This window comes from Schistosoma haematobium, chromosome 4 (genome assembly GCF_000699445.3).
Source record: "Schistosoma haematobium chromosome 4, whole genome shotgun sequence".
Taxonomy (NCBI): domain Eukaryota; kingdom Metazoa; phylum Platyhelminthes; class Trematoda; order Strigeidida; family Schistosomatidae; genus Schistosoma; species Schistosoma haematobium.
In genome coordinates this window covers 25,023,949-25,146,231 of record NC_067199.1, presented here as the reverse complement: position 1 = coordinate 25,146,231, position 122,283 = coordinate 25,023,949, and the positions used below count along the sequence as shown (strand labels likewise).

At 34.6% G+C, this 122,283-nt stretch overlaps 3 protein-coding genes across 7 annotated transcripts; 2 read left to right on the top strand and 1 right to left on the bottom strand.

Moving 5' to 3' along the window:
• The first annotated feature begins 4,156 nt into the window (after positions 1-4,156).
• SYNJ1 (Synaptojanin-1) lies at positions 4,157-68,375 on the top strand. Its single transcript, XM_051219339.1, has 13 exons — positions 4,157-4,591; positions 15,773-16,165; positions 18,565-18,834; positions 19,727-19,885; positions 25,178-25,333; positions 27,620-27,821; positions 29,400-29,974; positions 36,941-37,513; positions 40,972-41,231; positions 43,291-43,652; positions 46,655-47,216; positions 67,053-67,143; positions 68,142-68,375. The coding sequence occupies exons 1-13, from the start codon at positions 4,196-4,198 to the stop codon at positions 68,235-68,237; spliced, it is 4,095 nt and encodes a 1,364-aa protein (XP_051066607.1). The 5' UTR covers positions 4,157-4,195; the 3' UTR covers positions 68,238-68,375.
• An 86-nt stretch (positions 68,376-68,461) lies between these two features.
• MS3_00007726 (uncharacterized protein) lies at positions 68,462-80,511 on the bottom strand. 4 transcript variants are annotated; one of them, XM_051216050.1, is made up of 18 exons: positions 80,380-80,511; positions 80,269-80,343; positions 80,083-80,235; positions 79,960-80,047; positions 79,759-79,925; positions 79,622-79,724; positions 79,454-79,588; positions 79,246-79,313; positions 78,125-78,209; positions 76,791-76,945; positions 76,169-76,402; positions 74,921-75,266; positions 74,186-74,554; positions 73,317-73,651; positions 72,636-73,067; positions 71,339-71,378; positions 70,417-70,803; positions 68,462-69,013 (listed from the first exon to the last, which is right to left on the bottom strand). In XM_051216050.1, the coding sequence occupies exons 11-18, from the start codon at positions 76,225-76,227 to the stop codon at positions 68,531-68,533; spliced, it is 2,451 nt and encodes an 816-aa protein (XP_051066603.1). In that variant the 5' UTR covers positions 76,228-76,402; positions 76,791-76,945; positions 78,125-78,209; positions 79,246-79,313; positions 79,454-79,588; positions 79,622-79,724; positions 79,759-79,925; positions 79,960-80,047; positions 80,083-80,235; positions 80,269-80,343; positions 80,380-80,511; the 3' UTR covers positions 68,462-68,530. The 4 variants fall into 4 exon arrangements, with proteins under 4 accessions (XP_051066603.1, XP_051066606.1, XP_051066605.1 ...); XM_051216049.1 differs by lacking the exon at positions 79,246-79,313 and adding an exon at positions 78,747-78,785 and having other exon boundaries at positions 80,380-80,508; XM_051216048.1 differs by lacking the exon at positions 79,246-79,313 and having other exon boundaries at positions 80,380-80,508.
• Positions 80,512-91,664: 11,153 nt separating this feature from the next.
• ZRC1 (Zinc resistance conferring protein) lies at positions 91,665-112,868 on the top strand (the record flags this gene model as incomplete). Of its 2 annotated transcripts, XM_012939617.3 has the most annotated exons (8): positions 91,665-92,315; positions 93,317-93,557; positions 94,104-94,266; positions 96,434-96,477; positions 104,446-104,525; positions 105,832-105,925; positions 111,615-111,703; positions 112,608-112,868. In XM_012939617.3, exons 1-8 carry the CDS (start codon positions 91,866-91,868, stop codon positions 112,866-112,868), a joined length of 1,422 nt encoding a protein of 473 aa, XP_012795071.1. In that variant the 5' UTR covers positions 91,665-91,865. The 2 variants fall into 2 exon arrangements, with proteins under 2 accessions (XP_012795071.1, XP_051066602.1); XM_051216047.1 differs by lacking the exons at positions 111,615-111,703; positions 112,608-112,868 and having other exon boundaries at positions 94,104-111,476.
• Between the last annotated feature and the right edge of the window lie 9,415 nt (positions 112,869-122,283).

The window sequence follows — 122,283 nt, the reverse complement described above, 5'->3', positions numbered from 1 at the left end:
TGCAAAAACATCCGTCTGAATGAGCGAAAAGCAAGTTGTTTTTTTAGGCTGAACTGAAGTTTTGGAATTAGATGATTTGTACTTTTTTATTCTATCGTCATTATGTTTTTGACTTATAGTCAGCAAATAATCATTGATTCACATCTCGTTCTTTTAGAAGACTCTAAGGGAATTGATGTTCAAAAAATGGCCTGAATCCTATATTCAGTTCTTGTGGCGACGTCAAACAGTTCGCTGAGTTGCTGACTCCAAAAATAAACAAATTCATCCTAAAATAATTTTGCTTTCACTAGTTGGAAGTTGTTTTTCGTCTGCTGACATTTATGGTAGCTATTATTTAAGTCGCTGAACTAAGTTTTTCATAGGATCTCTGGGCAGAGTATGAAACTATCAGCCCTAGTCTGAGTCTCTACTTGAACACCAAAGCTGAAATGAAGGTATGTCTGCCTGAAGGACCCTTGTCAACTCCATTTTCTGACACCAAAACGTACTAAAGACCGTTTTCACTAAAACACATGGTCAAACATTTGAGAAGGATGAAAAACGAAATCAGCAAACTGTTAAGATGTGAGCAACTTACAAAAGAGAATCCAACATTGTGAATTTTGTTTGCAAATGGGTTGTCAGGGTTCATTTCCTTCGACGTCTTCACGTAGCCATGCCGTAATACTGACTGAATGTCTGAACAAACTCTTACCTGTTAGACACTACTAGTCGCTTCTTTACTTATGAAAAGCTTTGTGGCGATTATTTAGATCCTACCGGACTTCTGCTTTTTATCTAAGATAAATTATTGGCTTTTGTAAAATTAAGATATAATCCTTATATAGCCACATTTGCGTCTCAAATATTGGTTTTATACATCTGTAGAATCAGCTGTAATGCTGTTACCGCGGTGAGTGAAATTTCAATATATCTTAGTATGGTGGACTTAGAATAACACTCCAAGATACAAAGCTCCTTCGACACAGTATGAGTGATTATGTTAGTAACTCCGTGAAATTATGGTCTTCTTCGTTATCAGTATTGCTCTAATAATAGACCTAAACCTAAAATTGTAGATTTGTTACGATGTAACTGCCTAATCTATAAGATCTGACGTGGAATTCACATCATTGTCTACCCTGATTCACTGCATTGTAACAATTATCAATATATGATGGAGAACACACCTAGATTAGAGATAAAACAGTTTATTTAATATGGATAAAAATAATGTTACATCAGACCACGCCTGCTAGACCTAGTCATGCCATCCGATCAATTCAAATTGTTTCAATTCCTTCTTCATCGTTGGGACTTTTCGCGTGCTAAATGTTGAATGTCTATTTTCACAGTTGTTACGTGTTCAGCCTCGAGGATTGTGTGGTTAGGGCCCCATGCCACTACACTACTCTCCCACTGGAATCAACATGATGTTGGTCCGATACCAAAGTGAGTGGGATTATCGCGCACCGGAGGTTACCGAGAATAATAAGAATTCTCCGGGTATTGATGAACTGAAAGATAAATCAAAAAGAAGGGCGGCAGCAACTGATCGGGGAATACACGTAATAATTTTAAGATATCTGCCTTCATGCTTAGTACGCTTAAAATGAAATTTAGGTGAAGATTATTTGAGCTAAGCAAAGTAAGATTATTATAATAAAATGATTCCACATAGGGATACTTTAATAAGTCACCGTAAAATGCGTAGTAGTAGCTTTTGGTTAATAACTTAACTTACAGGTAGTAAGTGTTTCGTGTTTTAAAATATTAAAGGCAACCAATATTGTAGAAATGTTAATATTGGTATTAGTTTCGGTTTAAACTATGAAATCAAATAACGATTATGCCGGTAACCTGTCCATATATGTTGATTTCCGATTGCATCCGTTATAGTAGGCTAACTGAAAGAAGAAAAGCATTAACTTGGAGAATAATTCCAACTAGTGTTCTAGTTAGTTTGATACGGTTTATTTAGTTACGGGGAGATCCTCTCGACCTCATTAGTAGTACTACTAATACACATGAGTGGTCATCAAAACAAAATTTAAATACGTGAGTAATAATTATGTGAATTTTGGACAGATAGCTAGGAAAAAATCGTTAAACATGAGTGTATCCGTAAAAGACATGCTCTAGACTCAATGTTCTACGTTGCCACAGACCATTTATTTATATTTATACCTGCCGACTGATGGTGCATACAAGTTAGTTGCAAGTATGCAGTTTACCATAAGGCGGAATACGATTTAATTGAAATATAGTGATTGGAAGATATTGAAGTCAGTTAAGCCTGTGTGCCACATTACTAGGTGATGTAGTGCTGCTATATGTATCCGTGTAAATGAGTTTTTACAAGATAATTAACAGTGAGTGATGCTCATGTGATTGTCAGGGAGAACATAAGTTGTAACCGAGAGGAGTACACTCTCAACTCATGTCTATGATTTGCATGGATGATTGTGTCGCTAAACTCCCAATAAGACTGACAAAGTTTCGAGATATTCGCTGAATGAGCGACCGATAGAGAAACATGCTGTAATCATTTGCAGCGAACGAAGATAACGAGAAAACAACACTTTAGTGATAATTACAAGTCAATTTGTTGGCGGATTTTCTTAATAGTTTTATCGATTTTATTAATCATATTACGTGATCGTCAAGTCATGACAACGCTGTAAGACGATATCCTCAAACAATTATGTTTAAGTGGTTAACGTTTTGGTTGAGAATTAGCCAGTGGAAAACAGGTATTGTTACTTTAGGTGATTTTAAATTATCGAAAATCCCTAGCGTTAGCGAATCCGAGCTGCCTGATTATATTGAAAATTTCAATTTAAAATTATTTGTCTACATAGTGTTAATTTTATTAGTAGGCTCCGGAGTTTAGATTTTTTATGTTTGTTTGGCCAGCAATTGCCTGAGAGTTAATAAACTAGTGCAGTATGATAATACCCCGATTTGGTGATTATATTCGTCTTTTTAGGCAAGTAATGTGAAAGACCAATTTATAAACTCAAACACATTCAGCAATAATGACTATGATGGGTGCATTGAAAAATGTTAAAGGCTATTCAAACGACTTTTAAGTTTAAAAGACATGGAGAAATAATGCAACGCATATACGGGCCAGGTTAACATGAGGGTTGTTGAGGTATATGACAATTTAAAAATAATAAACATAGCCAGAAAAATAATTCTAAAGTTAAGACTGCTTATTGAACTTCAGGAAGGAATATAGCGCGTTATAAACTTTCCATAAAAAGTTCCTGCATTTAGCCTAGTGACATTTACAAATATGTGGCGAAAGCAACTGGAAAAAATATATATGTTAAGTACAAAAAATCATCCAGTAAAGTAGTTAAACTAGCCTGGATTATTTTTGTAAATCAGCTTCAATAGACGACATATATAAGGCCATTAGTGACTAGTAATGGTCCAAAAGCATCGAGGATAAACACGAAGGAAACCGATCCCAGAGTGTTTGGTGCTGTTGACCATTTTGTCACTCGCTCGAGTCAGGACAAACGAATGATTCTAGATAATTGAGTGGCTGTCATTGTATGAACCATCTAAAGTGACCTTATTATTGCAGAAAACTTATAGAATAAAGTCACCGTAATTTCTTGGAGTAGAGACTTAGTGGTTTAGCAATGGAACTCGAAAATTGGAAATTAGGCAGGAAGTGGTCGGAAGAAAAGATATTACAGGATAGTTCATAGTTTAAAACGGGCAAGAACGTAACAAACTAAGAATAACTTGTTATTATTATTCACACTGGACACACTTCTATCTGAGAGAACTCGGTCAAGCGTCCTTAACAGATCACGTTTGGGAAAGTTGTATTGCTCATCGCTTACGATAACTAGTCGGCTTATGTTCCGTAGAATGAGTTTCATGAACTTTTGGCTCAGTTATATGCTTGTGTCGCATGTTTGTTTACTTCTGATTTAGTTGACATTTTCAAATATTGGGTAACAGTGGCATCTTCTAGGAGCTCTAAAGCTCGTCATACTTCATATTCTAATTCAGCGCAAGTAACCCAGTCTCCTTGCTGATGGTGATTGAATACTCATTTTATCAATTTTCGACATTCATTTTTCTCGCCAAAAGTTAGTAGAGTTGATTTGCAGCCTCAAGGTTATCGCCTGACCCTGAACATTTTGTGGCGGGTGTTTTGTCTGTTCCTCAAGGTCATCGGCCCTCAAAAATGTCATTTCTTAAAAACTGTCGTGTTTTACTAAAGAGTGCGAACTCGGATATAGGACAGTCACCTCAACAGTACAATGTTATATTGGAAAATCGATTTGTGAGAGGTGCTTTATTATTTGATTCAGGGGCTATCGCACATATCAGTACTTATGAATTCGACTTTCGAAAGTGCCAGTATACGAAAGCTGTTGACGCGTATGCATGCCTAGGCGTATTAGTTCCTATGATATCACCTACTTCAGACTCGAGCATTATGGCGCCACAGTCTTATATTGTATTGGTTACTGGATGTACTTCTGTGGGCAAGTTGCCGCTCTTTGAGGTTTTTCGCATCACCAACGTGCAATTCATCAATCTGAAGTGTCAAGGAGTTGAAGAAGACATCTACCCTGATGTTAGTTTTAGTATTTTTGGTTGAGACGTTCTTTTGGATTGGCCGCGCTCTATTTAAAAGGACAGTGGTATTCTTTCTCGTTGAGTTAATTAACTGTTTTGATCGTAAATTACTCATCAAAACTACTGTTTACACTTTAATTGTATCTACCCCAGTTAAAGTGATATTTTATTGAGTTTTTCGATTTTGCTTCTGTGTATTTATTGCATCGAAGCATACTTGGTCGACTTTTACTTGGTTTATTTAGTTAAGGTTTGAAAATCCTTCTACATATCCTGTTTTCGTCACCGTTCTAGTTGATTTTCAAGATGGCTAGGTCTACTCATAAATGTGGACAACCATACTGCTTATTTCCCGTGGATGAAGGGATGCAATGTGATGAGTGTAATAAGTGGTTCCATAAGATGTGCACCCGATTAAGCCCCACTGCATATAAAAGGTGTTCAAAGCCCAACTCTCATTGGCTTTGTAGTTTTTGTTGCTCGAGCAAAACATTGCTTATCCAGGAAGCAATTAGTCTCCTGGTGTTGGCTAATAAGAAGGTTGATGAGGGCTGTACTGATAACATTGGTACGGATGGCGAAGATTGCGTTAGTATCGTAAGTGCTATCACGGCGCAAGCCAGACATCTACCTGTGCAACCCGCAGTTAAACTTTCTCTCCCGAAACGATCAGTGAGTGACACGTCATTAGACGTTGGTGGCCATATTGCTACAGCAGCAACCGGTGACCCAGATAAAACAATTACTGTCCCGAGTTGTTCTAATGTAGACGTTTCGACTGATGGAAAATGGATGACGCGAAAACGCAGAAGAGTAGGAAAGACAGCTAAAACTAATGACTGTTTACTTGGTAAGTCCTTGGTGGACTCTCAGACCAATCCGCCAAAGTCTCATAGTAAAGCTTCGTCTGACATTGTTGTGAGTCATTCGCTTGACTCCCAGGACTCTGTTAAAATAAAAACTAGTCGTAAACTACCAGTAGTTAAAATACAGGATCTAACGTCACGGTCGAAAGCTGTGAACACAGTTTCAAAAGAAGCTAAACCCATCCCTAGTTTAATTATTTGGAATCTAGAGGAGTCGAAAGACAACGACCCTGCTAAAAGACACGCACATGACCTACAGTTAGTGGAGTCTGTGGTAAGGAATGTACTACCTGAAGAGGTTTCAGGGGTACATATTACAAAAGTAATACGACTTGGTAAATGGGTTGGAGGCGAGACCCAACCAAGAAGGATCCTGAAGCTGGTTCTCGGGAGTTTCGAAGAAAGAGACATATTATTGAAAAGCGCACTAAAAACTCGTGCCTCAAATATCCGTATTCGACCAGATTGGCCGCTTGAGGATCGAATCAAGTGGAAGAATGCTCTTACGGAGTTGAGGACTCGCAAATTAAATGGCGAAAATAACCTTACCATTAAGGGTTTTCGGGTAGTCAGGTCTTGGAAGCCAATGGTTCCGAGGCCTGTATGGGTAGAACGATTGATTTCCAAAACACCTTAAGTGTGTGCTACACGAACGCTCGTAGTCTTAGAAATAAAACGTCCGAGCTAAGTCTGATGGTGCAAGAATTATGTCCCGATATAATCGTTGTTACAGAAACTTGGTTCACCGTTGATATAGACTGTTCTCCTTTCATTGCTGGTTATATCTGTATCAGAAGTGATAGAGTTTCAAGTCGCAAGGGGGGAGGTATAATATTTTACGTTAGGGATCACTTTCGTATACAATCAACCATATCGGAGGCTCATATCAGTGGCACATGTGAGGTTGCATGTTGTAAGATTAAATCTAGAAATGGGTTAGTGACTATAGGGGGAATATACCGTAGTCCGTCTTGTCTGGCTGACGACTTTATCCTAAGACACATCTGTTCTTGGAGTATGGCAGAATGTTGTCTCATCATTGGGGACTTCAACGCACCGCATATCAACTGGATAGAGCTTACAGCTCCAGGTAGTGGTTTCGATAGCGACCTTTTATCTACCGTTATTCAGTGTGCACTTGTACAATGTATCACAAAACCGACACATATTGATTTGCAACATGTTCCGTCACTGCTGGACCTCGCCCTCACCCACCACTGTGAGGATGTCTTTGATATTCAGCACCTTCCCCCACTGGTGAACAGTGATCACGTCGTAATTCACTTTAAGTTTAGGACACATGGTATACAATTCGTATCTGCTCCACCCCGTCCCAATATCTGGCGAGCTAATATTCCGGAAATCAGAAACCGTGCTATCTCGACCGATTGGTCGGTCGACGCGGATGGATTGACCGAAGATGAATGGAATAAGTTTAAGGCTACATTCGAGTCCGTAACGTCTCCGTTTATCCCATGGTCAGCACGTAAGCTATCACATTGCCCTCCATGGATTAATAAGGAAACCTGGAAGCTGTTAAAGCGTAGGAAACATTTCTGGGACTTATTCTTGTTGACAGGTCATGCACCATTTAAGCGTGAGTATCAAAAATACCGTAATATCTGTAAGAAAACCGTAGCGAAATCCCGTACCACTTACGAACGACAGTTAGTATATGATAGCCGTACTTGTCCGAAACGATTGTTTTCGTATGTTAAACGGCAAATGAAACGTAGTGATGGTATTCCCCCGTTGCTGTTACACGAAAATTCAGAATTACTAGCTGAATCAGATCGAGCAAAAGCTGAGACTTTTTCAGATTATTTTAGCGAAGTCTTCTCTACGTTTATTGTAACAAATACTTGTCCCACTCACACCGAGATACCAACCATTGAATCCGTACAGGTGACTGAGGAAACTGTCCTTCCGTTGATAACTAACCTCAAACCTGGTAAGATACCGGGCCCTGACGGGTTACATCCACGGTTGCTGTCATCTCTTGCGGACATTATTTCAAAACCGCTTGCAACACTCTTCAACATGTCCCTCTCACTCGCCCAACTCCCTAGAGATTGGAAGGACGCTATAGTTAGTCCTATATTTAAGGACGGTCAGCGACAGATAGTATCTAACTACCGGCCTGTCAGTCTAACTAGCATAGTCGTTAAGTTACTCGAAAAGATAATTCGGGTTAGGTTGCTAAGCCACATAGATTTACACTATCTGTTAGCTCCTGAGCAACACGGATTTCGTAACAAGCGTTCATGCTTGACTAACTTGCTTATTGCGAGGGAGGATTGGACAGCAGCCCTAGATCACGGTCTGTCTGTCGACGTGATATTCATAGATTTTAGCAAAGCGTTTGACAAGGTTTCACACGTAGGTCTTATGCAGAAGCTCACGAGCTTCGGAATAATAGGTACTGTACAGGAGTGGATAGGAAATTTCTTATGTGACCGCAGACAGAGAGTTAGGGTCAATGGAACGCTATCCGATTGGAAGCCGGTCAAAAGTGGTGTACCCCAAGGCACCATCTTAGGCCCTCTGCTCTTCCTTCTCTACGTTAATGAGTTACCACTGTTACTTAGGTCGTCGACATTATTGTTTGCAGATGATGTGAAAATCTGGAGAACAATAAAAAGTGCGGCTGATCATGTGGATCTTCAAGCTGATTTAGACGATTTAGTTAGATGGGCTCGAGAGTGGGGCTTAGAAATCAGTGCTAGGAAGAGTGTACTAATGCACGTCGGTCACGGTAATAGTTACCGTTACACTATTGAGGGTAAACCTCTTCCATGCGTTCAAGAGCATAAGGACTTAGGAGTAATATTAAGTCATGACTTAAAAACAACTGCTCATTGCAAAGCAGCCGCTGTCAAACGTTTTCGTGCGTTATGGTCACTTCGCCGAGCGTTCAAATCTTTTGACGAGGAAACGTTTCGAATTTTATATCCCATATATGTTAGACCACATTTAGAGTACTGTATCCAAGCAGCTAGCCCGTGTCTAGTAAAGGATACTAACTCCCTTGAGCGTGTCCAGCGTGTGGGAACGAAATTAGTGAAGGGTCTTTCTAGACTCCCTTACGATGAGCGCTTAAAACGCCTAAATCTTTTCCCCTTGTCGTATCATAGGACACGAGGTGACCTTATACTGGCATTTCGTATCTTTAATTATGATTTGGGTGTTAATATGTCTTATCTTTTTGCTCCCTCCAGCACTAATAATCTCCGAGGTCATAGCAAGAAGGTTCATAAACCACGATCTAATAAACTTAAAGTGGGATCCCGTTTTTCTCATCGAGTAGTCAATGACTGGAACGCCTTACCCGAACAAGTGGTATCAGCCCCATCAGTGAATACTTTCAAGGAAAAGCTGGACCTTCACTGGAAAGTAATGTGTCAGGATTAACACAGGTTCATCAACCTACTATCCTTATTACTGAAGACTGAATCTATCCAACTGGATGCTGTTTTTCTGTTTGTTATAGTAAATATTTTTAGGGATGTATAAGTTCAGTCTCTGAAATGTAACTTGCTGTCTTATCAGCATAAAATCGCTCATCGGATTCGTTCGACTTATTTTTTGAGCATTATGTGTTATCGCTTTTATCATTATCATTCCTTTTAGGTTTGCCTATATCGAATTTCTGGTTTATACCCACAAAATAAATAAGTTGTCGAGCGAGTGGCTAACGCACCTTTCTTTTGGGGCTAAGTTAATTATCTACTGTCGAATTTTAGGTATCCTCCAAGGGGGTCACTTCTAAATGGAATCGATAGACAACAAATAGTAACTTCAAAATTGACGTTCAATACATATACTGATAATTTAAGATCACCTGCCTATTTGCGGCAAAGTAGTCATTAAGATAGAAATCTCTGCTATTATTTATTCTATTCTTGGACTTCGTTCATCGGCTTATGTGGAACACGAGGTTGTAGGATCTCATATTCCAAATTAGATGTGAGACTGAAGAGTTTTAAATAGAAATTATAGGACCGAGGAACCATTGACTTCTGCTACTATATAGGCTGGAGGTTCGCCATTGTTATTGTGGATGGTTCGGCATTGCTTTGGCAAGTTTTGCTGACTGTTCATGGAAAAAATTGGTTTTCTGGTTAACCGATTTCATTCATACTGGTGGTTGCTTTTCAGTGTTCCCGAGGGCCATTGTCATTGGGACATTGTAAGGCATGTCGCCATTGCTAATATTAATCAGTTCGACTGTCATGTGAGCGGAATAGGTCAATTTCGACCTGTTCGTGCTGTGCATAATTGATTCACGCGATCATTGATCGGAATAACTATACGTGTGACGTGAATGTGCATATGAATGATGCGAATGGTCCACCAGGGTGCTTAGTACCTGTGTGGTTGCTCCACATGATTGATTAACCTCTTCCTTTTTTGGCTCGTAGATTTGGTCTATGTCGATGTGTCTTTTGATTTCTCTGACATTCTTGGATTTTCCTCAATCTTAACTTTTTACGCTTCTCCAATCCAATTCGTGTTCATGTTTATCTGGATGCACTGATATCACTGACACCACATCATTTCGTCTCATTGCGTATCTATGTTCATTTATGCACAAGTAAAGATGGGCACCTACATTGTACAATATAATATTTTTTCATAGTTGGTGAAATTTATTTTGTAATTGGCTTTGAATTTGTCTGCCTTTGCTATTGTGTCTTTTGGTGTGCAGAGAATGGAACATGAGAATGGTCTGTCTTCAGCACTGGATAACCAAATGATCGGAGTTTTGATATAACGTTTGAATTTACCTTTTTGTGGTAAAAATGGACAAACCTATAGGAGTATTTTTAACGAGACTATAATTTGTGGACGAAACAATCGGATTTAAGATATCTGGCCTTAGACTTCGGAGCTGGATTACTCATCAACATGGCTAGATAGCGTTTTGCGATTTTATCTAGTGTCAGTTCCTGTTGTAAATCTGGACTCTAATTTTTAACCCTACTGTCCATCTGCAAATCCTAGTCTTAATTCTTCACATTAGTTTATAAACCCCATATAACCCTTGTAAGTAGGTGGACATCCCCAGGGCCACTTAAGCATTGCTCAAACGTCCATGAATTAGTCTCACCGACACTTGAATCATGGTAATATTGTTTGTATAAATCGACGCACGTCTCTACACACAATTTCTTATTTCTAAAACATGTTGTTTGATGTTATTTAATAGTAATCTTTATTCTATTGAGAGTAAGACTGAATTAAAGTTCCAATCCTCTCAACTTTAGATTTTTTGTATTCTCAGACTGTTTGTATTTTGCGCACCAACATTCATACAAGCACTCAATAATCCGTTGTGATCACATGAAGCATTGGAAATATGCATGTATGTAAATCAACACCCCAATTCGTGGTTTATATTCCTAGCTACGTTTATTGCTAATTTTAGTGTGATTTTGGATTTGGTATTTATATTTCTAGGTGACATTATTAAATGAAATCATTTTACTGTTTTCTATGTACAACTAGTTTGCTGTTGATATACTATCAGTTTGTTGATTTTTAATTTGAAGTAAGCTGACTATATACATTAATCTGTGTCTCTATTTCTGCAATCTTTGTTTATCTCCGACCGACCGAAGCTGCTACCTTGACGCGGTGGTCGGGCTTGCCTATCGTGATGACCCAACCGAGCTATATTGGCTGGAACATATGTTCCTGTAGGTTCTACCATGCCAGGCAGGTCGATTGGAGAACGGTAAGACTAAAAGCAGCAACTCAAGGTCTGAGGGCGAAGTCGTACTGCTGACTGTAGAGGGGTGTGACAGCAGTAAGGTGTTTACCTCGGACAACCAGCATCTGTAGCGATGCTGCCTTCCCACAAGGAGGGGTGGGGTTAGAAAAGGTCGACCATAAAAATGTCACACCTCACCTTACCTCACGGATTTCCGTCTCCGGCGGTAAGGCCCTTTGAAGAACGGAGCTAACACATTAAAAACCTTCCACGAAAAGGCCGTGCACGACCGGCCTCAAGCAGTTGTCCCTTGGGCTCTGCGGTCACGCTCCCAGGTCTTTAAGACCAACACTAATCCAATTTCCTTTTCAAGTTCCTCAAGAAATACCCTTCCACGGTGTGGGCAACCGGGAAGTGATATCAGCCCTCATACCTGTAACAGCACACGAGACCAAGGTGGTCACATTCAAATCCTTTCTACACCTCCTAATACCTCTCTTATCTCCATGACTAACCCTTCTCACGTCTCTTTATCATCTCGCACCACTAGGGCAAACGATTCGAGTACGCGGAACGCTATTCCTGGTCTCCTGAAACCACGCTCTAAACTACACGTAGAAGCTTTTAACGTCCGAATAGTGCCAAATAGGACAGCGGGCTTCCCTAGCTAGGACTTTAGAATCCCACGCCATCAATGTGTGCTGTGTCTCCGAAACGCGCATACAGGATCAGAGTAGCGTCATTCACTTGACCTCACCATGCCAAAATAAAGAACCAACTCGATTCACACTTCGTGTATCTGGAATCCCTGATTCTGCTTCCCATGGCCTCGCCGGCGTAGGTATAGCATTGAGTCCTAGGGCAGAACTAGCTCTCTTAGAGTGGATCCCAGTAGACAGTCGTTTGTGCGCTGTCCGACTGAATGGAACAGTAAGAATCCGAAAAGATAGGGACACTCGTCGTTGCCTCTTCGTCGTCTCTGCCTATTCTCCCACTGACTGCAGCGTAGATGATGTAAAAGATGAGTTTTACAGAAAGCTACCCGACCTTCTCCGAAAAGCTAGGCGCTCGGATGTAGTAATAGTGGCCGGTGACTTTAATGCTCAAGTAGGTAAACTAAGCGATAGGGAAAGACACCTGGGTGGATCTTATAGCATCGTGGCTCAAAGAACAGATAATGGCGACCGTCTGTTGCAGCTATGCTCAGATAACCGCCTCTTTCTTGCAAATACTAACTTTAAGCATAAGGAAAAACCAGCCACTGATGGAGGGGTTCGATAAAAGACTGTCGCTCATTCTGGAGCACATGCTTAGATTCAGATCATGCTGTAGTACGACCGCGTATCTGTCTGCGTCTTACTGAACGTAGGAAAGACGCTGCAAGTAAACCTCTTAGGGCCCTACTTAATGATAGTCAAGCTAAGAGTATATTTCAGGAACAACTAGGAAAACAGTTAGGCAGTCATGTATGTGATGCCCACCCCGAGGCAGCATGGAATGATATCCGAAAAGCTGTGGAAACAGCAGTGATATCTGCTAGTACGGTAACCCGTAAGGTTAGGGAGCAACACTGGATCTCAGCAGCATCTATCGCACTGATAGATGCTCGGAAACTCATTCCACCTGGCTCTGAACATAATGAAGAGCGGAGTCAGCTTAAGCGCAAGCTGACAAGAAGTTTACGCAATGATCGTGAACAGTGGTGGGTAGCGAAAGCAAGAGAGATGGAAAAGGCAGCGGCAATAGGTAATAGCAGACAATCATTCAGACTTGTTAAGGAAACCGGTATTAAGAAACCGACTGTTAGCGAAACAATCTCAGAGAAAGATGGACATATTATACATTCTCAATCCAGGAGATTGGATCGATGGGCAGAACACTTTAGGGATCAGTTCAACTGGCCTTCAGCCACACTTTGGTTTCCCACGATCTCCAGTCAACCTGAATGGCAAGTTAATGTAGGTCCTCCGTCTCTTTACGAAGTTGAAAAAGCCATAGGAAATCTGAAACGAGGGAGAGCAGCAGGCCCTGACAGGTTTACTCCTGAGATTTTTAAGGATGGTGGTCCAGTATTAGCAGTGAGATTACCGAGGTCTTAGGTAGAATTTGGGAACTGGACGTAATTCCATCTGACTGGTCTCAATCACTGATTGTGCCGGTCTATAAGAAAGGACAAAAGTCCTCTTGTGACAATCACAGAGGAATCAGTTTGACAAATATAGTGTCTAAAATATTAGCTTCAATAATACTTCGACGCCTAACTAAAGCTCGTGAAGAGCAGACTAGAGAAAATCAGGTTGGTTTTCGACCTGGACGTGGTTGTATAGACCACATATTCCCACTACGTCAGGTTCTAGAACACAGACATACGTTCAGACGCCCCACAATCGTGGTATTTCTCGACCTTAAGGCGGCATTCGACTCTGTTGATCGTAAGGTTCTATGGCAGTGTTTGTCACTGAAAGGAGTACCAAAGAAGTACATTAACCTTGTAAAGGCTCTCTACTCGAACACAACTGGTAGAGTAAGAGCTTATGGCGAACTGTCATCAGAATTGATTACCTCAAGTGGTGTTCGTCAGGGCTGCCCACTCTCTCCACTCTTGTTCAGCTTTGTCATTGACGTACTTTTAGAGATAACACTCTCCTCATCTAAATTTCCAGGGGTTGAACTTCTACCGGGAGGTTCGCTTGTTGACTTAGAATATGCTGATGACATAGTTTTATTTGGTGAAGACGCTGACAAAATGCAGAGTCTTCTGATCACTCTAAGCAACAATGCAAGCATGTTCGGGATGCGATTCTCTCCCTCGAAATGCAAAATGTTGCTTCAGGATTGGGTTGCATTGACACCCGAACTAATGATAGGGAGTGAAGTAATTTAGTGTGTCGACCGCTTCACTTATCTTGGAAGTCTGGTCAGCCCTTGTGGTCTAGTGTGTGACGAAATCTCAGCACGGATACAGAAGGCTCGACTAGGTTTTACCAACTTGCGTCATATATGGCGTAGGCGAGATATCCGTCTATCAACCAAAGGACGGGTTTACTGTGCAGCAGTTCGTTCCGTCCTACTTTATGGCAGTGAAACATGGCCATTAAGAGTAGAGGATATTCGTAGGTTACTAGTATTTGATCATAGGTGTCTTCGAAATATTGCTCGTATATCCTGGGACCATCGAGTAAGTAACACAGTTGTTAGGAAACGGGTACTAGGTAAGGATGGCAAACCAATTGATGACGTAGTGAAACTTCATCAGTTGAGATGGCTTGGACATGTGTTACGTATGCCCAACGACCGACTGCCTCGACGTGCGATGTTCAGTGGTGTATGAGTGGAGTAGGTTGGAAGAAAGCTAGGGGCAGCCAGACCAAATTATGGCACAAGTCCATGAAGTCACTGACAAGTGGTCTGAGTCATGTCGGTAGGTGTAGACTACCTGGTTGGGGACCGCGAGATGATAGCAACTGATGGTTAGAGACCCTGAATGACATGGCTCGAAATCGTTTGCAATGGTGCAGGTGCATCCACTCTTTGTGTTCTCCCAAATTTTGATCTCCTTATTCCTCCTTGTCCCTTTTTTCCTCTTCCCAAATTTATTTCACTGTATTATACTCTTTAAGTAACATCTCCAAACCCTAATTTTCCTGATTACTGCTTATACTCTTATTACCCCTACCACTACGGGATTTTAATCGACCACTGCATCTCTGTGCTAATGTGGTGTGGCAACTCGAACTGATGTACATGCGTACGAAGTTCTACGTTGTTACTGACTGACTGACTATCTCCGTTTCGACGTTCCAATATTTCACGTGGTGGACTTTTTGGCAATGTATAATTACTGTTTAAACGCAATTGATTCTCTAGAATTCATTTCGGATTCTTGTTGGTGTACAACTAGCATAATATCATTCGTAAATATCAATCCTGGTTTATTGAATGTTAGCAACCGTTAAAGTGATCTCGTTTTTCCACATGAAACAACAGGTCCCCTTACTATCCTATAACTTCGGCAGCCCACTTAAATGCAGTTAAAAACATTGATGGTTAAATTTCAGAAAAACCCTTGGATTTAGTGTTCACTTAATTTTTTTTATATTTTGCAACAGTCTTTGATATTTTTCAATGTTCGATACAGCATATTGTAAATTTCAGTACTTATTTGCATATTGTAACGTTGCACTAAACAAATGAGCAGCTGTAGGTGATCAGTTATCAAGTTTGCGTCGTTAAATACTGAACAGCGTTTCATTTTCATATAAAATTTTCTGTAGTTCTTTCATCAGGAATGGATCAACCCACAATTGTTTTACTGTTTATTTTTGGTTAGTTAGCCATTTCTATTCTGTGTTAACTGCTTGAGGTCCTGTTACTAAAAGTTCTTATTGGTATTCATCAGCAAACTACATCAGCGATGTCCATTGTTTTCAACTAATAAGCTGTAGTTTAGTGTTTTATACCACTTGAAGTCACTGTTAGCTACAACATTAATTGTCATCTAATAACTGATTTGCCCACCTTTGATACAATTAATTTTTTCTGAAAGTCCTTATACTTCTTGGTAAAATTCTCAATTGTTAGGTATCATTTTTGTTTACAGCTCCGAAAACTGCTGTCATCGGGAATGTTTTACTTTGCCCGATCCAATATTGATGGGAAACCATTCGATTTAACTGTTAACATTCAAAATCGAAGTCGTTTGGGTGATGAAATGTTGACTTCCAGTGATATATACACTCGGGGTGATACTGGACTAAATTTTCTGTGGAACAAAGGGTTGATGGGACCTTTGATACGAGCTGGAATCAATCCTAGTGATTGGTTGGTATCCATAATATGTGGTGGATTCGAGGTTTGTACAGTCTATTGCAGCGCTGGTCAAGCTCGAGTTGGTGTCGTATCAAGAGTGTCAGCTCAGAGACCTGGTACACGTTTTCATGTACGCGGGATAAATGATTGTGGCGATGTTGCTAACTTTGTTGAAACAGAACAGGTGGGTAATTTTTCAAAGTGTCCATCCAAGATCAATTTTACGTATGATAAGCACTGAAACTCCACACAAATGTTTCATTAACTGTTATAACTCTCTTTCTTACGGTTATGACCCAGCTATTCCTATTGCTTAGTATTCTTGGACACCGATTCACTCGACGAGACTCCAAATCAGAACACGGTTGAACAGGAAAGAGATTATATTTCAAATAACAAGGTTAGATGGAAGCAAGATGCAAGCCAGAAGCACAATAGGAAAAACGTCAGTATATTTATAGTTTTTACATAAGAAGATTCCAGAGTATTCTCCAACTATCGACTAGTGCTGATTGGATAAGAATTAGCCAATCAGCGTGCACCAAAGCAATCATGCATTGAGCATGCTTTAATCTAGTCTATGTCCCGCTAACATTAACCAAGGAGTTGTTCTATTATTTTTACGAATTATGATTTAATAAACGGTTGCAAGACTGTCAAAATAAATTTATAGAATGCTGATTGCGATGACATGGTCGATTGATAACTGTTTACAATACCAGGATAACTCAAACTCTAGAATGAATTGAGATCAAAGATAAGACCGGAATAATGGGTTATTTCTTTATTAAAATCATTTGAAATATAAGCGATCAGGAAATATTGATTTCGTAGGTTACTCAGATTCTAATGAAAGTTAGATATGACATTAGGCCAAATGTCCCCTTAACATATCAGTTATGCTGTTGGTGTTGTTATATAATAATGTACGATAACTTATTGAACATGTGACATGTCCATCTTTCACTAGATCTCTTGTTTATCATCGTTTTTTCTCCTGAAATATTGTGGTAGCTATGCAGAAAGTTTTATGAAGAAATATCAACTATTCCATATTTCCTTCGTACGAATATCGTGCATGTGATCACTAGAGCATAACCAAATAACTGAATAATATTGAAGTTAAGGATAGGGGTATACATAAGGAACGTACGTTTATCACTTTATGGCTAGGATATCATTCGTGTTAGATTACTGTTTTCTTTTGATGTACAATGGTGATGAGAACAAAATTATGTGAAAATGTCATAATGTCCCAGCTCATGAATTTAGTGAATATTAGCTTTGATTCTTGAGCATATCTATGGGCTGTCTAGTTGGTGTCTATACTATGATAATAGTCGATTATCGATGATTTAGATATCATGTGCACAGACTCGTTCTTATATTACATTTGCACCTACATTTTTGGTTTTCTACGAGATAAGCAAAATATTACTTTATGTCACTTGATCCGTCTATTAGCTTCTATTTTTGTTTCGTTGAAAACGGTTGTAACTTACTGTTATCCTGATTATTATTGTTTTACTCTTTTTAAACATTTAAGTAAATTTAGTCAAACAACAATTTATTTCATTCAGCTTGATCTACTGATAAAATTTAAAAGTATGAACAAGATTCGCAGAATAAAATGAATTCGTTATATTTTGAGGCCTCTTATCAACTCTTATAATTGTATACAAAGTTTTGCACATCTTAATCAGCGATGACAAATCTTACGAAATAGCACAGAAATACATATAAAACAGGAAGAAGATACAAATCATTTTACAAACTAGTTAAGATTGATGAATATTTATGTGTTGAAAATGAATTCATACAAAAGAAGGGAATGATATAATAACTATCGATAAAGAGGCAAAATGAAATTTAATTTTTGTTAACAAATGAGTAAGGAATATACAATCAAGCCACCTAGTTCGTATAAAATTCAAATTAACGTCCGTTAGTAAATAAATACCAGAGGACTGTTGTGGTTGTTCGTTTGTCACTAGTTTTCTTATAATGTTCATAATCTATTTTTTTCATGACTTAAAATTAATAATTAGTAAATGGCGAAAGGGATATCGAGTTTTTATCTTTTTAAACAAAATACTGGCTAACGGTATCATTACCAAGGTTTGACTTGATAATTTCAAATAAATTGAGCATTGGGTAGATTGTTATAAGTAAATTAATATATTTGTAAAATCCCAATGAGTAGAAAAATTGAAATTTCTGACGTTTCTTGACTCCGTGTAAGCCACTTCTTCAGAGAATGAGTAAAAATTTTATTATTTCTTCTCTGATGAAGTGGCTTACACTGGGTCATGAAACGTCAGAAAATCTTATTTTTCTACTCATTGGGATTTTACAAAGCTAATAATTTACAACATTAGCTTACTTGTACTTTACATTTGTTACATCGTTTTATTGGTTAAAATATCATTCGTTAATACGAAGAAGTTATCTATTCATTTTTTTCAAATTCCCCTTCCTAGATTGTAAGTTTAAATCAAACTTCATTAGTTTTTCATACATAATTTCATCACCATATCTCTCTTTGTTTTTTTTTCAAATTTCTTTGGAAAAATATTTGGATAGTTTATCTATTTAGGTGACTCAGTCAGTAGTTATATTCAAGTTCGTGGTACAGTTCCATTATTTTGGGAGCAACCAGGTTTACAAGTTGGTTCACATAAAATTTCACTTAGTCGACCGTTAGAAATATCAGTGAGTGCATTCGAACGTCATTTTATGAATTTAATATCACAATATGGATCAGTTGGTGTTGTTAATTTGTTAGGTTGTAAACAAGGCGAAGCAATGCTTAGTAAAGCCTATCAGGAACAACATAGAAAATCGTCTTTTCGAGTAAGTTTTGTTTCATGATAGTTCATACTTTCTTTATAAATATTTTATTTATAATGAATGGATTATTACAGAAATTTCCTGATTACTAGTTTAAATTGAGTTAATAACAGTTTAAAGTAAAAAAAACTAAATAGTTATTGATTGTTATTTGTAAGGGATTGGTAATATTCAAGACTGAGTTTGATCTGTTTTGAAGATTACATTCTGCTGAACAGTTCTAAATATCAGAAAACATGCATTCTGGATTTCATTACTGACCATCATTCAAATATAATCGGATTTAAAGTGGAGCTTGTTTAGAATCTCCTATCCAATAATGTGATATTACCAATCTTTTTTTAGAAGGATCTACACTTTTTGTTTTGACTAACAATTGACAGATATTATAATAATGATAAACAATCATACATGACATATCCAACAATTTTTATCGTCAGAGAATTTATATTTGGGAGTTGTTGACTACAGTTTGTAACAATATCCTTAATCGTATCAGTCACTTTGTTTATCGGTTTATTTTAATATAAACAGAGGGATATAGGGACTAAATTTTTCAAACTACTCTGTGTGGATTGATTCCATCATCAATATCATTTGTTTAGTAATAAATTTAATGCTGTTTTTGCCATAGATTGTCTTGTTTTTATCTACTTTTTTTACTTAATCTAAGTTTTTGTCACGTCATTAATTAATCATAGATATTTCGTTACATCCTAATTGCACCACTGTGGTTAAAAATGAATAAAACGGGGCATTGATTATAATGAGATGAATTTTCATATCATAATGCATATAAATTAATGTAGGTTTATAGAGTTTTTTCCACATTACTTCCTTTCATTTGTTCTTTTTTCAATGTCACTTGTTTGGTGTACTTCATTGTTAAAAAAAGAATACTATCCACCATATTATATTTGATTATCATTCGGAATTACAATCGAAAGGTGCAAAAAGTTTAGAATGGATAAATCAACAGATCAGTCGGTTAATTGATGATTGGGGATATTTCTATGCAAATGGTCAACAGGTAGAATTATGTCAAACTGGAGTGGTAAGTATTCCAGCCTTTTGTATATTAATTATTGACTTCTTTGCATGAACCTTATAAATCATATTTTTGCTTCCTAGATAGTAACGGAATAATAAAAGTTTTGGGCTCGATCTTGTGTGACAACATCCTTAATTAACCATACGATTGACGCAATCGTGGAGTAATGGCTTAACGGTCATAGTGTGGTATGTGTTACTGATATCCACACAAGCGGTGGGACGTGAGGATGTTGAGCGGACATCGAATGTAGATGGCTCAGCAGGCCGCAGGAGCGCAGGCGTCGGATGTTGATGCCCCGGCAGGTCGACGGAGCTATGGAGGTCAGCGCGACACAGACTCGACATTTTGACGGAGAGGAGAAGAAAGTGGCACGACGAGCAGAATCACCGCAAGAAAGGATGCTTTATAGGGGGGACGAGTGTGGTGTGGGTTACTTATATCCACACAAGTAGTATATAACGGTGGTCAGGTATAGAATGTAGTTCAGCAGAAGCTGGATAAGGAAAGAACGGAAACGGTACGCAGGTGGTATGAAAATCCATGTGCAATTAAATCTGAGACAATGGACTGATATTTGCAAAAGGAACAGTGAAGTTTGAGACGATGGATTAATATTTTGCAAACTAACTATTTACTATATGGTTCTCAGATTTTAGTGAGATGCTCTGTATTTAGTGTCAAATACATTCGATTGTCCCCACTCGTGTTCTTGTTCACTACAATAGTACTTTAATTATAATCACTAATGTGCAGATTTAAATTCAGTTCTATTTATTTATATTTAGACAGGAAAGTAGTATCACTGGCTTTGTTACATAAAGTATAACTCATAGCTATGTGTACTGGTGTGAACGTAAATGTAAAATTAATAGCAAATAAATTGTTCGGTTAGCATAATTAAAGTGACACCACATCAATGTATTTTTAATTGTAAAAGACTGAACATGCAGTATACTTATACATGAATTTTTAATATAACTATATAATGTATTACCTATCAAACTAAAGATAATTTTAATTAATATAGTTAAATTTGATTTTACCCTTCATTTCTTCGTATACCATTATCACTCTGCTCTACACTTTGTGTTGCGTAACCTGGTATGTTATATGTACTGAGCTTTCCCACTGAAGTGACGATGAAAACAGAATTATCCTGAGGCTCGTCACCTAGATGTGCTGGGATTCCATAGTTTATATTTACTTAGGAACTTAGGTTCAGTGCCTGTTACCTCAAAAACTAACACTATCTACTAAAGTAGTGAATTCATCTAGACACTAATTTATTCAACGCATATAAAGTTCTTAATAAGGATTTATATTTTTCATACTGTTGATATTCAGAACTGCAATTTATCATCTGACTGAAAAATATGGTCAGTTTCTGTTTGGATATGAACATCTTGGGCGGATCTATCAATATTGTCTGTAATTACAAGCCTTTACTTATAATTTTCTGTTCTTAGATTTCACAGGAATTATCTGACCAACCTTTGTTGATAGATCGACTTCATGTAAGGATTTTTTCACACTATGAGTTACTACGTCTTGATTATATTAATTTTCTATCTCCCTGAATTTGATATGGAGATTAAAAAATAGTGAGCTTGACGCACTATGAATAATTTCATGGGATAATGTGAAATCTGTGGCCGAAAACAACTTTAGGATTAATAACTGATTTTTCCGTTTGAATTTTCAAACATTTTGTGTACTTATAGCTTTCTGGCGTAACTTAAAACATCATTCTGTTTTCGGTCTTGTCTCTGTGTTTTGTTTGGAGAAGTAGCAATTTAAAATCGCTATACTATTGTACCATCTGTATCATTCCAGTTAATAAGTCAAACATCCTTGTCGAAATTATACTTAATTTAGGGTACATTGGAATTTGGTTGTTTTTTTCTCGATTTTTGTATTGAACCACTATAATATAGATTTCAAAACATAACCAACCAATGTCTACGGACCTGTTTTATTTTATACCTGAATTATTGTTTTTCAATGTAAACATAATTTCCGATGAACATTTAACTATTTATCTCTACTGATTGTATGTGTTTCAGTTAACACAGATTGAACTACCTTTCTTAGTGTTATTTGTTTTATATGATGATCTCTACATGGTTCTGTTTTCAATACTGTATATAATATAAATATTTTGGCTGATTGTAATACTTTTAGACCCATTAATTTTATTGTTTTTGGAAAATTTCCCTCTGTTATTTTACATATAAGTGAGTATCGGGGTTGTTACATGAATAGTAATGCATTACATAAAGCACGTAATCAACCATTATAAGTTTGACTCCGGCCCTTCATATTTCGGTCTAAACAGCTGGTTAGTATCACTAGTTTTCACTTAAAAGTGTATTTTCAAGCCGGTTACATAAATTTGAACTTTGTTGATGGATCGTACAAACCATATTGTTCATAGATAACAATTTCTATTAGGTACCTTTCATTATCAAGGGTCTCTGACTTAATTTTATAAGCTGAACCTAATAATAGGGATTAGATGAATTCTTGATTATTTTTTCTATCCGACTGTATCTATTACTATCGATAATATTATATTTATTCATCATTAGTAAATCTGTAACTTGTGGACAAGAATAGTAGCGTTGTATCCTTCTAACGGACACCATCTGCTGGTGTTACCTCAGATAACAACTTCTCATGAGTACTCATAATACTGCATGAATCCAACTATGGAAACTTAAGCAACTTAATCTTGTTCGGGATCCTTTTCATAATCAAACTGTGCACTAGTGTCATGTGTAAGCTGTCATCATATTACGACTCGAATACGTAATTTTTCTGTAATACAACGTTTAAAACAAACTTTTAGCTTTTACAGTTTTCTCATTGTCACAAACATCTCATCCATATTTAGGTTTTGTGGTAATTAGGTGGATTGAATTGTGATCTTGTAAAACTGTTCAGTGTTTCAATCAACGTCCCATCACGTGTTTCGATAAATCTGTATGATAACATTCAGTAGCTGTCAGTTGTTGTGTATTGCGATCATTACTTGTGATCGTCGAATAATATCTTAATCAATTTTTGTTTAGACTTTTTCCACTCTCCATCGTGCTATGAACCTTTTAGAATAAAACTTTGTGCATCACTCAGTTTACATTCGCACATCTAATAGTGATTGTTCAGTGTTGATAACATAAGCTTAAATTACTAACAATACTTCGATTGATAATCAAACTCAGTAACTAAGTTTATTTGTAAGGTATAATATTACGTAATAACCACATATCGGAACTAGTAGATTGACGCCGATTCAATCTCTTACCCAATGATTACAACTCCAGTAAGTCTGTTAGTTCACAATATTTTACTGATGGCTCCGCAGTTCTAATTGTTTTCTTTTTTAACAATGTATTTAAATACAGTTTAGTTAGCTCAGTAAAATGATGATAATCCGGTGACGCAAAAACTTTTTTGAAATTTATGTTTCCTTATTCTTTATCGTATTTGATGTTTAGGAACGATGTGCTACGTGTTAATCATTCCAGACTGACGTAGAAGAAAACAAGTTCGTCTACAGTAAAAGAAAGAGACAACTTATTTAACATAATTGTTATATGCCTACCTTATTCGCATATATGAATTTTTTTATCGTTGGAATAATGGCACTTACAATAACTTGTACTAATGAAAACAGTGTATAAAAAATTGAACATTAGTGTTACATGGTTCCAATAAATTATTTGAATATACTTTCTTATATAATGTTAGCTGAATTATTGATAAATATAAGAATAAGTCTATCAGTTAGTTATTCGACTGATTTAAAAGTCTGAAACGTGTGAGTATTTGTTCTAACTCATTTTTCAAGCATAAGTTTATGTACTAAGCTTTAGGCCATAACTTTTTTCAGGAAAGGCTTTTGATACTTCTCAGTGCAAGCTAAAGTTGAGGAAGCTGGGTTCGAACTTGTAACTCATTAAATGAGAACTGAATGCTTTAATCACTTACTCTACTGGTTTTTTGCGTGAATGAAATTGAGTGGAGTTTTAGCACGATAGTATGCTTCATTTTTAGCAACTTGGTAGTATGGAGTCGCTGTTTAAGTTACTGAATATATAGCGTTGCAAATTTAAAATGCTTATGTAATTGTTCACTAATCATAGTATACGAAATTTTATTTGTACATTTCGTTGTATGGTGTCTTAATGCTACACGTTTCTCATCGTGCAAACGACCAATTTTTGCAGTATTTGCTCGTTTTCTTTATTTAAGGTCACTTAACGGATGTTTCAACTTGCTAGCTAGTCCTGCAACTACACAGGACATATATACTTGCTACATTCGGTGTTCCTAACTTAACACAGTTCAAGTTTGGATAGGATTCCAGATAACTTTACTGTTGTTTTATGCTTGATTTCAGAGACCTCATAATAAGTTATTGCGAATAATAATAATATTATTATCACTTAATAGAGTTCAGTGTTTTTAGTGTTTCACTGTGTACTGAAGCTAAAACTATTATCTACACACATTGTTCAACATGACTATGAGAGCAAACAAGTCATATTATTGTCAGGAATTGTTACTTATGATGAATACAGAAGTGACATGTTTTCCTGGATGCTTGCTTGTATAAAAATTGTAGCATACTATGTGGACTTCTTGTTACATATCTCATTGGTTAACATTATCATTACTCTGTGTTCAAAGTTTTTCTTGAGTACCAGGTAATTGTCATACTGTATTAAAATTGAGATCAACATTCACTTCATAAAAATGTATTGCTAAACATTGATTACATTTACAAGATGTTATAAAAATAACAAGTAACTCTACGTTTTTCTGTAAACAACACTTGTTTTCTATGATCTCTGTACAATTTCATAATATCCATATATTTAATGTAAATAATCTAGAGTGTAAAATTGTCCACAATACTTTAATACTTAAAAATTCATACATAATCACTAGGTAGTTTTTATAGTGGAAGTGCACTACAACTTCATTTGGCTTTGTGGAAGCTTAGTATCAAATATAAATATGAAATCTTTTTTAAACACATAATAGTCTTAACAATATTTTATTTACGGATATTGAGTTGAATTTCTAGGTAGTTTCATTTATTTTTACACTTTACAGTCTTTCATGATGATGAACTTCATTCTGGTACACAATTTTATCGTCTTAATTACTGTTATTTTAATTCCTTCCGTTAATCATTTTTTTATATATACTTATTTAGTATAAATTTTGTTTTTAAATAGAAAACTGAGGTTTCTTTATATTGTTTATTCTGTTTTGTTTTTCTAGCTTAGAATAAATTGTGTAGACTGTTTAGATAGAACAAATGCAATTGAAACACTTGTCGGTGTTCAAATAATTCTTCCTAAAATGTTAATGAGCCTTGGTGTAAATGTTAAAGATCAACACAATGTGATAAATCGTTTTGTTGATGGAATAAAGCAGGTGAATTTATTCGTTGGTGTTGTTTTCATGAATTTTATTGTATCATTGTTTTTACCAGTGTATTCAATAGATCATTGGTGTTTTCAAACCAATAAATTATTCAGTCTTGAGAATAAGTATTTAGTTTTTAATCAAGAAGATATATAATATTTGATTAGTTGGCAAACATGCATTCAGAGGATTGCTTTGTTATATATAGTAAATATAATTCTGTTTCTAATAGTAATGGATGAAGTGTATAGACTCTAATATAGGTAGACCAATTCACAAAACCTAAGTATCAAATAAATCAAATTCATGAACTAATCATTTTCTTTTTGAGATTGATTTTAAATAAGCCTAGTAAAATAGCTAATACTGTTTATTTAGGAGTTGATTATGATCGACTATCATCAGTTAATACTTTTTTCTCCTAAAAAGAAGATGCCTATGCTTATTGATTCAATGAACGATACTCGTTTCGTTGAACCGATAGAGTGCACTCCTAATGAAATTACTCCACTAACTAATAATAATAATCAGAGAAATGTATTAATGTTAGTGTTATACTATTCCGATTTGGTATTTTAATATTTGTTAGGTCTTTAATTATTAGTAGTTCTTTTCTATTTGTTAAGTGAACGTGTATGCATGTAGTATGCACATCAATGAAAATACGTTCAAAGAAAAACAATATAAAATCTATGTTGATATAATTAAAACGTCTTTTTTAATATGTATTCATTAAAAGTTAATTATTATGTTAGAAACACTTTTTAGCTAAATATTTGAATGTCCATTAAGGGTCAAGACTGTAGATGCTAATATAAAATATTCGTTCAAGTTGAACAATTTAAAAATGCTGTACATATTTTATCACTAATAGAATAACGTTGATGTTTGAAGACATCGTTTTACTTGTGCCGAAAAATGTAATACTATGGTGTGTGCTACTTATGCGAACATACATATGTAGTATATAGCAGGAATTGGAAGTAGAATACCTGCCAGCATAAGAGTGAAATAAAATGAAGAGGAAGGAAAACGAACAGCAATCAGAATAACAGCAGGATCGAAAGAATGACGAAGTATGTAAATAACAACTGAAGGAAGATATGCAAATGATATATTTAATGTGTAATTCCCATATTTTACAAAGGTTTTATGTAATTTTGCATAGAACAATAAATTGATTTTCCTCACCAAGTGATCATTCACTACAATACCAGTGTATAGACAATATCTAACTCGTTTTTTGGACTATCTCAGCTAATGTTTTATAAACTTTATAACTATGTGACTAAGTACAAATTCATGTATTCGATTTTCAACTACGCTGGTTTTGTGAATGATAGTTATAATACTCATTTTTTAAAATCAAAGTTGGCGAAATGCAGTTCAAACTTGAGACCAATTTGTTGTACGTCATATGTCTTAACCACTAAGCCATTACCTTATTAAGGGAGTGTAGAATTCTGGATTATTGTGCAACAAATATCACGAATCAGTGGTTATTTAGTTCAAAATTCGTCACGATGGCACATATATATCCACTGTTTATCCTCCTTGTCAAAAACGAATTAAGTGACAACGGTTTAAAAATGAATGTTAACCTTTTAATTTAAGAAACATAACTAACACTCCAGGGTTCTTTTCTCAATGTTATAATTGTATGGATAAATCGTTGAACGCACTTTACTACTGTTGTCATATATTGAATTGTACGTAGGTGTGAGAGTAGTTTACTATGTTTTTGGAGTTATCAGTATAATGAGATCTATTTTATCTTGCTTACTTCAAACACCTCATGGATCTGATGATTTTTTCAAGTAATTTATGAGAATAAACAATCATCAAGTCATGCGTTTCAACTTGATCACGCATCTTTTATCTGAAATTATCGTGTAACGGAGAGACAATTATGCCTCTGTCTACCATATAGTTTCGATTGGCTGGAATTTAGAAGGAGTAATTATATTTAGTAATGTTTTGGTGGGATTTCAGAAAACAAGTGCTGTTGAAACACATGATATTTGTCACTATGCTCGTTGATTAGATTGAAAACAACACTTTAGTAGCAATCAGGTCTCATGTCCTTTCTTAGTAAGCATTAGAAACGTAACTCTCAGGCTTGTAACTGTCTTATTATTGTTCACTCGATCTTCAATGTGAGTTTATTTCGTAAAGGGATTTATCTTCTCAATAAATTCATTGGAATATAGTTAAATTCTGCCACATATTTAGGATATTTTTCTCCCATAAAATTAGTCTTTACTAATCTTTCATATATTTTATATTACGACATAGTTATGGCAACAAAATGGTGATCATGTAAGTCGAATGTACGCTGGAACTGGTGCTTTAGGTAGTGGACGGTCAAAACTACGTGATGCTCAACGTACAGCTGTTCGGACGATTCAGCATAGTTTCTTCGATAGTGCAAAACAAGAAGCTATGCATATGTTGTTGTCCAATTCCAGTTTACAAGGATGGATGAAACTTGTCGGAGGTTTGTTTATTTTATATGATTGCTTGATTCATGTCCCGTTTTTGATGCAATTAAGTTAACAATTAAATAGTGTTTTATGGATTATAAGCTATTCTGTATCGTGGTAGCATTCGATTGCTCAAATCAAAGTAAAACTACTGGTAATTTCTTCGTTTTAATTGATTAAAGCTTTGGAATCATTCATTGTTGAATGGTTAGTATCAATATATTACTGAATAATATTATCAGTAAGCTGACGATTTATTCTAGAGGTATGATATCCGTTGATAAACTTAGGTTTATAGGATATCTACCGGCTTTATCCAATAATTATTCCCATAAGCCAATATTTGTTTGTGTATCATCAGCCATAGGAAATTTTATACAACTTACTTTAGCAGTTAGCTGGTATTTTTAATATTCACTTTTGTTCAGAATTGATATTGACTTATGCTTTATTTATTTATTTAAACATATAAATATTGGTACAAGGAGGCACCAAACAGATATGCGCCACACAAGTCATTCGATTTATGTGAGGACTGAGATACTGCCCGGGTGGCCAAAACAAAGTAGGTGGTTTCCTTAGGGGGCCATGCCCGCAGCCTTCGACCTAAAGGTCTGGTCCACAAGGTAGTGGAGCAACGTCACAAGGTGCAGTCCCATGGTAGCCGGTGGCCAACAATTGGTTCATACGCCATTTGTTCCCTCAGGATCTTGGAGCCCATATACACCATTGATTTGGAATCAGGGTTTTCTAACTCCCGTAGGTGGATTCTCTATATCCACCGACCCGGTTAAAGCTTCGGACATTCGCTTTTGATCCTCTCAATTTCGTAAACAGTGCCTCCGCCACGAGAAGGCAATGAATAGGACTTCCCTGGCAGTGACTGTATGCACGTGGCCATGTGAGAGCATTTCGAGAGGGAGAGCTAACTCTCCCTACCCTTGGCCGTACCAGGGCATTTTGTGGCTTAGAGATTTTATATTGCAATCACTTGTACTTCACTAGAATTAGGAATTTTGCATAAATAACATTTTATATTACTCGACAGTTATTTTTAGTTTCAAAGAACGATGGTTGAAGTCGAAAAGGTATTGACTTAATGGTTGGATTCAAATTCTTCACTTTTATCTAAACTGTAACTTAAGACCAAGCGACTGATTTATAAGATTCACTTTTGAATTAGGTCTAAATCTTACTTTCGTATGTTGGTGTTTATGTTTATCCGTCGTGTGAATGCTTTTTTTCGGAATTCCTCACTTTATACAGTAGAGATTGAACGCTTGTTATTTCTACGATGGATACGAGACTTGCGTGATAGTTACAAGCTGATAGCTAAACCTCAATTCACGTGCAACACTGTGTTTAGTAAAATAAGAGTAGTTTCCTATAGGAAAGCTCTTCCTAAATGAAGAAAATTGAAGGTCATTACGCAATATGTCTATACATATAATTGATAATCGGTTTTGAGCAGGAGAGAACAAGAAAATCATTCTATTATTCATTGTTTACAAATAAAGCGGTATAAGCATTATTATTTTTTAGAAAATAATTTTGTTTTGCTTTTGTTATGTTTTTTATATTTTGTAAAATAGAACAATATCTACCTAGACGATTACTTCATTCAACACCTATACTGTTGACTAATATTTTACATCGATATCCAGAATTTATTCAAATTCACAATCTACGCTTATTTGTTGGTACATGGAATGTAAACGGCGGTAAACATTTTCGTAGTGTTGCTCATAAACATGAATGTGTTACCGATTGGTTGCTTGATTTAGCACAAACTGTTAATCAAAACGTCAACTGGGGTTATAAAAGCCCTGATTTTACTGATTCAGATGAATTAAATAAACCAATGGATGTATTTGCTATTGGTTTTGAAGAAATTGTTGATTTAACTACATCAAATATTGTTGCCGGTTCCAAACCATCAGCTAATCAACGTGATTGGGGTCAGTTCTTACAACGCCATTTAAATCGTGATACTGATGAACAAGATTCCTATCTACTAATTACATCAGTTCAATTAGTAGGTGTATGTTTATTTTTATTTGTTCGTAAACGTCTTGCTGGTTCACTTAGAAATATTGCCACTTCATCAGTTAAAACTGGACTGGGTGGAACTGCAGGAAATAAAGGGGCTGTAGCAATACGATTTCAAGTAAGTGCTGAATTTTGTTCCTCTGTATACTTCTGATCTTGTCCGCTTGCGGTAGTAATTACTACTTATTAAAGAATAACCAAGTAAATATTTCAGTAATTATTTCTTTGTAACAATACTTAGATTGTCAAATGGTTTTCTAACAGGTGTCCAGTTTTTCACTACGCAGCAACAGTTTAATGGTTTTTGATATGTATCAGCTTATTTTAGTAATAAAAGTTCCCCTCATAGTATGCAGATACATCTGCCATCTTTAAATGTATCTGACTTTGTAAAAATAATTCAGATAGACAGCACATTTGTACATAATTAGGGTTTTTTTCACAAACTTGTAGTTTAATGACATTACAACTTACCCGGTCGATAGAATTTGAGTATTGTTAAGGATTGAACAGCATGGAATTAGTTATTGGTAATTTATCGGTCTTACAAAAGGTTAAACACCATCTGAGTAGTTTCGAGGCAACATCCCTGACTGCGTGACACTGGATTATCTGTGGGTTCAAATCCTCTTAATATTATAGACTTGCTTTACTAATGAGTGTCAATCAATCCGTAGCTCAACTCCAATGACTTCTTGCTGATTACCTCCTAACGTCGACCACCGTAAACGACGATACAGAGTCTCTTGCTTTAACTAGTACATTGTAATTTGACCGGTTGGATACAACCAACATCCAAAACTAGAACACAATGTATTGTTCACTAATCAATAACCAACTGTTGTAATTATTTCTCACTTGAATCTAATGTAATAATTATATTATCAACAATCAAGTGAAGCTGTTAATGTAATTAAAACTGAATTACATCAAGTTGTTATGATAGAAAAATTAAAGCATCACAATGCAATCCACTGACCGTTTGGTACTGTTCTCGACTTGATGTTAACTTCACTGTGTTATTATGTAATTCGCCCCTATTAAAGATATATCACTTAGAAATAAAGTCTCTTCGTCATTCAGTAATTTAAACATTGACACTGTTAACTTATTTTTGTGCGCGATGGTAAGTTATTTAACAACAAATAAGAATTCTTTTAGGCAACCACCACTCATATCACGTCTACCTATGTAATCCGAAAATCCTAGAATGCTAAACGAAGGCCTAACATTTTGATCTATTACTGTATTTTCCGTCTTCTTCAAAGAACATTTCTATCCGTTGTAGTCCCGACCTTCTTACTATAATCATTATCCTTTGTCAGTATAAAAAATACAGCCACACAGATCTACGTTGTTTAAATTTCAATTGTTTGATTGATACAGTGCGTAATACTAGGGAAAACATCTTTCTACTAATCTCCAGTTTTTTCTGTGATAAAACTGCTTCATCGAAGTAACTTCAAGGATTTTAGTGGTTCGTAATCTGACTTTATTTGTTATCGTATGAATGATTGTTATGGAAATATACATGTACGCAGTCCTCATATATAATCATCGACTTAAATCGCGCCAGTGAATAACGGAATTAAATAAGTCAAATACATAAATGGGTTTTAGAATGCGTATATTTTGTACAATCGTTGATCGGATAACGAAGCAAAACAAAGTGACGCTCAATGGGAAAGGCTAGTATGTCAACTCGATTCAGCCAAACGTGAATCAATATTTATAGTCAGACAAAAATAAGTTTGACATGTGATAGGTAGGATAAACAATGCACACACATAGCTCATATAAGATCAGCCAAAGTTGATAAGCGAATAAGTGACAAGGTCAAAATATAGCTTGAAACGAATGGATAAATTGGTTTGTCCAGAAGCTATCATAGCCTACGTGGGCTTGACATAGGACCAGCCAAAACAGGGTAACTAAAGTTAATCAGAACTTATCAACTGATCTCAATGCTTTTCTGGTAAACTCAATGTCTCCTCTTTACAGATTAGACATATTAAATCAACAGACGAGTTAAATAAATTTCATCTTCCTTTTCAATACTGCATTTCAATTTCTTGTAAATTTGTTATGAGGCATTTCGACTAACCATCTATCTTCAATTTTGTTTGTAAACGTACTGAAAGATTGTAATGAATACATAAAGTAGAAATTTCGTTTCTATCGATTAATTATTGAGAATCAAAATTTCCCCTTATGTCATGTGAGTTATTCACTTATCATGTGTTCTTGTATCACTATAATAATAGCTATTTCTGTCTGTCCGTCCATCTTTTTACCTGTCTATTAAAATCCGTTCTTTTTGCATTATCCTCTTTTTTGAAAAAAAAAACTACTTTTCAATCATCTTATCGATGTGATGTAGGCGTTGGCTATTTCAGAAGTGTATTGTGTGTTTGTTTCTCGATGATTGATCGGTTTGCCCTTCGTCAACATTCCTATTTTCATTTTTCTCTAGCAGTTGTACCTACTCATGAGTAGTTAGTTCAGAGTATCAAATATATTTTTAATTACCTCATCGAAGTCATCCATACTCTAGTCAATCGGATCGTAATCTTTGTTTTTCCAAAGTAATCGAACCGAGTATCGAACAAAGCCGGATAAACATCTTGACCTATCCTAACCAGATATATTTTATCATAAAATTCTCTGGTTAGTAGTGAGTACCTTGGTTTACAAACGTTTATTTGTCGGTGAAATGAAGAGTAGAATCTGTTATTGACGCATATACAAGAAGGTACTAATCAGCTTAATATTGACTGAATTTGCCAACTGATGTAGGATAATTTCCTGAATAATCAGTAAGGCATGCTCAATAAACGATGTTGCCCATATATGGCCTCAAATGTCTTGGTATGACTGATGATGGGGAGGCGAATCATATATCAGAAGTGCTACTACTTATATTGTATTCTAATAGTTCGAGATAATTAAACTCTATGGATGATAAATGTCTTGTGAATCTCCAACTCAGGTTTCGTAATGTTGGTTGTCACCGCTTCGCTTGTATGCAAATAACTAAGACACTGTAGTACAGTAGTTGGTCAGGTTTCTAGCAGATGATTAAAAACTTTCTTTTACTTATAATACGACTAGCCTCGTTTAGATATACATGTATCAAAGTTGCTGAGAAACAGAGTAGTTAAAAAATGCTAAATTGTGTTCTCGGTAACAATTCACATTTTTACTTAGCGATTCATTTCGTTCAATTCAATAAATCCATGTGTGAGTATCTAAAGAATATTTTTTCTGGATTGTATATAATTGAAAAGTAATATTGCAGGTAAATTTGATTGATCCTTATCACTTCCTGTTACTCTTCACGATAGTTTATGCCATTTTACTGGACAACTTGTGTATGTATTTGTACTTGACTCAGTTTTAATCTGAAGGTCTCAACTTTTAAGCGACTAATTCCATTTATTTTGCTAAATGTAAATACTGTTAACACCTAAGAGAATATTGTAGTTTACATCATAGGTTAATTTAAGTCAAACACCCATTAAAAACTGAGAAGCGATGGGCATCTATTTTATTCTAGTATATGACTCCCCAACTGTGAGAATTATCGCCATCACTGGAGGTCGAACCCTGAACTTTGAATTCTCATGGAGAGTTTTAACTTTTCGATCAATTAGTAGACATCAAATGGTTTACATATCTAATTTTAATCATTTCGCGACATTGAGCAAGCATCTTTCAATGCCATCGTTGGTTATCTGTCTCATATCCGATATGGTTGAACTCTATTCCACTAAAACCTAAAGATTTATAGAGTATTTGAATGGATAAAAGGATTGTATGAACCTACTCGCGAAAATAAATCATTTAAAAAAAGTTTACTGATGCAAATCAACTTGCAGCGTTGTGAGTTGTAAATAGTTCAAACTTAGGTTTTACTCCCAATTCATTCTTTTTTTACTAGTAATAAATACTATTGATAGTGTTTTTTCTAAAAAGAAATTTCGCTTACTTGGTATGTGGAGTATAAATATTTTATTTGAACTGAGATTAAAATGTAATTTACTATAATGTATTTCAGTCAATTTTTAACTGTATGAAATACATTTATTCTAAATGGCAAGTTATTTTGTTCTCGCCCTCTCTAAATAAGTAACGTAACATTAAAAGAGTTCACTCTCTATATTCCACCAAAAGAAAATACATAATGTTTATGCGCTCTGCATGATTCATAGTTTTACAGATTTCACACTATAGTATGAATCATCAATTGATTTATTTATTCGGTACACAATTAATTGCCAACACGTCTTACCGAATGTTAAGTTTGGCTAAACCGTTTATCCACTTTTAATCGCTGTGTTCTGTTGTAATTTATAGTCTTTATTCACTTGATTGTATTATGTATATCACGTTATACTACTTAATAATATTCTGTAAATAACTTCATTTCCGTTAATTTTCGGATATGGTGCTTGACGCCCCCCGTTGTTTTAGGGCTTTGGTAAGTGTTTACTTGAATTTATTCCGTTCCTTTTATTCATTAATGTAGTTGTAAATCTTCAGAAGTTGTAACAGTCGATTTTTATTTTGACGCATTCATTGAACGTTCATTGAATTCTATCCTTTTTTATGTTTTGGGCTTTACTCCTCTGTTCCAATTATTTTCTTCCATTACCTTTTTATACACAGCTGGTTACTTAGTAGCTTATCGTATGTCTTCCCGAATAACTATTTTAGTAGGTGCTTTTTCTGTCATTGTATATTGACATGACAAGTACCCTAGATGCCTCAGAAATCGAGGTTCTTATTGTCTTGCACATATTTTTATAATAATAGTACAGTATTTCAGAAAAGTCCTTTTTAATTTGTAACCTCTTCACGTAGTCAGAAGTTTTTTTTCGAACTAACACTTCATTATGTTTTACGTTACTTTTTTCATGGGTTACATATTTTTCGATATCCAGATCAAATTTATTTCTTAGTTTAAGTTATCGAGCAAGTTTACCTTCTAAGTTACCTTACTAGGTCACTGACAACTATGCAAACTTATTAAGCATATAGTTAGTCATTTAGAAAAGTCAAGTTGTACAATGTTAAATAATCAACGTCATAAGTTTAAGTTTCTACTGTGTTTTTAGCAGCAATCACGATGCTTAAAGATCTCTGGATTCTGCAGCTAACCACGTTAAATCTATTCTATATCACCGTATCAGGACCTGGTGACATATATTTATAATATTAGTCAGTTAGAGATGTATAGCTTAACCATAGTCCGTTATCGCACTTTTCACTGGTTATATTTAAAGTCTACTGGTTATAGTTTTTATGCAGTTAATATTTAGGAATCCATTTGGTAGGCTTATAATTATTATCGAGGTGAAGTTTTGTTGCGATTGGGCTTATTTGAAGTTAGTTAGTTCAAGTCATGATGAAAAGTATTTCTGATTATTTAAACTTGCGACAGTTTTCATCCTACTAAGGATTTAAAAAGTGAAGAACTTTGAAATCTACTTTCAGGATTGTTCATGTTTTCATAATTACGAATATTATACCAGTGTAAATAACCTAAGCTTATTTTACTTGAGCATAATATTTAGTTGTGCTACTACCTTTTAAAATAGTAGTTTGTCTTATTAAGCTAAGGAATAGTACTACTACTTATGAAAACTGCACCTAAATCCAGTATTTGAAAGATAAAGTTTAGTGGTGTTTTGTTTTATCAGTTGAATGATTTGATAACAACAATGCTTTTACAGTCAAACCCTTCAACTCACAAACAAGTAACACTAGAAATCAACCATTTAAGCTACACATTTTCTAAGTTAGTGCATAATATTTTTACAGTCTCATGTTTCTATCAATCATCATTTATGATACATAGTCAGTGTATACCAAAAATAATAAGCATGACAATTTATGCATTGACGTAAATAATGCTTGCTTGTTGCATAAATTTTCAGTTCAGAAAATCTTTCAAATTTACTAGTTGTTAAACATCTATGAACGATATTATTCGTTATTTTTTTAAAAACCTAGATATTGACAGATTTAACGATAGTTTAAAATCTTCCCAAATTTATTTTTGTATTTTGTTGTCAACTTCGTTTTATAATATAATTAATGAATTATTCTACTGAAGGTTCATCAGTAACTCTTAAATTTAGTTACATTAATGAATGAAATACGTCAACCTTACATTGTTTCATTTCTTTATTGTAATTGATATATACTGTAAAGCTTTCATTTAACTCATAAAGAAAGATTACGTGTTTTATTTTGTATAAAAATTGTTTGAATTGATCTAATCAATGTTTTACACGTTGATGAGGTCATGCTTATGTATGTTGATCATTATAAGTTGAGTTAATATCTCCAAGGTATATATGTATATACGTTGATAATAACCATTTTTTTTCATGCACGAGTATTGATTTCTATACATATAGATTACTTTAAAGTGACAGATTAATTAAATTAAAAGTTCTCAATTTTTCAGCTGATCGCTAATGAAAATCTTTGAATCTTTTTTTTGTTTTGAAGAGATACATTAAATGAATATTTTATTAATAATATTAAACATTAGTAATGTAATGTTAAGATAATTGAAACAAATTTCTATTGAATAATTTAACAAAATAATCAACATTCAGTTATGCAATTTTAGGGAACAATGCTGTCATTTGGCTTTGATTTTATATTTTTATACGAATGTGTAAATGTATCTACTGGGCGTTCATTCAGTTGACGACCCACTATAGCAATTGATTAGATAGATATTCTTCCAATATGAAATATTACTCCTTCATTCGAAAAGTTTTACATTTGTGTTTAAAACTTATTAAATAACACTAATGTATTTCATGTTAATCCTGAAAATCACAATTTTAATCTTAGAAGTAATGAAGATAGTACAGTTAAACAAATGTAGTTTGTTTGAACTTTCATCGGCGCACATTTGAATCTTCTTTTTTTATCGAGCGTGAAAATTATTTTTTGACTAAACTTAATGTAAATCAGTGTTACAAACAATGGTGTGTGCAGTTTATAAGACATTAACTGAGATAATGGTTGTTTTTCTAACACCTTTATCTATCTTTTTATCTAGTTGGGTGCCACATCAATATGCCTTGTTTGCAGCCATTTTACAGCTGGTCAATCCGCTGTTCGTGAACGTAATGATGATTTTCAGGAGATTTGTCGTCGTCTTAGTTTACCTAATGGTCGTAACATTCTTAGTCATGATTATGTATTTTGGTGTGGAGACTTCAATTATCGTATTAATTTGTCAGGTAATGAGGTCAAACGGTTAAGTGCACAATCTTCTTGGCTTGATCTCCTACGTTATGATCAGTTGACAATTGAGAAACTAGCTGGTAATGTTTTTCGTGGTTTTGAAGAAGGCCCCGTTCGATTTGCGCCGACATACAAATATGATTTATTTTGTGATGACTATGATACATCTGAGAAAGCACGTTCGCCTGCATGGACTGATCGTATATTATGGCGTCGCGTAAAATTGACATTTCCTAAAACGGACGAAAATGGCATTATTTGTGTGCAGAATAATTCTCCAAGTATAAAATGGAATCCCGGTCGTTTGTTACTGTACAACCGGGCGGAGTTGAAAACAAGTGACCATCGACCCGTAGGAGCGATATTCAATATAGAAGTTCATGTGGTAGGTAAAATATGCAGAAATTACCGGCTGATATATATATATATATATATATATATATATATATATATATATATATATATATATGTTGTTTGTTCATTTGATTTATTTTCATTACACCAGCGCATATCAGGATTCCTGTTTATTCATCAATCAAAAAGTGGAAGGCCAATTAAACTGAACCTGGTTAAAAACTTTTATTAAACGACTTAAAGTCTGTAGGTTTGTGTCATGCTGTGATTTGACGTCGTATAACATAATTGGCACAAACGGTTGATTGGTTAATGAATGCGTCAATGAAAATGGTCTTGGTGTAGTTTGTGCAGGTTGAAATACTACATTTTTCAATTTGTCCGGGCCTCATTTAAAAAGGTCTTAAATAGACCAGATCAAAATATTATATGGTCCTCTTTTCTTATTTACTTAATTACTCATGTTGCCCCTTGTGGAGGAGCATAGACCGTCCACTAGCATTCTTTATCCAACTCTGTCCTAGATGATCCTTTTCAGTTCTTCCCAGTTGTCATTCATTCTTTACATATCTACTCCAAATCCCCAACTCAGTGTGTTCTTTGCTCTTCCACTTTTTCGCTTCCCTTCAGGATTTCAAGTTAGCGCTTGCACTATGAAACAGTTTGATGATTTCCACAATGTATGTCCTACCCACCTCCAACGTCTTTTTCCTAATCCTCTCTTCAGCTATAAGTCAGTTTGTTCGCCTTTACAGTAGGCTGTTGCTGATCGTATTTAGTCAACAAACATTGAGGATCTTTCGTAGACAACTATTTATACATACTTATGCTTTTTTGATTATGGTTGTAGTAGTTCTGTAGGTTTCAGCTCTGTACATTATAATTCGCTGTCTTCACGTTTGTATTGAAGAGTCGCACGTGTTCTTCAATTGCAGAAGTTCTGTACCTGATTTGCCAATCCTCGCCTTTACGTCTGCATCTAATCCTCCTCGTTCATCGATGGTGTTGTCTAATTACATGAAAGTTTCCATCTCTTCCAATGTTTCTTAATCAAGTGTGGTTTTGTTGGTGTTCTTAGTGTTGTATTTGATGATCTAACTCTTTCCGTTGTGTGTGTGTGGGCCTACTGATGCAGAGACTGCTGCTACACTGTCTGTGTTCACCTGAATTTGTTGGTGTGTATTAGATGAAAGAGCTAGGCCATCTGCGAAGTCCAAATGGTCTAGTTGCATCCAACCTGTTAATTTTATTTTGTGCTTCCCCCCATATGTGGAGGTCTTCGTAATCCAGTCAGCCACCAGAAAAAAAGGAAGGGGGGAAGTAATCATCCTTGTTTGACTCTTTTTTCCACTTGGAATGTGTTTCTAGTTGTCCTACTTCCTCGACTTCACAATGTAGTGCGTTGTATTAATTCCGGATGATGTTGACGACTGTCTTAGGTACTTCATAGTATCGAAGAAGATTCCATGTGTCTCTCCAATCCACTCTGTCAAATGCCTTCTCACAGTCAAGGACGTTGCTGCATAGTGACGAATTTCACTCAATTGACTGTTCAACGATGATCCGTAGTATCGCGATTTGGTCTATGGAAGACTGATCATCGAAGTTGGACGTTTACTGAATCTTTCATCCGGTAGAGCAACACTGTTGAAAACTCCTCCCGGTACCGGTAGTAATGTGAAGCCTCTGTAGTTTTCTGATTCAGTGAGATCTTCCTTTAGTATTCTGATGAGGTATCCTTCTTTCCAGTCTGTCGGCACTTGTTCTTCCTCCCAACTCTTTTGTTGCACTTAATTATTATTGTAGTTATTGGGGATTTTGTTACGGAGTTGTGTTTTATTAATTGAGGTCTCTAATTCTACTCTTAACCTTCCTTTTTTATATGAGCTTGAAACTATCAGTAGCTCAAAATAGGCTTCAGGTGGAGCTATTAAGTTTACAAAAGTTATTGTTTTAAGATATTCTTTGATATCTGAGTGACATTACTTATGTCTATGTAAAACCTCATGACATTATTCTAAATATCAAGCTTTTATATAACTTCTTTGCTCATTAACTTACAATAAATATTGGTTTTACACATTTTTCTTACGTTTATCCCTATCAGTTCTACTTTTTTCACATGCCTTTTCTGGTTTCACCTTTAACAATTCATATCTCTTTCCCCTCCGTTGTATATATATGTATATCCAAATGGTTTCAATTTTCAAACAATGAATCCAGTTATTTACATACTTATTTCCATAGAAATTAATAATACAAAACTAATGAATTGATAATTTTAATTATTCTTAATTAATTTACACATTCATAATCATTTTTATTTACCAGTTATCATACAAATTTAAAATATTTTAATATGATCAGGTCATGTATTCATATTTTCTGCATTTTTGACAGTTAAAAAATTATATTCTTTTTGTAATTTGAGTTGAAATTATTTGTTGCCACTTAACTATTAATCCTTATTAGAATATGGATCTTGAAATGAAATTAACATAAATTGTATCATCTTGAGATTTGAGCAATTACAGTGGATATTTTTTCTTACCAACCAATAGTCTAGTGCTATTTTAATATACAATATATACATATCTAATGTGATTGCAAACATCATTGTAACTAGTTGAAAAACATGGACTATGAGCAAAATATCTACAGAAGAGATTAATATTTTAGCAATACTATTTTCACCTATAATTTGTAGAAGTGTCTGTTTAAATCTTAGGATATTTCCAGCATTCTTTTTTTGTGGTTGCAGACAGTCATAGTGACTAGGTCTACAGACATAACTAACAATCTATGTGTAAATCTTTTTGCCTCTGAACATGTAAAACCAGTTACAATTTTGTTTTGTCAACCTTTATTTATACAAACGATCGGTGTTCACGTTTATACCAGTTTTAACATTTTGTTTACTGACGCCTTGTAAGTATTTGTCATTCAGCTATATGACGTACTAAAACATTTTACTATTTATAGTCTAGGAAATTATCTACCTTTTTCTAGTGTACGTTAACGATAATGTTTCTGAGCAGATCTTTTCTATTGTGATAAACAGATAACCTTTAAGATTGTACAAACACCATAAACTTGTAACTGTATACAATATCTAAGGCATCCGTAAAGGTGCTCATAGGTCAACAGAAACGTACTACATTCAGTCCCTGAATATTAATGACTGTAGAATATAAACTTTCATAAGCAATAATTCTTTATCAGCGTTGAAGTTCAGGTTAGATTTCACCGATCATGTTTGGTTCAAGCAATATATTTTGTTTCTATTTTCATACATTGTTATCTGTCGTTTTGAAATTGAATATTTTCTCAAGCGTTCAATTCTTACTGTTCATATAGTTTACATTTCACTAAAGATAAACTGTGATCTTAATACGTAAAATAAGGAAAAATAACATTATATTTCATCATGCTAATTGCCAAATGTAAATTGTGTTCATTTGAATTCATATTTTGCACAATCTTCTACAGATCTCACGACAATCTCGACGTAAAGTTATTTCAGATATTACCGAAGATTATGGTCCAATCAATGCGACTGTTCAAGTTGATTTAAAAATTATAGAAAGTAATTCAAAACAGTTATTATCCGAAGATGTTAAACCATACTTATTAAATGATACAGACTTCTTAGAAAGCCTAAAGTTGATCGGATCTTCAAGGGATGGGACAATTTTACTGTTACATTTCCTAGATCCTCTTACTATACTATTGATTTATTCCAATTCTAAGTAAGTTCATTTTCCAACTTATGATTATTAATTTTTGACAACAGTCAGTCATGCGCAATGTATGATAATACCTGGGTCTCTTCTAATCTAAGTTGTCTCACCATGTCTTTTGTGTTGATACAATGATCTTTCTTTGCTATCGTGATAATTAACAAATCACTTATTTCTTTATGTTCTGAATATTCAGGTGGGTCTGTTGAACAAGGATAAGGCTGAAAACATCAAGTTCAAAGTTTGAGACGAAAGGTGTTTGTAACAGGTAGCATCGTGCCCCCCACAATCACCCAAAATTTCTAACAACCTAGACGTAGACAGTAGTTAGACAACGTCAAGCCTAAAAATAGTACCCACTTCTCTTGCAACATAGGTGCGACAGGGTTTTAAAAGTTACGGAGATAATGTTACAGGAAAAATACCTACGGATTAGTCATGTTTAACTGACTTCAAGCAGTTTCTCGTTTGTTCTTTACAATCCCGCCACCATGTCATGGAGATCAGTAATAATACTAATGCTAATACCACTACTAATTATAATAATGAGTAATAATTCCGTCTCTATTTGACGTCCTTCTTATGATATGGGCAACGGGGAGGTACCGAACACCACCAGACTCCCACCAACGGCTTAGTTTGTCAAAAGTCTTACTATATGAGTTAAATTAATAATAAACTTGACTTTGTATAAACGATCATAATTACAATCTGTCTGTACTTAGTTCCGCGTGATTGAGCTCATTTGAAAATCCTGTAAATCTTAAAATCTTCAGTGAGTTATAGTGCCTTTGATCAGTTTTTTCTTCGTTTTAGGGACTTGTGCTTCTAGTTTCAGATCTTTTAATGCAGGTGGATATGAAAACTAAATATCAAAATTTCCTTTTATTTCACAGTTTTCTCGTCTCTTAAAAATATAAAGTAGGAAGATAATTTTGTCTGCACTTTCGTTATTGAAATAATAATCTTGCAAACTGTTAAACATTCGTATTTCGTAATGATTGACATCACGTATTTGAAGAAACCATTTTAAAAGGATATGCATATTAGAACTGTCATATTGAAACAGTTGTCAATTTTATCATGTATACAAGGTAGTATACTTATCTAATCAAACAACAATTTCATATACTACCATCAGCCAGCTATAAGTTCATGCACTTGCCTTTAAACCACACTTGAAGTGTGAGGGCTGACGATACTACTCAGTTGTTCAAACCGAAGTAGATTGAGCGGATTTTGAGCTTGTGACATAGTGGTTGGTAGTCGAGTGTTTTCACCACTGAGTCAATGCTTCGTAATCACACCACTAAGAGTAAACTATATTATTAATTTAGTTTTTACACTGCATTGTTAAAGATTTCTTTTTAACTCCAGTTCAGTTATTATCAATGCTGGTGGACAGCCTATTCTCCTCCACGGGGGTTAACAGGTGTGAGTCAGTCATTGTCAACACAATGACTAGCGAGGAGTATTTGAAATTTGTAGTCACAGTAGATTTCCTCGGGGTCTTTCCCTACTCTGTACTGAAATACAATTAAAAACACTACTGTCAGATTATTCGAAACGTGACTAAATTAGTCACTGTGAAAAACAACTAGGTATAACACTCATGTTCATCGAATGACTGTCAACTGATATAGATAATGTATGTATTTAGTCCAAAAATAATTCACTGATAATATCTTGAACAGGTATGGAACATATCATATTAGAATCATGAAGCTAACCTGAAGTATGTGCTGATAATGTTGTTCAGAGGAAAAATGCAAGCTCCACAACTAAACCATGTGGCTTAGAGAATGGAACTCCACAAAAAAGAAGCTAACCTTGTATTATAATCGTTAAAACGTTTCTCTATTTTTGTGGATGTTAATTAACAAATAAACTATTTCTGAAAGCTCCAGTTAATTCTCGTCGTCCCATACTCTAAAAATTATCAAGCATAGAACTTGTGAATAATCTAGTTTAGAAATATAAAATATAATTTTCCGTGTAGGACGTGTTTGTTTAACAACATTTACTTTTTTTTAAGGCTATTTAATTAAAGTACCCATTTTTTTCCCAGACAGGCGTCTATCGCTGCGGCATTTTTGGATAATTATATTATACCATGGGATTCTTCATCAAACGGACTACCTAAAATAACTGGTGGTTATGAAATTCATATATCCACTTCATTATACAATTCTACAAATTGGTTAGATCGTATGCAAAGATTGATTGAGATTTCAGAACGTGAAGAATCTAATATAAATGATTGTCGAATACCAGCTGAAATTTTCAACGCATTACCTTCAATAAAGAAATTAGATAAGCAACGACCTTCTAAAGTTGATGACAACAATGGACAAACTTTTAATAATGATAATGATTTCGAAAATGATATTACTAACTTAACTATCAACCGGGCTGTTGAACCATCACAACGTAAGTTTAAAGAATTTAATAAATGTTCTTTGTTTTCAAGAGCTTATTTATTACTTTCATTGACGTAGTTATTTTAAATCCTATCAGCAGCTCATAAAACTACTTTCGTGTTGATAGAATTTTTATTATCAGTTTAAGGTTGTGGAGATTTCTGAAGTTTTAGTAAGATCACGAACCGATCCAAGTTAGAAATCATTGTAAACCTGGAAGTGGTGAACGGCCGTTTCGTCTTAGTGTAGAACTTCTGGGCAATGGACATCCATAATCTTACAACTGAGAATCAAATTCAAGGTCTTCGATCTCGCACGCGAACCACTGAGCCAGGATCCACCTTTTTAATGCCTAACTTCAACCAACAGCCGAGAGTGGGAGGGGTCAACTCTCCCTCTCGAAATGCTCTCAAATGGCCACGTGCATACAACCACTGCTAGCGAAGTCCTACTCATTGCCTTCTCGCGGTGGGGGTGTTGTTTACGAAATTAAGAAGACGAAAGGCGAATGTCTACCGAATATCTCACAGAGGAATAAAGTAAGTATGAAGAGAACTTATAGGTTTATGAAAGGAAATTCCTATAGTTTTGTGAATAAATGAATGATTTGATTAAGGGGTGGATCGGTGAGACATGTTTTTTAAACTTTAGAATTGTGCTACGTGATATCTCCAATTATCAGTTATACTTTTCCGTGACCATTCAAGTAAATCCATCTTTATTATCAGTGGTACAAGAATAATGTGATAGATGGTGTTACATTATATGCCAGAAAAATATTCTGTATTACTACAACTTTAAATGTCAACTTATACTAAAGTTATACAAGCTGTTAAATATTTACAAAACTTGTTATGATAATTTTAGTCTTTGAATATCTATTTCTCAGTTTTATTTAGCTGAAATGATATGCCGTAAATCGATATTTCATCATAAATTAATGATATTCGAAAAGTATCGTCTTTCGAATACATACAGGCTTTTTACTTAGCTTACTTTCCGTATTTACCGCATAAAAATGTGGTAACACAATCAAGTATGGGATAGTGGGTTTTTCGTCGACATTAAACAGATTTCATTACAAGATTTACTAATCTAGGTTATGATAACTTCTTGTAGTCTTCCTTAATTTATTACATACTAAAATTTTGAACTCTGTCGTGGTATGCATTTCATTATGAACCGAAGTTCCTTACGGTCATTTGAATTTAGTTACTGTTAATCGATGTAACTGTTTCAACAATAGTTAATTTCAGTATTAAACACATTAACTACTAATAAGTAATAAGACGTATTTTAAGTGTTACGTAACTTGTCTCATACTGTATACAAACGTCACGTCGTATAAAAAGCTCACTAAAGAAAGACTGACCCTCGAAATCCGAACTGTCATGTATTAATTTTGTGGAGAACAATAAATTTAGTTTCTAATCTAACAACAGATATAAGACGAAAGGTATTTAAAACATTATTATCTTGTTAGATAGTCTTACGATCTCAGTAATTAACAGTATCATATGGTTCATGAGCTCCTGTGTTCTCGTATACATCATTATTAAAGACCTAGTGTAGAATACTTAACAACCTATGTATTATATTCCCCAAAATAGTTATTCACTAGTTCAGCATATTAAATTGGAGTAAATAAAAACAGAGAGACGGTTGCACATGGTCTTCCTCTTCTACTTCTTCTTCACTATTCAGTTTTACAAAGTGATGTACTGTGGTTACACTTTAAGATAGATGTGATAAGTATCAATCCATCTCCCCAATTACTGTGATTCGTTGTGCATACTTCCTTCTCTCCGTATCTCCTATTTAAAAAATTTTGCTTTGATTTTTCTAACTCCGTGTATTTTCTACGTTTGACTCGTTTATCAAGTACAGGGCTTGTGATAATCCTTGATTAACTAGAACCGATTAATTGATGGAAACATGGAACCTGTGATTTAATTGTAAAGTCGAATGCTCTAATTGACAACCCACCTTTCTATAAATATTTTGCGAGTAATTGTGTACTTGTCACTGTTCAAGATCAACTGTTTACCTGTCAAGTTGATTATTTTAAACCATAGTTGTTAACTATTCAGATTTATGTACAAATTCATACTCTCAACTGTCAAACTAATGCCCAATCTTTAAAACGGTACTAACAGACTCATGTCGCCTAACGATGGTTACTAATCGAATAAATACTGATCTAAACAGCGGTAAACTGTCAGCCCTTAGTGTGTCCATGTAGATCGTTACGATAATAATAAACAAAGAGCACTGAGTAACAAATGTATTTATTCCCTTAAAAATTTATATTCCATAGAACAGTAGAAATCTTAGAAGGCAACTCCTGGTTTGATTTTGAGTAATTATGGAAATCTTGTAGCAATATCAATCAAGATTTAGAAGATAGACGCTTCTATCAAAACTACAACCACCTGAAACATTGGTGTGTAGCTAATTCGCTTATTATCAGTATTTTAGTGTTATAATATTCGATCCAACTAGTTTATATATTACGAAATATACCATTATAACCATCACTGGAATATTTAAACATATCTATTCTTATTAACGTGAAACTCAGTTATATTTTAAGACAATGATTAATTGAAGGGTGGTAAAATTTCTTTTTAAAGAACATATTAGTAACTAATTCATTTTATCACATTATAATTCATTTATTTTCAAAATAATTGTAAAAAGAGGCTTTCTTGTCTATAATCAACTTTTCAGAAGTTTAAAAGATCTGATTTTATTCGTGTCTTTAGTTTAATAGTCAAACAATTTAAATCTTCAAAGGTATTAACAGAGCGAATTTCTTCTGTGAAGATTACCAATATGAAGTTCACAGTTAGTCTGTTTAGTTTTATCTATGAAAGAATTCAATTAAATCTTAGTGCTTGACTTATATATAACATATAATGATTCAATACAACTGTGTTTTTTTTTTCTTTTTTTAACAAAAATTGATTGCTCCATTATTATTGTTGTCATTTACGTCTACTTTAATTATAGCTCGTAATCGTCCACCGCCTCCTAGACCAGCTCCACCGTTAATTAAACAATCCGTGAATATTAGTAGCAGTATTAGTCGTAATTATAGTAAAGACGAATTTGATGATTATCCAACTAATAATAATAATAATTCAGTTGATGCAAAGAAAATAAATATCTCTGATCCTTTATCACAAACTGATAATGAAATTGATTCCAAATTTGATAAAATATTTTCTATTTCACATTCTCTAACTACTTCACCTGTTCATGAGTTTTCATCGAAATTAAATACTACAATTTCAAATGATTTATTTACACCTTATAATGATAGTATTCATATGGTTAGCAGTTGTGTAGATCTTAACTTTCAGGATAATTCAATTTTACAACATGATAACAATAATAAAAATCGTATATTATCCACAACTGATCTTATTGGACTTGAATTTGAAAAGACGAATTCCACTATCATTGATGATACAACATTGTCATCTACTCATTTGCTTGATCCAGTTATTGTTCCACCTCCGTTACCTCAAAGACCAGAAAATCTTAAGTCATCACATTTAGAACAATATTTGTAAGTTTTTTTTCTGTGTTCGTTTCCAAATGTTTAATAATTTAAGAAATTCTTAATCAATTTCATCAGCTGTTGTCCTCGTTTGAGTGCTTGTAGTTCTAGTTATTTATTATGGTAAAATTATTGATTTCGATAAAGTAAAAGTTTCTGATAAGATATTTTGAAAAAGACCGCTGAAATAAAAAAACGTTTATTTTTGATTGATAAAACATTATTTCTATGACTTTTTTTAAATGTCTTTTAGGCCTAGATAGTTTATTCAAGAAGGTAGATGATTTATAGAGATGAATATCTCTCCCAATATAATATACGAATCTCTTAAACAGCTTACAACCACATCCTCTTCAGGAATTGCAGGTTTTGCAGGAAAACATGAAGTGTTTAACCTAGTAATTAACGTTTTCAACATCTGACAATTAACGCATGCATTATCAAAGGAGATCCGCTGCATTTTCAAAACAGTTGAATTCTAGCGGTTACTTCATTTCACTAAGATTCCGAGTATTCTTCTGAAAAGATTACTATAATTAACACAAGGAATTCTTCAGGAGGTATGGGGTATCGAACCCTTATTTATGAGTCGTAAATTTGGATGAAACAGTTGTTCAGTACTCTATAATCTTTAGTCATTATATTAGTCTGTAATGTAAACCAACATCCATTACTTTATATGGTATTTGATCAGACAACGTATAGGTAAACTATTTTTCATAAGACGAAAGCATATTATTTGACTGTTAGCTGAATTTTTTCCAGTCAATGAACTAAATTATTGTATATTACATAGTCTAAGATCTGTATAAAAGTATCCGATATCTGTCTAACATGATATTCCTGAACACTGAAAATTAGTGATTAAACTCTGTAATTAGTTATAACTTAAAGATCAGTCATAGTTTTGTAAATGCACATACACATTACGTATATTCCTCTCAATATCTAAGGCAAACCTACTTTTCTTGTTAATTCATGTTTTTATTTTATGTTTGTACATTGTAGTAATTTTTCTCAGATTCTTGTCAATTTTACAGAAAAATAAATATGACATAATAGATTTTGTTTATTCAACTATATCTGCACATATTTAAGCGGTCATAGTACCGGGTTTTTTTTTGTTAGAAAACAAACTAATTTATCAATTAACAGATTTTATAATGAAAACTTATCTAAAGTTGTTACTTTATCCTCGTCATATTCAGCTCCTGATGTGTTTTCTTTAATTCAAATATTAAATTACCGTATCTAATAATGTTCACTGAATATTTTTTAGAGTTTATATTTCGATTTATTGTCTAACGATAATATCTATATGTAAACATAATTTTCAATTAGAAATTGTTTTACAAGAGAAATGGAATTTTTGTGCTGACTGACAATCAAAATAAATATATACACAAAATAACAAAATAAGGGTTTCAATAAATAATCAAGATCAAGGTTGATAGAATGAACTGTTCATCATATATGGCGGGATTCGAGTAACTCGCTTCTATCTAATATTTTTTCTCATAATGTCCAGAAAGACAATGAAATCTGCTCAATTAAGTCGCCCTGCTCACATATTGAAACTTCGGCAAAATCGCTACCCATATCTTTAAACATAACGCCTCCATCTATTATACACAATCATCAAAACTTGTTCAACGCTGAGGCTACGTATGTACTTTTTTATTAATTAGAAAGCTTCATAGTTTCCCATTATTGATATTCAAAAATGAATAATAATGGTTATTATAGCTCTATGAATTTTGGTACAATGAAAAATTCTCAACACCAACTATATAATATTACATTAAATATCTCTGTAACATATACTGAAACTGTCATTATTTATAACATATTTCGAAAATGTTTATAACAGTCAGTATCTTTCACCTGTATCCAGTTATTAAAATTTTCTACCAGTTCATTTGCTACAACTCTTCCACGAAGTTCAATATATTTGTATCTCGTTTTGTTGATAGATAGAAAGTAGTCAAGATCGAGGAGTATAATGTTTGTGTTTGAGTTTTCCAGTGTTTAGTAGCGCGATATTTTCTAACCTTCTTTTATTGGCAGATAAATACATACAGTTAACATTCATATTTACTCAGTTTAAAACAAATCTGCAATTGGTGGGTTGATTTTAATATTTGTACAGTCAAAGAAAGTGATCCAAACTTTCGAATATGCCGCTTGATCAGTTTCGTTTTTGAACGTGTGTCTCAATCCTTTGACAAGTTAATAATATTTGAGATATCAGCAATAAGAAAATATGAATTTTCAGAGTAAAGTAATGCGCATAGGGTTTATAATCACCAATAAAATTAGATTTGTAGACCTTGATTAATAAATTTGATCACCATCTCTGTATCAACATTTGATTTGATTTCAGGTTGCTTATTATATACCAGTGTGAATGTAAAGCAAATACTATAGAGCTTCATATTTAATTTTATTGTGCGGTTGTATAAACAGTGCTAAAAATTATTTCTTTGTATAAAACTACACATAATGAAGACAACAGTTTCTGAATTTTGTCAACATTTATTATTCACAGATTAAGTTACTTCGTTTTTGTCAAAGAATATTTCACAGTCAGTTTTCAAATCATAGATATAACACCCAATAAATTATAGATTTATATATTTCCTTTGACATTAAATGGTTATGATGAATCAAAGTATTCTTTTCGTAATTTGTTTGCCTTCATTTTACCAATTCATGATCAGAAAACTTTTATACTAAATCTAGTTTCTTTTTATATTCAAGAAGACTGATTCATTTGTTTGGGTAGTCAAAATCACGATTGTTTTCGTTTGATACTTTCCTGCTGTTCCTATTTTGGTTGTTATTTTTCTCATCATCTTAGTTATGTTCAGTTTATCAGGTACAGGTAGTACAGTGCTTGTTTGTGAAGTTCCCAGGTAGGTACACTGGGTGTGACGAATAAACCGATGTGTGTGGAGCATGGCAAACTATAGTACCGCTAACTCAATGGTTCGAACCCCCGATCTACTATATGAATACTGAGTGCTTCAACCACTAGGTTGTCAGTGCATATTCTTACCAGATTTTTAAAAGAATAATTATCTAGACTGCATAGGAATTTTCGTTATTTTTAATGATAACAAGGGTTATCATAAGATCAATGAACATTTTCAGTCTTAAGTAATATTGAAACCAACAATTTTACAAGTAACCGCATTTCACTGCTATCACATCAACTGTTGTACTTAATGAAAAAAGTATTAATCTATTTTAAATCGCGTTATTTAATATTTGTTAATTGAATATTTCGTATATCCTTTAATATTTTTCTCAGTCAAAGCAACTGGAATTGTAGGCAGAGATGATAGTGGCTAGCAAAAGAATCCAGGACACGCGTTTCGTTCCGTTTGGGACTCGTCGGCTCGATGTACCTGCATCCCAGAGTTGATGTTTACTGCGGGACTCAAACGCAGTACCAGTGTTGTGAATAGAACATGGGTGGGGATAATCGAATGTACTAAACACAAAGTTACAAGACTTGTTAATAAAATCTAACAATCACAAAGTAAATGCTTAATTTGCAAAATGTCCACCAATTGTCTCGAAATGACTCAGACTTCATTGTTCTTGCATTTTCATACAAATTGCATCCTGTTTGCATTCTTTACTGTTCGATCCTCTTGTCTCTCTGCTGCCAGACCCTCTGTTCACGACTAACACCATATACTACTTATGTCAATATAAGTAGCACACACCACACCAGTACTGGAACAAGACCCGCTTCCTGGATTCCACTGCTAACCACCATCATTTCTGCTTATAATAATGCTTGTGACTTAGCGATAATATCGAGGAAATCTACACATTATGGACAAATGCCAATAGGAGACTGATCAATTAAAGTCCTAAACATCACTAGGAAGATTCAAACAATCAATACAAAAATGAATCAACAGGAATCATCTTTATCAATCTATCTCAGACTTGTTTTCATAGGGGATTTGTAAGCATGTTTCATTTTAAGTTTAAGTTACATTATAAACTACCAGCAACTAGAGGAGAGAGAAGAGGAACGATTAAAGACCATATCGTATTGATCATTTATTTCGTTTTTGGTTTAATACTCCTCAACAATACTCATTCATTACTTTAGATTCGGCACAAAACCTTCAAATCGTGTAGCGACTAGTATTTCGTCTTTTTTTTCTTGATTTCAATCTAGTTGTCTAAGAGTATCATGCTTTATGCAAGACCTGAATATTTTAAGTTCTATCTCATACTAGTTCATGGTGGGAGAGTGATCCTTTCAAATAAGTTCCAAATTATTATAAATTACTCTTCATCATCGATTAGGTTTTTAGAAATTCTTCAACTGATATTACTCTATGTTAAGATTAGCTAACTTTAACATAAAGTATAGTTTATACTCCAAGTCTTTGATAATTTAGGACTAATGCTTAAATTCATTATATAATATTATTTTTATTAATGCCACGTATACATTACTTGTGTATATAAACTTTATTTACAATAAAATCCTAATGGTAAATATTGTTAGATCCTTTTTCTTAACTATTAATATTGTTTTAATTATCATTAATATAAGTTTTCTTTTTATAAAGAAAAATACAATTTTTTAATACTTATCTCATTAAGCACTATATTACAAAATATTATAAGTGTGTATTAACTGATACTTATCTCAACTAATTTCACAATTCAATTGCCACTTAATGATAAACTCTCTTTTCAAAACAAAAAGAAACAAACAAACAAACAAAGAAAACTTCTGTAAAATGTTGTTCATAAAATTGACTTGAAAAAGAGAAATAAGTAAAAGATTCTTTTTCTTTCCTTTTTTTTCTGGTCGAAGAGAAAAAATAACAGATTCTAAATAAAAGATTAAAATATGATTTTAATGAATTTGAAATACTTCATCTTTACTGATCTTTTTTTTATTTATTAAAATTATCACAAATATTAGTTATGTATCTAATGAAATATCAAAAAGAGAGAAAAAAAAACCGAGAATCATAACAAAAATGCGTGTTTGTTATCTTTACAACTAACTCTATCTATGATTAATTAGTTTGCAATATTCTTCTTTGTTCATAGTGTACAATTTACTTATCGTTTTTTTATTATTTGTAACATGATGAAAATATGCGTTTATGGTATGCACATATGTGCATTTTTTTCAAGCCTTTGCATATATATATATATATATATATATATATATATATATATATATATATATATATAATATATCAAAGTTTGTGTAAATGTTTATGTGTTCATTACTTCTATACAACTAAGTCTTTTGTTATTGTTGTACATCCAGTCTTCTAAAAGACTATACGTACATAGATGGAGAAGTTATTAAGTTGATTACATTTGTAATTATTTTTCTTTTTTACGTATGTAGTAATAATCATAATAATGATAATTAAAGTAAACAAGTCAGTGAGGTCATGTTAATGCTTGTTATATATTTAATTAGTAAGAAAGAATTTTCAATTTATTATGAATTATCTATGTATTATATGTATACCATTTTCTTTTCAATATATGTTATCTTGAATTTTTCTATCTATAGCACAATTCTAATCAGATTTTAATTTTATGGTGTTTTTTTTTTATGTACAACATTGGACTTATTTTACCTATTAAATGAATAGAAATTCTGGTACAATTAGTCACTGAAAAGTAAAATGCTCCACATAAAAGTAATTAGGTAACATTTGGAAGAAACAAAAGACAGAAAACGAGTAAATTCAGAGAAATTAATGAGCCGAACAGTAGTAGCAAAAAAATAGTCTACGCTGTTTAATTAAATGAGTTTTTCGCGTTTTCTTTTTGAAGAAAGTAAAGGGTAACTACGACATGATTGTTGTTAGCTCTTGTTCTGAGTCCTGTGTGATAACATCTCAAGCCACTGAGTTGCATGATCTTTAAAAATCCAATTAGCGAGTCGTGGGGTACGAACAGGTACCAGTCTCATACATATTTTTCACAAACTGAGACAACATATCACAGACTGTCCATCTCTTTGCTATCTCCATTCCATCACAGCATCGGGAAAAATTGTGCGATATAGACGACGCTAGATTGACATTCGTAACACATATCCAAGCCACTGAACTTGGTGTTTCGTGAAGTTGGCATCAACCCAGTTATCCTCACTTCATATGGGTTAACCTCGACAGTATCAACGTGGTATTGGTAATGAATTCTAGTAGTCCTTCGGAGGCAACGCAGAGAGTTGCCAAACATCCTCGTCTTAGAGGTGTCAGGTTTCACTAACATAACATCAGAACTGTTCTCATTGAGGTGTTGTGGGTCAAATCTTGCGCAGTCAGGTACCAGCCTGGTCCTTACTAATCAATTTATCACTTGTCTTAGATAGTCTGCCGAATGTAACCGAAGCCGCTTGTTTGAGCCCAACCAGAAGTGGACTCATTTCCATATAGTTATTCCATAGATAACGTAGGTCCTCTTAGAGATGGGGATGATGGTCTCCTCATTTCAAGATCCCGAAATAATATGTTTGCCAAACCTTTCCAAACAATCCAGTCAGTTCCCTAACCTGGATTTTTCACCATTCCTAAGAGGACTCAGTAGTTTACTTGGACTTGATCACTTTTGGCGCTCGAGAATTCGTGATTTCTTACTGACTTCTACTTAACTGTGTACGATATAATTACTAATTATCGAGAGAATGCCATCATTTTTTACTCGGTTTTTCAACAATTCCGGTTTGGTGTGGGTTTTTTTTCATTGACCTGTTCACATTGTTGCAATGGTTGGGTGTGTCATCTATTTCCTCCTTGTCCCTCTTTATTTATAGATATTTCTTTAGCTATATTTTTATTAAATTATACCTGATACTTTATGTAGGTAAGTAAACAATTTTAATGAGTACTTTGTTACTCCTGTAGTAACAATTGTAATGGAAGTAGTAGTAATATTACAATGTGTACATATTGTACTTATTACTCATTACCATACATATACTATTATTGAGTTTCTTCTTCTCTTAACAATAAAATGTTTATCAGCCTACCATCATACATAAATTGAACTAATTAATGATTTGTTGTTGTTGTTTTATTTGTTTCTGTTTAATTCTTCACTCACATCTCTCTTTCTCTCTTGTAATTCATATTGCTAATATATTTCAGTAATCGATATCAAGAAAATTTTATTCTCTTATGTTTATTTAGTCAAAAGGTGGTGCCTTTTTAATTCCTTTTCTTTTTTTCTTTCATCGTAACGATTGTTGATGGCTAATGATTTACTTCATGTACGACTTGTATTATATTGTCGTTAGTTAGTCTTTTGGATTTAATAGTTTTATTAACTCAATTGAACAATCATGTACGAATTCATATATGCTTGTCTTATCTATTAATTTTTATTATTTTAAATCAAATGCATAATTTAGCTTCAATATAAACTGTCATCTGGATGTAATTAACGTGTTGAATTTCTCTTTTTACATAAACTTTATTGTGTCACTGTGATGGTATCATTTTGAAACCTATTTCGTATTTAGTAATAATAAATATATTTTTGTTCAACCTTGGGATTGATTTTTTTCTTTTACTTTCAAAATTAAAATATGATCTCACTTCACTTTGACTTATTCCTTGAGTTCGTCTACTAACGTGATGTGGAATAAAATGATGATATGACTCTTCTAAAGAAAACATCATGTTTATGTTTTACATTTAAATTAATTGGTCATAGTGGTTCATTCTATTCTGTCTTATAATTAAATCAGAAACTAATATAGTATGTGACTGAGATTTTTTGAATTACGCAACGTTCCCTTATATTTTATCGTAAATAAGTAGCTTATTAATCAATCGTCTTTAGTATAGACACGTTTAAAAACTACGTAGTCTTGAGTGCATATAATGATCTGTAACACAAAATTATCATGAAATAGCATAATATACTGACAAACCATTTGATTATTTAAATGCAACTTGGGTTTCTTTAGCCAAACGAGGCCATAGTTTTACTGTCTCCATATTAATCTCATTAAGTAGCTTAAAATAATGCTGTGACGAGTTTTGTCACAGCAAGTAGGTCTCACCATAAAATTCACTTTTTGAATATATATATATATATATATATATATATATATATATATATATATATATCGACCTGGCTCTCCATGTGTGATATGTTGAGACCCATGTAGCTTTGTGATGCGTTTATAGGGTAATATTGTGCCTCCTATAACCATTTTGTTGAATGCACATAGAGTTGCAATTCTGTCACCGTTCTCGTTCATTTCTCCCAGTCCATGTCGTCCCATAATATCTTGATACCTGCTGTTGTCCATTCCGACTTTGGTGTTTAGATCTCTCATCACGATTGTCAGGTCCTTTCCTGCGCACTTCGCTATGATTGATTGCTGCCTCTCGTAAGATTGCTCTTTATTGTCATAGTTTTTTTCATTGGTGGGTGCATAAAATTGCAAAGCATTCATTTTAATTCCCTCCTTCTTTGTTTCGAATGGTGCTTTGATGATTCTGGATCCATGAGATTCCAATCCCATAACTGTTTACGTGCTTTTTGGATAGTATTAGAGCAACTCCCTGGGTCTGGAGCATTTTCTTATTCATGACCAAAATACAGCAGCATCTCTTCCGAACTCAGCTTTTTCTGTCCAGTTTGGGTCTAATGTGTTTCACCTATTTTGGCAACCGTCACGTCGTATCTCTTCATTTTTGTTGTCATTTGATTGGTCCTCCCAGTGTTGTTAGAAGGGGCATCGGCGTTATGATTTTCGAAGAATCTCGGCTTTCACTATGAGGCGTCATAATTATTCTGAATGAAGATCATTCAAGTGTTAGGACAGATTTTAAACGTTTAAAATTATTTATTTCAGTTAGCGTTTTTTAGCAAGGTTGTCTCCCATGGGATGGGTTGGCTGGCCCCACATCCAACCTTCTTCCTTTACCCTGGTTTGGGACCAGTAGTAATCCTAGAAGAGCTACAGGGGAGTTATATATATATATATATATATATATCCTGAGTTGTACTTATATTTTTTTACGTTTCGTGACTTAATGTAAGTCACTTCTTCATAGTAAATTAATAAATAAACTGTCAGAATTACAAATTTCTACTCATTGTGATATCACAAAACATTTTTTATTATTGTTGACTGTTTTTATATAAAATCCATTGGAGATGAACTCTCAGACACGGTATCATTGTAAGACCAGTTCAACTTTTTATTTGCCCTTGAAAAAAAAAGTCTTGTGAAGTATGTTTTAAATTTTAACATTTGGTTATACATATATTTTTTAAAGCTATTTTTCGAGATAATTATCTTTTGAATGTGTTGTGAATAATCATAATAATTCTAAATTTATTCATTTAAATAAAAAAATATTTTCCCACCGATCAAGAGTTTAAACTGTTCGACTTTCAATCACTAAATTACAATTTTGAACTATTTTTCACCTACTTCAGTTTTGGCAATCATATAGTGTCACTAGCCCTCACATTTGGAGTGTAGTGGCTCGATGCCAAGTACAATAGTCTATATTTGAGAAAGGAGTTAATTTTAATCTTAAGATCTATGATCATTTTAATTATGATATTAATATAGCTATAACACTTTTAATTTATTCTACCATAAAATTACCTTTTTAACGGACAAATGTATTGGACATATTGATCATTGTAAATTTATGCCCAACAAGATATCTGTGTTATGGATTATATGGATATATTAAATTGATTTGACAATGTTAGATTTCTTATGTTCCTCTTATTAACAGAAAGACAAAACAAAACAAACAAAATATCAAATCAACTGTTTAAATATTTCTGACCTGTTCAAGCTAATTCTCTTCAAAGTTACAATTTACTAGAAATTGTTATCATGCTATTCTCTGTAGCTTTCAACCACTAAATCACTTGACGTTTCATCAGTTCGAATATTTTAACCTTCAGAATTGATTAGTGATTTAGTACAGTGGTTTATTCATTCATTTTTATTGCTTGATTGATTGAAGCAACATCTTCACAAATGTGTTTTAGAGTGATACTGCTGAGATTTTTTAACGAAAAGAATATGTGTATGATGATCAATAAAGTTTATTTTTACTATGAAAGAGCTCTGATTAAAATCGAGACTTCGATTAATTGTTGATAAATATTTATAGATATGTATGGGTTCCTTTAAATGCTGTTTTCAATGTTTTAGGTACTGAAATTATCAACTAACTACCAAGATTGATAGTAGTGAAACAGTATTTCAAACATTATTGTGATGACAATTCTAACACAGTTTATCATGTTAGGAGGTTGAAGATAGTTGGGAGGAATCGCTGCAACCAGGTTTTGTGCTAGTTGGCACTCGTCACTAAGACCTACCTCTAATCTTGGTGGGACTGTTTTCCCTTGGTGGGTTCAAACCTGTGTCACCCACCTTCGCAGCTCGGGATGTTAATGCTGAGCGAGTAGAGCCTCGACTGACCTGTAAGATAGAGATACTTACAACTAATGGATCTGAAATTTTTCCATTGATCAACTCCAGTTACTTGACTTCTCAAGAAAGTGCACTCAACGTCGAACGTCCATATTTCAATTCGATCGATGAGATGTCTGTTCTATTCTTGATAATCATCGTGAAAAAGAATGTTTCTAGTTTTTTTTCATAAAATACAATGGAATCAACGACTGGTCGGTTAAATTACTCGGATTCAAACCTCACCTAATCGATTTTTAGTTTAAATAGCCTAATGGTTTCATTTGTCCAGTATCTCCTATATAAACGTGAAGTGTGATAAGTTTATAAAATAATTGTTTTCAATTTGTTTATGCACAACTTTTTCTCACTAGCAGTGATCAACAAAAGAAATTAGATTGAAAATTTTCTGTATTGTAGAGCTTTTTCACTCGTTAAAATTATCCTTTAAGGACACCATAAATTATATGTATACATTTCGTGAATCGCGAATCTTTCTAAAGTTTTTTTGAATACATCGTTTTGAAATTTAAACCTGTGATTGCTTATGATGTTTTAATTTTGAAGAACAGTGTCGTTGTTTTTTATTGTATATATTTTGTACGAGTAAACTGACCGTCTAATGATTATGTTCATTGTGGAATTGAATATGTTTTGATTATCGATAACATAAAATTTCATCAACTGAATTACCCAAAATATGTGTTTCTCATGGCATCACCATCTAACTCGACCTTCATTCGTAACTGAGTTTATAATAATAGGTTGAAAAACAACTTTTACTTATTCTATCTTATTATTCATTTTTAAATGTATTTTTCAACTTCAGATTTCTATTGAAGTTAGTATTAATTATTCTCTTATAACATCTAGTTATCATAATTTCCTCTCTTGTTGTACCAATGTGAGGTGTAGCAGGATTAAACAAATTTCCACTATGTTCCATATTGTTAATAACCAACTAATTGTACTCTTTTTATAAATTTAGATATACGAGATCATTTTTATTATGATAGAGGTATCATTGTAAACTTGGGTATTTGTATACGTTTCTATTATATTTTACATAGAGATTAATGAAACTTAAAATGCTGGCTTTATTCTATTTAGGATTTGTCAACTGAATGAACTTGTATTCCACTGTAACCCAAACCCTAGTACGCATCATTTGAAATGTCACCTACTAACACTTTTTATAAATAATTGTGATGTATATATTAAGGTTTATACTTACTAAGTCCCTAATGATGTAATCTGCTGTTAGAAGTTTTTCTTGTCATATTTATGTTAATCAACATTAATATGCTTTTTATCTTGTTTAAAGTTTTTAACACTTTTTAAAATATAGGGTAGTGTTACACTATGCCTCTCGATTAAATATTCAGTGTAAATAGTAAGCCAAATTAGTGGACATCATCGCGTATTATGTTTGTAGATCTGACAAAAATCATAACTCAACTTTTTACATTTTTAAAAATCAATGGTAGTCTGCATGTTTTTATTTTATTTATTTTATTTAAACACATAGATACTGGTACAAAGAGGCACCAAATACATATGCGCCACACAAATCTCATTCGATATGTGTGAGGGCTGTGATACTGCCCGGGTGCCCAAACCGAAGCAGGTGGTTTTCTTAGGGGGCCATTCCCCGAGCCTTCGACCTGAAGGTCTGATCCACAAGGTAGTGGAGCATCGTAAGGAGATGCAGTCCCATGGAAGCTGGTGACCAACAATTGGTTCATACGCCATTTGTTCCTTCAGGATACTGGAGCCCATGTGCACCATTGGTTTGAAATCCGGTTAAAGCGCCGGACATTCGCTTTTCGTCCTCTCATTTTCGTAAACAACACCTCCGCCACGAGAAGGCAGTGAGTAGGACTTCCCTGGCAGAGGCTATATATGCGTGGCCATGTGAGAGCATTTCGAGAGGGAGAGCGGACTTTCTCCACTCTCAGCCGTACCAGGGCATTTGGGGGCAAAATATATGGAACACTTCACGATTTTGCGTGTCATCCTTGCTCAGAGGCCATGCTTATCTTCTCTGTATCGTTCCAATTTTAGTATATGTACCGCCGAAGCGAGCGTATCTGTAGACTAAAACGTTCTGACTGTGATTTCCTCTGACTATCTAGACAAATATCACTGATAAGTGCCAACAATAATAATGGTTTACAGCTTTTCTATTATTCTTGAATACTTCTCATCATTTAAATTCATTTTATACCATCTGATACATATTCCTTAATTTAAATAACTCTATTATATTATCATTTTTGAATAGATATCTTTCCATACATACAACCTCATTATTTTCTATATCTCCTGATACATGCAAAATTCATATATTTAGGCATATTGAATCCTCTTTGGTATATATCATAACTAAACATAATAATAAATAAGTTAATTGGTTGTATTTATTCATATCGTGTTAGTTATTACTATTGTTATTACTCTGTTCTATACAATTAAACTTCCTTCATAAAATTTTGTGTAGAATATGAACAATAACAACAATTAATATTGTTTACTAGTATAGGGGTTGTGGAGATTATTAAGTTTTTGATTGAGATCATGAACCGATTGATGTTAGACCACCTTTTGAAACCTGGAAGCACTGGACGGCCGTTTCGTCCTATTGACTATCGGCTACACTGATGATAACAATAATACAGAGCTAAAATACTAGACATATATGGCATCGGTCACTACTCACTGACCAATCAATCATAAGTGTCCCAGTACTATATGAGGCCATTAGTGAACTGAGTAGCTTTGTGGTAATGTCTCAGACTGTTAACCTAGGTGGCATGTGTTCAAATTCATCAAGAGGCATCATTTCCCCCAAGAATACAGGTACACTTTGCTGACGTGTGCCAGGTAGTACCAAATCTAGGTCTAAGGTTTCCTATCGACTACCTCCAACCACCCAACTTCTCGACATAGTGGACATTGTATTGAATCATTTAAACAGGTGGCCCACATTGTGACTTCATCAATAAAATTCGACCAGCACTACATAAGGACCAGACAAACATGACATTGGTCACTACTAGATGATCAATCAATTGTACTGTCAAGTTATTCAGTTATTTATAGTTCTATTTCATTGTATTTTGAATACTACATTTTGTGAAGATACAAGAGCAATCAAACGATTTCAATCAAAATCACCTGATTTCATCAATCAGATTCAGAACTAGTTTAAAATACTGATTGGTTATTTCGATTGTTCATTAATAAAGTAATCACTTGTGGTCACTTTAGGTAATTTATAACTGATGAGTTGAAATGTTTTGTGTTATATAAGATTCCCGATTAAACTTTTAAAAAGAAATCTCTGTTAATATTGATACTGTAAAGTTTGAAATTATTTACTTATGGAAATTTTTGATATAGGATTTAAAATTAAAGAATAGTCTATAAGTTTTGTTATAATAAATTGCGCCAATCACTACGAAACTTGTGAATAAACATAAAGGAATCATTTGTTCAGTAGTAAATAATTAAGTCTTTAGAAAAAGTCACATTCAATTATTGACAAATGTTACGTAGATATACATAATATAGTGCAATAGATAGATATCTTCAACATGGAGCCTGGCACAGATTTATGTTAGCCTAAATTGCCATACCAGATTGGCACGATGAGATGAAACCAAGAGAAGAGATTAAAATAATATAGTAGAAATGACAAAAAAACCAAACCTTTTGCAGATGGTTTGAAGAGAGGATGGGAAAGTATATATGAAGAAATACCGTAATTTAAGATCGAGAGAAATAAATGCATTTGGCCCATTGTCAACGGTTCTGAGCCACATCACCCAAAGTTTCCAACCACTGATCGAGGTTATAATACGGACTCCAATCAAGTAGAGTCTCGATCTGCCAGCATAGCTCAAACCAACGAATAAATACACTTTCATCGCACATCAAATTCACCAATGAAAATGAAAATGTACATGGTGAGCTAGCATGCTTAGTAAAAAGAAATCCAAATGGAAGTCTAAACCTATCCATTTACCGAAAACCGACGCACTCAAATCGATATATTGACTTCCATTCAGCACATCCTTCCAGTGCTAAGATCTCGCTAGCCTTAAATCTTTTTAGAAGAGCTAACAAGATCATCACATCAGAGGAAGACAAACAAAAAGAACAAATGAATGTAATCAGCATCTTACAATTTAATAATTTTCCTATGAAGATTATTAGGAGCATATTAAAACAAAACAGTCTATTACGTTATAATAATGATTCGAATGAAATGCCATGAATTGGTACTGCAGTTCTACCATACCGTCATGGCACAACAGAAGAAATCCAAAGAATCTTAAAACATCACAGAATTAAAGTATATTACAAAACAACGAACACACTACGTAATACTTTAGTTCGCCTGAAAGAAAAAGTCCCTTTCATGTCCACACAGAACTGCGTCTACAAATTAGGTTGTATCGATTGTGATGCCTATTATATTGGAGAGTCATCCCGCGAAATCTTGACTAGAACCAAAGAACGTATTACGTACACAAAGAAACCTCCTAACAATCCTGTAGAATTGAACCAACTTTAAATGAAATCGGCAATAGCAGTTCATGCCATTTTCAACAACCACCAAATCGATTTTAAAAATATCAAAATATTGCAAAAAGGCTTTTCCAACTACAAAGAAAGGAGGGTAGCTGAGGCGTTCCATATAATGCTTAATCCTACTTCTCTCAATAGAAAAGAAGGCCTTACCATACATCCTACTTGGACCATCTATCCTAACCATTCAGTCTGATCGTATTTACAATTTCACACTATCATATTACAAATTTAAACTCTGTCCTTTCTCACTATAAAGGTCACACAATTTTTCATTCTTAAACAATGCATACACACAAATTTACATACATACCACTTATGAATCACCTTGACAGAAATGACATGACATCAACTTGTTCAGACCTGTTTTTGATTACTTACTTACTTACGCCTGTTACTCCTAATGGAGCATAGGCTGCCGACCAGCATTCTCCAACCCACTCTGTCCTGGGCCTTCTTTTCTAGTTCCATCCAATTCTTGTTCATTTTTCTCATGTCTATTTCCATTTCCCGGCGCAATGTGTTCTTTGGCCTTCAGGATTCCGTGTGAGGGCTTGTCTTGTGATGCAGTTGGGTGCTTTCCTTAATGTGTGTCCTATCCACTTCCAGCGCTTCTTCCTGATTTCTTCCTCCGCTGGGATCTGGTTTGTTCTCTCCCACAGTACGTTGTTGCTAATAGTGTCCAGCCAACGGATCCGAAGTATTTTGCGTAGACAATTGTTAATAAACACCTGTATTTTCTGGATGATGGCTTTCGTAGTTCTCCAGGTTTCTGCCCCATACAGTAGAACTGTCTTGACATTTGTATTGAAAATCCTGACCTTGGTGTTGGTTGACCGTTGCTTTGAGTTCCAGATGTTCCTCAGTTGTAAATATGCTGCTCTTGCTTTGCCGATCCGCGCCTTCACATCTGCATCAGATCCACCCTGTTTATCAATGATGCTGCCCAAATATGTAAAGGTTTTTACATCTTCCAAATCTTCTCCATCAATTGTGATTGGATTGGTGCATGCTGTGTTGTATCGGAGAATCTTGCTTTTCCCTTTGTGTATATTGAGACCTACTGCTGCTGAGGCTGTTGCTACACTGTTCGTCTTCTCCTGCATTTGTTGTTGCGTTTGGGATAGGAGGGCCAGATCATCTGCGAAGTCTAGATCATCCAACTGCATCCTAGATGTCCATTTATCCCGCGCTTCCCTTCAGACGTTGACGTCTTCATGATCCGTTCGATCCAATATTATTCTTGCATTGTTCCGTTGTACTATTTAAACTTGGACTAATTTTAATTTGGTTATTTATTTCCTGAAGAAGTGGCTTACACTAAGTTACGAAACGTCAGAAAATCTAATTTTCTACTCATTGGGATATTACAAATATATTTTTATTTTTATTTACAACAGTTAATGAGTTTGGTGCAATAATAGTTCTTATCAATAATTAGATGGTTGATAGTATACATTGATTTTAGTTGTACGTTTTTACCTTCGATTGTCTGATGTTAACTGAAATATACTTAAAACTAATTGTTCTTAATTAGGAGGAGTACATTAAAGATTTAAGGTTTAAATGTTTTAAAACTTACCTTCTAAGTATTTTGTCACTGGAATTATCTTACTGATTTCTAAAAATTATAATTACACTCAATAAATTAGGAATTCTTAAACAAACATTATACTTTGCATCAATTTCAGACTTGAAATCAGAATATATATTTATATGTAATTGAGTGTAATCTTAGACACACATGTTTACTTTATGTGAGCAATTTGAAAATCATTAAAAATATTTATAGTTCGTCATCAATACTGAATACATATCCAATGATCATTGATTTAAAGCGTTAATTACCATTAATAATGAAGTATTTATTTATTCATTTGATATTTTCCTTTATTATTATCGTTTACAGTGATCTTTCACAGAAAAAAATAACTATACTAGATTATTATCATTGATGATGATGATCCTTTATAGAAATAATTGTACTAGATTATTGGTGAATCCTGTCTATATAGTTATTCATTGGTAACTTTAGCCAATTAACGATTACATAAGGATAAGATATCGTTTATCTTACAATCGAAATAAGGACTAGTTCTGTGAGTATAGAATAGGGGTTCAAGTAGTTGTATTACTCAAATGGATGAATTTAAGGTTTAGTTTCAGCTGATACACATTTCACCATGAGACGAGAAATGTTTTTATTCATAGTCTCGCTAGAAAGTCTAGGATGTTAACTTTCTGTGAGTTCCTGTTTTTTTCTTTAAGAATGGACTTATATTTCTCTGAGACAAGTACTTTGAAGATCACTCGTATGTAACATCATTTACGGCGTTTCTATGCGTTTTTCTTTTCACAGTCCGGAATTTCAGTACAATTTGTGTTTGAAGATAAAATGTTTATGCATATCAAGAGAATATGTTGATTAGTATACACATAGGTTGAATGGAGTCAGTAGTTGTTTTCCTTATTTCCGACTTTGTTACAGTACATTTTTGTAATAATTAAACTAAATTGAACCAGGTACTAAACTTGGTGATTATTACTTAGAGGACGGTGTAAACAAACAAAAACTCACAATTACTGTTCTATGGGATATAGGAAACCGAATCTTATCAATCTTTGCACAGTCTCTTAAATTCTTGATTAACTAAATAGCGGTAACTAATGTTTTTGTGTTCGATTGCCTTTTCGAAAATTAAATTACTTGTTGTTTAGTTTATGCAGTTTCACTTAATTGATGAGTTTCGTCTAAATTTGTTGACAGATTTCTTCATAATTTCAAGTTGACTTATATAAAAGGGGAGACTCCCTTCCATTTTATTCTCATTACAAATTTTTAAGATTTTTAGTCTTGAAAAAAGATTTAATTTATTGGTTAAAATGAAACATTTCCTTTTTGCTCGACTCTCATAAAATACATTATGATTATAATAGTGTCGCTAAATAGACCTATGCAATAGCGCTTGTGCTAGGATAAGACCTCAGGCCTTTTAGTTTTTCTCATTACATGGCGACATTTTTCCAATTCGAATTTCCGCAATGACCCTGACTATCGTCTAATTGGCTTTTACTTTTATGAATATAGGGTTGTGGAGATTGGTGTTTTAATTGAGACCATGAAACGATCAATGTTAGACCACCGTTGGAAACCTGGAAGTACTAGACGACCGTTTCATCCTAGCATGGGACTCCTTAACAGTGTGCATCCGCGATCCCGCTCGCGAGATTCGAACCCAGGTCCTTTGGCCTCGGGTGAGAACGCCTAACATCCGGACCATTGAGCCGGCATCCAACCGTGTTATATCTAACCTCAACCAATCCACGGCATTGCGTGACCATCTTCCATTGTCTTCTGTGGATAACTGCCAACTGTGTGACATGTCCCAAGGTCATTACATATTTCTCTTTAAACATATTTGTCCTATTTCAGTTCCTGACTTCCGTCCGGAATATAAAGCTGTACTGAAAACTCCGTCTTCTTTATGTTAAACTAACGTCAAAGTGTTGTCGTGTGACAGGCATGCAGTCTATTCGAGTTCGCATTCGTTTGCCTTCGTATTAGACGGATCCCAATTGTCCTGTCATTAACAATTACCGTATGCTCGTACCGAACACAATTTCAAGATACAACTTTGTTTTGTTTCTTGAAATACATTACAATACAAAAGGGAAATAAACTTAATTCTGTTTCCTTGACATAGCACTAGTCACAGCCCCGAAAGTTCTTATATTAGATTTAATAAAAAGTGAATAAGTACCCACAGGCTAAGTATTCAACGTGTGTGTGGAGTATCTTGTTTTTAGGAAAATAAACTTTTTCTCATTTCTTTAAAATTTGGTAGATAAACTCTAACTGCTGAAGGACTTGAATCATGTTTATTGCGATTGGACTGACATTTACCCTAGTTTATATTGTCAAACGTCTTAATTTACCTCCACATTTTACCGTTTTTTTTTACTGTGTTGATTTGAATTGCGCATTGACTTGATCTGAAACATATCAAGATCTAGTGTTCACTGCTTTTATAACTGGTATCTTTTTGGTCTGTGATCGTTTATTACACACTACTTGTTTCAAGTGACCACTGTTTCACTATCTAGTTTTAAAGTAATTCAGTAGTTGAACGCTCTTGAATGAATGGCTTACTCCGCATCGTTTGAAAGGAAAAAAAACTTAAACGTAAATATGTACCATAGTATTTAACTGTACAATGTTCACAACGATAATCAAGATTACATTCTTCAAAATAATTTATAACTATTCATTATTGTATTCGTGTTATCGTAACGAGTCCCAAATCACATATTGTTTGCTGATTCTGGGATCGAGTAGCGAAAACATAACGGTAGTCATTTCGTGACATGTGACTTCAAGATTGGAATCTGTCGACCGACTAGGACTTTCCGATTTTGGTTTTAGGTGATGGTGAGACCTACTGGTTAGAGATGTTATCAAATGCGACAGTATAGAATTCAATAAACATCCAGCTATAATTTCCTACTACACTTTGCATAAAGATAAACCCTTCCTGTAAATCTTCCCTCGTTGTATTTCTAACTGAAGTGTGTCACATACTAAGTACCATTTTCGATCATTTGTGCATTGATTCTAGTAGTATTCATTTCTTCATCACTTCACTGAAGTGTCGATTTTTTGGTGCCCGACTGTACTTTAAAATAAAGTGGTCTTCAAATTCAAATCACTGCATGTAAGATTCCTATTTTTACTTTTCACTAATCTTATTCGAATTTCCTGTTCTAAATTTTTCAAACAGATCAATTGATGATCCTTTTACTCTTGTATATTCTTCACAAAGCGGTTCATCTACAACCATGAACCATGACAAGGATGCCGCACTTATAAATGTAAGTGAAATATATTCATAAACTCTGAAACTAGGGTATATGGAAAAAATAAGTGGACATTGTTCTGTCAGGGGCGTGAAGATGATAGGTCTAAATGATTAACCAACGCATTTATCATCTATATAATAGTCGAAAATCCTTTTTTGAAATAAAATAAGCAGAATACTATTTGCTAAGTAGTGGAACCGTGGTAAAGTACTTTTAATTGCTAAGTTCCAGTCAGATCTTAGTCCTCACAGTGAACAAGTGCCTTTCGACCTTACACAGGTCTGATACGCGAACCGATTTGCTACAGCACTGTAAAGAACTATATTTCAATAGCCATACTCATGTTTATGTGATTACTATGTATAAACTTTGACGCATAAACTGAGAATGCAATTGATGTTCCTTAACTTCATACTATCTAATTATCAATGAACGATTTCCTTACATTCCTTGTTTGATATTTTAAATCTAAGGTAAAGCGAAAGACTCAAAATTTTCACTTATACGAAGCTGTTCATACGAACTGTGAGTACACTTCATATATATGCCCTATTTCACCGTAATCTTATAAAACAATACGTGATGAAAGAAAACTATTAACGACTGTGAAATGATCAATGTTTGTTAAAATGCAAATGAGGATGATTTACCTGGAGTTTATAGAAACTCAACAGCACGAAAATAACAGAAAACTAAACACAATGTTGTACCATTTCCTGGAAACTTCTGACCATCGTTAAATCTAACGTCATATCCTTGATGTCCATTTCGGACATCGTGACCCTTTAAGCTAATATGAGGGCTAGTGATAATATTCAGCTCCCCAGATCTATCGAAGTTGAAATCTAGTTGCCGAATTTGAGTACTTAACCATTGTATCTGGACTGTATACTTCGATTCTCAGTGTTGGATTTCACTAAGTTAGGAATATTGTTCTTTTGTCTGTTTAAATTTAATTCTGTTACTCTCTCGCTCAGTTTTTGTTAACGTAAACTGTTTGCACTTTTCAGTTTGAACCCATCTCTCCGACACGTGTCGTCCCACAAACGCCCTCAAGAAAAATACCACCTCCGTTACCACCTCGTCTAAAAACTGAAGCAGAATAATTTCACAATCTAAACGCAGAAATTGTTTAATCTGATGACTAGCTTCTGGCTTACTTATTCAACAGTTAACTTTATGAGTTGTGAACCAACTTATCATTCCAATATTTTATATTTATAATTTAAGCTCATCTGATGATAGAATCGACTTTTTACTTATAATTATTCAACTAAAGTGGTATTTTCTTAATACGAAACGGGTTGTAACAATGAACTAAAAACACATATTTATATCATGAATAAATACATTTAAAACAAAGGACTGAACAAGGCATTTTCATATGAGAATATTACAGTTAGCGCCGTCTTATAGATCTACTAGAACTTCTTGACGATGACCAACTACGACTAGAGTTCCTCCCACGACGTGTTCTCCTGTGACGACGTTTATGACGACGAGCACTCGAGCTATGAGATCGAGAGTCTCTGGAAAACGATCTGGAACGAGACCTAGACCAAGAACGATTACGACTTGGATAGCTGGTACGTGTGCCCCAATTTGTCGAAGCTCTTGTTGAAAATGAACGAGAACGTGATCTTGTATAATATGAACGACTAACTGGAGAGTAGCGTCCACGACTACCCCTACCCCTGCTTCTGGAGTCCGAAAAGTCACTCCTTTGCATTTTGCGTGCTGATGAGCTTATGGACCGACATCTTTTACGAGAACGCTTAGGTCTGCTGGAACTTCTTGAAGAGGATCCAGATGAGGAAGATGAAGAAGCAGAACTAGAACTGGATGAATGAGACCTTCCTCTGATTGCAGCTGGTTTTTTGACCTGAAAATAAGAAAAAACTTGTTTTATGATTCACATTTGGGTTAAAGTTAGGAAATTAATTATCATTTACTAGGCTAATATACAGGAAAGAGTTAATGCAATATGTCGACTGAAATCACAAAAGTAATATGAATCTTATTTATATACAAAAGTTGAACTATTATGTGGCAACATTGTACGAAACTGAACCTCACTATATGACCAACAGTAATTTATTTTCTTAATATAATCGACATTGTATGACACCGAGTCAATCTGAAGTGTGATTCAAGATAAAAATTGCACTGTAGTAATTTTTCGGTTAATAATATTGCGAACCCTTCATCCATTCGCCTGAAAACAATCTACATATGACATTAATAAATAGAAATTATGTTTCATTATCATATCTCACAGAATTCCTTGAAGAACGCAACGCATCCTATAAGACAAGGAAGCGTGTGCTTTACAACAAAGCACGCTTGTCTACACATTTTTATGAAAATTGCCATATTGGGAAGTTTGACAAACTCGGTCGATTTTCAACTTTATTGCCCTAGGAAAAAGTCGTATGGTGCAATTTACTAGAAATCTTTCTATCGATATAAAACTTTGGATCACTTTGAGAATCCCTAAATAAACAATATTGAGTCTTGGATTATTGGAAATTTTAATGAACGATAAATAGTTCTCAGTAAAAGACAGAAAGTTCATACGCACAGTATATTTTTCGGAGAATGAATTAAAGATTTTAGTTACATGAAAAGTATAACTATCCTATCGAAAATAAAGATTATAATTGTTGCCATCAACCATTATTGTGGATCACTATGCAGTCTATCTGTAATGGGTCAAAGTTGATGAGCATTTTGATAACTTACTTATCTGATATCTGTATCAAGTTTCCAAATAAATAAATATCAAAGCTATATTATCTATTTTGAACTATGTGAGACTTCAAACCAAAAATGGATAGTTCTCCCCAATCTTACAAATTAAAACCCAGTAGCTGCAAAAAATATGGCATCTGTTTGTTACAGTGCGGTACTTTAATATGCGAAATACCAGTTTAAACCGTTGATTCCCAGGCTCGAACTCCGTGCCATCTACTTCGGTCTGAGCGGGTGAATAATGCTACAATCTCTTACAAATAAAAATATGGTTCAAAGCCGAACATGAAGTTCTGCTTTTGTATATGGTTTACAATGGATGGAAATTAACGTGCTGCTTTAAGTATATGCAGAATATTACTTATTTCTTTTTAACGTTGCAACACTAATATAATGTCTATCTTTGTACATGCAATTTAGAAAATACGGTTATCTAACAGGAAACTAAGTCAATCATTTCACTTGAACTTTTTATAGGATTTGAACAGCCAATCGATTACTAATACAGAATAAGTGAACGCAACATAAACATACTTGATTTTTAGATATTGGAGGAACTTGGGGTTTGATCATAGCTGGCACGGTTGGGATAGACGTAGTTTCATTAGAAGCAGCAACTGAGTTTTCTAGTTTTTCCTTATTATCAATGACAGCAGCGGGAGAATTTTCATCTTTATTTAAATGTACTTCGTTCTTAGAAGAATCCTCTTGTATTACACGAAGTCTCTGTAGAATTGAAATACTATTTGGACCTTGGGTTTTTGCAGTGACTAATTTTTTCTCTTCTTTGTTTACAGACTCATCAATTTCAACCTTATCGCCTGTTTCCCAATGTTTGTTAGTCCATGGACCTAGATGTTGATTTGTATTTTTCTCTAGGATTTGAGGAGAATTCTCCCACTTACTGGTTGTAACAGCATTCTTAAGAACGAAAATATAAACAAGTAAAACTGTTAACTTGTGCTCAGTTGTTCAATTAAATCCTAAAAAAATGTAAATATTTTGGATGTTTGTTGAGTACCTGAGAAATCTAATACACATGAAGTAACGTAGTTTCACTAGAATCAATATCTGTATAATCAGATGGTATTATAAATTGTGCTGAAACTGACTGTACATGGAATCATATAACACTATTTATAAAAGCACAGATTAATAACGTTCCATTGTGATCCTGAGATAAATTTTTTACATATCTCCATATCCTACTAAGAGATGGATGATCAAAGTGCAGCTTACAAATTCAGAAATTCTGAACCCAAATAAGATTCACAGAAGCATGAGTCCTATGAAAGGAAATATTTTGCAGAGAAAGTCTGGATAGGTTGTCATAATTCAGTGAGACAATTTTCCCTAAAAATGTGTCGATTTAAAATCATTTCCAACGTTTAACAATTACTCTGCAGTAAAAGACAATTACATTTTTTTAAGAGAAATCCCCGGAAATATAGCTTACTTCAGTGGATGGATCTTCTGTAACAATTTTCGTGGGTTTTCTGTGGGAAAAAAACGGAAGAAACGCGCTATCATTTATATATATATATATATATATATATATATAATCTTTTGATATAGTGGCAAACGTTTATTTGAATGCAACTATTTACATCCTTTACCATGAAAACTTTGGTGCTGTAATAGAAACAAGAGTCAGATCGAAAACATGCTAAAAACATAAATGAATAGGAAAAGCGTAATATATTTGTAGCTTTTATCAGTTTATGGTATTACATTTTGCAGTAAAGTGGACTAAAAGTTTTGTTACAACTGTGACGTTTTACGCCTCAAATGAGTGTATGTATGTAACAGACTATCCAATATGAAATAACGCACTGTTTAACTTCACTACTGTTTGAGGCAGCGAGAATTAGTGCTTTTGTATTCTCTTAAAAATTATGATGGCTCGTTTGAGTCCGATAGAAATAGATGGATTCAGTCATCATTTGTAATCCTTGCAGGATATGTAGTTTAGTTTACTGTTCTATTGCACTAATCAATGTGGAATCAGTTTACTGACAAATATACACCTATGAGAGTCTTGACTACTAAGAAATAAAGAGAGTAAGACCAAGAATTAAAGTACTAATAGTTCTGCAAACATTTTTATCCGTGGTACTCGGCTGAGAATTTCGAATTCTTGCTTGAGTGATCTTTTTAAAGTTGCTTTACCCCAAAATAGAATTTACGCATTACAAGGCAATGAAATAAAAGTTTGTCTACTTGAATGATAAACAATTTCCAGGCAGTCAATTAAATAGCTGGTCCGATTTTCAGAAATTCTCGTTAGCGCAATGATCTTTAGAAGAATTACATTGAGAAATATTTAGATGAGAGTATATTGCAATTGGTGAAATTTTAAAGGATAGTTGGGTCTTTATAATGGCAAAACATCCGAACCACTGAAAGTCAATGATTTGAGGTCTTAGAATAAGTATACTTAAGTCACTTGCAAGGTAGAGAGACTGAGACCCTGAGCAAATATGAAATAGCCGACGATGCTAGTACGCTATGAAGAGCTGCACCATCTAAGTTAACATTGAGTTTGTAGTTTCCTAAACTTTTCTAATGCATTTGTCATGATAACTTCATTAAAAGTATAATAACTGAGTTCTGAATCAGCTTGGATTTTACCAATCTGGTAGCACTGGTCGACACAATTTCACATTATTGACGTCGACTTTTCTTAAAATCTTCAAGGTAAAATTACATAATTATGGAACACTCTCGAAACTGATAGGGAAAATAAAACTTACTGTGTAGTCTGACTTTTCTTAGTTATTACTATGATAGGTTTACTTGGTGAAGTACCTCTGTGCTTCAACCCAAAACTTTTTGGAGGCGAGCGGCTATGTGATCTTGAACGCGATGTCTTTCTGTCGCGACTTGGACTTCTTCTTCGACTGCGAAGACTTTCTGCTTCAGGAGAACCACGTCTAACATTTAACTTCGTACGGCTATGTGTGTATGAGCCTGATTTAGAGCGTGAACTTGAGGATCGACTTCGTCGACGGCTTGGGATGGAACGTGATGGTGATCGAGAATGTATGTGGGTACTTCTTCCCGATAAATGACGTCTTTCAATGCCACGAAGACGATCTTCCGATGATCCAGACGGCGCATAAGCTGCTACAGACGGTGGTACAACGCGGCGCTTCTGGTTTAGCATTTCACGACGCATTTTCCACCTAAATAAACATTTATGTAAAATTAACATTAATCACACCAGACAATAAAACAAGGCTTGTTAACTGTTAGCATCAGGACACTAAAGATTGTGAGCCTTTAATGTAGCGTGTTGTCTGGACGATCGCTATATGCTAATAGAACCGCAATTCACCACGCGAATTTATACATCGAGCAAAACAAATTAGAATAGTCTTAAAACTTTGGAATTTACGAGCAATAAACCAATATGAAGCAAAAATAGTACGTACTTCTCAACAAGATGAGGTGGAGGACTACGAGGGGTTCGTCGGCGTCGTTTTTGGGGGCTTGTTTGGGAGTGTGAACGAGAACAAGACCTAGAGCTGTCAGATGCACAACTAGAATTTGATCTAGAACCTAACGTAGAACTTCGGGAAGCCGAACGGGAGCCACGAGTCACTTTTAATTGTCTGTCTGAATGTGAGGGTGAGGGTTGTTTCCTAGGTTTTTCAGGTGACGGAATCTCCTCCAGTTTATGTAGATCTGTTTCTTCTGAAAACACTTTACCCTGTTCTTTGTTATCTGGTTGTGGTGGTGTTGGTATTCTAGAAAGTTCATAAGAAACCTGAAAACAAAAAATGAAGTGGAATGACCATGAACCTGTAACAGAACATTCGAATGAAGTGTCTACATTCAACTTTCTTACATGAAACCTTGTATTGTAAACGTAGGCGATACTATATAATAATAATAATAATAATAATAATAATAATAATAATAATAATATTGTAGTACAAGCATATTGTCATTCAAATAACAACAATTTTTCATGTTTTTTTATTGGTAGGGGTCATGTATTGCAGCCATTATGCAAAACCCATTAGTAGTTTATACTCTTCTCTGAATAGATAGGTAAATAATTTTGGAACCAAATTATGAGTACTGGATGGTATCAGCCAGAAACAAGTGATCATTTAGGTGTGGTAGATGAGTAATCCTATTTAAAATCTTATTTCAAACACAGTGCGACTGCGAAAAAACCGGTTGCAGATACTTGTCATAACTTAATAAAACCTAGAAATTATCAATGACTAACTAAATTAAAATGGATATAAATCGGCGAAAACCGTAATTTATTTATAATCAGTTTACTCCTCACTTGGTTTCGATTTGAGAGATCCGGAGGTGAAGATATGCGGGCATTCTCACAGGGTGGTGATGGCATCCGATTATTGGAACCGGGACCTGACAGGGAGGATGGGTAAGGGATACGAGATGGTGAAATTATAATAGGTTGGTCAATAGGAGCCTGATTTTCAAAAGATGTAGGAAGCTTTGGTGAAAGCATAAGAACAGGGGATTTTGATTGATATTTTTGCTGTTGACCAGAAGCACATGAATTAACTGGGGAGATAAGTATCTGTTGTGGGGATTTTAAATTTGGAGATCCAGAACACTTCCTAGGGGACTGATTGGTATGATACACTTTGGGCGAGTCACCTAAGTCTCTCTTGGATACGTCATTTGACTGATAAAACAGAAAATAATCCAATTAAAACAATTTTCAAAAAAAGATATTACACTGCAAAATAATGAATATATCCAAAAGTTTAATATTAACATTATGACACCATAATTGCTCTTCAGTGTTTATTATTTGCTTACACTGGGATATGATAGTGCTAGATTGACAAGCATAAAAGAGAAAACAATACATATTTTAGGAATAAATCCGATCATAAATAGTAATTAACTAATAGTAAAATCCCTACAGAAAATTAAGCCTTTACATAACTAGCTACGTGCAAAAGGAAATTCACAAATAGCTTGGATAGTTGTAGTTAGGTAAAGGTATAACACTGTGGAAACGTTTAACAATTAAATAAGTGCTTACCTTAATGGTCGAATATTCTGAAAATTTAGAGAGTTTTGGAGACTGTTCATGAGTAGTGGTCGGAAGAGTTTTAAACTTAGCATCTTCATCGATATCTACCATATATTCATCGTCTATTTCTGATAAACGTTGGTTTGCACGCCGGTCTTTACCAAATAAATCCTCAGACACTGACGTCTGACGTATATCTTCGGGAGATCTAACATAACGCCTGTCACTCGGATCATCGGGTTTACCCTCGAACTCGGTATAAAGCTTTTTCGGTCCAATTGAGACCGGTGACAGATTATTCTGTGTTGGTGAGGAACCATTTTCCACTACCTTGGAATCATTTACTAATACTCGACTAAAATATATGCAAAACGAACATTTAAAAAATGATGAAACATTTCTGAAAAGCAATCGTAGTTGTTGACTATCACTAACTTCTAGACAACTTAGGACAGAATTCCCTATAAAACCAAAGAATAATGACCAGGTGGCAAACTATCCTCGCATAAATCGAGTGCATTAACTACTTCATACGTTAACGAATTTCAGTTGAGCAGAAGGGATTGTTCCAAACTGCAACAGAATACATAGTTAGAATGTTAATACGGGATTTCAAACTAATCAAAAAAACGAACACCAATGAAATTTTTATGCTTAAATAACACTGAGTAAAAATCTATACATCATTAAGATACTTGGTAGGTTGATGTGTAGTAATAAAAAGCATCATAAAATATGAAAACATCAGAAAACGGATAATGCTTAGGGAAACCAAACTGCATGAAGATGGATATCTGAAAAAGATACTTTTTACAAGTCTTAACTGTATAGTGTGACTTACTCATACCTGTTAATAAGAACACAACCAAGTATATTGACAAAACTAGTATAAGTGCACTTATTGAAGAATTTCCGTCATAAAATAATGTACATTGCTTTAAAAAAAAGATATCTGCAAGTGCTCAACAGAAATCGCAGGATTTCTCTAACTGGTAAGCAATAAATGTAAGGCAAAAAAATACAGATATTTGATAGTAATAACTGCTAGAATGAAACATCACCATGTTTTCTACAATCTACGGAAGCATGAAGGGTTTTAACACTAAAAAACCGTTATCAGGATCTTAACGAAGTAACCAAACATAGAACTCTATATTTGACAAAGCTGTGTTAAATGTTACTAGCTGAGAAATCGAACTCAAGAATAAAAATAGGCAGTGTACTCAAACCGAAGTCAGGGAATGTCAAAAAACCTACTGATCTAGTGATGGTGAATGACTGGGAGAACGTTGTTTATGACCATCTCGTTGGTCCATTGAAAATCCTTTCTCGGAAGAATCAATATCTCTTAGACTACCAGAAACACCAGTATTGGCTATAACAACAGATGATGGCGAAGCACTTGGGTTTCTATTACGACTAGCAGCTATGGATGGAGACAGCGGATCCTGCCTACTTCCACGTGATGAGCGGGATGACGATACCCTTCTCCTGAAATGAAAATGGGATAAATGAATTTCATACTAAAATGACACATAATCGCGCTACAGAAAATGGGGACAATTTATTGGGAAGCTATGATTTCATTCAGATCAAATATGCATCTGACCTGATTTCGTCTCGAGTTTCCAATAACAGTGACCAAACAACTCAGATTCTAAGTATGGGTTACGGAGATTGTTTGATTTAAATCAGTTCGCGATTTTAACGAAATCCAGATTCTAATGGAAAGTTGAACTTATCTTGAATGGTCGCAGTCTATTAGTTTTGTTTGTCAAAGATTTGAATACACGAGGCTTATTTCTAACACCTGCTGTTATTGAGAGTACATACTAGTAGACCTACTATTTTAAAAAGCATGAAGTACTAATGCACATACTGTAAGTTGTTTATTTGTTCGTGATTTCTTCGTTCATTCCATTGTTTCCATTCATCTTGGTCTAATCTCTGGGTATGAGAACTTGCTTGGCGCCAGTGCGGTGGGGTGGTGCTGCGTCCAGGACTTCCTGAACGAGAATTTGGGCTCTGGTAACACTAAAATAAATGTTATACATATCACAATTAAGGAAAACATATTAAAAACAAAACAACTAATCATTGAGTACTTATCGGAACTAAAAAATACAGTTATATAAACATTACAGCCTGAGTACGTGACCAATAGGTCTCTGCAAAGACACAAGACAAAAGGATAGTGCTGGGATTGTGATGTAATTTAATTAGTGCCTTATAAGGATTAACTTTTAGTAACATTAATTAAGTCAACAGAAACATTGTCATGGCAGTCTGACGAAACAGATATGACTTGATGTAAAAAACTAGCGATAAGTATCTCGATATATTTACTCCTGATTTGGATGAAGTGTTAGCCATCATCTTTTTTAAACCATAACCCGTCTAACGAAGTCTCAGAATATCCTTAGCATTGTCGCTAAATACAAACTCGGTTTAAGAGTATTTCCAAAAAAAAACTAGCATAACGTGGATTGTACAATACGTTAGTCTCATCTATTAATTACGTACAACCTCAGCTAATGTCATGTGACACAGAATTTGGCATAAACGTGCATCTATCCATGTTTCAGTTTTATGAAATAACTGCAAACTCCATTTTATGACCTTATTATGCTGCTTAGTTGCCGAAATCTCGGTACCATAACCTAATATATGTAGTAGGATTTAAAACAGTTCTGCTGAAGGTGGAGTCAACTTTTATTCTGTAGCCCATTGACCTGAAGTAGTATCTAGTTCACTGAGGTAAAGCACTATAAACATTAATAAGTGAAGCGATCCTCCATAGTTCAATGGTTAAAAATTTAGCACTCAGCTACATGATAAAAAATGGATTCGGTACACTGACTGTTCACAGTAGTAACTAATTTCATATTTAGTATTAGCAAAATAACTTCGATTGAGTCGCAATGTAGCCACTAGTCTAAGTGATTCAATATTGCGTGGAATGTTTTGGTGCTAGGTAGATGAATAGAAATTACTACGAAGTCCTAAACCCGAATAGCTTAGTAATAACTCTCCTGATTGTGAAACTATATGACACGTTTCACTCAAGATTGTGGATGCACTATGTTAACGAGTACTAATTAACACGAAACCCAGACCCAAAGGTTCCTGAAGAATACCAACCACTACCTAATATTAGATTTAATTACCCAATGAACATCCAAGTTTAAGGTGCAAACAGCGAGTACAACTTACGATTCGTCCGCGCCCTTTGACTACTCGACCTGAACGATCCTCTTGGTACCGACTACGAGCACTTTCACAGCTGTCTATATCGTGTCTGAAAAATAGAACATTTTTTAGTTATGTGATGTTGGATAGTATCTACATCAAATAACCTTATACACTCTGACCAACAATGTGAAAACATATAGTTTACTTATTTTGGCAAATCAAAATTACTGAAGGAGTATGAAAACCTATTTACTGTGTACAGACTTGTGTACTAGTATTGGAGATGTGATTTGTGTGCGAGCTAAATGGACGAACAAAAAACTAAGGCACCATATGCATCAAAATTCAGTTCATCTTTCAAAACCCCAAAAGCATGTCTAGATGTAAGGTTGTAACCGAAATCAACTGCACAAGCAAAAGTAAAACTTTTGTTTAAACGTGTTTCAATGAGAACATTATGGTACTATCTACAACCATTTAAGCGTACGGAGTGGCTAACAAAATTGCTTCGGTACTCAAGTGGCTCACAAGTTATTATCTATGACTATGAATTGTGAAGGGATGGATAGTGGCCACTTCTACTACTGAGTAAAAACAGTGAAATATAATCAGTATGGAAATACAATAGTAACAGGAGACCCACCTGGATTCAACTGAATAATTACTGATGCGTGCTGAAATACTGTTGATCAAAAGTAATACAAAGCATTAGACTTAAGTCGTAAAACCAATGAATAGGGTTAATACTACAACTATGTTATGTCTAGAGGAAGGTGCGTGTGTGAAATATTAACAAAAACAAAAGCAATATAAACACAGTCCCATGACCTGTCCACTCATGACAGAAATATAAAATACTAGGGATACACAGAATACCCTAAACATTGTCAAATGACGTGAGCACTACATTGCCTGAAACGAAGGTCGTCAAGATCCTAAAACCGTTGCGGCACCTGATTTTTGGGGGCAGTATTACATATCGGTAAGGGGACTTATGGCAAAATTTCGGACAAAAGAAGACTCGTCAGAGATGATAGATATGGAGTAGACTACACATCACAAAAAGTAACGATCAAAAATCAACATGCAAACACACTGTCGTCTTTAAATCTGTTTCTTGATCGATGATTTAGGAAACGTACCTTGACTTCACAGAATAAAGTTGATTTCCACTACATAAATTTTCGATTCAGATCGCTGACTGAATAGCCTAAAAGGCACAAGTGCATAAAACATCTAAGTCAGCTGTAACAATTAGCTAGTCGTAACCCAATATGTTAAGTAATCTACTCTCTATCGTCACACTTAGCACTAACTTTAAAAATAAAAATGAGAATTTATGACCAATACCTTGGACTAAGATTCGCTTTCTTTTGAAGTTCTAGCTGATCCTCTTCGTAGTTCCCACGATACAGAAATTTCGGTGGCGGTACTTCCGGTATTTCTTCTTTGCGGACACTGCATTCATTATCCATGCCACTTTCACTGAAGAATGTTTTTTTACGAAAATCCTTTTACCTATCAGAAAACTCCTCACCTTCACTTAATTTTCGTTTCTTCTTCTTTGCCTTCTTGGCTTTTTTCGACTTCTTTTCCTCGCCTATTACCTTACTTTTCTTAACTACATGTTTTCGTCACAAACTTTGGGGACTTACCAGGAATAAGTTCACCGCAAGACTCAATCACAATCGACTTTACTGGGCGATGGGCTTTAGTGTCAGAGATTGGAACAGCTTCGATCTTCCTGACAACATCCTCTCCTGATATAACGTGTCCGAACACCACATGTTTTCCATTCAGGTGGGGAGCAGGAGCAGTCGTACTAAAACTACTTAGTAGTGATTGTTTAGCCTTACATGAAGAATTGAGAGCCATTAGTGTTAGGCCCTCTGTTTGCCATGGAAAGCAAAAACGGCCGGTCATGTTCGGTTGTAAGGCATTCATCTTAAAAAATCAAAGCTTCCCAAACGTACTCTTACCAGCAAAAGTGCCACCGTATATTGATTCACCCCCAGTTCCATCCTTATTACTGAAATCACCACCTTGTACCATAAAACCCTTTATAACGCGATGGAAGACGCTTCCTTGGTAGGTTAATGGCTTCCCTGTCTTCAGACCTAGGCCACAAACACCTAAACCGATCGGGAAGTGATACTAAAGAGTACCTTGACACAATTTTTTAAAATTCTCAGCAGCTTTTGGGCAGATATCATTGAACAATTCGAAAACTATACGACCAACTGCATAATATTAGTCGATTTCAAAAAAAAAAATACCTGGCTGCGAATCAATCTTTATATCTAAATAACAACGCGTCTTGAACTTATGCTTTCCCATTTTGACAACAACCTCGCCCACCAACAAACGAACAATAATGGCGTACGGCACTAGGTCATAAAAATAAGTGCATTAAAAGTAAGATCAATTCTTTCAAAAGCTGTATTGAAAATAGGTCGTAAAGTTGTCACTAATCGAAACACAAGTGAACAGTTCAGATTATCCGTGGTACAACACTTTTATATTCTCCTACCGAAAAAACTTCAAGGGCTATCTAATATCCCATACCCTTGGGACGAACTCGTATAATATATTGATTTCTTTGTCCTTGCTTCTCGTTATCTCTGTACGGTTCCAGGCATTTGTTCGTGTCAAATTGGTGCCAGGATAGAATGATTGTCTTGAGATATGTATTAGGCACAGCAAGTTCGAGGGAGAGACGGTAATCCATGAATGAGTACGTGTTTGTCAAGTCTACTTAAAATTGTTTTCTGAGGGGCTTGTGGTCACATCGGTCGGTAGAGCGTTCCATACGAGGACAACTATTGGTGGTAAAGAGTGGGGCATACCTGGGTTTTCACTCTTTAATGTGCAACTTCGAGAGTTGAGTCGAGGAATGTGATAGTGATGTCTCGATGAGATGTTTGTGTCGGTGTGACTTGATGTACTCAACATACTGTATGTCATTGACAGATTACGTCCTGTTCTCTCATGGCTCGGCGAGAACAACTTCGGGTATTGGAATATGTCTCCGTCAAATTTACTCGTTATTCCTGTCACTTAGTTGTTCGTCTCTGTACTCGGTCAGAGAGATTCATGTGTCTTTTGAACAGAGGGAGTGCGATGACACTGTGAACATCAAGGTGTGATCCTGCCCATGTCCTTAAAATGGACTGGAAATAGTTCCATGAATTTCATGAATGGTAGTTTTTCTTGCTTCCAATACACTATGTCTTTATAACGATCCAGTGAAAATCAATGTATTTCCCTCAACTTTTTTGTCCTTGTATTACTGGTTTCGATTGAACTAAATAACCAGTGGTTAGTACTAATTACGGATCGAATCAGTAGGTGTTCAAACGTTGTTTATTTCGAATTAATTTTAGTTAATCATTTTGCACGGCACTGAACGGGACTCAAAAGCTCTTCGGTTGACAGGGTTCCGCATTTGAGAATGACAGTTTGGTGTTTCGTCCACAGAGACAAAAATGAACAAATCACATATACAAATTTTGGAAAGTTACTGTCACCAGGTGCATGATGATTTATTTAGCCTCGAAGATAGGCCACGGCTTTACTTATGTTACTTCAGAATTCTTGTCAATCAGTAAGTACCAAATAATAACGATTATTTGACAGTGAAAACTACGTCTTTGACTCCACTGGGTTTATTCACTTTCTGGTTATTGGGTGTCCCTTTTATAGCTTGCGTTAAACTAAACTTATAGCTAGTGATGCTTTCGTATTAGTGCACGCTCTTGAGAACTTTTTAGTCGATTCGTGTACTTTAAGGCATTTTTATTCTTGAAGGACAAGAAGTCACTTCATACCCAAATATATATCTGTTTATATGGGGATTCTCTACTCGTAAAGTTTTAAACTTACTACCTTTCGTTTCTCTCGTCATAACTTCGTAAATTGTCCGTTAAATTGAGTGACTTTGCAAGCACTTGTAGTTGATGCTGGCCTAATTAATTTGAATAGATGCCTACTAACCAAAGTCGTCGGGTCAACATCACCACCAAATCGGACCACGGTCTTATGTGAGACGTCTCTACAGCTCTAGAAGCTAGCTCAGAAACATTATGTTTCGTCACATACTGCTGCGTATGTCTTCCTATCCAACCATCGTCTCCTTCCTTATTCAGCTTTATATCATTTTGTCATACAATAATTGGTGACTGAACTTACTTATTCTACCGAACCCAGTGTATCCTAAAACCATTCCTCATCCTCATCAGTCAAGAATGGAATTACTCACGCTACGTGTGTGTTTCAGCTGTAAGAAGAACCTCCATGAATTTCCACTGAAAACGTGAGGCTGAAAAAATGAAAGACAAAGGGGCAGCAAGGCATTCAGACAGTAAACTGTTAGTAGTGGAACAGATAAAGACATGGTAAATCTGAGGATAAAACTCATGCTAGCCGGTATTATCAGGGTAATATTTAGCTAAATTGTCTTCAGATAAAACAATACAATGACCAAGAACGATGAGTTGTGACGTGCAAAGAAGTACAATGGGTCTGAATAATGGAAGGAAATTTGAGGCTAAAATCGGAGTTGTCCATTAAAGTCGAAAGTATGTCAAAAGACAGTGAAGTGTCTGGAAGTGCTAATAAATTTGTCTCTTACTATCAATCATTTTCTCTTTGCCATTCTTTTTTCATAAAATACCAGCCGATATGACATGACATAAAAGCCTGAGTTAGCGTGTTATAGGTTATCTTGGTAGGATACCAAAGCCATCCTGATGGGAGAACTAAAAGCCAAAGTCGGAATGGACAATAATGGTTTTGAAGATATCATGGGACTGGGAGAAAGGAAGGAAAAAGATGACAGATTTTCAAATCAATATGCATTCAACGAAGTGGTTATATGAGGCACAATATCACCCCACAAACGCATACACAAAGCCACATGGGGCTCGCCGGATTGCACACGGAGAACTAGATCGATCAGATTTGCATCAGTAAAAGGTTCGAAAGGACGATGGAAGACATAAGAACAAGAAGAGGAGCTGACAGATCTTCAGATCACCACTTGGTTGTGGAAAAGTTGAAACTGAAGCTATGAAGACATTGGACAACTAGAAACATATCATTACAAAGGTTCAATACAACCTTCCACATAATGACAAACTCAACCAATTCAACATATCTCTTAACAAGTTCCGAGCCTCACAAGATCTACTCAAAGAGAAAACTAGTATGGAGAACAAGTGAAAATGAATCAAATAAGCACTAACTACAACGTGTCAGGAAGTGCTGGGCATAGAGAAGCATCATAAGGAGTGGATCTCTATAGAAACCCTGGACCGGATCCAAGAAAAGAAAAGCCAGAAGGCAGCAATTAGCAACTGCTGGACATGAACACAGAAAGTGAAGTCACAAGCTGAACACACAGAAGCAAACAATCAAGTGAAGAAAAGCATTGTAACTGACAGGCAGAAATATGTGGAAGACCTCGCGACGACAACAGAGAAAGTTGTAAGAGAAGGAAATATGAAATAGACATATAAAATGACAAAGGAACTTACAGGGAAATGTAGTAAACCAGAGAGACCGTTCAAGAACAAGGATGACAAGTTGATCACTGAGATTCAAAAACGTAGGAACAGGTAGGCGTTACGCCTTGAAGCGGCTGGATGTCACTCCACCAACGACTGAATGAATCAGGATGACCATCAAACAAACCAACTGTGGAAAAGCAGCATGACCTGACAATATATCAGCTGAAACGCTAAAGTCAGATAGAAACAACTGAAAACATGTTCCACGTTCTATTTAGGAAGGTTTCTAAGGATAAACAAGTGGCACTGACTAACTGGAATAAAGGATATCTCATCAAGATAGCGAATAAAGATGTGAGCAAATGTGAGAACTGAGCTACAGATACATTACACTACTATTGGTACCAAGAAATGATTTCAACAGAGTGTCGCTGAACCGGATGGAAGATTCAGTGTACGTTCAACTTCGAGATCAACAGACGGATTCTGTAAGGATTGACCGTCCACAGACCAAGTTGTAACACAACGATCACTGTTGAACAATCGTTTGAATGGAAATCGTCACTATACATCAATGTCCTTGATTATGAGAAAGTACTTGACAGTGTGGATAGAAAAATCTCATGGAATCTTCTTCGACACTATGGTGTACCTGAGAAGATCGTCAACATCATACGGGATTCATACGACGGACTATAATGCAAAGTCGTGCATGGGTAGCAAATGAGATTCATTACAACTGAGGACCAGATTCAGACAAGGCTGCATAATTTCCCCCTTCCTCTTTCTGATGGTCAACATCTGAGGAAAAGCAAAGAATAAAGTGAACAGCTCGGACTTCGTAGATAGCCCAGTCATTTTATCCCATAAATAGCAATAAATTAAAGTGAACATAGCCAGGGTATCGGCAGCCACTGTAGCAGCAAGCCTCAACATACACGAAGGAAAAGTAAGACCCTCAACAACAACATAGAGAATACCAACCCAGTCACACTTGATGGAGAAGTTCTGGGAGACGTGGCGACTTTCATGTACTTGGACGGCATCGGCGACGAACAAGGAGGATCAAATACAGACATACATGTGAGTATTAGCAAACCAAGGACCGCACTCCTACAATTGAAAGACATGAACCGAAATACGTCTGCAAGCCAACACCAAAGTCAGAATCTTCAGTACGAATGCCAAGGCAGTTATTTATACTGTACGGGTCTGAAATTTCGAGAATGGCCAAAACCACCATCAAAAAAGTACAAGTAGTTATAGGCGGTTTTCTACGAAAGGTATTCAATGTCCGTTGACCGGATACCACCAGAAATAGCCTACTGTGACAGAGGACAAACTAGCTTCCATCTGAAGAGAAGAGTGAGAAAAGGTGTTGGTGGTGGATAGCACATACATTGTGTACATCACAAACAACATCACGAGGCAAGCGCCAACTTGCAGTGCCGATTTGAAAAGGAAAAGCGGAAGACTATGGAACACTTTCCGTCGGTAATAAGCAATCAGAAGAATGAATAGGAACTGGGAAGAACTGGAAAGGATTGTCGAGGACAGTTAAATAGAGAATTCTGGTTGGTGGCCCACGAGGGGTAGAAAGGGCATGTAAGTAAGCGAGTACGTGAGTAATGAGATAAAATTAATGGTTAGTCATTAAAATGCTCGTGAAAGGACGAAACTGACAAGAAACAGACAAAGAGGGACTCATATTGAGTTTGTGTTAATGTTTTGTGATATCGCAGTCGAGCGACGGTTTATGAGCTTTGTGGAAACAAGATAATCTCTGATGATGTATGGTCAATTTGGTTTCAATACTTTTAGTATTTCCGTGATCAGGATTTTCTGGGACACTGATTAGGTATTTGTATAGTAATAAATCGTACATCGATTGGATAAGGTTAATTCTATCTGATTTCTGTTAGAATTGTCACTGTTGAAAGTATTGGAGTTTACATCATAATTGTTAAAGCCAACACGGTTGCGTATTAAATTGTTTTCTAAGTAGTCAGCTTGTGAAGAAGGGAATATGTCTTAGGGTGGATAACCATGATCCACATCATTCGATTTCAGATTGCAGCTAGAGTAACAATCTGTGAGCTAATATGCAGTGTATCCGTTGATGGGTCTACTTAATGTTTGGGGTCAGATACTTTCAAAAATGTTCTCTAAGTGAGTGGTGTTTTTTGGTGAGTCGCGATGAGCAAAAAACTATGTCGATTCAAAAGGGTTCATATTCAGCTTTATTTCAATTTATAGACGAAATACAGAATAATGGGAGGTCATGCCCAAGTGCTTAGCACATGTTTAGTGTAGTTGAAGAAAGGTCAGAGTATCATGTGGCTTGATCGAGGTGTCAACATAGCTTCGTTTTATCCCCTTTAGAGATGGATTTTGATGTTTTGCCGGCTCAATGAGCATCAGGGGATATATGTTTATTTAGATGTCCTTGATCATTTGGAAGGGGTAATTATGAATAGGGTTTGTACTGACTGAACAGCAGCCCTTAGAAACTAGCTTGGTCGATGATAATTGTTTGAAGGTAAGAGTGAGTAAATGTTCGTAAGTACTAGGGTTATGAAGCTGAACACCAAGGTTAATTGACAAATAATGGAAATAGTACCTAAATGTGAAGTTCTCGGCTAGCACAAACTATTGACTTCGAGCGATAAAGCTAGAAACCCAAAAGCTCACGTGTAAAGAGTTACAACTTTCGAAGTTTGAGGTCCATATGTTTGGCTGTTCTACATCATTTTTCGCAAGCCAACATTCGCTATGTTGAATTAGTTAGTAGTTAGCTGAAGGGCCCCCTTTCAGTCTGCTTATAGCAATGCTTCCGGTTTGTGGTCATTTCTGGAGTTTAAAGATTTACATAATTTAGTTAATTCTATAATGCACGCATATTAGTCATATTTACCCATCACTTTCAGCAGTTGTTAAGCATATTTTAGAATAATAGGTAAGGTGAAAGAGTGGATGCATGTCATTTAGAAAATAGGTATGTTATTGTTCTGCTATGATTCTTACGAAAGCGCTTCCCGATTCGTTTCGACATACTGTTTGCATAGTCCATATTGACATCGAACTAAGTTACAGAACGCCTCTACTTAAATTAATATGCAGTTATTTGGTCAAAAGAAAGATAATAATGATGAAGTTGGTGATAAAAGCTTGGAGAACGTATTCAGAGTACATATAATAGATCATCAATCTCTTGTCTTAAAGTCCTTGGCACGTTTTATTTATTTCTCAGGTTTTTCAGTATCTCTCACATAAAAGCTGTCACAGAGCACAGGTATATGAGCACATAAACTGAGAACTATCTGGAAATCGTTTGTAAATAACTCCGTTTTAAGCCATCTCACTGAACCTGTTGTTAGTTTGCCTACACAGATAAACAACGTCTTGGATTTGATCATCCTAGTATACGGTATGTTATACGGACCTAATACAAAAGAAATAAAGTGAGTTTTAGCTGGGTCCATTTGCAGAATGTGTTCATTCGTCAGTAGAACGGCTGTTTATACCATAAAGAGCTTGGAAATTATCGAGGAAGGGCCACTATAGGAAGGATAGTAACTCATGAAACAATTTATCACATATAATTAGGAACTGAATTTTATAAGTAGTGAATGAAATTTATCACATGCCTAAATTTTTTGAGCCATAAAATATTTTCCTGGTTTGTACAGTTTTTTCTCAGGTTTTGAGGTTAGTTAAGGAATTATGAAAAAAACCTTTTTTCCTGTAACTAAGAGACATTTACGCCTAATCTGCAGATGTATGGAGGTGAGAATCATGTTTTACCCATCTGATCTTTATGTTATATGTATGTTTTATAACTTATAAACTCGCAATGTAATTTGATTTTGCACATATCATGTAATAATATAATGACTGAGGCTACGAAAAAAATGAATAGTAATTCTCTTAGATTGTGCGTTATGTTCTGCCGGACTATATTCTGTTTGGTTATGAAAATGTGGACGCTTTTTAGCATGGCTTATAATTTTTCTTCAGTGCGTTGGAAAAGACAGAAATCCCCCAAAATCTTGATCTTTAAAAGAGTTTATCACAAATAACAATGGTGGTGAATAGCTAGTATCATTTAGTCGAAGTATATGTAGGGTGATTTATATTTTTTGATAGGAGAGTAGTAGCAACTCGCAGAAACATATATATATATATATATATATATATATAGAACAAAATCATTTTTGTTACTGACTAGTTTTGCATTTTGTTTTCCACTTCTGTAGATAATAGCATTATTGAGGATTGTGCAAGTTCTTGATAATCCAGGGATCAGATACAAATGACTAGCACAATAAAATCGCCTAACAGTCAGGTGTGGAAACAGGAGGACCAGTTTTAAATGATATCTATAGAAACACAGTGTATAGAAGCACAACTATCATGTGACTTGAAAAAAGTCGTTCGCCTTACAGGTGTAGATGATCACTGCTAGCAATCTGTGTCGATGATCGAGGGCCCATCTGATTTGGCCGTCAGTCGCGTGACCTCCCAGTCTACGTCGACGTTACGACCTTTGGTGAATACTCAACGCGGACTTTTTCTTTCGTATTCAGGTACTGTAGTTGCTAAGGTGACCTTATAGCACAAACAACGTTATGATAGAAATGTATTAGTAAAAATAGGTAGCCACATGCACCTGTTCATGGTGTGCAAATGGCTAACGCGTGTTAGTTGTGGCTGATTTTGACGAGCATTGAATTGGTATTTATTGGTCTAATCACTGTACCATTTGGCTAGAAACGTGTAATATTTTTCGACCCTACACACGATTTTGATGAGATATAGTCTATACATATATAGTTGATATTAATAACAAACTAACTTGCCATGATCATAACATATTGGGTGATTTGAAGTTTGAAATAAAGCATCAAATGCAATTTAATACCTGCTGTAAACGTAGTAATATTCCCAAATATATACATGAAAACATTAAACGTTTTGTCACAAATTACAAATCATCCGAACATTTTGCCTGGCTTGAAAGTTTAATCATTGATCAGAGTGTAGTAAGAGATGGTTACTTTTTATTTAAATGCAAGAAAATGATTACTCATGCTATCTGTTGATTGCACTTATAGAAGTCAACTCATCCAAATCATTTAATTTGACTTCTCGATGGAACCGATTGGAATTCACTTTGAATCTGTACATTTTAATCAACCCATGTCTTGTGGAATACATTATTAAAGTATGTAATTTCTGCTTGTATTATCTGCCCGTCTCGATGTTCATCACAACGCTTTCAAACAACAGTACAGACAATAAATGCCCACAGTGCATTACATCATTGGACACGGTATTAAATAAGTGATTTAACGTTATTTACAATTAGTGTTTGCGACACGCAAGCTAGTGAAATGAAAACCAAACGTGTTTCGGTCATCTTACTAGTATATAAACCGAGTTTAAAGCACATACCTCTCCCAAAATACATCAGCCAGGTAGATCAACGTACAGTAGAATAGCCTGAAGATGACACAGGTATTCAGTGTTTGACAACGCTTTTACCAGCAACACTTAATATAATTTGTACCCACCAAGAGAAATCAAAAGACAGAGTCGAGGAGATCGGAAGAGTGTATTTGGCGATAACCAATTTATCGGAATTCTCTGATCTAATCTGGCTAGCGATTGCGGTAGGTGTTGAGCACGGCGTTACCACACGTGATCTGGTGCGGATGAATGACCGAACGCCTTCAACTAGATGAGTCCACTAAAACACATGGTCAGCATCCAATGTCGAAAACTTACAGTGCTATTTATTTTGGGGATTTATTTACCGCTACAAGCCCAAATAACATACCAAAAAATCATGCCCACAAACACTGATCTACATGTAAGTTTGCACAATTATAAACCAGGCCGGTATTAAATGCACTTATCGTTGGGTAGAGTAATTTTAGTGTCACTGAATCCTAACCACACGACCTTTGAAGTTAAGCATATAATTGCTGAAAAGACTTATATTTAAAATTGACACGAAAAGGTGGTTAACTATAAAAAAGCAGGAATATTAATTCAATTCGTCTGATGGCATGGCTCAGCCTTACAGGCGTGGTCGTTCTCGTGTAACTTATATCCATTAATGTTTTGTTCAACAACCTAACTTCGTCATTACTAGCGTTGCTTGTACAAATATGATCAAATCTGTTAAAAAGGCCCGTTATCGGATTTCGTTTGTATTGAACGGAACAATTTTTATTATAACTAATGGCTTGTACACGTTAGTTTTCTAAAGATGGATCGTTAGATTGAACCATCTTCTGTTCTACTTATAGGTATGTTTAAAAAAGAAAGCTGGTCGTCTTCCTCCCCTTTATATGAAAGACTGATGTGGTTCTAAAGTACTAAGTTCGTTTAATTAACAATTAATATCATAATGTTTTTCACAGACAACTGAGATATCATTCACATAACTCTTGAAACGAGATATGTTTTCAGTTAGATTTTCAGCTAGATTTCCGACATGTGCCATGAACACATCTGCAACAGTGGACCTGACTAACTACCGATAGCAACCCCATCGATCTGGCGAAGGTATTCACTTTTAGATGTGAACTGGACTTTGTCAGTACATAGTAGTGCTAAATCCCTAAAACGTTTTTAAAAGAACAGGTAATTTAGGGTTGTTCAAAGATATGTGGTCACATAATATATCAACAGTCGATTTAAAGGTACATTTGCGAACAAGGAATTCACGTCTCATGAACACATTATCTTTCCCTTGATATTAATATCACCTAAATAATCGACCGCTTTTAAAAATAATCTTTTAGAGATTACTTACATAAACGTCTTCGGACGGGATTAAGCAATTTCGGCAGCCATTTAGCCATGTTGTATGTAGGTGATCGACACACTGATAAAATTGGTTGTAAAGGAACGTTTGATTTTATGAGTATTGTTTGTTGAGTCACATTATCCCAAATCAGTTATATAATAATTTACGTTCAAGTAAATTGTAAGCGAGTATTTCGAATCTTATTTGACTGTTGAAATGGTATATAAGTAATAGTTACTAAGATGGATTGATCAAATAAACTGAATTGCACACTCAAGTGTTGCCTATGTTAACAGAAATATATAAAGTCTGACATATTAAACTCGTCACCAATTTATGATGAATGTTTTTTTACAAATATTTGTGATCACATTGTTCGGAATGTACGTCCTAACATACCACATAGTTGTGATAATCTTCGTCTTCTCATTGCACTATCCAAATTTATGAAAGGGGCTAATTGCATTTATCGTCGCTACTAGAATGATAGACCTAGTACCAAAATTGTAGATTTTCCACGATTTGACTGTTCAATCAATGAAATCTTATGTGCATGCCACAGTATTGTATATATCGACTCATTCTATCACGACAGTCAGTAGCATGATGTTTAGCACATCTGAAAAACACACTGAAGTTGAGGTTAGAGTAATATAGTTAATATGAAAAGGAGTAGGTTACATAGAGTGATCTCACCTACATGATCTAGCCCTGCTATACAGGTTAAGTAACCCCCTTCATCATCCTCGACCCTCGCTCTGGAGTTAGGTGTTGAATGTAAACCTCCCCAGTAGCCGTATATTTACCATCAGGTCTCTTGTGATTGAGAACCATACCACTACAGGTTCTACTTATACACAGTCGGATATCGTAATACTGAAGGATGTATATATGGCTAAATTAATAAAAAAACTTATATGCTCTTTCTAAAGCGCTCGTATGAAATGTTACGGAAAAAATTAAAATACACAATTTTCATTCTTCAATGAGCTCAACTTTTGAGGATAGGATTACCATAAACGAGGTTAAAGTCCCTTTCCCTATCCGAACTTGTGGTTTCTGATAAACAGTGACAATTGGGGTTTGTTACTAGCCAACCTATCTACTGATGCGAAACTCTAAAGACAATTACTTTCCGTCTCCTCACCTGAAATTTAAAAATGTTTAAGTCTGGTCACTTCACATGAATATCAATTTTTCGGGTTTTATTTTTTGAAATTAAACTATCACTATTTCGGATATGCTGGTGTATTCTGTAGACTTGTTCACCATAAACGTTTTGTTTTATTTGTTTGATTAAGAGTATCAACTCTGTAAAGGCGCATGCTTTGGTCCGTCCATTAGTTTGTCAAGAACCTGTTTGTTGGATGTGTCCTACCTAGCTTGAGTTTTGTTCGTTATTGTATTTTGATTTTCGAAATTTAACGGCAGAAACGTCATGGGTGTGTCATGTGGAAATACAACTCGGCTAATCTTTATGCTAGTGCTTGTTATAATTTATTTCCTGGTCGAGTTGGTCGTTGGAATTTCTATACATTCTATCTCTCTGGTCGCAGATTCGTTTCACATGTTATCTGATTGTCTTGCTTTGGTAATTGGAATCGTAGCATCTCAGATAGCCAAATGGCCTCGGTCGTCTAGAAATACTTTTGGATGGCAGCGAGCTGAAGTGATGGGCAGTTTGATCAACACGGTCGTTTTAATTACATTATGCATGACTATTCTTTTGAGGGCCATTGAACGATTTATTGAGACTCAGGCAATTGAAAGTCCTCAAATGATGGTATATGTTGGTTGTGGAGGTCTCCTGGTTAACATACTGGGACTTATTGTTCTTGGCGGTCATTCACATGAGGGTTCGCATGGCGGAATCGATTCGACGGTAGACGTAAGTTACATCTGGGTATTTTGTGCATCATATATTTGTCTTATGGGTGGTTAAGTATGTTTAGGTGATGGGTCTGAGTTTATTTTTCAGGCTGGAAGTCAGGAAATTAATGTCTTTCAGTAAAGGTTTCAGAAATTGACTTGTTTATCTATCACAAGTAAATGACAATGTATGTCATTATCATTGTTGTCATATCATGAGATTATATGTTACTTTTAAGATGAATTTATATAGAGGAAGCATTTAGATTATGGGCCAATCAATGAAATCAAATAGTAGATATATAGTACCAATTGCATTTTAAGTGTCGACTCGTAGTTCGGCCCGTAGGTTTTTATGGTCTAATTTTTATGGGGTAGTTATCTTAGGGTCATTGAAATGGTGATCCTAGGTGATTTTTGGTCCACTAACATTTTTAGAAGGATTCACCACTGAATTTGTTCTACGCATTTTCATCTACGGATTTATGTCAGTATTCACGCCTTCGTTGTTACTCCTTGCTATGAAGTACATTTTATTTAAGTTAGTGGTTATTTAAGTAAGCGTGTGACTCGATTTTGTGGCACTAAACATTTTAGCCAGCAGGTCACGATTCTTATATGTTCTCAATCTACATTTGCGTCCTGAATTAACAAGTCAATAGTTGGTTTTTACTTGACAGTCGAGTAACATTTTCATTCCTTATAAAATATAGCTCATCATAGATGATCTGGATTAACAAACATATATATTTCACACGGGTAACATTCGGCGTTTTAAATCACTCTTGATTTACTAAGTGTCCAAAAGCAGGGCTTTAAGTTTCACTGTTTAACAAACATAAAAACCGTTTGGTACTTATGATTTTACGAGAGTCAATTTCATATGCGGGAGATTCTTGTGATAAATATTACCATTATCAAGCGTGGATTAGACCTATAAATTTTGATATATTTCGTTTTTGAGCTATTGCTAAGTATTTAATTTTGAAGTTTTTGTCGTTTATTTCAAATGCTTTTAAGGCATCACTAACACCAACAGCCTTCGGTACTACTTTACCATTAAATAATACTGATGAAGCCTTTTTACAAGTTAATTCGACACAGCCCATTTCAGGAGTGAACAATGTGTATGATATAATGGATGGTAATGCCCTACAACGTTTTACCGATAAGGACCAACAGGATAATTTTGAGGCATCACAACTTGATACCAACCAACAAAAGGTTGCTATTAAAATCAAACATAATCACTCGAAAAAGTGTAAGTTAATCCTTGATTGTGTACACTATGATCATCACATCTTTAAGTCTTTAGATCAACTTTCATTTTCATCTTTTTATTGCAATGTGTAGATCAGACTCTAATACTTCTTGATTAAGTTTGTATTTGAAAGTTTGGAGCGCATTAAATGTACTCTAAATATCTAAATATTTCTTCCAATTGATTTCAATAGAAATAACTTAATGAGTAAAAATGACTAGGTGACCCAGTCCACGTCGGCGACAGAGCTGTCAAATCTCTAGTAGTCCTATAAGCATTCGGTTTTTATTGTCTCGATTAGTGTTGAGTAACTTACACATGCAGTGTTGAAATAAGTCCATATTGATGAAGTAACTCATCCACCTAAGGAACGTATGATACACTCACTGTAACACAACCTTAGTTTATTTGTTTCTAAATGAGAACTTGTCACGGTAGTCAGTTGTTTAGGTGATTTAACTCGGTCTTTTTAAGAATACCTTGTTTTTTAACAAAGCACTCAGTTAAATCCTGGTGTTTTTTCACATTATCTACTCAAAAATTTAGCACATAAAAGCTCGATGAACATGCAAGCCGTATTTCTCCATGTGTTGGCTGATTTCATGGGTTCCGTTATCGTAGTAGTCAGCGCACTTGTATTATTGTTAGTCCCCGGTGAGGTTTCCAAAGGTGAAGCATTATGGAAGTTGTATATTGATCCATCTATGAGGTAAGTTCTATTGCTTTTGAAGAAAAACGTTGAATTTAAGAAATTTGTTTGCGTTATGTCGATACCAAGCTATTTGTATACTGTTACACTTTAGAAATAGGAATATATCAATGAGGGGTTTATTAAGCAGCATAAAGGAAGGTAAGAAGACGAAGGACTAGCGCACACGTGTGTAACTACTGTTTTTTGACCTATAGGTCTCAATGCTCTGTGGCGACTCCATATTAAATTCTACCGAAATGTATTGTTCCATTACGTCAATTGTTTCTGCCACATTTAGTTTCGTGAAGAACGGTAAGACTTTACTCCACAATTTATTCGAAATCACACGAAATTGAAACCACCATCAGTCTAATAAAAAGTATAGTATCAATAACTCACCCACTAGATGTATGTCACATCCCTTTGTATACGAAGTCGTATGTTCTCACTTTTATCGGGAATCTACGTTGTTGCTGACTGACTAACTGACCGGGAATCTCTATCACAACCAAATAAAATGTATGGAGTTTACTATGTATTAAATTACTGTATGCGTACCTGAAGGAATGTTTTAAACACAGTACTTAGTGTTCCCCATCCTTTTAAAACGTTTCTCAGTACAATCTATCGTTGAAATTAACGTAGTCTTATTTTGATTGTCGATGTCTTACCATTTTTGATAAATCTTCTGTCTTGATTCCAGAATATTATTACCAAAATGACAACCTAATTCGTTTAGCACCTTTTACAGTGAGACAAATTTTTCATTTACTTTTTGCTTAAAAATATCAATATACAGTCAACTAATTCCCAGCACCATAGCACATTTAAAGATGTTAGGTTAATTGGTTAGCTTTGAGTACATTAGCACTAGTTTAACATTCTATTTGTTTTGGCTTTGAAAACCAGTTCATCTGTGACCATACTGTACTAGCTCTTACCTTTTTTATTTGTTAGCTCATCAGAATTTGCATTAATTTGTTCCACACTTTTTCATTGTGCCATTACTTTGCCTTCTAAATAATCGAAGAATTCCAGACTTTTCACTTGGCCTATTATCGCATCTGCGTGTCTAGTCCGGAATATCAAACATATCGACTGCAAAATTAATTTTATTGTAACAACCATATTTAAAATCCTATGAATTATTGGATATTCAGCGTGAAAGGATAAAGTTGAGATCGACCGAAAAATAAGGAGTAGTATATGAATAAATAGGATCATAATAATTACCGATTCGACTCCTAGCGGTAGAAAGGGATTGTTATTGCGTTCTCAATATAGTAGTACAGCCTCACTGGTATTAGGGATGTTTTATTGGGTCAATGATGATTAGTACTGTTCGTTACTTTTGAATGGTCCGACAAATTCAAATTATCTGTTAGTTTTTGGTTATTTTACTACCATGTTGTATTCATGGATTTTTCTGACGAAGAGTAAATCTCATGTTTTCGGCGAAAGATGGCTCTTAACAAAATATAACATTAAATACAATCTGTTTGTATGTTTAGATTATAATCGTAAGTTGTGACTTTATAAATCGATTAACTGTATTTTGTTCTACCATTAAGTGAAAGAACGGCTTAATTAGAAATGGTTTTAAGTTTCTTCACAGTAAAAAAGCTGTTTAGTTATCCTGAGACAAATAATTCTCGTTCTAAAACTTGAAAAATATTACATGCCTGGTGAAATATCGCTAATGAGAAAGATAATTTTGTTACCATCTACTATCAAGTTAATAGTGACTGGTTAATTTATGACAATGTCCTAGTTATCTTGGTTAGTTTTTAAAATGGTTTTGGGATACTATGACAGTTCTAAAATTAGCTCTTTCTCAATAACATTTTTGCAGTAACATTTAAAACAATATAAATGGCGGTTTGTTACAGTGATCTTCCATTTAATTGTATAAACTTTGACCAATCTTTAGACATTGGTTATATTAATTAATCCTATGGATAGTAATATCATATAGTTACTACAGCTTGACGTATTAACTGAATAGTTTGCTTAGTTACATTACCTACTATATCATCATTTCGACCAATTCCTGGGTTTTGTTTCATAGGATAATCAAAGTAGGGTGTTTTATTATTTTTTTAAAAATTTGACGCTTGAGTAGTCAACTTTTTTGAGCATTTATAAGTTCTTTGTGTATTTTGTTTCTATATTTTAAATTGTTTAGCATACTCATGGTTACCATAATCTTGATTACTGCTATACCCCTCAGTAAGTCTTCAGTTTTAGTTTTTGTACTTTTGTGAAGCTTATGAAAATCATAGTTTGTAGGGATGACTGATTAAGTGGTAAAGTGTCGATACTAAAAAAATGACAGGATGATGGTAATCGACAACTACTGACAAGACTAGATTTTCTGATCTGTTGGATTGTCATAATCTGCAAACTGGGTGGTAGTAAAAAAATTAAATAATTCCTCAATAGTGACCGTTTTATTCGATCTAGTGAAATGTTTTGTAGTATGTGTAAGTATTAGATAAGATAAACTAGTTAAAAATCGCACAACACATAGCCTATTGACATGATATTCGAAAATTATTAGATATTTGGTGAGTTTAGGACTTCGTACCTTGGATTTCCAAATATTTTTGGTACATTATCACGTACATTTATTCTCTTATGCGAAACTACTATTGATGTGCCAATATCTTTAAAACATATCACTAAGCAAACTATGCATAGTAATTATGTTTGAATGTTATCGAACTGACATACTATAATCTTTGTGTATTTACCAGATTTATTTATATTGTCTCTCACGTATCTTTCTGTTAAATAATATTAGCAATCACTCTTTAGATTTTGTGATCATGGTGACTTATGTACTACTTTTTTGGTCAAAATATAAGATGTTTATTCGTATGAGAATTTATTTTGATTTGATTTATTACTCCTATTTACACTATCACCTAGACATGAATAATATTTAAGGAGTTTTATCTTGTAGTATAAGTCCCATCTGTATTTTAAAGGTCTTTAAATCTGATGACGTATGGTTACAATATGGAAACAGTATCTGCGAACAAGCTCTTTTCCAACCAGGGTCCATTTTTCGTGTATACAACGTTCCAGCCTCAAGATAATAGGATTCTTAGAACACTAGTTATTGAGACCAGCTGTTGAACGAACTTATAGATTTGTTACATGATGTCACACTACTTTAAGTATTTTCTTGTACCATATAGTTATAATAATTTAAACTACTTATACTCGTAACGTCTTAAATTTCCAAGTGAATTTCCTTCAAGAATTGCAATAAAATATTGATATATTAAAACTTATAATATCAGGTTCTTCGTTCTTTGTAAGATAGCTTTTTATGAGAATCATTCCGTTCTGAACTTAGTTGGTAAGTCAGTGATAGGTGAGATAAGAGTCCGTTACAAATATGTATCGGCTCATGTAACCATATCATATCAGTATGATGAAATGAAATTATCATGACAAGTATCATAGTAGTATGTGTAGTAGTGTCAGTGATAATAAAAAATTAGGTAGCGAATATGATTTTAAAAAAGGAATGGGTATAAAACAATTTTAGAACTCATGATCTAAGACTGGTTAAAGACCTTCTAGCTCCCTTCCAATTTACGCCCACACCAACCAGCATTTTATGTCAGAGTAGACAATCGTTGGACATACAAAACGTATGTACCAGGCGCCTCAGTCGAGGAGGAGTTGGATGGTGCTTCCAAGTCAGGAAATATTATTATTATCATTGTTATTATCATTAACATGATTATTACTACCTGTCGCTGTCCCCTTTTCCATTCGTTTTTATTTACTCGTTTAGTTTTCTTCGGTTCGTATATAATTTCTCTTTGTGTTTAAAGCCTGACAGAAGTTGTTGAGTATCTATCATTTCACTAGATACCACTAAAAATCACTGATCTTTTTCCACATTTTGATTTTATTGACTGATAGATATTATTGCTGTCTTCAAAGCCGTTAGGATATTTCACAGAGCTGCTTCAGGATGAACACCTATTTAGTGATTGAATAAGTGCTTTTAATTGTCTCTCAGCCAGTCAGTCAGTAACAACGTAGAACTTCGTACGTACGTACATAAGTTCGAGTTGCCACACCACATTAGCATAGAGATGCAGTGGTCGATTCAAATCCCGTAGTAGTAGAGGTAATAAGAGTATAAGCAGTAATCAGGAAAATTAGGGTTTGGAGATGTTACTTAAAGAGTATAATACAGTGAAATAAATTTGGGAAGAGGAAAAAAGGGACAAGGAGGAATAAGGAGATCAAAATTTGGGAGAACACAAAGAGTGGATGCACCTGCGCCATTGCAAACGATTTCGAGCCATGTCATTCAGGGTCTCTAACCATCGGTTGCTATCATCTCGCGGTCCCCAACCAGGTAGTCTACACCTACCGACATGACTCAGACCACTTGTCAGTGACTTCATGGACTTGTGCCATAATTTAGTCTGGCCGCCCCTAGCTTTCTTCCAACCTACTCCACTCATATACCCCTGAACATCGCACGTCGAGGCAGTCGGTCGTTGGGCATACGTAACACATGTCCAAGCCATCTCAACTGATGAAGTTTCACTACGTCACCAATTGATTTGTCATCCTTACCTAGTACCCGTTTCCTAACAACTGCATTACTTACTCGATGGTCCCAGGATATACGAGCAATGTTTCGAAGACACCTATGATCAAATACTAGTAACCTACGAATATCCTCTACTCTTACCGGCCATGTTTCACTACCATAAATTAGAACGGAACGAACTGCTGCACAGTAAACCCGTCCTTTGGTTGATAGACGGATATCTCGCCTACGCCATATATGACGCAAGTTGGTAAAACCTAGTCGAGCCTTCTGTATCCGTGCTGAGATTTCGTCACACACTAGACCACAAGGGCTGATCAGACTTCCAAGATAAGTGAAGCGGTCGACACACTAAATTACTTCACTCCCTATCACTAGTTCGGGTGTCAATGCAACCCAATCCTGAAGCAACATTTTGCATTTCGAGGGGGAGAACCGCATCCCGAACATGCCTGCATTGCTGCTTAGAGTGGTCAGAAGACTCTGCATTTTGTCAGCGTCTTCGCCAAATAAAACTATGTCATCAGCATATTCTAAGTCAACAAGCGAACCTCCCGGTAGAAGTTCAACCCCTGGAAATTTAGATGAGGAGAGTGTTATCTCTAAAAGTACGTCAATGACAAAGCTGAACAAGAGTGGAGAGAGTGGGCAGCCCTGACGAACACCACTTGAGGTAATCAATTCTGATGACAGTTCGCCATAAGCTCTTACTCTACCAGTTGTGTTCGAGTAGAGAGCCTTTACAAGGTTAATGTACTTCTTTGGTACTCCTTTCAGTGACAAACACTGCCATAGAACCTTACGATCAACAGAGTCGAATGCCGCCTTAAGGTCGAGAAATACTACCATTGTGGGGCGTCTGAACGTATGTCTGTGTTCTAGAACCTGACGTAGTGTGAATATGTGGTCTATACAACCACGTCCAGGTCGAAAACCGTCCTGATTTACTCTAGTCTGTTCTTCACGAGCTTTAGTTAGGCGTCGAAGTATTATTGAGGCTAATATTTTAGACACTATATTTGTCAAACTGATTCCTCCGTGATTGTCACAAGAGGACTTTTGTCCTTTCTTATAGACTGGCACAATCAGTGATTGAGACCAGTCAGATGGAATTACGTCCAGTTCCCAAATTCTACCTAAGACCTCAGTTAATCTCACTGCTAATATTAAACCACCATCCTTAAAAATCTCAGGAGTAAACCTGTCAGGGTCTGCTGCTCTCCCTCGTTTCAGATTTCCTATGGCTTTTTTAACTTCGTAAAGAGACGGAGGACCTACATTAACTTGCCATTCAGGTTGACTGAAGATCGTGGGAAACCAAAGTGTGGCTGAAGGCCAGTTGAACTGATCCCTAAAGTGTTCTGCCCATCGATCCAATCTCCTGGATTGAGAATGTATAATATGTCCATCTTTCTCTGAGATTGTTTCGCTAACAGTCGGTTTCTTAATACCGGTTTCCTTAACAAGTCTGAATGATTGTCTGCTATTACCTATTGCCGCTGCCTTTTCCATCTCTCTTGCTTTCGCTACCCACCACTGTTCACGATCATTGCGTAGACTTCTTGTCAGCTTGCGCTTAAGCTGACTCCGCTCTTCATTATGTTCAGAGCCAGGTGGAATGAGTTTCCGAGCATCTATCAGTGCGATAGATGCTGCTGAGATCCAGTGTTGCTCCTTAACCTTACGGGTTACCGTACTAGCAGATATCACTGCTGTTTCCACAGCTTTTCGGATATCATTCCATGCTGCCTCGGGGTGGGCATCATATACATGGCTGCCTAACTGTTTTCCTAGTTGTTCCTGAAATATACTCTTAGCTTGACTATCATTAAGTAGGGCCCTAAGAGGTTTACTTGCAGCGTCTTTCCTACGTTCAGTAAGACGCAGACAGATACGCGGTCGTACTACAGCATGATCTGAATCTAAGCATGTGCTCCAGAATGAGCGACAGTCTTTTATCGAACCCCTCCATCAGTGGCTGTTTTTCCTTATGCTTAAAGTTAGTATTTGCAAGAAAGAGGCGGTTATCTGAGCATAGCTGCAACAGACGGTCGCCATTATCTGTTCTTTGAGCCACGATGCTATAAGATCCACCCAGGTGTCTTTCCCTATCGCTTAGTTTACCTACTTGAGCATTAAAGTCACCGGCCACTATTACTACATCCGAGCGCCTAGCTTTTCGGAGAAGGTCGGGTAGCTTTCTGTAAAACTCATCTTTTACATCATCTACGCTGCAGGCAGTGGGAGAATAGGCAGAGACGACGAAGAGGCAACGACGAATGTCCCTATCTTTTCGGATTCTTACTGTTCCATTCAGTCGGACAGCGCACAAACGACTGTCTACTGGGATCCACTCTAAGAGAGCTAGTTCTGCCCTAGGACTCAATGCTATACCTACGCCGGCGAGGCCACGGGAAGCAGAATCAGGGCTTCCAGATACACGAAGTGTGAATCGAGTTGGTTCTTTATTTTGGCATAGTGAGGTCAGATGAATGACGCTACTTGGATCCTGTATGCGCGTTTCGGAGACGCAGCACACATCGATGGCGCGGGATTCTAAAGTCCTAGCTAGGGAAGCCTGCTGTCCTATTTGGCACTGTTCGGACGTTAAAAGCTTCTACGTGTAGTTTAGAGCGTGGTTTCAGGAGACTAGGAATAACGTTCCGCGTACTCGAATGGTTTGCCCTAGCGGTGCGAGGTGATAAAGAAATGTGAGGAGGGTTAGTCATGGAGATAAGAGAGGTATTAAGAGGTGTAGGAAGGATTTGAATGTGACCAACTTGGCCTCGTGTGCTGTTACGGGTATGAGGGCTGATATCACTTCCCGGTTGCCCACACCGTGGAAGGGTGTTTCTTGAGGAACCTGAAAAGGAAATTAGATTAGTGTTGTCTTAAAGACCTGGGAGCGTGACCGCAGAGCCCAAGGGACAACTGCTTGAGGCCGGTCGTGCACGGCCTTTTCGTGGAAGGTTTTTAATGTGTTAGCTCCGTTCTTCAAAGGGCCTGACCGCCGGAGACGGAAATCCGTGAGGTAAGGTGGGGTGTGACATTTTTAGGGTTGACCTTTTCTAACCCTACCCCTCCTTGTGGGAAGCCAGCATCGCTGTAGATGCTGGTTGTCTGAGGGAAACACATTACTGCTGTCACACCCCTCTACAGTTAGCAGTACGACTTCGCCCTCAGACCTTGAGTTGCTGCTTTTAGTCTTACCGTTCTCCAATCGACCTGCCTGGCATGGTAGAACCTACAGGAACATATGTTCCAGCCAATATAGCTCGGTTGGGTCATTACGATAGGCAAACCCGACCACCGCGTCAAGGTAGCAGCTTCGGTCGGGTTTAATTGTCTCTGGAATATGCTGCTAGCCTTTCTATCCTGATGTTGAACTTTGACGAGTCTTCTTGTTATGAGTTTCTTTCCGTTCACTATGAATAAGACTAACGCGTGTTCGTACTACACCACGGCCAAAGTTTACAGATGTTCTCCGAAACGAGCGGGAATCTTCTGCTGAGCTTCTTTCGAAATGGCTGGTGGCAATGTTACTTATTTGTATCTATCTTTGATCATATGTTGAAGGTGGCCACATTAGACGATGTCTCTGTGTGTTTACGATTGGTGCTTACTAGTAATAAAAGATTGCAATAGACGGTTACTTTTATTAGCTGAGACACAGAAAAACCCACTTAAATATCTTTCAGCTGTATTTATTCTGCCTATCCGGGCGTTCAAATTGCCTGGTACGATTACAACCGCTGAGCGTTTAGCTTTTTAAATTAATATTCAACTAACTTACTATCCTGTTTGGATTCATGGTTGATATTTTTTACTGGTGCTTGAGTATATCCACAAACTTATTATTGTCAACTTTGGATAACTATTAAACTTTGTTGCCTTCAAAGCTATTTAGAATGATAGGAGATTGTTTAAAAAGAAAAAAAAACATTATTGCAATGGTTTTAATTAACTATTTACACCTGCTACACGATTAGTGAAAGAATTTACTCACTTTCCTATACACAATCCTGATACCTGTTGTCCAATTATATTAATAGTTTTAAAACAGTTATCAGTAGCTGTTATTGTTTTAAGACTGACATAAGATACCACCAATTTGTAGGGCAGTGCGATTGCTATCAAATTCATGTATCGATTTACTTATGATTCATAAGTTTTTTATTCAAGTTAGTCTGTGTGATAATTCAGTCTATTTTATATTATCTGCTTATTATTATATTCGACGATTATACGCTGGTTGTTACGAAATATTTGACGTAAACAACTGAATTGTACTATAGCTTTCGTAACCTGAGCATAAAACTCGATCAGTTCATTAAATATTAATTAATTAGGTCATTTTTATCTATCCTATGCTGATCTATAGCATCCCTGCGAGCATCACGTAACCTACTACAGGTGTATTTGATTGGTCTAATTCGTTATTCTCTCTGCTATTGGGTACTTGATTCGATTCTAATTGCCCTTATCTAGGTTTATACAACTAAGTAACTAATCAAGATATATATATATATATATCCACATCGCATAAACTGTCACGACTTTATCCCATACTTCCACTTCTCTTAATAAATACGCATGAATCCAAAGTTGTGAAATTCTCGCACGAATGGTGTTTTATAGTAGTCCTAGTTACCAAAGTTCTCCGTAACACGGCAAATCAACAAAAGACAATAATAAGAAAATTTCATACAATTGGTTCCATTAGTGAATTTAAATAAAGCCAGAACAAACATTGATGCAGAATGATATGAATTCATTATATTTCGTGGTTTCTCATTAGCTGCTTACAACCAAATATGTATTAGAATTTTACATCGAGTTAAGAAATAGTATGGAACAATTGATATTTCTTACCTCAATGTAAAATTCTAATACATATTTGGTTGTAAACAGCTAATGAGAAACCACGAATTCTTATTATTCTGCATCAATATTTGTTCTGGCTTTATTTAAAATCAGAAAATTATTTGATTAATTTATTTTAATATGAATCTGTCACGTTTGAAGAGATTACGATATCACCTAAAACCGGCGAACGAAACGAAGGTCAGAAACACAACAACAGGACAGGCTAAACTATTCCACTGCGCCCCAGCTCTGCTAAATATAAGGTGAAGACCAGATTCAACCGAGGGAAATGTATATTCCACAAGCAGCCAGAAACACGAACAAAAAAGCGCACAACTCAAGCATATATATACAGTATAAAAATGTTCTAGAGACAAGTCAAAGAATAACGTATTTAAAGAGGAAACGAACCAATTACATCAAGGTCCTTCTAAGTGGGAAGTACAATCTGGAGGTAAAAATGAGCGGTTTTGGCTCAAAAATAAGAACTTCAAATTTTAAAAATAAAACTGTAAGAATAAGACGTTTACCAGGTGATTTTTGTGGATCTAGCATCCCCCAAAAAATCTTAGTATTATTGGTATATGCACTACTGATGACTTGTTACGATCTTATTTTGTTAAATTTTGTTTTACCGTCAGTTTCAGTAATCTTTTTTCTATGAATTTGAAATAAATCATTTCACGATTTACCTGGTAAATTAACTTGCTTTTCTACTTTGAATTCGTTTTCTTTTCAACTAGTGTATAAAGCTACATTAATTTTACTACAATCTGTTCCTAGTGAGATTTGTTTAACAAATCTTAAGACTCGTATGGAAAATGTAAGTTAATTTGTCGATTATACACTGACTTTATGTTATTTTGGATATAGAGTAGTGTAATCTAATCTTACCAATATTATCTTTTACTGATTGAGCCTGTTAAAATTGAATAATTTTTCCACAACACTATACGGAAATCGATCTAGCTTACAATTTACTGAGTTATTTTAATTTTCTATAATCTAAATTTCTGGTACATATAAAACGGGAATGGGTGGAACCCGTACCTTTATGACTAATCATCTCATATGGTTACTATTATTGTTGTCAGATGTAGAATTTTCGAATGTTTATGTGTTTCTGAACTGGTATCTTACACATGCTGATGTGAAGTTCGTTTTAATTTGGGAGACTGTTATTTTCGTGGTATTCTCATAAAAGTTCACTTATAAAAGACAGTATTATACAGTACCTATATGTGACTGATAGCGATCACTAGATGGGCATCTATGATTGAAGACCTTAGGTGACATATCTAATACTCGGTTATTCAGTACTCACTCCATTTTGCTGTCAGTTTTGGATTTTAATACTACTTTATGCTTTCCATTTCTTTGGTACTATATTTTCAATGTTTATTTTTTTGCTATCATCTGAACTTCGTCTTGTTAATTTCATCTCATTGTGCTAGTGTTATACATGTTAACTGTGGGAGACGTTCGTTTGTACTGTCCTGCGTTTATTCTTAAGCGTTCCTAACAAAACATATCCGTATTCGGAGTTCAGATTATCATGAATATAGTTTTATGATATTTCTTTTATTTAGTTTAAGAATCAATTAATTAGCCACCCTTTCAGTGTTATAGTCTTGTTTTGAACCTCAAAAATGTAAAAAAACTGTTTATTGTCTGTTCCTTGGGTATAATGTAGTTTTTACATTTGAAATGCCTAATTTGACGTACTTGAAATTCTTTACCTTTATAAGTGGCACATAAAGAGTCCCATATTTTGCGGGAAAGATTCACTCCATCCAAGGACTTTCACATTAGCGTGTAAACGTGTGCAAGTTGATTTCAAAGTTTAAGAAAATTATTTAGCTAAACCAATGTATATTTTTTACACACTCCTCTTTCCTGTTTCTACTGATTGAAGTGTGATAGCTTGAACCTTCATACTTTTTTACAAGTCATCTACCTTATCTTACCTACCGGTTTCATGCATTTACTGTCACAATTTACATGTTTACTTATACATAATGGAGATGATTTCACACTTCTATCGTAGTACGTGTTTTTTTTCGAAACTGGTTGATATTTTTAGTATTTTGAACATAACAACTACTTTTGTTTGCTACTTCGAAATTCAGATTGATGGAATTCATAAAATTCATGATCTGCATGTATGGCGTTTACAAAGCAATTGTATTATTGGTACTGTTCACATTCGTTGCGTTAGCTTACGTAAGTTTATATGTATGCTTCTAAAGTTTTTTTCCGTTTGCTGCATTTTATGTTTCTAATTACGTTTGATTAAAACTTACTTTTTACATTGTTGACAATTCAAACTGTTAATTTGGAAACGGATACTTTAATTATAACTTTGTTTAACTAATAATGTTTGTTTTTGTAGAAAGTTTAATTTGGTTAACTGAGAGATGATAATAAGAAATTGAAATTTTTATTGCTTTAATTCGTTTTCGTTCTCTGCAGATGCTAGTTAAGTGACTGGAAATCTACGTCCTACAGGTTTGCTCTAATATACATGATATTGTAGGTATACTTGTTTCTCAACCGTCGATATTAATTTGTAGTCTTTATCATTACTGACACTGCTATATATATAGTGTAAAATAGTATGGAGAAAGTTCGTAGATCTATTTCTGAGTTGGATTGTGTAAATTTGTCTATAGAACGCCCGTGTAGTATTAAGACATTCAGACATGTTTGTCGCTTTGCATATTTGATTAATCAGATGTAATTAGCGGAGTTCTCGAATAGTGTATGATTTAGCCCAAGTTATAATGTTAATGAAGGAAATAATAAAAATGTGAACAAACAGTACTGTAGTTGATCGTTGGTTAAATGTGGAATTATGGACCGTATTTATTGTCTAATGATAAGAACTACATAAATGTTATTTATGTATCAAGCTTAAATAGTCTATACTGTTTTGATCACATAGTCTGGTTAGAAGTAGTTCACTACTTTTACAGTGCGTATCTCTTAACATATAACTAAGCTATTATTATCTGTCAATCTTGGTTCTTGGTAAACGTTATTTAGATTTATAGTAAGGAGCTTAGGTTTTATTATGAAAATGACAATCATAATCCTTTTTACATTGTTTATTTGTCTGCTAATAGAGTATTTGTCCCTACTTTCTTTTTTCTTAATCTGTGTATATAAAATCTATTCGGTTAGATAGAAACAATGAGTAAGTAAGGATAATTGATGCTAATCTTACTATTACTACTAGTAAACAATCAGCCTGCTGTTGTAGCATTCTGCTTCTCGATTTCTCACGTCTCCTTTTAATCTAATGACTTGATTTAATTTAATTAGTAATAAGTGTTAATATGTTGCTCACTGCATGCGCTTTTTTATGTTGTGCTTTTTTGACGTTTATAAAAGTATCAATAGAGTGAAATAAGATGTATCTTGTTGTTCATCTAAAAACATTAGATGATTTTTTATTACTTGTGACCATTTTATTCTTTTTAACTATTTTTGACTTTGGTCTAGTGGTCACAGTTTTTATTCCTTTTTCAAGTAGTTGTGGGGGGTAACTGGCTTATGCAACGTCTGGATTATTTAATTCAACTCGTTACGATCCAATAAATTTCAACCTAATAATTTTAATCTAAACGTTTTCTACATGTCAGTTGTTTGATACAGAAGGCTCGATTAGCTTTTGTCAACTTGCGTCATATATGGCGTAGGCGAGATATCCGTCTATCAACCAAAGGACGGGTTTACTGTGCAGCAGTTCGTTCCGTTCTAATTTATGGTAGTGAAACATGGCCGGTAAGAGTAGAGGATATTCGTAGGTTACTAGTATTTGATCATAGGTGTCTTCGAAACATTGCTCGTATATCCTGGGACCATCGAGTAAGTAATGCAGTTGTTAGGAAACGGGTACTAGGTAAGGATGACAAATCAATTGGTGACGTAGTGAAACTTCATCAGTTGAGATGGCTTGGACATGTGTTACGTATGCCCAACGACCGACTGCCTCGACGTGCGATGTTCAGGGGTATATGAGTGGAGTAGGTTGGAAGAAAGCTAGGGGCGGCCAGACCAAATTATGGCACAAGTCCATGAAGTCACTGACAAGTGGTCTGAGTCATGTCGGTAGGTGTAGACTACCTGGTTGGGGACCGCGAGATGATAGCAACCGATGGTTAGAGACCCTGAATGACATGGCTCGAAATCGTTTGCAATGGCGCAGGTGCATCCACTCTTTGTGTTCTCCCAAATTTTGATCTCCTTATTCCTCCTTGTCCCTTTTTTCCTCTTCCCAAATTTATTTCACTGTATTATACTCTTTAAGTAACATCTCCAAACCCTAATTTTCCTGATTACTGCTTATACTCTTATTACCTCTACTACTACGGGATTTGAATCGACCACTGCATCTCTATGCTAATGTGGTGTGGCAACTCGAACTTATGTACGTACGTACGAAGTTCTACGTTGTTACTGACTGACTGACTGAGAGAATTATTTGCTCTTCAATTTATAATTTTATTGTCAAGAATTAATTGTGTAATTTAGTTTTTGGATGATATTGATAAAACTAAAACTCAGAAATTTTTTTCACTTGGCTAAGATGAATAAGCAATAAATTTATGACCTAATGGCACTTTTTAATCCAGCTATTCTTAAGCTTTTTACACATGATTAGACTCAACAATTATCGCTTGCAAACGTGCACATTAACCAAAACTACACAAAAATAAAGTTTGATTTTGGACAAGGTGATCTGAAGCGCTGTTGGAATTTTAAAGGCTGTTGTCACTTCCCGCTGTCAACATCGAGGAAGGATAATTTTTCTTGATATACCTGACATTAAAAGTGGTGTAGGGGTAGTTTCGAGGGCCTGGATGTGTGACCAAAAAGCTCAAGAAACAAATGCTTGCAGTTGGTCACAGATTGTCTTTCTACAGGTAGTTTTTGGCATGCTAGTTCCGTACTTCAAAAGGCATTACCGCCAATGATGGAAATTTGTAAGGTAAGGGGAGATGTACTATTTTGATGGTCTACATTTTGTAATCTCTATCCTCCCGTTGCAAAAAAGCAACATCACTGTAGATGATGGTTTTTTAAGGAAAACATCTTACTACCGTCACTTCCGGATAAAGTCAACGACAATACCTCTCTCTAGGATCCAACAATTTTGATTGGGCCATTTCGAAAATAGAAATCAATCATATACGTTAATACCTATAGTTGGCAACTGTTTGGTGTGGCACGAGTCGAATTATTTTTTTATTTGATTGGTTCATTACATGTTTAGAAAACATGTTATTGTAAGAAAAGAAAGTTTTGTGGGATTTCCAAAAAAACTTTATTTTTAATATAGATAGGAGCAGTGGCGCCTATACAATGAAAATGATTATTTTAAAAATTATATAGCAGTGATTGGATTTCTCATCTTTCGAACTCCACAGTACCAGTGCTGAATGCACTTTTCACTTAATATTCGTTATACCTGTTGTTCCGTCGTTAAAATCTAGTCTTAGTGGTTGGTACCATTAGTTGTTTGCCATACATTCAGACTTAAATTTCTTGGTTTTATTTATCATTTAAAGACTCATCACGGTGATCTATTTCTAAATATATTTCTATTTTTGTTGGTTTTCCCTTGTACTTTTGCAAAATGTGTCGACTTATGTCATTATGATTTTCCTTTTTTTCAGTGTAGATATGTTTATTTGGTTTAATATATATACGATAGGACAGAAACTGTTTTCAGATATGAGCTTTGTGTGTGTATAATACATAAGAGTCATAGATTATCCATTCTAAAGACACTGTGTATTTTGTCTATATAGTCAAAAAATGCTTATTTCATTCTCTTTGCATGCCAGTATTGTACTAGTGAATTGAAAAATTCATCTAATATTAGTGTTTGCTTAGCTTAAATTTGATAAAGCCAAGTTGTTTTTTACCTCATTAATGAAGTCTAGTGAAAATCACAAATTTGATTAATAGTATTATTATTATTATTACTATTATTATTATTACTGTAAACATACTATCTATCAATAATCATCCTGTCGGAGACTTAGTTTGATTGACATTCTCAGCAATTATATGACAATAAATCGGGTTCGCATGCGGGTAATCACTTTCTGGCTTCATCATTGACTTTCGTTCTATGATAACCAATTCTTTCTGAGATTATGATTGAACAAAAATATAGAAATGTGCTAATATAGGCAAATGAAACTGGGAATATAATAACGTCATCTGAATTGATCATGTTTAGCAGTTAGTTGGAGGGTCATAAATTTAATTATTTACTTTTTAGTAATTGTTATTATCTGTTCATCCAAAATATGTCCAGACATTTTAATTAGTTTGACAAGAAAATACTCACTCAATAAAAAGGTAGTAAGATTACTTATGAAAAAAGATTTCCATAGGCCTTTTGGATTGTGACTAGCAGTGAGATTTAACGCTCGGATTTTGTTGTGTTTGACCCTCATCATCTGGTTTTGTTTTTCACATCGACACTCGAATCCAGTAGCCGAGGTTTTACCAACTAGGCTATTAAGTCACTTCAGCAGTCAACTTTCTTGATGAGTATGATGTAGATTGCATTGCTACTCGCTATCCAAAATATAACCAATTTTTAGCTACGTCTAACTTCAAGGCATTCTCTGAAAGAGTTTACATGCCAATAAAGACTGGTCAAATATGGTGTTATTTATCGTCTGTTTGAAAACATAAAATCGTACTATTATCAATATTTGTCGGGAAATATTAAGAATAATGTTATGAAAAGTGAAGTATGTCAGTCAGCAGACAAAAACATAGATGCTATGTTAATACAAAAAGTAAACATCTAGATTAACGTAAACATTTTAAAAATTCAAAGATTCGTCGATTTCGAAAAGGAAAATAATATAAAGTTAAATCGTTAAAATAAAAGCTATGATATAGTATTATGTAATCACATATCAAATAAAATAAATCTTTGCGTTTTTAAATAACTAACATTCCTTAAATACATAATTTTAGTTTAAATACTAGTGTTCATTATTTGATTGTAATGTAATAAGTTAATATAACATTTAACTAGTGGTTAAGCGCTTGCGCATGAGACCGGTAGGTCCTGTGTTCGAATCTCGCGGGGGGCGAGATCGTGGATGCGCACTACTGAGGAGTCCCTAATAGGACGAAACGACCGTCCAGTGCTTTCAGATTTTCCATGGTGGTCTAGCCTCAATTGACTCATGATCTTAACCATTGAAATTAAGAAAGATTAGTTCGGCAAAGAGTTCTCTTTTCATTTTCAATGAATTCGCTAAAAAGAGAACTCTTCGCTAAACGAATCTTTCTTATTTAATGTCTTAATGCGTGTATTCCGTTTACTAAATATGACATTTCCCTACCATGTTCATTTAAAATACACTATTTGTAATGTCGTTTTTTTCATATTTCTTACAAATACTATCATTTTTTTGCCGTTTAGTTTATTATCATCATTCTCAACAAAATACGTTTATTTTCATTCATTTCAAAGAGAATTCACTTTCCACCTATTCAATAAAAATATATTATTTTAAAATTGATTAGATACTTAAGAATAAATATTTTGATTATGTATATTATTAGTATTTTGGTACACAATAACTTATTCTGTTTATTAGTGCAAGCAGATTAATTCAATAGGTGTAACCAGAAATGTTTCATCTCTCCAAAAGATCTTGAATGAAGTTTTTTTGTTTTTTAAAATTCACAAGGAGGTTTTAAGATGAAATAATAAATTATAATAATAGTTCACTCATATATATATATATATATATATATATATATATATATATATATATATATATATATATATATATATATAATCAAACACTTCAATATGAATCTATATTATTCGTTTTTTACTCCTAATTATTATATTTGTTTAATAAAGCGGACTATTTAAGTATTGCTCGTGAAGTGAAACAACTATTCCACGAATTCAATATACACTGTACAACAATACAACCGGAATTTGAAGAGGTAATTTTCTAAATTTTTCTTAATACATGTGACTTGTTTTGTCGTGTTTTTTCAAGGCAAGTAGCTGTTATAAAGTTCATATAAGTGTTAAAAAACAGACTGGTTTTACAAATTTCTATCTGACAACGAAATAGTATGTTTTTGTTGGTTATATTTTTTAATATTCTTGTAGCTCATTATTACTGTGGATTTTACTTCCTAAACTTGTTTTATTCATTTTATTAATAAAAACCCATAAAAATCGTTTTAGTTGAAATCATAGAAGTGATAAAAGTCAAATATCAATTATAAGTACTCATCTTTCGTTCGTAAAAATTTCTCATGGAATATCGATCGGTAAATACTTCACAAAGATATATTGTGCCCGACTGATAACTGCTCACATGACCAGACTGTTGACCCAATAAACTGATACAAAAAGATAAAACAATCGGTCAGTAGAGTGGATTTCGATTCCAGTAAATTTACATAATACTAACTATAAATATAATTACATGTATTTCAAAACATAGGCAGTTGTAAGGCACATTTTTTAGCGATCATACCCAACTTAACTATGAAACTGGATTTTTACTTGTTATATCACTTACATAGATGATGGCAATATAGGGTATTCGTTTATAGTTTGATCCGGTTCTTGGGTATGACTGTTTGCCTTACTATGATCGTAAGTTTTTTTCCACTCAATATAACAATTGTCAATGGTTCAACTAAGGTTTATCATCACTGTTTACTTGCTCTCAATAGAAACGAAGCTTACACATTTTGTACTGTCGTAATGCACTGTTGAAATGCATGTGTAATTTTATTCGTGCCGTTAGGAAAACTATTTGTCACTAAAGGTTTATGGATGATCTAAAATTTTGATCAATAAATGATACTTTATTCTGATTTTTTTCTACAGAACATTGAAGGATCAATGGCAAATACAGATTATCGCACATGTGTGTTGGATTGTGGTCCAAACAAGAATTGTCAATCAGATACTTGTTGTCCAGCATCTAATGTCACAGAAGTACAATTCATCTCATCAAATTTCAATTCTGCATCACAGAATTCATTCAATTTACCACAAAACAACACTTGTAACACATCTAAAAATGAACAGGATAATTTACCCAATAATGACGTACACATTAATCTTTCAAAAATTTCTGGTAGTTGATGTAATTAACATTTTTTTTCTACCTACCAATAAATGTGTAAATGTATGAGATATTTTGCGTTGATGTTTTATTATGTCACTTTGATCTCAGTAAAACAAAAGCCAGATGTGAACAGTTCCCTTTGTTTATTCTAATTTTTTTTGATCAGTCTGCTCAAAATTCTTTCAACTGCAGCCAATTCCTACATTTGTATACATCCGCATATATTCATAATAATAATAATCTACAAATATGTAGTTGTGTATAAAGAATAAACTATTCTCATTAATCAAGTCTAGTTTAGGCAACGCTTGAACAATCAATACATTTGTTATTTGTTTATGTTTAGTGTATTATTTAAAATTTTTGTATACATAAGTATTATATACATATAAATAATTATGTAAATCGAGGGATTTGTGGAATTTAGCTGACAGTTTCTTCTTTTAAAAAAATATTATTTCTATCATCTTTCTCCTTTAAATTGCTCAACAAACCTTTCATATTTGGATAGACAATAAGTCAATGTTGCTATAACTTTGTTTCTATGTTGGATTTATTAAAACATGTTAAGTTAAAGTGGTAATAATTATGAGGAATTTTAATGATTGTTTTTCTTTTTTTTGTGTATGTAGTAATTTTTCAGCACATTTATACAGTTTGTTTTTCTCCATATTATTCTTTTCATAAACGGGTCATACATATTTCTCTTTTCTTTCCCCATTCACTTGAAATTTTTTTTTATACATACACATGTATTGACTGTGTATTATTTTGAAATATTATAATATCCATATATGGATATGAATTTAATGGCTCTTTTATGACTGCCTACTTTTTAACATCAGTTTTTTCCGATACCAATGAATAATTAGATTTGATTAACTTTTTTTTGCAAAATATGATAATATTCTCATCGGATTACTGACTTTTAATATTATAGTATTACCAACATTACTATCACACGCCTTCCCTTACAGAAGATGAGTATATAATCATATATTCGTATTTCAATATAAAAATATTAAATTGTATTTAGTTAAACGAAGGTGTTACTAGTTTTGTATAAAAAAAAACAGCTTTTTGACATTCAGGAGATATATGGTGATCGTCTAGTCTTATTCTACCCTAGTTATTAAGATATACGTCTAATTTTTTGATTACTGGAAAACTGGGTACCATAGAGTAATATAGATGACGACTGTTTAGATCTCTAAAGAGATTCGTTTTCATTTTTTTCTTAATCAGTATTTTCGATTTAACTTGGAGTTCATTTAGGAGGCATGTTACAGCATTTACCGCGTATAATTTATTAACTATGGTTTATTCACGAATTATGGTCATATCTATTTCATTTTGCTAGGGTTTTGTTTCATACTATTTTATTAGTTAATGAACGAGTGGGCTATCTAGTCAAAAGCTAAAACAGATATTGGATAAATAAAGCATTCTAACTCCAGAGAATATTTTAATATAATCGCGAAATGGGTACGTAATAGCAACTGAATTAATAAAGTTGAAAACGAATGGAATTGCCAATTTAGACAGGTGTAAATGAAACATATAACTCAAATCCTACCATAAACTCACCATTTAGAGCAGTCGTTATTAAACCCGATAACTCTAACATTTTGTATGATAGTTGTGTTGGCTCAAAATTTTTTAACAGTCACTGTACTGATAGGTCTAAACGCTGGTGAATCAAAGGTTATCTTCGTTGAGCAACAGATGCTCATCATATCAATCATATATAAATGATTGTAAACGAATTAGGGTCTGACAGGTGTATGTCGATTCTGGGTTATTACACTGTAATTATTGTTCAATTTGTTTCAAAGATTAAGTTATACCAATGTCTTTATGAAGCAACTATTTCATCTGGATACTGAATCAATGATATATTCTCTTAGTAAACGATAAAACCCTTCAGTTAAACATTTTTAATCTCCGTTGAATAATTCAGTAAAACGTAGCTGAACTTCTCCGACCGAAATTATTCTATGTACCCATTTCTGATAGCAGTTTACCATAAGCTGTTTTCCAACCAAGAACGTTTGAGCTATGATCTATTTGAAAATTGGTGTATTTATTCGACAGTTTTGAATGATGAAGTGATACAGTACTAGTAGTTCAATAGAATTAAATATAAGTATATGGGTTGAATGTGATTTTATTAGGTGTTCTCAACAAACGGTGAATATTTGACTATTATATCCATTGCTAGGCTTGAAGTTTGTTTGAATTGTTTGAGTTTAGAATTGTCGAATTTCAAATAATCACTATGATTATCAAGATTCAATAATGTTTACTAACGTTTTACTAAGTTTCTACTCCTTTTCTTGCTAGGGATCGTAGTTAGTTGTCACAACAATTATGTTCTTTTTATCAGATCTGTATAATTACATATGGCTTTGAAATGCAACTATCATCACAGTTTGTTATGCTCATAGTTTGACAGGCAGGGAAGCATAAATCTTATAGACTCTGACAATTGTGCTTCGATCCAGTTTATCACGCTTCATGTTCAAGTCTGGTCACACCTTAGTTTTTTGAGCCAACACCTCTGATAACTGATGTAATGTTCAGGGGGAGAATTACTGGGGACGTCCACTCCATGACTCCAGCTACCTCATTTAGTAACGACCAACAACAGTATCAGTCAATTTGCTATCCATGCATAATAATCTACGTCTTATTTCGTTATTACTTATTTAGTGAGCCATGTGTACAAACTACACCCCAAAGCTGTAAAATGAATACTAATCAGTTTTTCGTTTTCTGTTCTGGTTATTTGAGTATCATTATTTTTATTGCACTGGGTTGCATCACAAAGGAGAATTCAACTGTCTGACGTAAATTACGTTTTGGAGAAACCACAAGTAAACTAACCTATTAAAAGTAACCAAAATGTTTTTGCATGTAAAGGTCTATCAACGTCAGTCTTTTTTAATTTGTAAGGTTTGTGTACTTGGGGCATATGTGATTTGTCATTTCATACATAACGTTCGACAAGTCTGGATTTGAATTGTCCCTCAAGCTCTTAAGTAAGGAGAAGACGGAGTGTAAACAGCTCTTTCCTTTCTTATTTGTTTGGCACTGGGATTATGAATAATGTTGATAAAATGTTTGAAAAAATTTACCTCATTTCACTCAACCTGGTAGTTTTAGAGTATTCTGCACATACCTAACCACCACCAGCTCTGACACTAGTTGACACAGGAGTAGATTAGGGGAAAACTAGGAATTGGGAGGTCTGGACATGAGATCCATTACTGACTATTGCGATAAGCCATAGTGAAGTCACATTCATTCTCTACACTTTTCTAAAATTTGTTTTTGGCGTCGTTACGCGGGTTGTATTCTATAATTTCGTTTGTCCTTTTGAAATTACATCTCTCATGTTGAAATTTTTACTGTATTCAAGACTGTTTCCTCTTATTAACTTTAAAGCAGGTCATACGTTGATTACGATTAACTCATTAAGTCTACTGCATCTGTTGGGAATTTACCTTTTTACATACAACATCACCAGTACAATCGACTTGAACATGCTGATACTATATATGTGTAAAACATTTGTGCAATCACCTTTTTTTACTGAGACCGTGGAATTAATTCATAGTTTCTTGATTACTTTGGATAATTCTTTGCTTTTTTCTTTACTGTTGCCTTGTTCTAAAATCTCGAGCAACTTGTTATTTTTCCAGAACTAAGAGAGTTATCTCTTTTACTGTATGGCAGTAATCTAAGAAACTTAATGAGGTTTTTTATGTGAAAAATGTTCAGTCATGAATTAAGACACTGTAAGCTTTTTATTTTAAGTAATATTTTTTTAAGATTTCAAGTAGATTTGGATGGTAACTAACAGTGGAATCCAGGATTCACGTTTAGTCTTATTTGAGACTCGTCAATTGATGTACCTGCATCCCAGAATTGATTTCCACTCCGGGACCTGAACCCAGTACCGTTCACATCAAACTCCATCTCGTTATCCACTTAGCCACTGAGTCCAGATAGCTACTGGTTTGTGCAGTGAGGTATCCTGGGTTCTACCGACAGCTACCAACTATATCTGCCTAAATTGCATGTGACTTAGTGGCAATATCAAGATAATCCGCATAGGATCCACATATGCGAAAAGAGACTGATTAATTGCAGTCCTAAACACCAATGATGAGATCTCAACAACCGATATATCTGAATTAATATCTTTCACAATGAGACCATATGCTTAATGACTTTTGATAATTGTTTTTGATCTCTTAGAGAATTGTTAAAAAATTAATCCAACTGCTGATAATAATCCAAGCTTCAGCATACTAAAAAATGGAACAGTCAAGAATGTTATTAGTAAACATATTTTCTATGTCCTTTTCAATAGTCTGGTAATCCGCCGAATACTAGTTGATCGTTAATTAATTTTATGTAAAGCTAAATAGTAAATTTATATATAATTGACTGTAGTTTATGTGGACGGCAAACAGGTATAGCAACAACGGTTGAGTTAAGAGATATCTTACATTTAGGACTATATAAAAAATATCATAATAGAACGTTCTAGTTCATTCTCATCATAAAATTTAGGATCATGAATCAGGTCAGCGGGCGAGACAATCAAAATAAATAATGGAGACAACAACAGGTTAAAGGTTAACAGTAACTAACCGAAGTCAAGGTCGATAAGACAATCTATCAGCCATGTAGAGAGTAATTTGAATACTTCACTCCTACTTGAAATTTATTCTGATAAGTTTGTTCAGAAGAACAGTGAAAACTCCACGATTAAACCATTCATATCAGAGAATGAAACTTCATAAGAACTGTCTGCCTTAGTTACGAAACGTTCCCATAATCTCAAAATAAATAAATAAATCAAAGAATTGTTACTCAGGCTTCGTATTTCCTTTCTTTTACCTTCAGACTAAAAGGATTTCTCTTATAAATACGATCAAAAAAATATTCTTTAATAATATTGTGCAGGAAATGTCTGATTAAAAAATAAACCCTTTGTATAAAATAGTAGTTAGTCAATATTGCACAGTATTTTCGAGAAGTTTCACGAAGACTGAATTTATTTCGAAGATTTCCTGCCAACCACTTTCATCATTCAAAATTCGTTTAAACTTACGATCGTCCATTTTATTTTGACTTCCGTTTGTTTTTTATCTTATTCTAATGCGGATGAAGGAAAACATACTTAGCAATCTCTTGGATCTTTTAATCATTATAATTACAAACCACTCAAGTCAAGATATAACTAATGGATAAATATTTATTCCTAAGTAGAGTACAGACGTCATTTTTGGTAAAATAATAAAATTATCAGATTCATAAATTTAATTTCATAATTGAATAGGACCAGTTTGTTTATCTTGATGAAAACTGCAAACGAGTATTCTCAGTCATAGTTATTTTATTAATGTAAATATAAGTTTAAATCATTGTTTATAAAATAAATTATTTCAGTTTGCTTAAAGGGACTAAATAAAATAACCTATTTAAAGAATGCTGATAAGTGATCAAAAATTTATCCATTCTAAACAAATCTACTGAAATCGTTTAGCAGAGTATTGTGTTTAACATTCGCTAAATGTATCGTATCAGGGCTTCTAGTCATTTTTAGTACATTCAATGAGTTTAGCTGCATGTTTGAGTGTAATTTACATCAACGATTTTATTTCAAGTTACTAAATTTGTGCTTTCTGTTCTGAATATCAATTGGGGGTACACTGAAACGTTCTGGACAAATAGCTGTGACTAACCCTGACCAAATTGTACATCCTATTCATATAAAGTTCTCAAAATAATTAAAGACAGAAGTGAAAAACATCTTCAAAGTCAAAAATAGGGTAGTAAGCTACTGCATACAAAATTTGCTTAAATATGTAAGTGGTTATTAATCTTGGTTTATGTTTCAGAATCAGTTTTACGCATATATATACTGTTAAGATCTATCATGAGTTCCAGACACATTCAGTACCAAATTAATACCCCGTAGGATTGTGACTAAATTCAATCAAACAAAATTCAAAAAATGGATAATATTTCTCTCAGTACTGGTAGTTACTTTCTATTTTATTTACTATATATAATTCACGTTCTTGTCCATGAAATCTGATTGTGGAGATGTAGAAAATTTAACCAATATTTCATTATTCATAAGCCGTTTCAAATTTATTTCTCACCACTATAGACCGTACTAGTCCATTTTTACCGTATGAATATTATTAAGATAGTATTTAATATGTATGCTTTGTATTTTCTATAACTACGAAAAGCGATTAAAAATTCATATGTATATGTGTAGTCAACGAGAACACAGGTGGGGAAAACAAATTGTATGAGAACAAAAAATTACAGAATCTTTTGATAAAATGTGAATACCATACATTGAATACTTCATTTGCAAATGTATACCATTTTTCGTTCAGATTTTGTATAATTCTTCCCATTTACAATCCCTTTCTATTTTCTTCAACTTGATCTTCTTAGCCTTCTGCTGCCAGAGTTTCCATTTCCCATTGGTGTTACATACTAATTATATCGACAGCGTACACTACATATGTATTCATATATATTATTCATTAGATAGTTTCTATTGTTGGCTGGATTTAGTTAAAAAGAACCATTAAAAAATAGGGTCCCCTACGACTCCACCCAAGACCTTCTGGTCTCGCAGTTAGTGAACTACATACTGCCAGTTGAGTCTATGACCAGTTGTTCGAAACCTCAACTTCAATCTGTTGGCTACATAGAGTAACTTATCACCATTAGTGAATTAATTCCCTATTTCTAACTTGGTTGAAATTTACCAGAAATAACTTTTAGAATATTCATCTAAAAACTAGTCACTGACAAACTTATAGTTGTTGTTTGATCGGCGTACATGTGAAGACAGTTTTCGTCACAGGATAATGTTGTTTGAAGGCTGGTGAATACAAGAAAGCACTAGCTTTTACAATAAATTTGGTGGTAGAGTCTCTTATTGAGTTATTGAAACTCTTGATAAAACATTATTATTGACAAGGTTTTGACTTGTTCCATTTTTGATATTTAGGCTTGAGCTTTGATCAGTTTTTGTTGATATAGGTGTATCCTGTGTAGAGTTTCCTGTTACCCCCACTTTGTTATAAATTTTAAAGAATAGGTGGATATTCGAGACTCGTGTTAGTTTTCTCATGGAAATTCAAAGCCACTATATTTAGCTTCGAACGCCTAATGCAATATCCGCTGAACTACTGAGTTCGGATAGCCATAAACCTTTGGTGATAATGATATAAAAATCTTACTGAATTACGGTTAATACGAACATCAACGCTGGGATATAGGTGTATTCAAATGACAATTTCTAGATAAAAGGTAACGTAGACCTTGTATGAGATTGTTAGTCATAATCCATCTATTTTACAAAATATTAAAAAAAGATAAGAAATCACCGCAATTTTTTGACAACTATTGAAATATCATTAATAATCAGGAATGTTACCAAATATTCCATGTGAAGCGTTTTTAAGCATTCCATGTGAAACTGCTGATTAGAGACCAATATTTGTATTATCTTGAAATGTAGTTCATCTGTCGGCATTTCTGCTTGTGCACTAATTATTTATTATCACAAAGTAAAGTTTTGCCTTCTTTTTCTAAGAAAAAGAAAATAAGTATATGGTATTCTTAACCTAGAGAAAAATAGAGTATAAATCATCATAAATAGAAACATAATATAAAGATTGTAAGGCTGAAATGACTTACTCATCAGGTGCGGTCAAAACACTCGATGTGTTGAAGAAACGTTGCTGGTAGAAGTGAACTAAAAGTTGAATTTGTTTTGTTTTTTCGTTTATCGTTTTACTTCAAAAAATATTGTTGAGTTTGCTCTTGTTCGTTTTCCAATGATCCTTTAATTAAGAAAGCAATAAGTTGATGAGTTCACGAAGTTTATGATGACGAAAAAAAGGGGTTTTAAATCTATCGAATTTCTGTCTTCCTTTAGATACTAGTTGAAATTCATATTAAACAGATTTGTCCTTGAATACGATATATTTCGATTACAGGAAAATAATTAAACTTCTGGGTTAATCATTGTTATTGATTAAAAATTGTGACTTTCTATTAAATTTTGCATGCTATTTTTCTACCAAATACTATCAGTGAAAATTTTTCGAGTAAATTCAAATAGAGGAGCTGTTCTTTCACCTCTTCTTTTCTTTTTTTCTGCATGATCTGCCATCTTCCACAGAAAACACTTTTGTGAAATATGCGGATGATCTCACTGTATTCATGCCTATCTCTTCCTCTTTACATCCCATAGAAATGAATGAGTTTTTGTTTCGTATTGATTGTTGGTCTGTTGGTAATGGTCTCATATTTAATCCGTCTAAATGTCAAGCTATTAACTTTAGCATGAGACATGAACGGAATCTAAACACCATTTTGAGATCCCATAATGCTTGTGCCATTGGAGACTCTTTGATGAACACAGTGTCTAAAGTCAATTATCTTGGTGTTACCTTTTCTTCTGATCGCACTTGGTCATCTCACGTTTTATTGTTATCGAAGAAAGTTTTCTGTCTGACTTACTACATAAAGAAATTGCATGCTCTTGGGATTACTCGTCATTTACTCTTACAACTTATCAATTCTTGCATATTACGTATTATTCTTTACTGTTCTCCATTATTCTTTCCCGGGCTTTTGAGAAAAGACCTTGCTGCATTGCGGAGAGTGCTGAAGGCAGTTAGCAAGGTGTGTGGTGAATCTTTCGAGGTCATAATTAATATGGTTGTTGATAGACATCTAAAGTCATACAAACTCCTGGTAGGTGTTATTTTATCAGATACTAACCATCCCCTTCATTCTTATCTTTCTCCTTGTATATCTTCTGGTAGAACGAGGCGTAATTACATTAAAATTCAAGCACGCAAGCAAAAGTATAAAAATTCTATAATACCTTACCTAGCAAATATACTCTGTGACGAACAAGTTGTTAGAGTTAACCTAGTCAATAACCTGCATTCTTAACATGTTTCTAATTTGGAAAGTTGTACAGTTTCTCAGATTTTTTTAAACCTTTTTTCCTTTTTTGTCTTTGTTCCTGTTTTTTTTTGGATAAGAAACTTGTTGAAATATCCTGTACTGAGAATTCTATATTGTACCAAAATATAATATTGAATAAAGCCATTAATAATAATAGTAATAATTATCATATATATATTGTTAAGACTAGTGAGAAATAAGCGAAAAATTATTTCAGTAGTTGAGATTATGAGTCATTTGAAGCTAGACCACCATAGAAAACTTGGAAGCACTGGACGGCCGTTTCGTCCTATTGTAGGACTCCTCAGCAGTGCTCATCCACGATCCCGCCTTGAGAGGTTTGAACCCAGGATCTATCAGTCTCGTGTGAGAGCGCTTAACCACTAAATCATTGAGCTGGCA

Excerpts from the sequence above, each read along its gene's own strand:
- MS3_00007726 (XM_051216049.1), bottom strand. The coding sequence starts at position 80,440 with ATGGGAAAGCATAAGTTCAAGACGCGTTGTTATTTAGATATAAAGATT. Across the intron at positions 80,344-80,379 it reads AAAGATTGATTCGCAGCCAG|TTGGTCGTATAGTTTTCGAA; the intron begins GTATTTTTTTTT and ends AATATTATGCAG. Across the intron at positions 75,267-76,168 it reads CATTCACCATCACTAGATCA|TCGAGTATTAGTAAATGATT; the intron begins GTAGGTTTTTTG and ends CATATATTTTAG.
- SYNJ1 (XM_051219339.1), top strand. The coding sequence starts at position 4,196 with ATGTCATTTCTTAAAAACTGTCGTGTTTTACTAAAGAGTGCGAACTCG. Across the intron at positions 18,835-19,726 it reads ATAGAAAATCGTCTTTTCGA|AATACTATCCACCATATTAT; the intron begins GTAAGTTTTGTT and ends TGTTAAAAAAAG. Across the intron at positions 41,232-43,290 it reads TTGATTTATTCCAATTCTAA|ACAGGCGTCTATCGCTGCGG; the intron begins GTAAGTTCATTT and ends TTTTTTTCCCAG.